The sequence below is a fragment of the Bidens hawaiensis genome, unplaced genomic scaffold (assembly GCF_021521415.1).
Source record: "Bidens hawaiensis isolate Kalapana, Puna unplaced genomic scaffold, B.hawaiensis_p1.1 tig00019438_1, whole genome shotgun sequence".
Taxonomy (NCBI): Eukaryota; Viridiplantae; Streptophyta; class Magnoliopsida; order Asterales; family Asteraceae; genus Bidens; species Bidens hawaiensis.
In genome coordinates this window covers 8,563-152,741 of record NW_027492950.1, presented here as the reverse complement: position 1 = coordinate 152,741, position 144,179 = coordinate 8,563, and the positions used below count along the sequence as shown (strand labels likewise).

The 144,179-nt window shown below is 35.0% G+C and overlaps 9 protein-coding genes and 4 pseudogenes across 13 annotated transcripts; 9 read left to right on the top strand and 4 right to left on the bottom strand.

Annotated features, from left to right (window-relative positions):
• Positions 1–16,187: 16,187 nt before the first annotated feature.
• LOC143558331 (polyadenylate-binding protein RBP47C'-like) lies at positions 16,188–20,442 on the bottom strand. The gene is made up of 6 exons (XM_077047179.1): positions 19,780–20,442; positions 17,801–18,281; positions 17,455–17,510; positions 17,224–17,354; positions 16,907–17,003; positions 16,188–16,571 (listed from the first exon to the last, which is right to left on the bottom strand). The coding sequence occupies exons 1-6, from the start codon at positions 20,152–20,154 to the stop codon at positions 16,410–16,412; spliced, it is 1,302 nt and encodes a 433-aa protein (XP_076903294.1). The 5' UTR covers positions 20,155–20,442; the 3' UTR covers positions 16,188–16,409.
• Positions 20,443–23,714: 3,272 nt separating this feature from the next.
• LOC143558312 (patatin-like protein 2) lies at positions 23,715–25,994 on the bottom strand. The gene is made up of 5 exons (XM_077047163.1): positions 25,481–25,994; positions 25,204–25,385; positions 24,943–25,129; positions 24,327–24,491; positions 23,715–24,117 (listed from the first exon to the last, which is right to left on the bottom strand). Exons 1-5 carry the CDS (start codon positions 25,619–25,621, stop codon positions 23,767–23,769), a joined length of 1,026 nt encoding a protein of 341 aa, XP_076903278.1. The 5' UTR covers positions 25,622–25,994; the 3' UTR covers positions 23,715–23,766.
• A 9,387-nt stretch (positions 25,995–35,381) lies between these two features.
• Positions 35,382–39,871, top strand: LOC143558311 (26S proteasome non-ATPase regulatory subunit 14 homolog). The gene is made up of 6 exons (XM_077047161.1): positions 35,382–35,552; positions 36,507–36,684; positions 37,619–37,700; positions 37,782–37,958; positions 38,726–38,893; positions 39,527–39,871. The coding sequence occupies exons 1-6, from the start codon at positions 35,411–35,413 to the stop codon at positions 39,716–39,718; spliced, it is 939 nt and encodes a 312-aa protein (XP_076903276.1). The 5' UTR covers positions 35,382–35,410; the 3' UTR covers positions 39,719–39,871.
• A 3,009-nt stretch (positions 39,872–42,880) lies between these two features.
• Positions 42,881–47,418, top strand: LOC143558329 (G-type lectin S-receptor-like serine/threonine-protein kinase At1g67520). Its single transcript, XM_077047177.1, has 7 exons — positions 42,881–44,178; positions 44,534–44,650; positions 45,706–45,899; positions 46,252–46,462; positions 46,539–46,776; positions 46,861–47,011; positions 47,078–47,418. Exons 1-7 carry the CDS (start codon positions 42,933–42,935, stop codon positions 47,399–47,401), a joined length of 2,481 nt encoding a protein of 826 aa, XP_076903292.1. The 5' UTR covers positions 42,881–42,932; the 3' UTR covers positions 47,402–47,418.
• A 30,765-nt stretch (positions 47,419–78,183) lies between these two features.
• Positions 78,184–79,793, top strand: LOC143558330 (G-type lectin S-receptor-like serine/threonine-protein kinase At1g11330). The gene is made up of 5 exons (XM_077047178.1): positions 78,184–78,522; positions 78,594–78,804; positions 78,884–79,121; positions 79,205–79,355; positions 79,436–79,793. Exons 1-5 carry the CDS (start codon positions 78,304–78,306, stop codon positions 79,754–79,756), a joined length of 1,140 nt encoding a protein of 379 aa, XP_076903293.1. The 5' UTR covers positions 78,184–78,303; the 3' UTR covers positions 79,757–79,793.
• A 2,126-nt stretch (positions 79,794–81,919) lies between these two features.
• On the top strand, positions 81,920–84,212 carry LOC143558310 (cytochrome P450 Tp4149-like). Its single transcript, XM_077047160.1, has 2 exons — positions 81,920–82,873; positions 83,262–84,212. Exons 1-2 carry the CDS (start codon positions 81,992–81,994, stop codon positions 83,868–83,870), a joined length of 1,491 nt encoding a protein of 496 aa, XP_076903275.1. The 5' UTR covers positions 81,920–81,991; the 3' UTR covers positions 83,871–84,212.
• Positions 84,213–88,687: 4,475 nt separating this feature from the next.
• On the top strand, positions 88,688–94,395 carry LOC143558323 (G-type lectin S-receptor-like serine/threonine-protein kinase CES101). The gene is made up of 8 exons (XM_077047172.1): positions 88,688–89,801; positions 91,407–91,417; positions 91,721–91,811; positions 92,812–92,996; positions 93,066–93,276; positions 93,350–93,587; positions 93,673–93,823; positions 93,890–94,395. The coding sequence occupies exons 1-8, from the start codon at positions 88,688–88,690 to the stop codon at positions 94,211–94,213; spliced, it is 2,325 nt and encodes a 774-aa protein (XP_076903287.1). The 3' UTR covers positions 94,214–94,395.
• A 2,016-nt stretch (positions 94,396–96,411) lies between these two features.
• On the bottom strand, positions 96,412–101,590 carry LOC143558327 (G-type lectin S-receptor-like serine/threonine-protein kinase At1g67520; annotated as a pseudogene). The gene is made up of 7 exons (XR_013139722.1): positions 100,098–101,590; positions 98,436–98,564; positions 97,765–97,958; positions 97,484–97,694; positions 97,161–97,398; positions 96,925–97,075; positions 96,412–96,858 (listed from the first exon to the last, which is right to left on the bottom strand). The product of XR_013139722.1 is annotated as a G-type lectin S-receptor-like serine/threonine-protein kinase At1g67520 (transcript).
• Positions 101,591–103,415: 1,825 nt separating this feature from the next.
• LOC143558309 (succinate dehydrogenase subunit 5, mitochondrial-like) lies at positions 103,416–105,649 on the top strand. The gene is made up of 4 exons (XM_077047159.1): positions 103,416–103,652; positions 104,572–104,882; positions 104,950–105,135; positions 105,573–105,649. The coding sequence occupies exons 1-4, from the start codon at positions 103,502–103,504 to the stop codon at positions 105,627–105,629; spliced, it is 705 nt and encodes a 234-aa protein (XP_076903274.1). The 5' UTR covers positions 103,416–103,501; the 3' UTR covers positions 105,630–105,649.
• Positions 105,650–110,018: 4,369 nt separating this feature from the next.
• On the top strand, positions 110,019–114,137 carry LOC143558307 (origin of replication complex subunit 2-like; annotated as a pseudogene). Its single transcript, XR_013139716.1, has 6 exons — positions 110,019–110,196; positions 110,293–110,399; positions 110,930–111,061; positions 111,704–111,995; positions 113,134–113,361; positions 113,857–114,137. The product of XR_013139716.1 is annotated as an origin of replication complex subunit 2-like (transcript).
• Positions 114,138–116,879: 2,742 nt separating this feature from the next.
• LOC143558322 (protein WEAK CHLOROPLAST MOVEMENT UNDER BLUE LIGHT 1 pseudogene) lies at positions 116,880–122,990 on the top strand (annotated as a pseudogene). The gene is made up of 2 exons (XR_013139721.1): positions 116,880–117,380; positions 121,171–122,990. The product of XR_013139721.1 is annotated as a protein WEAK CHLOROPLAST MOVEMENT UNDER BLUE LIGHT 1 pseudogene (transcript).
• A 523-nt stretch (positions 122,991–123,513) lies between these two features.
• LOC143558306 (uncharacterized) lies at positions 123,514–126,735 on the bottom strand (annotated as a pseudogene). Its single transcript, XR_013139715.1, has 5 exons — positions 126,641–126,735; positions 125,032–125,373; positions 124,751–124,946; positions 123,954–124,085; positions 123,514–123,820 (listed from the first exon to the last, which is right to left on the bottom strand). The product of XR_013139715.1 is annotated as an uncharacterized LOC143558306 (transcript).
• Positions 126,736–137,858: 11,123 nt separating this feature from the next.
• On the top strand, positions 137,859–140,893 carry LOC143558326 (ABSCISIC ACID-INSENSITIVE 5-like protein 5). Its single transcript, XM_077047176.1, has 4 exons — positions 137,859–139,236; positions 139,714–139,782; positions 139,945–139,974; positions 140,586–140,893. Exons 1-4 carry the CDS (start codon positions 138,244–138,246, stop codon positions 140,658–140,660), a joined length of 1,167 nt encoding a protein of 388 aa, XP_076903291.1. The 5' UTR covers positions 137,859–138,243; the 3' UTR covers positions 140,661–140,893.
• The last annotated feature ends 3,286 nt before the right edge of the window (positions 140,894–144,179 follow it).

The following is a 144,179-nucleotide window of genomic DNA, read 5'->3' as shown; positions in this document are numbered from 1 at the left end:
TATCGCGTATCGAACTTTCATTTGCATATCATCAGTAAGCATACCTTCAATGATAAGTAAATAAGATCGATCTCTATTAAATACTTCACGGTAAAATGATTCAAATTGTTAGGAAGAATTATCACCATCCTAGTAAGTAAATTGATAAAAATTAAAAAAATATTAATAATAATTAGATGTTTTATAAATTGAAATTAAGTTTTAAAGATCATTTTAAATACATATAAAATGAAATGCATTTTTTTGATTACTAATTAATTTTTTTTCAACCATCCTAGTAACAGTTATAATAGTGTAAGGCTATGTGTAGTGTAGGGGCTACAAAATGAGACGACTTGCGTCATGTGATGTCTAGTCAGCAAAATGTAGGTTTTGTTTTGGAGGTGTAATGGTGTTGTAGACCCATATATATATATATATATATATATCACACAATCATTAATTCATTATTATTATAATAATATAACATAAACAAGAACCAAACAACAAGTTCTCATCCCCCCCCCCCCTTATAGCCAATTTTGTCACCTCAGGAGGCGGTGTACGCGTCCCTTGTCACCCAGATTTATTGGCCACTTCACATTGCCTAATAAATAAAAATTATGTTTTCATTTAAATCATTACGCACTTTATTAAAAAAAATTAGTAAAAGATTGTGATTACGTGACATTTATGTTACACTTTCTAACTAAATCAGCACGTGTTCATACTGTTTGCTTTCGACACCTTTGGCGTTCTCAGCCCTGACGCGGTTCAGTTCCTTAAGCGGGTTCAGCAGGTGGTCAGCAGTAACTCCGCCCATGCTAAAGGGAACGTTGTGTTTAGTAGAGTAGGGTTTGCCATTCAGAAGGGGGTAGCGGCGCAGCTTGTTGCCCCGTCTATCTGCCGTTAGTCTGTAATTATCCCGGTGTAAATTTTAATTAATTTTAAGTTATGTACTTACGTAGTTATATGTGGGTTTTTTTTTATAAAAAAAAATAAGATTCACTTTCTTCACTAAACCAATATATACACTCACTCACCTTAAACCAGGGGTGTCAATTATTGACACGACCTGAAACCCAACTCGAACCCGACATGAAAAAAAACAGGTTTTTGGTCGGCTAACACGACCCGTTTAAAAATGGGTCGGGTTCGGGTTGACCTATTTTCTAAACAGGTCGGGTTCGGGTTGACATGTATAAAAACGGGTTGACCGTTAACCCGTTTAATTTTAGATACTTTAAAATTAATTTTATATTTCCTCTTTAGTTTTAAAATGTGTTGGAGAATTTAATTATTTTGTCATTCCCCGTATTACCTTTTTACGTGTCCTCTTAAATTCTATTTTTCGTGAACGACACTTTTAAATTCTCAACTAGAATTTTGTTACCCAAGATGCATTTCTCTGCGTTAAAAAATATGGGTTAAACGGGTCGTGTTCGGGTCGACCCAAATTTATGTGTGTGCGGGTTAGGGTTGACATATTTGACATGAATAATAATATGGGTCGGATTCGGGTTGCACATTTCAATCCGTTAACCCGCCAACCCACAACCTGTTAACCCGCCAACCCGACATGTTTGACAGCCCTAAGTAACATATGTGAAGAAGATAGTGTGATATGGAGATAGTCATTAGTCAGGTTGACATTATGATGGGCGGTCGACTGGTCGAGGTCGAGGTCGAGGAGAACCATTTATGATAACAATGGACCACCTTGCACCCACATGCCCAACTAAAGAGACAAATTGCAAAACCACCCTCGCGTTTAGTTAACTACACACACGGTTACTTTTAACTTTCATAAAGGACACACTTGCCCCTCTTCTACATAGTTAACTTCTGAAAACAATTTCTTATCATTCGATGCAAATTGAAAAAAAAATAAAAAATGAGTGATTTAATTAAGTATCTCATCCGATCTAATGGGTATCTATTTGAGATTCGTGTATATTAAGACGTTTTGTAATTGTATACCATTTGTTTCACATTATGGGAGCTTGTGAATTGTTTTTTGCTACATGGATATAGACTTCACACGAGGTTATTGTTTCTAAAACTTTGTTTCCATCAAAACATGTTTACATGTGGGGCTTTACTGATACTGACATCCAAATGCCCCGTATGTGTTATTTAAGATCATAAATTCTTTATGACTTAGCTAACAAAGACTATGGTATATCAATCAAACTTCAATGATCCATAGTGAAAGCCCATCTGACTCTACTTTGTAATCAAACTTTGATGATCCATCTTGTCACCTTTATTCTTTGACTAACATAAGCTGTTTTAAAAGTCTTACATCCATTATGACTCCGGTTTTACTCACACAAGAATTAACAATGGGTTATGATAGGGTTAGAGCTACCATTATTCGTAGATAGAAAAAGAAATGGTTTTGCCTCATTTACAATTGAACTACATAAAAAATTTAACAATTATTATCCACATTCAAAACATAACTATCGTGCATTGATGCAAAATTGAGTTGCTATAATGATAGTGACGGAGGTGTTGATGGTAGTAGTAGTATCATTAGGAGGTCGGACTGGAAATGGAGATAACTAAGGATGTAAAGGAAATTAGTTTTCAAAGAGAAACAACACCTCGTACGCGTGGTATCAAACAAAATTTGGTATAGGTGTTGAACTTGTGACAACAATCCCGTACATAATAATTAATAAAAAAAGTTAAAAACATAAATAAAAATAACCAATAATAATTATTTAAATATTAAAAATAATTGGTATTATTATTTAATGTTAACAATATTTATTTGATTAAATAATTTAAAAATGGGTTTGGGATTGGTGAGATGAAAAGTGATGTATTTTTATGGGTTTGTAATGAAATGGTGTTCCAAACTTGATTTAATTAAAAGGGTTTTTTTACCATGGTGGTTATCAAACTTGATTTTGTTATTTTATGAGTAAGTCTGAAGTGACAAAATCTGTATAGGCAGTTGACACCCTGTTTTGAAAAGACTCACTTGAGAGTTGCGACTAGTTCCGTTGTTAAAAAAGAAAAGTATTAAAAACTATAAGAGAAATAGAGATAAATCTATGACGTGTTAGAAATTAGGAATCATATACGTAAGATTTAATAATTAATGGTTGCTTTCATAACTTCACGAACAACAAAAAAGCATAAAGTCTCATTCAAATCATTAAACAATTATGACTAATGGTGCATCTTTAAAACAAACAATTAACATTTAATAACATCATTTCATTTCTATAATTTTACAAATAAATTGCATTATACTTACATTTCCATGTAGTTTTCTTTCTAATCAAGTTTTGAAAACAAATCAGATCGATCGGATGATCCGACCACAGCTCGAAAGCGCTCTTGTGGTTTGGTTTAATTACGAGACCACTGTCCATTAACCAAAATGGATGTTTTTACTACAAACATTTTCTACAATTTTCCTATTTCTAACAAATATTTCTCAATTTTGTAGCACGTTTGTAACAAAATTTAAGAAGGTTTTGTGGCAAATGCTGTCGTGAATTAACTTTCATTGTTTGTCTATTATTATTAATAATAATTTAAAATATCGTTAATAAAACAGTGCAAAAGTTTCACGTTAGTTTGTACAAAAAAGCTTAAAAAAAACTTGTGGCAAAATGTCGTATTTAGCGACGACTATTATTTGTCGTAAATCTGCAGCAATATTCTTAAAAATTGCCATACTAATTGCGACGGTGTTTTCCTACTAACCTTGTTTGTTGGAAAGTTGTAGTATTCGCTATTTGCCACAAATTTGCTACAAAATGATGTCGCAAATTAACAGTTTTATAGTAATGAACAGTTGGTAAATTAAAACCAATGCAAAACCAGTGAAACTCGATGGAAACTCAAACTACCATGCTTGTCTCCAAATTTTACTAGATTTTGCGACAAAGGTGACCGGTTAGTTACGTTGATAGAAGCCAATTCGAGATGGCTAATCTCCCAAGATAGTGACCCTTTGAGCGGGTTAAACTCCAAAGAAATAGAGAGAACAAGACATTTTACTTCATAACTTTTTCTTCTTAATTTCCAATGTAAATGTACGGTATTTAAAGAAACAAAGAACAAACTACCACTAACATGAAAATAGGATATAATGTAAACATGGACAATTGCATGCACTAAACTAAAGCAACGTGGCATGAGGATCAAACGTGGGTATGGGATCAGTAGTGGTACGTATCATACGTTATCGTCACGGTACTTTGGTTTTCAAAACATTGTAACATAAATTTTGTTACATAGAGATTTTATAATTATAAAATAAAAACACAAATCAATGTTTATATAAAAAAATTATATTAATTATAAACAAATATATATTATGATACGAAAAACTACTTATTGTTAGATGCCAATAAGCTTTAGCTCAACTGTTATCGGAGGGAATGTGAAAATTTGAGTTGAAGGCTGCAAGGTCTCAAGTACGAATCCGATCCCAACCGGGTTTTATCGCAATGGACTTTCGGGTGACGGGTTTCCTTAAAATATGAGATGGTGGGCTTGAACTATCCAGCGCTGTCTGCAATCGTGGGCATATACATCTCCTTTTACCGTTGGGTCACCCCACAATGAGTCGTTAAAAAAGAAAAAAAAAACATTGTCACACAACTTTCTCTTAACTGTTTAACCCGTTACCTATTACTTTATTATCACCGAAATATAAATAAACTAACAGTTATGGTCGAAGTTAAGGTAGTTTAATTTGTAGTGTGAGATAGAAGACAGAAGATGTGGCTTGACTCGTGCTCATCATAATTAATAGCAAAGCACGCCAAAGACATCGCTCTCTCCGTGCACGGAAAGCTGTAATGCTTAATTTTAACTCTTTCTCTGTATTTAATAATAATAAAATAAATTTACCCCTTGAGTTATATAAAATTGATATATTATTCATGAATAATTATAGGACATATAAAGTCAGTATTAAATTCCTTTTTTCTTTATCATTTTTAAAACCTATTTATGAATCATATTATATATGTGAGGCATGATTTGATAGACCTAAACCTCTCCGAGAACATGGTTGAGGATATGAATTCGTGGAGCAGTAGAATTAAAGTTAAGGATTTTTAGAGAGAAATGAATAACTTAGGGTTTCTATTTAACTTATTTTGGTCACACACCATAATAGTATATTCTTTTCATATATATATATATATTATTTTTATTATTATTATTATTATTATTATTATTATTATTACTGTTAAACTTTGATTTCCTTTGTATTGCTTCATACATATGTTTTTTAGAGTTGAGGGTCTATCTGGAAGCCACCTCTTTATCCCTTTGGATAGAGGTACGGTGTGCCTACATCCCACCATCCCTAGACTCTACCTATAACTTTGCTGTTTGTGGGACTTCACTGGGTATGATTGATTGATTGATTGATTATATATGTGAGGCAATGTCATGCTTGGTGTTTTGGTTTTTTCCCCTCGTATGTTTCGCCCGTTTAGGTTTCTTGAATCTTCTTAGCAGGGCCAGTTTTGAGAAGGCGAATATTTTTTTGTCAAAGACGAATTTTTTTTGGGTCTTAAATAAAGGGAACATTATGTTGGGTTTAAACAATTTAATTTTAAATGAACTTACTTGATTATAATTTGAGTTGTGTAAAAACTTTTGTAAAAAAATAAGCTTAAAATGGCCTCAAATAAGATTAGAATCCACAACCTTTTGGTTAGATGTCATACCCGTTTACCACTAGACCAAGATAGTGGTTATATAATTGTGTTGAAACATTGATTATACATAATTTTTTATAAAAATACTTAAAATAAATTTTGGAAAAAAAAAATTCAGGCCTAGCAGATTGTCGGGCCTGTGGCCGTTGACTACCTTGCCATGCCTTAAGGCCAACACTGCTACTTAGTTGCTCTATTTTCTTTAATGTTTGTTATTCGGAAGATAATTCATTAAAAAAGGTCTGCACGCCCTCTTCCTTGAGAAGGCGAATATTTTTTTGTCAAAGACGAATTTTTTTTTGGGTCTTAAGTAAAGGGAGCATTATGTTGGGTTTAAACAATTTAATTTTAAATGAACTTACTTGATTATAATTTGAGTTGTGTAAAAACATTTGTAAAAAAATAAGCTTAAAATGGCCTCAAATAAGATTAGAATCCACAACCTTTTGGTTAAATGTCATACTCGTTTACCACTAGACCAAGATAGTGGTTATATAATTGTGTTGAAACATTGATTATACATATTTTTTTATAAAAATACTTAAAATAAATTTTGGAAAAAAAATTCAGGCCTAGCGGGTTGTCGGGCCTGTGGCCGTCGACTACCCTGCCATGCCTTAAGGCCAGCACTGCTTCTTAGTTGCTCTATTTTCTTTAATGTTTGTTTTTCGGAAGATAATTCATTAAAAAAGGTCTGCACACCCTCTTCCTCGCGCAGACATGGACCATTCACTTCTCACCTCTTCCTAACATCTTTCACACAATTTCACACCATCGGGTCTTTACATCTCAAAACCCTAGCCCCCTCTCTTCAACCCACCCTCCCCGTCACCCCCTCCCCCCCCCACCGCCACCTCCGACCGCCGCCCGTCCACCTCCACCTCCGGCAGCCACCCAGCACCTCCGGCCCTGACCCTCCATCTCCGGCTGCAAGTCTCATGATTTCTTGTTTTTCAGGCGCTCGGAAGATGTAGCACAGGTTGTTGATTACATCCGGGCTCGTGAAACAAACAGCCCACTATCTGGCTTGGCTTGAGATGTTCTCTGTAGTTCTTAAGCATAAAATTGAGTGATGTTGGATTCTCATCTTCACTTATGCTTAAAAGTGATGTTACTAGTGAGATTAGTGTATTTGGAACCTACTCAAAAAGTTGAAAATTAGAAACTAGATAATGGGTGGGTTTGATGGATATGGTTGTAAATCAAAACTCAACAGTTTTTGTCGAATTTTTGGTTTAGACCAATTGACATGTTCTTTTTAGCTATTTTTTAATTCTTTTTTGAGAAATGTTATTGTGTTTTTTTTAATATACTATTATTTAAATTTCTATGTTGAATAATTTTTATTTAAATTTTAGCTTATTTAAAAATTTTTGTTTTATTTTAGTAGTCTAAAGATGTTAAAAAACAAACAGTGTTATCTTGCAGATTGCAGAGGTTTGGTCCACCTCTTCTACAACAGATGCCTGCAAATATGATCCGTAGACTGCAGACATTTTACCTCATAAAATACAAACAACACCTAACATAGTACATATGTGTTCTTTTTTTTCTGTTACCTTGCAAATTCATCAAAATAAAGTATTTGGTCATCACTTGTTAAAGAAACTTTTTTGGGGAGTATGTTGATAAGTGAATAAATCACGTGATCTATCAAGACGCTAATGCCCATTTATAGGGTTGATGGTGAGATCGTCTTTTTGTTGGCTAAAATGGAAGTGGAGACATGGTCCATGATTGTACGAATGGGTGTCAATTCTTGGCACGACCCGAAACCCAACCCAAACCCGACACGAAAAAAAAACAGGTTTGGGGTCGGCTAACACGACCCGTTTAAAAAACGGGTTGGGTTTGGGTTGACCTGTTTTCTAAACAGGTCGGGTTCGGGTTGACCTATATAAAAACGGGTTAACCCGTTAATCCATTTAATTTTAGATATTTTAAAAATAATTTTATCTTCCCTTGTTAGTTTTAAAATGTGTTGAAGAATTTAATTATTTTTCATTCCCCATATTACCTTTTTTGGTCTCCTCTTAAATTCTATTTTTCGTGAACGACACTTGTAAATTCTCAACCAAAATTTCATTACCCAAGATGTATTTCTTCGGTTCCTTCACCAATATGCATGAACATATCGTCAAATCCATCTATATTTAAATCAACTCATGCTTAAATTTCATTTGAATTTTGCAATACATGGTTTTGATTTTATTATAATTTGTATGTCTGATTATATGAATTAACTTGCTTAAAAAATATGGGTTAAACGGGTCATGGTCGGGTTGACCCGAATTTATGTGTGTGCGGGTTAGGGTTGACATATTTGACACGAATAATAATATGGGTCGGGTTCGGGTTGCACATTTCAACCTGTCAACCTGCCAACCCGCAACCCGTTAACCCGTCAACCTGCCAACCCGACACGTTTGACACCCCTAATTGTACGTTTTCATATTCATAACTAGGACGGTTACTCACCCGACAATTTCCATTCCATCATTAAAATAAACACATCATAAGTGATAAAATTTATTTGAATCCCACCCCTCTTTAAAAATAAATACTTGAGTTGGGGATCATTGGATAGTCCTTTACATATAATTATTTTTTATATATTTAAAACTAAAGCTATCCTCCCAATGTAATTATTTTGAGTAAACTATAAATAAACTAAAAAGACGTAATCAATGTAATTATACTTTTTGTTATTTAGAACTAGTTTCTGATTTCGTGCCTAGTTTCATCTTTTGGTTTCACCTTTTTTTTTTTGGAATTCATATTAGTTTTTTATTAATATTTCACCTTTCATCTTTCATCAAAGAAGAACAAATTTCTTTTTAACATTTTTAATTCTTTGATTGTATTTAAATTTAAATCACCATCATAGCTGTCACTGGACCCGTTGTACCTTTCCCCCCTTTTTATTTTCTTTCTCTCCTGAAGGTCCCAAATAATGTTGATGTTCTTCCCAGTGAAATGATAGAGGTGAAAGTTACGGTTTTCATGTTTAAGTAACTATTCACATTTGCCAAATTTTCATAATTTAGATATAGATTTGATGTATATGGGTCTACATATTGTGATTCACAAGAAAGGGGTTATGACTATAATTAAATGTTCATGTCTTTCTCAGTTTTATAGGTTCTTTAAATGAGACAATTTTATGTTAGACCAAAAAGGATGATGGTCGTTGCTACATTTGATTGGTAATTGGGGTTGGTGTTGGATTTATCATGAGGTTAGAGATTATACTGAGACGTTGGCTATTGTTGAAACAAAACCCTCGCACTACGTTTTCAACATGAGGAGAATTGCAACGCATGATTGGAACGCTATGGATGTATCTGCACAAGTTGGATGCTATCATGTGACTAGAGATTTTGACATGAAAGTTGGTATGAATAAAAGTGAATGGTAATGAGAGTGAGGATGAGATTAAAGGGAAATAACATGCCCGTCCCTAATAAGGGAGAGGGGTATTTTGAGCTATTGTGCCATATATATCGTGTACATGACAATCTGTGTGTCAATGCCTTACAAAATACGTAGTGCACAATTATTATCATTAGCATGCTTTGTATCCGTGGTATAACTATCAATACTGATACTAAGTCATTACGTGCTAGTGAGTTACGCAAGCTCTAATAAGTTATTTTAGGTTATAGTAAGTCGTATTATATTAGACTTATGTTTTTGGTGACACATTAGTACATTACCTAGGTAATTCATCGGTATGGCCTCAATTAACCTTAAAACTTGTTAATGTGTCATATTAGGTTACATTAAGTCATGCCAAGTATAATCAACAATGTTAGGTGTGAATGGCTTACGTTAGTTATGGACTTTACTAAGGGTATCCTCTTAATGACTGTTAAGAGACTACCAAATAGCCCCAAGCCTTTTATATGTTAATGAGTGATGCTAGGTTTGCCTTGCTAATTCATAATACACCATGTTTGACATTAATGACTGATGCTTGGTAACATATTACCTTACTCGTCATTATGGGCCTAGACACACCTTATTATGCGTTAATTAAGTTATTTTGGTTATAGTTCACCAGATTAGGTTATAGTATAAGTTGTGTTAGATGTTAACGACTATGTAGACATTATATTTGAAATGTTAATTATTATGACAATTTGTGATCGCTTTAGTGACAAATTTCCATTACAAAATTTTTTTACCGGACAATTTATTCGGTAATCTACTAGTAATCACCCACAAAATACCGTAATAGTGTTTAATAAACAATATTTTCATTTTTCAATTTAATTTGTTCTATTCTCGGTAATATATTGGTAATTACCAACGGCCCTTGGCCGTCAGAAATCATTCGTCAGTGATACTTTTTATTTAGCGGTGTCTCTTGGTTACGAGTCGCATAACATTCAACCATATGATGCAAACAACTAAGAGGACCCGGGGCACCACGTGATGGAGCACCCATCACTCGTGATGGGTTTTTGAACACCGCCGCCACTCCCCTATCAAGCTTGACGGAGGTCCTTTGCGTGATGGCCATCACGCGTGGTGATGGGTGAAAACCAAGAAATCTATCCGTGGGGGTGGGGGGGGGGGGATGACCGTTGAGGGTTGGGAAAATTAAAAAAAACATATTTTATCTATATAAATAACTACAATATATCTTCAAAACATACACAAATCGAACTCAAATCCAACTCTCAAACTTCCCCTTCATTCACAACAAAAAATATGGCATTTCCGAAACACTCGATGTCCTTTAGACACCGATAGCTCTTCGTCTTCGGACGATGACATTCTCGAATGGTTCCCGTTTCTATATAATGAACTTGAAGGCCCGAGCCGTCCAAAGAAAAAAATGGTGGAGCGTGATCGTATACATGCCCACGACGTGCTAATGAACGACTATTTTATGGAGGAGGCGAAATACAATGACGAGACGTTTAGGGAACGTTTTCGTTTGCCGAAATCTCTATTTTTAAAGATTGTAGCCGACGTCGAAGCAAACGAAGAATGGTTTCAAGAATCTTACGACGCGAGGGGTAAACGAAGTTTTACGACTCTTCAAAAATGCACATCCGCTATTCGTCAACTAGCGACAGGTAACCCACCCGACCAATTCGATGAATACATACAAATGGCTGAGAGAACTTTACGTGAATGTCTACAATTCTTTTGTAATGCGATTATAAAATTGTATGGCAAAGAGTTTCTACGAAAACCAACAAGAGACGACATTACACGTCTTTACGCCGCGCACGAGGCTAGATGACATTTTCCAGGGATGCTCGGTAGCATCGATTGTACACATATCGAATGGAGGAATTGTCCACGGGAGTTGCGAGGGGCGTATTTTAGGGGTGGTATCAAACGACCGACCATATCATTAGAAGCGGTTGCGTCAAATGATTTATGGATTTGGAATTCTTATTTTGGTGTTCCCGGCTCAAACAACGACATCACTGTTCTGTACACATCACCGTTGTTTCAGAGCGTAACAGATGGCACCGCACCATTCTGCCCGTATTTTGTCAACGGAAGATATTACAGACGTGGCTACTATCTTGTCGATGGTATCTATCCGCAATGGTCTGTTCTTGTGAAAGCCTTTTCGTTTCCTGTCGAGACCAATGAAAAGGCGTTCAAGAAGTTGCAAGAATCGGCAAGAAAAGATGTTGAGAGAGCTTTCGGTGTTTTAAAGGGTAGATGGTGCATACTTAGTTGACCGGTTCGTGCAATGAAAAAACCCACGATCTCTAGCTACGTGCATGCATGCATCATATTACACAATATGTTAATAAAAGAAGATGGAAATGCAATTTCTCCAGATTGGGTACCGGATCCTCGGACTCAAGTTCCCGTTCCCGATGATGTCCAATTAGACTTGCGGGATGAAAATATTCATCATCGGTTGAGATGGGATCTAGTTGAGCATATAGGTTCTTTAGGTTTGAAATTTCCGGATTCAGACGAGGAGTAGACTTTTATTGTAACTTTTATTTTTTATTTCTAATTTTTAAGTTGAATTATGTTCTAGTAAACTATTGTTTTTATTTTTTAAGTTCTAGTAAAATATTGTTTTATTTTTTTAAGTTGAAAAAAAAAAAAAATCCATCACACACCACCACACCTAATAAAAAACCATCACATGTGATGGACTTGAAGTTGATGATGTGACACCATTTGATTAGGTGGGGTGTGTGATGAGTGATGCCATCACATCCACCACCCCTTCCCCTAAGAAAGTCAGAAAAATGGAAGTGTACAAGTTATTATCTTTTTCAGAAAAAGTTCCATGCCATCCCCATAGGTTTCTGGAGCCATTTTGGAAAATGGAGATTTGGTGGTGGAGCCTGGTGGTGCAGTGGTGGCCTTCTTGTTAGGACCATGCATGGTAAAGTGTAAAAGCAACCACATGCTACAATCAACAAAAGTGACCACCTTGTCCCTTCTCTTGCATCTCACTTATTCTCACATCGCCTTCTCATCGAATACTTGTTCAGAATCCCCACTATCCTTTGTTCACAAGTCCAATAGAACTTTTGTTACATAGCAAAAATTGCCAAAAAGAAAAATCCAATGCAAATATAATAGTGAGAATTCTTAAAGAAAGTAGGGCCTTTTTATAGAAAATTCTTAATTTGACATATTTGTTAGATTTTCGTAATTGAGAACTGCTTATAAATACCAAAATTAAAGATATTTATACCACAAGTGTGTAAATTAAAGTCATCCGATTTACGCGTTTTAAACTAAAGAAGGAAAGATTTACGAATCACCAAAGTTGGGGGAAAATATCCAACGTTCAAATCAAAGCCCTAGAAGATGGCATTCCGGTCCAATAGATGGTACTGTTTAGGGGCTCCATAAGTCCACTCGTACTTCAAATTATTACTATTTTTATTTACATTTTTAGGTCTTTTTTTTTCTATCTTATTCTTTGTTTGTCTAGCTAGTCCAATTAGGATCCTCCACTTGTGGTCTAGTGGTAGGAGGCTTGGGTTTTCAGTGGAGACTCAAGTTTAAATCTCACTTATGTCACATTTGGGTGGATATTGGCAATAAATGATTTGAGTTATGCCTTGTGCAAAGATTGTCAATTCGAACCCTGAGCCCACCCAGGTTTTCGTCTCACCGTGTGTTACGCTTGCTCTTGTAGTGGCACAACGGCTGTCAAGTGGCAGTTGGCGGTATGGTTTCCCGGGTGAACGCCCAAGCCAAACTCTGAAGTCAGCGTGGACCCGGTTAAGACAACATAGTCGGGCCAAAGTGTGGCATCGGGACTCTCCAAATTTGAAGAGTACGGTAGCCTAACAAAAAAATCGTCGTTATAAAAAAAGCTAGTCCAATTAGGAGTTTATATTTAAGACCGCAAACCCAAAGCCATATCTAAAGTTTTGAACTTCTGATATTTGGAAGGCTAGTTTGCTTAGTTGATCAACATAACGAAACACATACGGGCATTTTAATAGCAAATGAAACAGATACTCCATAATCCAACTAGGTTAGTAGGTTACTAAGAGGAATACTAACATAATTTTCTAAAGATAAAGATTTAGCATATACTAAGTATTTGAAGGCCTGTTAAACTACTACATTCCCATTTAACCTTTTCTTTTTAGCCAACTTTTATATTTTACATGTTCATTGACATTTTACCAATAAAATACTGAATTGTTTCAACACCAATAGGTTAAATGACCATATCTAGCACGAGTTAGCTAAGGTCAATAGTTGGAAGTAGGTGAACCATACGTGCATGGGGTAAGAATTAAAGTGATATCAAGAGGAAAGACATTTATAAAACTGGGTCCAGTGGGGTGTAGCGTGCCAATAATTTAGTTGGTGTCAACATGACCTTGACAGCAATTTGTTATTTCTGAAGCATCCATGGTGATTGTGACAACACCACAGGTAAATAATTGAGGTAACAAGTGAGACGAACCCAAGTACCGGCAAAAAACAGTCCGACCAACGGAATCCTTGTCTGTACGTTAAGAATTTACACACAAATTAGAAGTTTGATTTTTATCAGTTCGTAATATTTGTTAAGAGTTTAATACTATTAAAAAACCAACATACTTATAAAAAAGTCTTCCTGCTCGGTTTTTGTATATGAAATTCCTTAAATATGTAGTATGAAAAAATCATCAGCTCAACTTATCACGAATGTGTTTTTGATTTTTGTTTAAATCGTAACTTGTTACCAATTAATTTAAGTCAAAATTTAATAAAGTAACATTCCATCTATTTAGAAAAAATATAAAAAAAGAAAAATATACCATCTTATTTTTCACTAACTTAGGGGTTACAACAAACACAAGGGCGGATGCATGAAGGGCTTAGGGGCAAACCGTGCTATCCTTTAATTTTGTCGGCGAAGTGTAAAATTAGTGTAATTTTCTTTTCTTTTCTTCGTTTTATGTATTAGATACCTCATAGCAAATATTATGATACTCATATGCCCATAAAATGTTTTTAAGAAACCACTGATTTTTGTTTTAAATCCTTCACTAATTAACAAGTCATTTCAAAAAATATTTTCCATAACTAGCTGCTCTTTTTATTTCTTTTTAATTTCATTTCGCTCATTGGGTTTATTTTACACTCAATGATTCAAAGGTTGCTATGCATTCAAATTGGGCTGATTGGATTGGGCTTTCATCTGGTCCTAGCCCATCTAAGACCATAAACATAAGTAAATGGACACAACTAAACTTTAGATTTCATGGATAAAATTTGGACCGGATCTTATCTTGTTATACTGCTTTACTTAGAGGTGCACATCCTAACCGGTTAACCGGTTTGTAACCGATTCTCTAACCGGTTAGTAACCGGTCCAACTTTAACCGGTTACTAACTGATCCTAACCGCTGGTTAGTAACCGGTTTATATATTTGATTTCAAAACCGGTTATAAATAGGTTAACCGATTTTTTTAATTATTATTTTGTAAAAACCGGTTGTTAACCGGTTAACCGGTCCGGCCTAACCAGTCAAAATCCCTTCTCCAGCCGGAAAAAAACGGTTACTAACCTAACCGAAAAACCGGTATAACCGGTTAATGCCCTTAAAAAAACCGGTTAGTAAAAAAACCGGTTATAGGTTAATTGGTTAACCGGTTTGTGCACCTCTATACTATACTACTATACTAATAAAGAAAATATTGAAGTCTAGGTGTTAAGCTCATATTTTTCTTAATTCTCAATCTTTCATATCATTCATTCTAGTTATCTACGGGTAACGGGTCAAAACCATTTTGTCAAATGGGTTATAACATAGTGTGGATTTTATTCATTATTGAATTAAGAATCATTTTCATACATGAGGTTTGACCAATACACAACTTTAGTACATTCTTAAATTTCTTGCAAATTAACACTTGATGTTTCCATTAAATCATGTTATTTTAGTTATTTGCGATAACCCCATTTGTTTTTTCCATTAAATTAATTTATAAGTACTTTGAAAATCACAATTGAAATAACGGACCTTATCTTATCATTTGACAAATCATGTTTAATACACGGGTTCAAAAGCTAGCTATAAACATAAGAGAACTAACACAATTAAACTTTAGTGAATATTCCCCAATCTCGATCACCAATGCAATCCATCGAAGGGCTATCGCACAACAAAAGTTTCAACATATACAACTAAATGAATCACATTATCTAATTTGGGAAGTTTTGGATTAAAGTAACAATAAACGTTAAATCACGTGACTATTGACATAATAAATAAACTGTTGTACGATATGTAATATAGGGCTAGCATATCGTGTACCGTACATGATAAGACAAGAACACGATACATGTATACCCGTGCGTGGAACGAAACTTATCGTGTACTCGTATCTCAAACCCGAACACAAACCTGTTAATACCAGGTATACACGATAAGATACCATCTAAAAGCGATTGGGAGAATCCAGAATATATCGATCAAAGTATCTCCACTGGCCACGAATAAAGATAACAACATAATCTAGCTACTTTAAGTGGATACAGACTACACAAAATCTTTCAATAGCTAAGAGTATATTCATATCCTGATATTTAAGACCCATTCACTTTTCTTGAATTGCTATTAAACGATATTAGTGTTTTCGATTGCTTAAATCATAGAGCTTGTTCGTTAATCTACCCAAATCTATCTCAACTAGAAGAAATAAACTGATCACTTGTACTATCAAACACACCCACTAGCATTACATGTACTATATAAACTTAAGCATCACTTTTGATATAGTCATATAGGCTTTCAGTTTATTAGGATTGTACGGTTCATTAGCTCAAAGTATCATTCGACAATCTCCTATCAACTAAAGCCAAAGAAATTTATACTAAAACATCCATATAATAGCATAATGCATCACACCCTTTATGCATCATCAAACAGCAGTTATATCAATCGATTAATCAAACTTCAAATGAGAATTATATCAAAACATAAAAGCATAGATAAGTTAACATATAAAATGTTTGTGATGAAGTTTATTAAGATTACCAAAGTCTAAGAAAAGAAACACATGTTTTAACTGAGCCCTACTAAACTACCTCATGTAGTCAAAATTCAACCACCACTCCATATTTGGAGGGAGGAGAGAGTTAGGCACATTCTAGACTTGCAAGACACACTAAAATAAGTTAAATGGAACACAAATTTGTGACCATTTTTTAACTTGATGCTATCCAGCTGAGACTTTGCTGATTAAATCTTTGATTGCCAACCTACACGTTGATTAGCTTACTTGTTGTTGATGAATGCCATACATTGGATAAGCCCCATAAGCTGCAGCATACATGCTCGGGTCATGTGGTGGTGTCATCGTGTAATCATACCCATCATAGATATGCCCTCCATAATATGGCCCTGCCCACTGGTTCCCAAAATCGTTTCTAAACTGCAAATTTAAACAAATAGATGGTGAGAGATTAGTTAAAAGAACATATAGTGGTGAACATTTCAGTTCATCAATATGAAATGAGCCAAACAAATATTTGCTAAAAAGAAACGCATCATATGGGTCAAGCAGGTTTATCGGTTCATCATGACAAAAGTTGCCTAATGCCAATGTATATGCTTATAATGCGCAAAGTTTTATGTCTAATTTTTCTGTATGACCTTAGAGGTTTTAGACTTTTAGCATTAACATGAACTTATTTTTCTGTAAAGAAGGAAACCTGACAAATATTATTATTAAAAAAAAGTTTAAAATACAAAATAAAAAGCATTCACCTGCTTGTTTGCGGGATTACGTCCCCAAGAAAGTCGCACGGTCTGCTTGCCAATTGTGGTGCCATTTAGTTTCTGGAGCGCCTCTTCAGCATTATTTCTGCAAATATGTGTAAGAAGGGCAACAAAACAAACACCATAAACCTCTTTTTTAAGTATCCAAAAGCCACATAATTAGGCGCACCAATTATAGCTCAAAATTTTAAAGATTATGACACATACCAATGACATTTTGGTCACAATTTATTAACTTTAAGTGTTACTTCTGCAATATTTTGATTAATGAAACAAATATATATCATAAAATAAACAAGATGTACCTGTTGGCAAATTGTACAAATCCACATCCTTTCCCAATGGGTATTTTCACCGAAACTATGTCACCAAACTCGGAGAAAGGCTGCCTAAGATCCTCATCGCTTACGGTCGGATCTAGTCCTCCAACAAAGATCTATGACAAATCAAGGGTTAGCCACGAATAAATTATAATAATAATGATTAGATTCGATTCCACTGAATATTTAAACATGGAAAAATAAATCTATACCGACCGTTGTGTTATTAGAATCTCCTTCAGAATAAGAGCCACCATTTGACATATAACCACCTAACAAATAGCAAATAAAGTATATAAATGAAAAACTTGAAGATTAGAAGCTATAAGATATAACCACACATTAATTCTAGATTTTTCCAAAATTTATTAGATGTTTATATGAGCATCAAAGGACTTGTAGCCCAATGGCATTATGGTGTTTATTAAGGTTTAGTCTCTTAAACATGGTGAGGGTTCAGTGTAGTAATTTGCCATTAAAAAATAATGTTTATATGTGTTGAGACTTAAAATCATATATATATTAGTGTTCATGGGATTCTTAATTAATTGAAAAAATGTACCTTGTGAACCATATTGTGGTTGGTAACCAGTTGATTTTCTTGGAGTAGCCGCACCAATACGCATGGGCCGGCTTGAACAATAAATTCCATTCATCTCAGTCATGGCTTGAGTCCTCTCACTATCATCTCCAAACCTAACAAAACCGTAACCTTTGGACCGGCCGGTGTTGGCATCGATGACAACTTTAGCAGCCTTAACTGAACTATACTTATTAGCAAAAGTTTCATGTAACAAAGTATCGGTTACATCCGCAGCTAAATCTCCTACAAATATTGAAAGATCTGAACCATTATTCGAACGCTTATCTCCCATGCTAAATGTGGCCCAATTCAAACGGAATGGTTGTTCGGTATTAGGCATTGCAATGCATGCGTAAGTCTGCAAAACCTTTTCGGCTGCACCATGTGAATAAAACTCTACAAATCCATATCCCTCTGAGAAACCAGTTTGTTTATTGCGGATGACTTTGATTGAGGCAACCTGAAATATATATATCAAAGCAACAACAATGTTTTAGCAAATGTAACAGCATATACATATCACATTTTGCAACTTACATGGTCCTTTATCGATCGCACAAATGTGTAGCTCAATTTTTAATTAATTATAATGTAAGGTAGAAAAACTGATTATAATCTTTCGCATATATATAAGATTTGCCTTTCTTGAAATGATAATATATTGCTATAAATATCAACAAACTTCTACATTATACCAATAAAATTATCATACTCGAAAACATATGTGGTTCCAGACGATCTAGTTAATTATCTATTAGATTTCTTTATTTAATTTTAAATCATTATCAGTAAAATAATTATTTCTTTCTTAAAAAAATATTTATATTTCTATTGCAATAGCAAAATACTAAATTTCACTTATATTGTTATACCAACAATATATGTGTAACATTAGTATTATGTAACATTTGTATTAAAAGTAGAAGTATGTTGCCATTAATAAAAAAATATAAAACTATATAGCAATTTTGAACATTTTTATGAAAAAATAGGAAATAAAATTTTTACCACAAAGTATGTCAACGTATTTCTCTTTAAAAAAAAATCTGAAAATAAGTTGTTATTTTGGACAGTTAACAATGTTTTCTTCAACTTCAAGTTCTATCAAATCAGTGAAAACAGTACTATTTCCAAAAAGTAAGTGCTAATGCATTAACTAACTTAGTTGACTTCATTAACTCTACATTCATGTACTATAAAACCCAACACAACAAATATTCATTTGATTATTATCCTATATATCCTAAATAATGATACTTATATGATATAAAGGTCACTTTCAATTCACCAACAAAACAGCAAAACACAGGTGTACATCATTCATTGCCAGACATGGTGGTCTCCACCGTCACCATCATCAAAGGCAACTGTCTCCAGCCACCACCACCACCGTCATCAAAGGCGGCCAATGCATATCAACAAATATCATAACCTCAATTATTATCATCAAAAAATATCATCATCATCATCGTACTCAGTATATCCCACCAATAGCAAAGCTATAGTAGGGTCTGAGGAGGGTAAGATGTAGACAGCCTTACCTCTACCCCATAAGGATAGAGAGGCCGTTTCCGGTGAGACCCCCGGCTCGATAGTAGTTTTGCATCAAGCCTTGGACATAAGGCACATAACACTCAATCATCGGGACACCGGCTGATCGGTGCATGTACCCTTGTCTTTCGGCTATCAACGCCACTACATGATGCCTGATTAACCGTCCGTCACTTTTAACGTTATTTTCACGAGATTAGTAAAATAACGTCAAAATCAGTGCAATTTCACTTTTGCCCACCCGAGGGTTCACACATATATACATCATATGTGCGCACCGCAAGCAGGGCTATATCATCAAAAAATATATATTAAACAATCATAAATCTTTTATTATTATGTAAAAGTGATTGTAAATAACAAGATTTAATCAACTAATCAGCAAATAATAATAATAATAATAATACCTCGCCAGTGGAAGCAAAACAGCTACGAAGGTAATCTTCATCCATCCAATTATGAAGGTCACCAACCCAAACAGTCCGGTTCTCACCGGAACCACCACCGGCAGCGGCGGCGGCGGGTGACGCAACCGGCGGCACCGGATGAGGGAGGTGGTGTGGATGGTATGGCATGTAGTGTGGAGCCATCGGATAATGTCCCGGAGACGGTGCCATCATGGGATGCTGCGTTACCATAGCCGCCGCCGGGTACTGCACCGGAACCCATTGTGACCCAACGCCGACAGCCGCCGGCGCCGTGGTTGTAGCCACCTGGGTTGTTGTCTGAGGAATATCAGATGATGGTTCAGAAACACTGCCGCCGTTGGTGTTGGATTGCATCTTTAACAACCGGAGAGTTTGAGAATAATAATAATAATAATAATAATATTTGGAACGATGTGTTTGTTGTTTATAATTATAGTGAGAGAGAGAGAGAGTTTCTCGAGAGATAGAGATAAGAGGTTAGAGAAGGGTTGATGGGAAGCCCTACTTGGTGACGCGTATGATTTGTCAGCCCTTGGATTAAATGGTGGTGTGTGATATGGGCCGTTGATGTACGTGATATGAGGTAAGCATTGGGAGAATGCTATTTTTGCTAGTCGGCCGCAATTGATGAGTTCCTTGTTTTGGTTATTTGGTATAATATTATATTATTCAGGAAAGGCTACTTGAATTTATTTATTTTCTTAAATTAAATGCAACATAGAAAACTTTTTTTTTTAGTAAGTTTTGCTACAATATATTTTGATTTAGACATTTTTTTTTAACTTTATGATTAAATATTTATAAATTATCACATACACATGTATTCGAAGATAACTTTAGTGTGAATAAGGGGCTTGAAATGAGGTTCATATATAGGTAAAGTTCGAGAGAATTTGAGAGAATTTTCTAAATTGTTATAGGTTTTTCTAATAGTACTTCCTAAATTTTCTAGAATTAAATCATCACAGCTTGCATGATGAAGGATTTGAGCTTCCAAACATGGTTATGCTATTTCTGGTTATTGTTATAAGTAGGTTTTTTGTAAAAAGCTATTCACCGTATGTGTATCTCTTCTAACTATTAAATCAATCGTCAATTAAATGTTATACAGGCGTACACCATCTTTATAAGACCATTTACTCTTATACATGCGTAAACAACATTGTATAGCCTAGGACAATGCCTTGTATTCGGGCGATTAGATGTAAAATCATTCGAATCAACAAAGGTTGATTAGCAATGAAGGGTAGTGTTCCTTTATTGCCACCCAGCTCCTTAAAACCACACACACTACCCCCATTATTTGCATGAGTATGCTCATTACTTAGTAGATAAACTATACTTTATTTTTCATCACTCTAGACTGTTCGTCACATTAGCTTTTTTTTCACCATTCAACCTCACTATTCAACCTTTGTTATACTCTATTCTCGATCCACCATTCAATTTATTTATTTTATTCTAAAAAAAGGAAAAAAAGAAAGACAATCAATCCCGCCCAATATTCACGCCAGGAAATTAAAAACATAAATCCAGTAGCCCAAACAAGATGTCCAAACAAAAACATCCATGCCCAAACTGATAAACTATTCATATCAAAAGAATTATATCCATTAATAAGTTGTGCAGAGTGGGCAAGAGGGTGCATGAGTCGTGTGACTGAGCCCAATTGAACCTAGTCACGCATGATGTGGAGAGGGCCAGTGTTAGGGGTTTCCAAACCGAAAACCGATTAACCTGGCCCGACCCAAATAAGCTAATTAGGGTCGGATTAAATAGGGTCAACACTTATTAATTTTTCTTTTTTGAAATATGTTTACACATTCAGTGAGATTTTAAGCTAACAGGATGTGAATACTCAAGTAACGAATGAACCAATGAGATATCAATTTTTCTTTCTTGAAATCTGGTTTACGCATTCAACTTGTTCCATCGGTAATCAGCCTGTTCAAATGGGGGCATTTTAAAATGACTAGATTTGACATGTTATTTAGCCATTTTTCATTCTGGTTTGCCGATAATCAACCAAGTTAAATGGAGGTGGTAAAATGGTTAAAATGCATATGACATAGGAGGTTATGGGTTTAAAATCCTATAAAGTGCAAAAAGTTTAGTCGTCAAAAGAAAAGTTAAATGAAGGTGTTTCAAATAACTTGGAGGCATGTTTACATAAATCCACACTAACATAAGTTTTTAAGTTACTAATATGAATCTAACGTTTTAGTTTACTAGTTATATATGATGTTGCATACATAATGAATAAAAATAAAAGAAACTGTTTACTACATGAAGAAAAACAAAAAAAAAAGAAAGAAAGAAAGCATTAATTAACAACATTAATTCCATGATTTGAAATTTTTAGTTCGGGTTGAGCTCATGCAAATCTGCTAGAGAGTGGTGAACCGTCTTTGAGAGTCATGACGATGTTTGTGGAAATGTAGTTGGATCTTTGATTCCCTTTCCTGGATCAGTATTTGGCGATCTGAGTTCTCGGACAATCTTCTCCTTGTGGAGTATTGATGCAAACCTGTAGTAATTAAATACATAAATACTTCCTATTTTAAGATAATCATGTTTATAGAATAATTAAGTTGAAGAAGAAATTGAAAATATACTTTTTTAAAGCCATCTCATTAGTAGTGTGATGATAAGGTTCGCATATGCCCGTGCCTAAATTTACCCTGGTCACTGGCTTTTTTAATAATCTCTCGCCCACTTTCACTAGATTCTGCAAGTTTTCTTCTGTAGCCAAATCCATGGAAGCTAAGTCTCCACTTAAAGTGTCATCCTGTAAATTACAAAGTGACAATACTTCATATTGATTAGTTTCATTTCAAGGTAACCCAAAAGCTAGCGGCCACTTATGTGGACCAATTAAAAAATGAAAAAAAGGGAAGTAAAAGGATAAACTTAAAGAGGATGCAACTTCTTTTCTTTTACTATTTCCTGAGTATGTATGTGAAGGGATTTCAACTTTCCCAGTTAATTGATGTTTCAACTTTGAAGATTTTTCATGTATCTACTTTTCTGTTTTATTTTGATATTTTTTTTTGTAAAACATGTGAATCATGGGCATTTAACTCAATCATTTGTAGGTTATTTGCAGTGGCGGATCAAGGAATTTTAGTAAGCGGGTGCCAAAAAATGATCAACCCAGAACAAGTCAAGTCAAAATGGGTCAAACTAAAATGGGTCAAACCAACATGGGCCGGGTCAAAAAAATTGCATTAAATAAACTATGTGTAGAAATGTAAGCAATAAATTTCATCAGAACATAATAAATTATATATTATAACTGACGAAAATCTTCCCATAGCTATCATAGCTCAAAGCTCTTACTATACCATTAAAAAAATTACGAAGTTAAATATTGTAAAACTATAAAAAGAAAATGATATTTTGAATACCTTATATTTGGTCAATTTTCATAATGGTCAAATTAAGCTCAAGAACTTATCGATCACTATATTAATAACTAATTAATGAAGTGGTTAAACGAATAAATAATTGTTATTATGTGAAAAGCAAAATTAAACTTTCGTTTGACAAGTTGGGTTCAGAAAGTTGGGTTTGTAGCATTAGAAGAAACATGGATGGAGACTTGGAGTCATTGGATCTAATATATTAAAAGTTTATTGAAGAAAATCTGAATTTGAGTTGGTGGATACGCTCTTCATGAACCAACACTGAATCCACCCCTGATTATTTGGTGTCTAATTTCATTTATACGTGTGAATTTCAAATTTCAAATTTGACATTATGACGTTCAAAATTTAGAACCTAGCTACTTCAGTTGGTTTATTGTGCTTCCATAGAATCAATTAAATAAATTAATAGAATTTTCTTTTATTGGTATGAGGAACCCAAATGTTGTTTTCTTAATTATGCATTGTTCTAAACGGATGCCCCTTGGTAAATTTATCTTGATTTAGGCTCTTTGACCTTCTTTTCTTCTTGTGCGGTAGTTTAATTTGAAAAGGATTCAAAAACTACTAGAAAGAATTTTACAAATACCTGAATTCGTAGATAATTTTCTTGTGAATGAAGGGCTTGGAATACGGTAGAGATATGATAGTCAACCGTGTCATCACTAGCTTGAGTAAAAACATCCACCAACGGAGTCGAACCACCACCAGCCAACCACCCTAAAACGCCCCAACTAGATGATTTTGTAGCATCATACCTCTCTTGAAATTCCGGTGACCCCGTCCCCAATGACAAAACCAGAAAGCGGCCATAGTCCATTGGCTTTATTGGGAAAAAGTTGGGGCTTCCCGTGGTTATTTCCTTAGTTACTTCACTTATTGCAACCAAAGTCTACAAAAATATATAACGTACCACATGGTAGAATTAGCATATAATCTTAATGTCACACTTTTTTGTGTTAATTTTATCAGCTTTTCTAATGTCATATGATACATTAAGAAGTTACATGCAAAAAGTAAGACTTCCACATGATGTGCTCGTGTGATCAACATTATTTTGTAGACGTATATTGTGTCACAGCATTAGGATATAGGGGCTACCGGATTGTTGGCGGCCACTCCACCGTCAATGAGATTAAATTCTTTAAGTAAATTTCCTTCAGAATCTTGGGTTTGGAAAGAATGGGAAGGAAGATAAGTTGGGGCAGCCGACGTTCCAATGCATATATCAGATAGCTTGGCATCAAGGCTCGGGTTCTTCTTTAACTGATCGAACAAAAACAGGTATATATTAGTACTAATAGCAATCAAATGTTTTACGAAGATATAAATGGTTCTATTCATGAATTAGAATGAAATTTGTGTTATCTGAAACTAAGACAATTTATGAGTTTAGGTGTAATAATGTATGTGAAGCCTGATATGTGTAATCGGGATTGTGGTGAAAATACGAGCTATAGTTGTAGTTATATCGGAAAAGCATTGTTTAGGGAAGTTTCTCTAGATAACGTAATAACTCGGTTTCAACAACTGAAAACACGTAGAGAGATGCATTTTCTAATAACAATCGGCGTAATTTGATTATGTACGTATTTAAAACTTGAGTAATCCGACCCGACCTGGTCCAAAAAGTCAAAAACCTAGTGACAGACAACTAAGTACCAAAATTCCTGACACCCACTAGATAAAGTTTCTAGGTCCGTAACAAGGTAGATACCTGGTAACTTGAGAAGATCGTTGGTTGCAAGCATTTGATATCAAATGTTGGAATCACTATATTTGTTAATGTTTCGTGGAGTCGTTTTTCTTGCAGGTTTTCTTGAATAATCCTATGTAGGTGTTCACCATCGTATCGTGGTCCGGATAAAGCTCTGATAACTCTTGTAGCCGGAGCCAATCGATTGCTACATATTTTGCAAAACTTTAATAATTAGGATGCCAGAATGTACAATTAGTCTATGACACAACTTATGCATACCCATCATGTGGGAAGATTTTAGGACAATGTTCAAGATAAAAACTTTTAACATCCTTAGCCGCAAAAATCGGACGACCGTCTTCATTCGGAGTGGTTAACATAGCCGTCACAAGACCACCGGTGCTAGCCCCCGCGATTACATCAAAGTAGTCTGCAAGTCTTGCATTATTTCCATCTAATATCTGTCAGGTTAGTTTCAGAAAGTCTTTAAACTGATACTTTTACAATAAAACAAAAAAAAATATGAATTTAATATAACCATAATCATAAGTTGTACCTGTAATTCATGTTCTAGAAACTCAAGGATCACGCTTGGAATGATTCCTCGTATTCCACCACCGTCGATGCTGAGGATCGTGATTAAATTTCCATATGTTGGTGGTTGCAAAGGTGATCGTGGTTCTTCCTTAAAAGACATGGTGACTCTTTGTGTGGATTTTGAGATGGTTTATATTATGTAATGTTGGTATATATAGAGAGTGGAGATTTGAAACATATTTGTGGAAGTTACATGGCTGCAAGACATTTCAAACTTATGGGTCAAATGGTCTCAAAGTTTAACAAAGAAGGAAGTTACTTGGAAAGTATTGCTTACTAAAATATTTCTCACTGTAAAGATGGCATCCAATGATTGTAGGTTTATTGTCACACACTTATAATAAAGTTATTAAACACAATACTTTATTGTGAAACGTGAACGTAGCCAACTTGATCACCAAATTTTCGTAGTTGTTTTCTTCATACAAATTAAGGCTGCATAATTGGTATTTGGTGGTAGATTCAGAAATTTTGTCTAAGGTCCTATTTTTTCGGTTTTAGATTTTTAATAACCAAATGTTAGAATTTTCATGTCGGTCGTTAATTGGATCGAGTCAGGATGAAGAACATAATAAATCTGTTATTTTAAGAATACTAACACCATCTAAAGTTTAGGGAAAAACATGTTTTAGTAAAAAAATTGAGAGAAAAAATACAACCTATATGAAATTCAAAAACAAATTAAACCACTCTAATTAGTGTTCGTATAATTTGCTCTAAAAATATTGCTGATGTTTTAAAAAAAAGTTGTTCTAAAAGCAACTTAAACCATTTTATTTTTCTAAAAACAGTTTTAAGATTGGGCTCCACAAAACAAACAATAATCCAGTTTCCATCTGTTCACCTCCTCGTGTAAGTTATATATAATGGGATGTGCTCCTATATGAGTTTATTAAAGAGAACCATAGTGTGTTCATTTAAACTAAAAATAATAAAAAGCCAAAAATCACGTGGAATGAGGCTAGAACCAATGATTTACCACTAAATAGTCTAAATCATCCTAACTTCTAACACTATGGGTCCAATAAATTGTTCTTATGAGGTAATTAAAAAATCTAATATACTTGAGGTAATTGAAAAATCTAATATACTGGATCTATTAAACTTTTAATAAACATTGGGATTTGTGGATACCGACCCATTATATGTGGGTTCTTGGTATCCATGTTTAGTATTGTGACAAGAGATAACTTGCCAAGTTTCATTCAACAAATATACTAATTGAATCTGATCAGATATGGTCTTTTTATATTGGTTTAATACCTAAAATAAAAACCTAATATATATTTTTATTTTACAAGTAAAAGTTCCTTAACCAAGTTATATTAAAGTATATAAACCTTTAGTTAAAATATACATTTTATCAACATCTTTAAAAATGACATGTTACCTATTAAACTTTACAAAGTTTATACAAAGAACATTTGTGTAAAATTGTTAATGTAATCATATAGTTACGACTTGGGCATAGGGCAAACTGCATAACCGTAGTAAATTATTGTATAAAATAAGTATAAATCTTAATCTCCTTATTGTATATTAAGCCCAATTATTTTTTTTACCCCATAACCCATTTGAGGTGTTAGGCTCAAAACTAAATTTATAATAATAATAATAATAATAATAATAATAATAATAATAATAATAATCGATAAACATACACGGTACAGTGGTCCATTGAATTACATAAACATTGAGAGACCAAAGGCAATTCCAAAATCTTACTTGTGACATCTAAAAAACCAGAAGCTATTGATTATTGAATATAAGAGTATCGACCGTATCATAAGGCTAAGGGTAATGGAGCTTGGTTGAGCACCAAGTGAGTCAATCAAAACCCGACACGTAGGCGATGACATGACACAGGATAAAGCCTCTCAATCAAGCTCCATAGGGTATAGTGGGGCTTGGTTGCCCACCCCCAGTTCATTGACCGCGCCCCCAGTCAACCCTTGCTCAAAAGCTTGACCAAGCCTCGTGGTCCAGACCACGGGGGCCGTCCGCGCCCCTAACCACTTGATGGGTGTAATGGTGTTCGCAAGCCACATCACCGGCCACCTGGACCGTGCCCCGTCCTTTGCGAGCCACTACCCACAGTCTAAGTGTGACCTCCAAAATCCTAATTATAAGGTTTTATTTATTTATCTTATTTTTTTTCCTTTTGACTTTGTGTATTGATTGAAGATTTAAATCATGATCATTAAATGATTGTCAGATTGTGATATATCGGTACTCATCTAGTTATCTTTTACTTTCATTTACTGACTTAGTTAAATAGTTATATCATGGTATCATGTGAGATTGTGAGGGCAAACGGTTTAACTCTTTTGGTCATTATATATGATATATGAAATTTTATTCTTTTCTGTTTGTAATATGTGTATAATGTACTACCTTGTAGTGTGTAAAGTTGTACATAATTATTAATTTTGTTTTTAGATAATAGCAATATTCCTATTAATAGGCATGTAATAAAAAAATCTCAGTTTGTAATCAAGAATGTTAGAAGAGCTTAAAGAATTATCGGTTAGCCGTTATACTTATTGTTATAACGTTAACGTCGCTTAAAAAAATTAGCTTACGTTGCTCGATAGGGTCTGCATGCCCTTTTTATTTCAGTTCCACCGAGATACATAAATTCTTTGAGACGCCCTATAGTTATGATATTAAAATTTTGATAAGTTAGCTTTCGTATTAGCAAAGAAGCATGCATGACATTCACTCAAGAAAAAGTTAATGTCCTCGCAGTTTCCGCACATATATTAGACCATGTATAGTGGTAACCCTCATTCTTAAGCGTTTTGTGACACATGGTGTTCTAGTACTTAGCAACTAGGATTTTCGTAAAAAATGAAGTGTTAAAAAGTCCTTCAATCATTAGACTATGCGTAGTTTGAGCATTGTGGGTGACGTTTTGGCCCATAACTCTCCCCTACCTCCCTCCCCACCCCCCCCCACCCCCCGGTTGTGGGTGACATTTTGGCTTTTAAAGTTGTGTACACAATGTTGCAACATCAATTGTTTGTGAGAGAGATTGGGGGAATAAGTAATGATGGACCGCCACGTGTCTCACAATACCCTATATAAAGAGTTTTGATAATGCATGGTCTTACCAATCCCAAAAGCCCACCCAAAACGTTTAGAGGGGCTGTTTTCTCTGACGTTTTGGACCCCCCCCCCCCATCTATATTTGTTTGGTATTGTGTGTAAGCATCCATGTTAGCGTTTTGTGTCACATACGAATGTATTTTACACAAATTCAAGTTAAATTTAGAGACTTTTATCCTGTACGTATTGACTAAGAATTTATGGGGTTTTTTTTTTCTGCTAGTTGTAGAAATTAAAGGTTATGTGATCGGTATAAACTTTTGATTTATCTCTATCTTTGCTGTATATGTTACTAAAACATATTTCATTAACAAACTAAATATTTATTTCAATCGATAACCAACAACACGAGTAAAATTCAACGCTCATGCAAACAATCAAATTTTATCTTTATTTTTCACACGCTTGCGATTGCATGATTACCTTTCTTATTAATTAACTTCGCCTAACTTCATATCTTAATCTATAAGATATATAAACGAAAACCTAAAAATCCTAGGTGTCGCGATGTGGTCGCTCCCCCCTTTTTTGGAGTCACCAGATTTACTTGATTTTTAAATGGAGGCTTCTCATGCATTTGACCCGAATTCATGGGTATGGGTCTTACCAAACCCAGATATTCCTTAAAAGGGTTATAACATCTCATTAAATCAAAAACTAATATCACCAAATATTTGATTTAAAAATCCTATAAAGTAAGGATATACCCAAAATTAATATATGATTTATTTAAAAAAGTTATATATTATTTATAATTAAAAAACCAATTTTATAGTAAAAAAAATAAACGTGTATTGGGTCTCATCAAACCCATATAGCTTTTAAATCAGTTTATAACATCTCATTTATTTATTAAACAATATATCATCAAACCATAAGTATATTATTAACTTTCGTACAATAAAAAAATAATAATTTAAAAAATATATAAATATTATAAACAAATAAGATAAAACAACCCCCCTAATACACGAAAACAAAAAAATCCTACGTGTCGTGATGTGGTCGCTCCCCCTTTTTTTGGAGTTACCAGATTTGCTTAATTTTAAATAGAGGCTTCTCATGCATTTGACCCGAATTCACGGGTATGGGTCTCATCAAACTCAGGTATTTCTTAAGCGAGTTATAACATCTCATTAAATTAAAAACTAATCTCACCAAATATTTGATATAAAAATCATATAAAGTAGGGATATACTAAAAATTAATATATGATTTATTTAAAAAATATGTATTATTTATAATTAAAAAACCAATTTTATAGTAAAAAAATAAACGAGTTTTGGGTCTCATCAAACCCATATAGTTTTTAAACCAGGTATTAACATCTCATTTATTTGTGAAACAATTTATCATCAAACAATAAGTATATTATTAACTTTTATACAATAAAAAAATAAAAATTCAAAAAATAAATAAATATTAGCAACAAATAATATAAAACAACCCCCGTAATACGGGGGATAAAAACTAGTCTTAAATATATATAAACGAAAGCCCCTTAATTCTCTCAAGTCATCAAATTGCTTTATTCTTAAATGAAGACTTCTCATGCATTTGACCTGAATTCATATGTATGGGTCTCACCAAACCCAAATAGACTTTAAACGGGTTATAAGATCTCATTATATTAAAAATTAATCTTATCAAATATTTGATATGAAAATCTTATAAAATAGGGCTATACTAAAAAAGAATATCTATTTTTTTTAAAAAAAATTTATTTATAAATAAGAACCAATTTTATAGTAAAAAAATAAGTGTCATGGGTCTCACTAAACCCAGACAGCTTTTAAACCAGTATAACATCTCATTTATTTATAAAACTCTTTTATCATCAAATACTAAATATATTATTAACTTTCTTACAATAAAAATTAAGATTCAAAAAAATATATAAATATTATCAACGAACAATGTAAAACAACATGTGAGGATGTAAATAAATTACAATACATGTTGAATGCAAAAAAAAAAAAGGAAAATGAAAGAAAAAAAGGAAAAGAAAAAAAAGCTATATAACTAAGAATCTTAATCTTGAATATATATAAATGAAACATTTAAAAGCTTTCTGGTTGCTTCTTACATTCTCTCAAGTCACTTGATTGTTTTATTTGTAAATGAAGACTTCTCGTGCGTTTGACCCAAATTTATGGGTATAGGTCTCACCAACCAAGATAACCTTAAACGGGTTATAACATTTAATTATATTAAAAAATAATCTCACCGGATATTTGATATGAAAATCCTATAACATAAGGATATACTAAAAATTAATATCCATTTTTTTAAGAAAAAAATATTATTTATATTAAGAAACAGTCTTGTAGTAAAAGAATAATAAGCAGGTCAGGGTCTCACCAAACCATAGTTTTTAAATGGGTTATAACATCTTATTTATATGTGAAAACCTTTAATCATCAAACCGTAAGTAAATGATTAACTTTCTTACAATAAATAAAATTAAAATCCAAAAAAATATAATTATAACACAACCCCCGTAATACGGGGATAAAACCTAGTAATATATATAAACGAAACCATTAAAAACTATCTTGTTGCTCCCTACATTCTCTCAAGCCACTAGATTGCATTATTTGTAAATAGAGACTTCTCATGCATTTGACCCGAATTCACGTGTATGAGTCTTACTAGACCCAGATATTCCTTAAACGGGTTATAACATCTCATTAAATAAAAAATTAATCTCACCAAATTATTGATGTGAAAATCCTATAAAATACGAATATACTAAAAATTATTATATGATTTTTTTAAAAATATTATTTATAATTAAGAAACAACTTTATAGTAACAAAAATAAGCGGGTCAAGAGTCTCATCAAACCCAAATAACTTTTAAATCGGGTTATAAAATCTCACTTATTTGTGAAACTCTTTCATCATCAAATACTAGGTATTTTATTAAATTCTGTACAACAAATAAAATTAAAATCTAAAAAATATACAAATATTATAAACGAGTATTGTAAAATCCCTGTAAGATGGGAGATAAAAGCTAGTATATAATATATACACTTCTTAATAAACGATATATATTTTTTATATAGATATTACTGCTTTATATTATTTAACTAATTAATCACTTAAAAAGAATCAATGAACAACTCCATAAACATATTTTTAAATGGTTTCTTTTTTCAGGTTTACATGTAATGAAATATATATAACTCTTCACACACATTATCATTCTATGCAATAAACTTTCTGAGTTATTTTTTTTGATGTAATTGTTTTCAAAACAACTGATGGACTAAGAAACTGATGATAGCTGTCAGCAAAAAGATCCGATAAAGGACGAAATTCGGGCATACTCATGTCGAGTATGGGGGTAGCGCGACACTCATTGTAGGTTTGCTTCCCCAGGTGCAATTTTAGATTTACCTTTAGCTTTTTTTCAAATAAAAATCCTTTTACTGGCTCTCAGCCGATCAGTCGCTAATTCACTTCTATCAAAACAGAAACTTTAATAATTAATTAAATCACTATTAACCGTTTCTATCAATGTTGAAATGAGCCTTTTTACAACATTATTCAAAGTTTAAGGTATGAATATTTTCTGAATAAAGGTTATAACAAAAAAAAACCGATAACACTTGAAAGTTGAAAGTTATTATTAAACCTATAAAACATTTAGTATAGCTATTAGCATTAGCTTTAAGATGTGTGTTTAGGACACACGTTAAACAACCTCATTAAACTAATACAAATCTATAATGTGTTTTATACCGGATAGAGTAAGGGGTGATGACTTTAATTAGTTTAAATGAACACGCTAGCTATTGGAACAATTAATTATAACCAAAAAAATGTTGAATGAAAACTTGGGATATGAGAGGATAGACATCAAGATCAGTTTAATATCACAATTTTTAACAACTTATAGCTATACAATTTCATGATCAATTTTAACCATTTTTTCGGATAACGTGCGAGTGTGTTTTCTTCTATGATTAAGGCAAGAATTCAAGAAAGTCAACAAGTTTAAATTGGCAAACCAAACACATCAACTGGATTTGGTTAATATTTGAGGGTGTAAAAGTAGAACAAGATATGTATGAGAATGACATTGAGATGGCTTAGTCTAATGAGTTTTAGAAAAAAAATAACTGTTGAAGATATTTGTTCATTGTTAGTATTAAACTAGATTTTTGAACCCCTCGTTGCGGGGGAGGGGTTAAACCGTAGTTGAATACTCAATGTCCAAATTCTACCACAAAATCAGACGTGATTAACCCAAATGCTACCACAAAATAGGACATTGATTAACATTCATTCATTTATAACATTTGACAGTTTTATGCACAAAAGCGAAACCACCTTATGTGTTTTGTCACCGCGGACAACAAACCTTGTCATCTGCAACTGCAACACCATAGCCCATTATATGGCGTTGACGAACCTAAGACGAAGATTAGTGAATGCCCTGATTGTTAACTTTCTCATCCTCATGACAACATCATAGTAATTTAGCACATCTCTTTAAGGATATATATACAAAATATCTCATCCTTGCACTTCCAAAGTTGCAATATACTACAAAAACTTTATGTCAAACTAAGTATATTGATCATGGTATGCAAAATTGATATGGTTCTAAGTTAAATTTAGGTAGCATCATTCTCCTCATAAGAATATCAATTGAAATATGGCACTTGGAAAATGAATTCAGAGACACAAATAAAACCAAAAGAGAAGCACAAATTAAGTAATAAAACCATGTAAAAACATATATCACAAAAGCAGGCTCAGATAATAAACTATCACCATAGCCAGATAGTCGTTTTGTATCATCATCAACATAAAGAAACTATGGAGGTTCAGATAAGGCCAAGCTCATCATCATACCCTTTATCACCCAACAGATATAGACTCAGATCATCATCATAATCACATTTTCATTTATGATGTTCTCTGTTTCTTTGTCTAGATAAGAGGGTCCGGTCAGGGAACTGCCTCAACCATGGAGACTTCCGGTGGTCGACCTGGCAATGGTGACAACATCATAATGCACAATCAGATGAAGCAGAGAAGAAATGAACCGTGAGGAAAGTCGTCATCCGATGCCGCCGTTGCCATAGACGGCCGCCGGCAAAGACAAAGCAACAACTCTGTTTCTCTCTCAACGAAAGATCATACCGTCGTGTGCCTCCATATTGTGGACGCCTAGGACCCGGCAACACATAGAAACAGCAATCGAGAACTGATAAGCGACACCAAAAGCACAATCAAGATGAGACAAGGAAAGAAAGATGAAGATGAGGTTTATTTCTCTTTCTGGTTTGAATTCCCAAAGATAACATCTGAATACCCAACATCCGACCACACATGTGGAAAGTTAATGGATACATGTCATCAAGTAACCACGTAACAGACCACACGCAGAAGCCATACTTTTGGTTACAATCATTCAAGCGTAATGTACAAACAACCAACTATAGCCTAAGTCTCCCGAAATTGTATATATAAATATCTAATGCAATTCAATTGTTTTATTTTTCATGTGAGTTGGACTTCAATTGGATGCTAAGTGGGCCTGGAGCAACTGATGGGCTTGGAACCGATTGGGCTTTTAGCACAAGATCATCATCAAAGATAAATTTTAATTAACACAATTCAGTTTCTTTCTCTTCATTTCATTCATATTGTTGAGAAGTCGTTAGATCTAGGGCTTGAGTTCGTTGTTCTCTTTGTTCGGAATCTTTCCTGTTAGATCATTGTGTTCATCACGACCCATAGTCACACCCAAGGGTAGGGCAAAAAGCGATAAAAAAGCTCAGTGAAACCATTTACACCCCCATGCTGCCAACGACCGTTGAATACTATGACATTCAAGAGATTCCTATTACCAAACCTACGCTCCTGACGGTTAGAAGACCTACAAACTCGCAATGTGCAACGTGGTAATAGCAAAAGCTTCACCCACACCTCAACAGATTCTAGCATAGCCACCACTTTACCTAGAACAATTGTTAAGACTTGGGCAAACACCATACAACAACTATGAGATATGCTTTTAACAGTCACGATAGGAAGGGAGAAAACACGATTAACAAGAGCCCCATGCACTACCATCCCACCCAAGGAAACAACTTTCCTCTCAACATGAGGCTTAGCATTGCCCACTATAAACTAACATTTAATATTTTGATAAAATACACAAGTGGCTACACATTAAAATTTTCTAGTAACTATATTTGTAAATAATGCACCTCAATCTTTTGTGCCATAATCTATCAACTATCATCAAGTAGGGGTGCGCACGCTAACCGGTAACCGGTCCACTACTAACTGGTTTATACACGTAACTAACCGCCGATTATAAACCAGTTTATATTATTGATTTCTAAAACCAGTTAACCGTTTTTTTATTATTTTATAAAAGAACCCATTTTTTTCCGGTTATCCGGTTCGGATATACCCGAAACCAGGTATACCGGGCAAGGGTTTCTTGTTCCAAAACCGGTTAGTACCTGATCCGATTAACCATTCTAACCGGTCATTTCCCGCCAAATAATTAATTTGTTATCAGTTAGTTACCTGGAATGTGCACCTCTGTCATTAAGTAAGTATATTATAAAGATACGGGCCCATCAGAAACTTCAAAGTTGCATGAACCTGAAGGACTAATACTAAACTAAAACAAAGAAGAATGGGCACAAATGAAACATATGCTAGTCTAAATACCAATTTGCAAATCATCATATTCATCTATCTATCTTGTTTCCAAAGAAAAGAAATCAAAAACTGTGATCGGAAAAATGTCAGGGATGGAACGATTACAGAGAATGTTCGGCGGCGCCGGTGGAGCATTAGGTCATCCGCCACCGGATTCGCCGACTCTCGATACATCGGAACAAGTTTACATCTCCTCACTTGCACTGTTAAAGATGCTTAAGCACGGTAAATTTGCATTTTTTAAAGGTTTTTTGAGCTTAATTTGTTGCAATTTGGTTGCTTTCTGTTGTTTAAGAGCTTATATGTTAGTCAATTTGTGGTTTTGTGTATTGGGTTATGGTTATTTTTGTTTGATTTGTTTCCATTTGGTTGGTTTCTGCTGTGTAGGAGGTTATATATTGGTGAAATTGTAGTTTTGTGTATTGGGTTAGGGTTCTTTTTGCTTGATTTGTTGCAATTTGGTTGATTTCTGTAGTTTAGGAGCTTATTAATTTGTCAATTTGTAATTTTGTGTATTGCGTTATGGTTCTTTTTGCTTAATTGTGTTGCAATTTGGTTGTGTTCTGTTATTTTAGGGCTTATAAATTAGTGAAATGGTAGTTTTGTGTATTGGGTTAGGGTTATTTTGCTTAATTATGTTGCGATTTGGTTGTTTTTTTTTTTGTTTTTGAGAGCTTGTATACTAGTAAGTTTGTAGTTTTGTGTATTGCAGTAAGTTTTTGCTTAATTTGTTGCGAATTGGTTATGTTTTTTTTTGGCTTAATTTGTTGCAATTTGATTGTTTTTCTGTTAATTTAGGGCTTATATATCAGTGAATATGTATTTTTGTGTATTGACTATTGAGTTATTTTTTTTTTGGCTTAATGTTGTTGCGATTTGGTTGTTTTCTGTTATTTGAGGGCTTATATATCAGTGAATATGTAGTTTTGTGTAATGAGTTGGGGCTTTTTTTAGTGGTTTGTTGCAATTTTCCTTGCTGTCAGTTACTGGAGTGCTTATATATTAGTAATTTGTAGTTTTGTGTATTGTGTTAGGGTTTATTTTATTTATTTATTTATTTATTTTGCTTAAGCTGTTGCAATTTGATTGTTTTCTGTTATTTGAGGTCTCATATATTGGTCAATTTGTAGTTTTGTGTGTTGTGTTAGGGGTTGATGATAATTTGGTTGTGATGTGTAGGGAGAGCTGGAGTTCCTATGGAAGTTATGGGATTGATGCTTGGGGAATTCGTGGATGAGTATACAGTTCGTGTTGTAGATGTGTTTGCGATGCCTCAGAGTGGTACCGGTGTTAGTGTGGAAGCCGTGGATCATGTTTTCCAGACTAATATGCTTGATATGCTTAAACAAACAGGAAGGTCAGTTAAGTATTTGATACTTGATTGAAGAAATTAGTGGCCTAAGTGTTGACTTTAAGTTACAAGAAGGTATTCTTGAAACATTAAGTTACAAGAAGATCTATACTTGACTACTTTTGTCGCAAGAGTTGTTTATCTTTAGATGTCTATTGGTGTTGATATTAACTTTAAAGGTGTTCTTGATAACTCTTTGCAAACTGGAGTCACTTTAGGAATTATTCAAGATGAACACTTGTGTTGCGAGGAGTTGTTAATTTCACATGCGCTTTACTACTGTACCTTCTGATGAATGATGATGTATCATGGAAGGATGATGGAACAGAGTAATGAAATTAGATGCACATATCTAGCTATGGTGTTTGTGGGAACGATAGTTTAACTTAAACTGTAGTGTATCAGGAAATCTATTATTTTTTAATCCTTCAGTTCAAGTTTGGTTACTATATATACTCCTTTGGTTTGCTTGTAATTGGTCATGCTGGTTGACTTATTGATTATTAAGATTTAACTGCTGTGATCTTATAAAGTAGTACTATGAAAGTGTCTTTTATTTTAAAGCTTTGTCTGTTTTTACTATCCCATTGGTAGTTTTTTTTTTGTGTTGTTTCACATGTAACTACTTCAAACTGTTCTCTTTCTTATCTAGTTCTTTTTACCTCCTCGTATACCTTCATCTATTCAATCCGTTTGTGCCTGAACTGAGGTTTGCCATATGTACTTACACAATGTTGTACACGATATGTGTTAATGCTATAATTGTGGACCTTCTGATTAACTTTGTTGATGGTCATAATATGCTTTTGGTTACTTTAGTTTTTTAAAGATATGATGCTCATCTAGAATTTTGTGATACTTTTCTAGAAAACGTTACTTCTTGTTCAGCCATGTCGTTCTGTTTCTATGACTTGATTGATTATTCTATTTGTTGCCTCAGACCTGAAATGGTGGTTGGATGGTACCATTCACATCCTGGATTCGGCTGTTGGTTATCGGGAGTTGACATCAACACACAACAGGTTCTTGATTCACACACTTTTATTTATTACTTGTTTTATTAACTGTACATATTAACTTGATTTTCTTGCATATGCAATCAGAGTTTTGAAGCTCTGAATCAACGAGCCATTGCAGTGGTGGTGGACCCAATTCAAAGTGTTAAAGGGAAAGTTGTCATAGATGCCTTTCGTTTAATTAACCCTCAAACCATGATGCTTGGTCAAGAGCCACGTCAGACAACTTCCAATCTTGGTCATCTCAATAAACCATCCATCCAAGTGAGTGTTTCACGTATACCACCGTTTTATGTTATTTTGAGGATAACTTGAAAGTTTTCATTTATACTCATATCTATGAATTTTTACTTGATGACCACTCTACCCCTTTCCATTATATATGTTTAAATTCTATTTTTATTTGGATTTTGATCAACATTGATGATAAGCAAATGGACCGAACAGGCGTCTCTCTTCTTTTGTTCTCTTGACTGCAGATTATCGAATTGGGATGTTTATAAAAGAAAGCAAGAAAGTCAATATTGTATTTTGAGAAAACTATTGTTTATGGGTAAAAATAAAAAAAATGAAGTTAAAGATGGCCATGGCCATATATGATATTTTTTTGTTTTAGAGAATTAAAGATTAAGATGGTCATATATTAATTTTTTTTGATGAATTGGGTATATTTGATAATTGTAAGGACATAATAGTGTTGTAGAGCTTGTTAAGTGCTAGTCGGGCGGTGGGGTATGAGATTTGCATTTATATGTAGTTTTTCAAGCACGCACACACACACACACACACACACATATATATGTATGTGTATATATATGTATATAATTTTCAATTCTGACCGATTTTGATCAAATAGCAATTAATCGGCGACTAGTCAGTCGGATAGCGACAAGCGATTATATGGTGATTAATTGACGTCTAGTCGTGGTTTTTACAACCACGTCATATATGATATTTTTAGTATTGGTATACATTAAACTGCCCTTTATTTTATTAATATTTTTATCTGACTGATGCAATATTATTTGCAGGCATTGATTCATGGCTTAAATAGGCATTATTACTCAATAGCAATTAATTACAGGAAGAATAAACTTGAGGAGAAGATGCTACTTAATCTTCACAAGAAAAAATGGACTGATGGGCTTACACTTGAACCCTTTGATACACATTCCAAAACCAATGAGCAGACTGTCCAGGTAACAATCTTCGTTCTGCAGAGTTGATTATGAGTTTGTTGTTTCCAACACAAATCACAAATTGATCCATTGGGATCAGGGATGTTAAATGGGTTAGTGGGTCAAATCCGACACAAACCAAACGTTTTATTCAACCCCTAACACTACCCACTAAATTCCCACTCGTAATACTTACGCACACACACAAACGCACCCACACAAACAAACATGAACAAACGCGCACACATGTATATACATGTAAAACTTTATAACTATGTTAAAGCTTTTACACATGAACTACACATTCCTACACATGACTTGCACATGTGTAGATTCTATAACTAACAAATTTTGTTTATATATTTTTTAGAATTACAAAATTTCTATATTTTCATAGCAACTCTATAAAATTACAAAATTAAACTAAACAACAAAATTTCTATAAACAAATGCACTTAATTAAACTACAAATTTTAACGCTCGTTTCTCTTTGAAATTTTTTCTTCTAACTTAAGATACCTGACTGGTTAAAATTTTTTGACATGCGTATACACTATACACCTTCAAAATTTGTAAAAGTAAATGAGCCAAGCCAGGGTTTGAATTGACTGAACCCGTTTATACTAAACCCAAACATATAAATTTAACGTGCAGGAAATGCTGAATTTAGCGATTAAATATAACAAAGCGGTTCAAGAAGAAGACGAATTATCTCCCGAGAAACTAGCGATTGCAAATGTTGGAAGGCAAGATGCCAAGAAACATTTGGAAGAACATGTCTCAAACTTGATGTCATCCAACATCATTCAGACATTGGGTACCATGCTTGACACTGTTGTCTTCTAACTTTCCAACTATGTATCTTGTACCTTGATGTGTGTTTCTAGCAAGTTCATCGTTGTGGATTTGTGGTTTAGTTATAACTATTTTATACTGCGTTTAATTAAGAATGCTCAAATTTTAAAATGTGTGTAAATCATCATGATAATGTCAATGGAGATTCAAGTTCAAACCTTACTGACTACACTTTAGAGAGGCATGACTGGCTCAATTAAAAAAGACTGAGATCCTTGTGATCTCTAGTTCCATCCTGGGGGTGAGGGCGTCTGGGTTTTACCACAGGTGGACCTTCAGGCGGTGGGTTTTCCCCGGAACCGGAGATAACTTGGAGGCGCTTAAGGCTCTGTATAGCTGGGTTAGACGAGTTGGTGGTGACCTTTTACCATTGGGTCACCCCGTACAAAATATCTATGCAATTTTTTGTTTATTGACCGTTAAAAGGAAAATCATGAAATGTTTTTATATCTTGCTTATGTGATTATTTATATTAGTTTTGTACACATTTTTTTTATCATTGTATGAATTTTTGACGATAAAATTTCAAGATTTTCTTGTTGTGTCAGGTTGTTTTAAAATTTACTCGTAAAAGTTGAGCACACGATATTATTGTTTGTTTTTTTAAGTCGGTATATGTGTTTGAGTAAATTTATTTTTTATTTTGGAGTGTCTTTTATTTATTTATTTATCTAAGCATGTGAGATGCATATTTTTAACTTTTTTTTCGACACACTATTTCATCATCGACGTCTTATTCATCTTAACTCTATTTTAAACCAAGGTTGCAAAAGTCGCTAGGCGGACCCTAGGCGGCCGACTGGGGAGTTGGGTGTACTTGGAGTACTCGGGGAGTACTCGAAGAGTACTCGGACATGGTAAATATAAAGAAAATTGATTTTTGGATATTATATATATGTCGAATATCATAAATTTACTAATATTTATAACAAAATAGGTAAACATTAATATAAATAAAAGAAATACATATTTAAATAATAAATTATTCTAAAAATTGTTAGTCATTAAGTAAAACATTGATATTTATTCTTTAACTAGTTTTTATCCTCCGTATTACGAAGGTCTTTGTATATTATTTATGTTTAATATATATCTATTTTTTTATTTTTTTTTATTTTATGAAAGTTAATAATATTCTTATGGTTTGATATTAAATTGTTTCACAAATTAATGAGATGTTATAACCCGGTTTAAAAGCTATATGAGTTTGATGGGACTTAAGGCCCGTTTATTTTTTTACTATAAAATTGGTTTTTTAATTATAAATAACATATATCTTTTTTTAAATAAATCAGATATTAATTTTTAGTATATTCCTACTTTATAGGATTTTTGTATCAAATATTTGGTGAGATTAGTTGTTAATTTAATGAGATGTTATAACTCGTTTAAAATATATCTGGGTTTGATAATACCCATACCCGTGAATTCGGGTCAAATGCATGAGAAACCTCCATTTAAAAATCAAGCAAATCTGGTGACTCTAAAAAAATGGGGAGCGACCCCGTATTACGGGGGTTGTTTTATATTATTTGTTCTATTATTTATTTATTTTTTTAATATATATTGTTTTATTGTATGAAAGTTAATGATATACTTATGGTTTTTAATATATATTTTGTTATTGTATGAAAATTAATAATATACTTATGGTTTGATGATAAATTGTTTCACAAATAAATGAGATGTTATAACTCAGTTTAAAAGCTATATGGTTTTGATGAGACCCAAGACCCGTTTATTTTTTTACTATGAAATTGGTTTTTAATTATAAATAATATTTATGAAAGTTAATAACATACTTATGGTTTGATGAAACTCAAGACCCATTTAATTTTTTTACTATCAGATTGGTTTTTTAATTTAAATAATATATATATCTTTTTTAAAATAAATAAGATATTATTTTTTATTATATCCTATTTTATAGGATTTTTACATAAATAATTTGGTGAGAGTAATTTTTAATTTAATGAGAAGTTATAACCCGTTTAAGGAATATCTGAGTTTGGTAAGACCCATACCCATGAATTTGGGTCAAATGCATGAGAAGCCTCCATTTAAAAATCAAGCAAATCTGGTGACTCCAAAAAAAGGGGGAGCGACCACATCGCGACACGTAGGATTTTTATGTCTTCGTTTATATATATATATTATAGATATTAAAGAAATACGAGTTACGTTTTATTTTTTTAAGCCAAAATCGGCCTTAAGTCCACTGACTAGATGCGATTTTGACTAAGGTTGACCACATTTAATCAATTATTAGTAACTAGGCGGAATTAAAGAAACTCGCCTCGGCGAAATACCTTGTAGCGAGTACTCGGGAAGTACTCGGTCTCGAAAACCTACTTTTACAACATTGTTTTAAACACAATTTAGCTCATTGCAAAGTTCTCACTTGGTAGAATGCAAAGTTCTACAGTTCTACTAATCACAATTACATACAGCTATTTGTCAAACTGCAAAGGTCTCACTTGGTAGAACGCAAACTTATACCAATCACAATTACATACAACTATTTGTCAAACGATTGTGAAAATCACATTTTCCACTATTTTTTCTAATTCTATGCATCAAGTTTGTTTTCTTTAACCGTAACATTTATAAACACACCAAAAACAAAGCGTACGCTCTCCACAACCTGGAGAGACACCATCACTACCAGAAATTACATGAACTTGAATTTACACCAATTCAACCAAACTAGATATTTATGTTGACATTCAAAACTGAAAAAAAAAAAAATGAAAATGAAAAATAGTCCTGGATTTGCATAATGAGTATTTATGCGGTCCATACAAGGTTCTTATCATGATAGGGTGGAATTTGAAGGGAATGAACAAGGCACTTCGTTCAATTATACATCAACATCCCTTTCAGATATTGTCTATTTATGCTGACTAATTGAGTCAAGTGAGAAGTTGCCAAGAATTTTCATACAATCACCACCATTAATATATATATATATAGGGGATGGATATATGGTTTGAATCAAATATAAATGAAATTAACGTGCTAAACGTGAGAATCAAGTAGAGTAATTATATATACTCTATGATAATTACTCTACTTGTATATAAAATTACTCTACTTGATTATCACGTTTAGCATGTTAATTTCATTTGTACAGTAACCTTCCCCTATATATATATGATCACTTTCATCCCAGAGCTAGCGAAGGGGATTTGTCTATCCTAAAACAATGGCATACGAAAGCCTTTCCCTCTTCATCACTTTACTTTGTTGTTTGTTCAGCAATCCTTGCTATTCAGAAACTGATACCTTACATCAAGGTCAAGAGCTCAAGGACTGGGACGAATTGATCTCATCAAACAAGGTCTTCACTTTGAAGTTCTTTAGTTTTGGAACTATGGTGAATCCTTATCTAGGGGTATTCTACAGAAACAATCAAATCAAATCCTCTTGTCAAGATGAATTAAGGCAACTCATCCACTACAACCGATTCAGATATCCTTATTATTGGTACGACTACTCTAGTAAGACGGCGCCTAAGGACGCAGTTTGGGTGGCAAACAGAAACAATCCGATCCGTGATATATACGGAAAGCTCATAATAGATGTTAATGGAACGTTGAGCATTTTATCTAGTGCAGGCAATGTTCTTGATCTCTTCAATCCAACTCCACTAGCAACACGCAACGCAAGTGTTACACTGTTGGATTCAGGGAATTTGGTGCTTCGGGAGCTGCATCCAGATGGGTCTGTTAAGCGGGTATTATGGCAAAGCTTTGATTACCCGACAGACACGCTTCTACCCGGAATGAAATTGGGGATTAATCTCAAGACCGGGCACAGATGGTCCCTGACTTCTTGGCGGAACGATGAGCTACCGGCCCAAGGGTTATTTACATTAGACCTCAATGGAACAGGTCAAATGGTCATTCTGAGGCAAGGGAATGTCCACTGGGCGAGTGGACCTTGGCGGAATGGTTACTTTGAAAATACTCATCTACAATCTTCTGGTCTAGATATCCGCTTCGGCTATGTTTCTAATGAGGCTGAGCAATCCTTCACATATTTAACAAGAACATACGAATCATATCCAGCTCTGAAGATTCATCAAGATGGTCAGCTTCAGGGTTCACCTCTACACTTAGACATCCACTGCCGCTTCATTAATGACCCTCCTGGCTGCGCTGAAGATGAGCTTGAAAACGTAAAATGCAGGAAAAATTATTACATTGGGTCATCAAAAAGAGATGAGCACTATCTTTATAATAGTTATGTAACTTATGTGGATGAATCTGTGTATGATGAAAGATATAACTTATATGACTGCCAAAGAATATGTTGGAAAAATTGTTCTTGTGTGGCCTTTACTACAATAAGAAACAATGTGGGCTGCAAGACTTATGGTAAAAGGGTATACCATCCAGGGGTATACAGAGAAGAAACAGCTGAATATTACACCATCAATCGTCATGAAGGTTAGTAGGCTTTCTACTCTTTATGTAGTTAGTTTGGGGTATACGTATCCAGTTAACCTAACAAGTGTCTTCCTTAAGCAACATATATCATGTATAGTGATTCTAGATATTAGAAGTTACACACTATACCCAGTGTCTTCCGATCAACATTGCAATTTCTAAGCAAATTAGGAGTTCTAAACTTAAAGATAAATACATTATACACAGACTCCCGCCAATTGAAAAATCTGAAACATGTGCGTAGTATTACAAATTATTGTACCTTATGGTAAACATGTACACTTGAATTTATAACTTATTGATCTCTTATCATGAGCAAAATCAGAAAAGAGTTCGGTTTCATATGTCCCCATAGATATGAAGAAGAAGAACAAGAACAAGAAGAAGCCCGGGGTTGGGTTGATTATCATGATGGTACCTTTAGCTGTACTCCTATCATGCTATTGGTCATACAAATACATTGATTTTAAAGGTAACAACCTCACCTTTATTACTTCATTAGTTCAATTAAATACAATAGTCCTTTCATCCAGGATTAATCTCAACTTTGTAAACATGACACCGTTATCATTTTTCCTAGCCAATGTTACAGTCCTACATGAAACTGAAAATTCAAGAAATCTTCTATAAAGTAATTGTGTTGAAAACTTGAAATATTGGCCTAAAAATTGTAAACAAGCGGGTTCACTGAAATGTATAAAGAGGATACATTGCTATGTTCAGATGACTGTATCCTTTGTAACTACAATATATTGATGAGTTGAGTGCATGCAAAAGAAACCAGATGCATAGTTTTCTAGAACAGTATGTGAATAACCCAACAAATAAAATTCAAAAGTCCATACTGGTAATTGTGTTAAAAAATTCTGAAACTCTGCCACAACAACTAGAACCTGGGGCTCCAATGCATAAGTGTCAATGTAAAGTACAAGGGTCTGTTTATTATAAATTAAACTTGGTAACCACCAAGTTGATGTGTCAATCTATAAGGTGCGTTTAAAGCGACACAACCCTAATGAACACATCGGTTCGCTATTTATAAAAGGGTCATTGATGCCAAGTACAAGTTACAATCAGATTATCAAATTCATTAAAGTTGTTGTTGATTCAATCTCTATTTCAACATTTCTAATTTAATCAATCTGGGCAACACCTAGGATGTTGGTAATCAAAGAATTCACAAACGTTGGTGATAATAAACAGAAATTTTTAAGAACAAGAGAGTTTATATGAAATGGTACTTTTATTGACACACTGATTGATATCACTTCTATTCTAAACGATGTTTATAAACAACTGCTATTGTAATCCTAACTGCTTAACGGACCTAATTACATAATTACATATATGCCCTATTACTAAGTAATATTCACATAATAATACACATTTTATTATATCCCTAGTATTTATATGTGATTAATACTTCATAGGTAACAACAAAAAGATTCAATAACTATTGGAATTTTAGCTCATGTACATATCTGACATTTTAAGCATCTAACATATATTTCTTTGATAACATATTAGAGATCGCTAAGAAAATCAAGAAGCTGTTGCTGCTTCAGATGAGACGCATGAGACGATTCTACATTTATATACGAAGAGATAGGAATATGAACACTGAGCTGCGTTATTTTACCTTTCAAAGCGTTTCATCAGCCACAAAAAACTTTTCAAACACTAATATGCTAGGAAAGGGAGGTTTTGGAGAAGTTTATAAGGTAATCTTTTAATTAAAAAGACTCTTCTAGTAAAGTAAGATTCAGTTAAAACCTCATGTGATGCATTTTAATGTTTTATGATGGCTCTAATCATGTTTGTGGGTCATGAGTCAAAACTGAAATTGATTATTAGCTATTTTCTGTCAGGGTATTTTCAAACAAGGTCTAGGGTTGTTTAGTGACTAAGGACTAATAAATTTACATGGTCATTGGGTTCATTGTGATGTACCAGATTTTTGGTTAATAATAAATTAAAAAAAAGAGTTGATCATTGTTTGATCAACCGTGAGCCTGCGCGATGTTCTTTTTCTTTTCTTTTCTTTTTTGAATCGATTGTGCCAGCATTTTACAGGGAAAATTAGTTGATGGGCAAGAGGTTGCGGTTAAGCGACTTTCCAGAAGCTCTGGTCAAGGAGTTAAGGAGTTTAAGAACGAAATGGAGCTCATAGCCAAACTTCAACACACCAATCTTGTCCGACTTCTAGGGTTTTGTGTTGAAAAGCAAGAAAAAATCCTTGTCTATGAATATATGTCTAATAATAGCTTGGATTTCTTTCTGTTTGGTATAAATTGACACTCTGTACATTGTTTATATGAAATTGGTTCTTTCTTTGGTTGATGCTACTCATTTATTAATAGATCCTAGGAAGAAAGGATTACTGGATTGGAACAATCGCTTTGTAATAATCGATGGCATTGCTCAGGGGCTTTTGTATCTTCACAAGTTTTCAAGGCTGAGGATAATCCATAGAGATCTGAAAGCCAGTAACATCTTGCTAGATGACTACCTTAAGCCAAAAATATCAGATTTTGGCATGGCCAAATTATTTGGGATCAACGAGTCAGAAGCAAATACAAGTAGAGTCGTTGGAACACGGTGAGCCCATAAGTTATCCTATGACAATTTTTATATAGATATCATAAAAAAACACAATGTAATAACTCTTGATTTTATATCCAGTGGGTATATGCCTCCTGAGTATCTGATAGATGGCATCATTTCAACCAAGATAGATGTATTTGGTTTTGGTGTTTTGTTGCTTGAGATTATAAGCAGCAAGATGAATCATGTGAGCTATGATGTGGAACACCCACTCAACCTTCTAGGACTCGTAAGTTAATCGTAAATGTCGCTTTATAGTTTGAAACAAATTTGAACATTCAATTGTGAAATGTAGGCATGGGAATTGTGGAACGAAGGCAGAGGCTCGGAGTTAATGGATCCAATACTTGAAGATACATGCATTCCCAAGGAAGTAATGACATGCATTCATGTGGGTCTCTTATGCGTTCAAGACCATGCCACGGACAGACCTACCATGTCAGAAGTTGTTTCTATGCTTACAAATGAACATATGCATCTGCCTGAGCCAAAACGGCCAGCGTTCTACATTGAGAGGGATGCTGTTGGGACCAAGGCTGTGGCAGGAGGAATAGGAGGAGTTAAGTCAGGGAACGGATCTGAAAATAGCGAATCAGTTTCAATTTTAGTGTCAAAATAGAAGACAGCAAAAACGAACATGTCAGCTAATACCATTATGTACTTCATATGTTCCTTTTCCAAAGAAGCAGGTTGAAATTTGATTTCATGGCCTGTGATATTTGATTAATTATGAACTTCTGTTATAGTTTCTGTTGCATGGCAGTTGTTATAGGCTCCTATACTTTATATATACAGAAGGCATTTGTATTGTATATGATCACTTTTACACACATTTGATTTGACAAACCTGTTTCTATACTGTTCTTCATTCTTTTTTCAGGCTATTTTCAAGCACACACCTTGTAATCATTGCAAATTTATTTCTAAATTAGAGTTATTTTCTCATCATAACAGGTAATTCAACTCAAAGTGAATGATCTGTAGCAGTAAATTCAAGCAAACAATAAAGAACAAATGGGTTCTTCACTTGATGATTATTGTTGATGTTCTGTTCATCGAAGATCAACTGATCAAAGAAATTGATTACAGCTTCAATTGCCAGCGAAGAGATTATAAATCAAGCAAATACATCGTCGGTTACTCGTGTTTCGTATTATTCACCCATGGGTTTTGGATATGGTCCATGTGCTTCTTTAATTAATCCTTAGGCATATAAATGCCGTCTTATTTGGGCTATCACAACTCACAACTTTAATCCATTTGAAGCACACGGTTCTTCTGATGGGCCTCACATCGGGCTTGAAGATTCCAATGTATAGTCTCTATTTGGATTCTCTCATTTTTGGCTTCACCGCATTGTGGGTTTTATATGGATTTTTCATATGTTTGGCAACTAGACACTGGCGGAACTTGAATACTAACATTGTAGGGGCCAAAAATCTTTAGGAAAAAACAAAACTAAATTCTTACAAAAAAAAAAAAAAAAAACTAATTATTTTTCACCAAATAAAGACAATAAATCCCAAAAAAAAGCAACCAGTTCTTACACAAACAACAAAGGAATAAGAATTACAAGCCGGCTCACTCTCTACGTTTAGTTTTTGTTGGTTTGGGCTTTTGGGCTGGGGCCAAATAAAAACCCATAATATTCTTCAAGGAAAATAAACATACGAAGCTCAAAGCCCAAATTCAAGGGAGCCATGGCCTACCCTGGCCTCATTGATGTTCCGCCCCTCCAACTAGAAGAGTCCTGGATTCTTAATTCATGTGCAACATGACATCGGACGTTTCTGCCTTCTACGATGCATGACATGATGGTCCATACATTGGTTTGGAGAGTGTTCGTAGTTGGTAAATGACATATCGCTCATGATCTCCAATATTGGTCAAGTCGGTTATCACGTCGTACTTTTTTATATATGATCATGCAGCTGAAGAAAATTTTCCACCAACAAGCTCGGCCTAAATGATTCGAAAATATGAAATCCCCGATTTCATGTCGAATGTAATAAGGCATCACTGTTAGATCTCACGTATTGAAGATGACGAGCCAGAGTTGTCTCCGAGAATTATTAAAAAATTTTGGGCCAAAGGCGAAAAATATTTGGGTCTTAAATAAAATGAGTATTTTGTTGGCGAAAAATATTTTGGGTCTTAAATAAAATAAGTATTTTGTTTAGTTTAAACAATTTAATTTTTAATTTGACATACTTTGGATGATTTATTTTGTTTAAAAACTTTTATATAAAAAAGGCTTAAACATGTTGGAGAAACAAATTGGATTTAAAAAAACTCTTGATTGAGTCGATTGTATTCTTTATTCTTAAAGGTATGTGAACAAGAAAACAAAATAGCTTTGCTGTTGACAGGTGGTAAAACAGGAATATCAAATAAATAATTGCTTTGATGATTTAATATTATTGAATTGGGAGGAACCAGGATTGGGAATCTTTTTAAACTTAAACTCATCTATTCTAACTTTTTATTATCCGACTATCTATATAATTGTCTACCATAGTCGCTCTCAGGTTGCTCCCCACCCTTCAAAGTCACCAGATTGTTTAATTTGTAAATGGTGGTCTCTCATTGGTTTAGCCCGACTTGACCCGTTTCCCGGTTACCATCACTCAAACGGGTTATATCAAAACCATCAGGGATCAGTTCTACAAACCCTAACCATCTTCCTCCCCATCCTCGGTAATAGTCTCAAGGTAACCCCATTAATCCTTACTATCCTTCAACATCGATGCCAATTGAAAGCTCTCATGTCTGATTCGTATATTTCCTTCCCAATCAAAAGTATATTCCTTTGTTAATTAATCTGTTGATTTCTTGATATTTAGTTTAATTATACATAAAACCCTAAACCGATTTGATCTTTGGTTTAATTATTTACTTGAACATCGATGGGGATTTAAGGCCGTGACTTCTGATTTGCAAGCATTCTTCCCAATCAAAGGTATGTTCGTTTTTTAACCGGTTGATATCTTGATATTGTGTTCAATTCAGTAATTATTTTATGGAGATGATGAATAGCAAAACAAAGTATATTTGGTTACAAAAGTCAAAATGAAGTTTGTTTTGTAATTCAGATAGTGATACGTTATTGACTATTAATTTGCTTGAATAATGTTTATTATTGTTGTATATCGGTGGCCTTGAATTACTCTGAGTCCAATTTCTGATCCGGAATCGGAGAATTTACTGTCATCAACAAATGAAGGTTCTGTTTTTCTCTAATTACTCGACGTTTTTGGTGAAACCGGGGTTTTATGTTGGGTGGTTGTTTGTGAGGGAGTGTTATAAGAGGAAGGGGTGGGGGTAGATGTAATTAGTAAGTCATGATCAACAGCTCATTTTACAAACATGTCTTCTCTTCTCTATAGACTCAACTCATTACAGGCAGATGTATATAATTAGATGAGAGACTTTGATGTCGCTACGAATTTTGTGTTATCTCATGATGGAAAAAGGGTTAAATTTCGGGTGTGTGTAGAAACCTATAAGACACTATGTGTTTGAGGGCCTATAAGTTGTTTGATGAAATGCTTTTGTTGTGTTTTTACGTTGATGTTGCCGCCTTTGCCTATGTGTTGTTTTGATGATATGCTTATATGATGTTTGGAATTTATTTATCTCCTTCATAAATCGTTTGGAAGTCAAAATAGTAATTTACTTGGTTAACTTGCTTCTCCTAACTATGCGTATAAGGTGTTTGGTGAAATGCTTATATGATATTTTGAAGCTATTCTATTACATTAGCCATGGGTTTTGTTTACAAATATTTATAAGTGTATCACCTGTCACTTTATTCTATGGACGTATAATGTTACAGGCTAATCGTTTTGGGATTTGCTTATTGTGTACACTGCTTATTTAGTTTGGTTACATGTCTTTTTGTCTTTGTGCTGATGTGATTGTTTGCTTCTTTGTTTGTGTTAAACTTTAATGCAAGGTATGTGCTTTATTTTTGTAATCCATGCTAAGAGTTTGTTTTTAAAGTTTTTAGTTTGGTGTTTTGTTTAGTTTTGAGATTTACAGAGCGTTACAAGTTGTGAATCTGAGTCCCAACATGACTTATCAATGCATTTTTTATAAAATAAAATATATATTTAATCATTTATTCTTATATAAGAATACATTCTATCACTAAACATCTTGTGAGGTTTCACATTTTTATGCTTGGGGGTGTATAATAACAGTTTATTGTATAATAATAGTTTGTTATATAGTAGCACAAACATCAGTTAGGTAATTATAATAGATTATTTGTTATTTTGTTTAATATAATTAAATTTTGATGCATAATATAAAATGAACTCTTTATACAACAACATTTGATTCCGGTTTTGTTTTCTTTTAAATAGGGCGGCTCAAATAGTTAGCTAAATGGACCAAATGGGATAAAGGGTGTCGTTTTTTCCAAAGATATAATATTGATTTTTCATCATAACTAACGCATTAGTTAATTATAAATAAAGAATAAAAAAGGCATTTGGTGGTAAACCAATCTCGGTTATTTTGACCATGGTCCATTGACCAAAATGGCAAAGTTGAAATCTTGTCACCTCTAACTACATTCCTTTAAAACTTCCTTTTGGGTTTTAAAGGCAAAGGGGAGTTGGTCAACCAACTCGATCATATGATTTGCTGGGATGCCCTTCGTGCTGCACTTTCTGTTGGGATAGTTACTGGCGCTCCTAAGGTTTTATTTGTTTATTATACCAGCTGTATACTAACGCAGTCAATATGTCGCCGCCTTTATTTTAATTTTGGGCAGGGTTTTTTTTTGTGTGTGTGTCAAAAAAAAACACAGAGAGAACACGAATTTGACAGGGACAACAAGGTATGCGAGCATGAATGGTTCAAAAGTGGGACTGTCAGTTTGAATCTTTAGGAGTAGTGGTATCATATCTTTAGGACTTCATATTGTTCGGTCAACACTTTGACATTCTTAATTGGGAGAACCGATTGAAGAACCTGAAATCAGTTTCTCAAAGTAAGCTTATAATAGTAAGTTTTGTTCGATATCGTAATATCTATTCATTAAATGAGTATATTTATGTTCTATCCGACGTCAAGCGGTTCAAATGGTTTAGGAATCATTGAAACTTTTATAAAAAAAAGTTGGAGTATCATATTTAGTATAGGTCTTGTAACCAAAGCAGACATATTATTTATTATGGTATTTAAAAAGATTCATAAAGGTGCTTGCATGTTGGTCTTATCTTAGCTATTATGACCCAAACATTAGTTTACCATATAATGATCCTTTTAAAAACTATTTTAAATTAATATAACTTTAAAATCATATATATTTAAAATGTAATATTAAAATTTAACATAAGCAAAATTAAATGTATTTATTTATTGTTATTTGTTTTTATATCTATATTTTTTAAACTTATTTCGTCTTAAATGGATATGTATTCAAAGCTCCATAAAATGCGTATGCTTTTTGTTCCCATATGAATGGGTGTTATATGTACTTTTATTGTGAGAAAAAGTATAGACGTATTTAAGTTGTTAATCTTGGATAAGGACGGTAAAGTCACAAATATGGCCACTGACATTGTGTATAAGGAGAAAATTAGAGAATTGAAATCTTATATGTACTATTCTGGAAGTGAATTTTTTTAATGAGCAAGTGTCACTTTCATTTTTCCATGTGATCTTACTTTTTTTCATGTCTAGGAGATTAAAGAATCGTATGTATTATTATGTACCATTTATCATCTATCTTAAGATTGAGGTTTTTTTTACCATTTACATGTTGAAAGAAAGTAGTTCAAATATCATGTGAATGGATAGAGGCACACACTTGCTATTATTGAAAGGAATACTGTATTTTCATGGGGGGCAGAGGTACAAATGGGCAGCTTGGCCCGCTTGAGGCTATTGACAAGTACAATCAATGGTATCTTAGTCATTTTTAAAGCTCTAAAAGGCCACAAGGAGGATATTGAAAAGATGCATCTTTGAGGCGTATGCGGTAGCTCAATTCCTTAAACCGGAAAACCGTCCTTAGGGTATGATAAACTTCACATATATGTCAACTTGGTACTTTTTGATGAATTCAAGTTTTCAAGTCTTCCACTTTGTGTTTTTGTTACGTACATTTTAATTTGATTTTCAAACTTCAAGAGTGAGTTTTATTGCTTCATTGTCTTTAATGTATTGCGTTAGGAAAGTTATTAGAAGAAAACACCTATGCACTTTTTTCTTGCGTTAAAAAACATGACTTTGAAATGCAAAAATTTAACTAAATGATAGTGGTTTAGTGTTTTTGGGTTTGTTGATGTTGTCATTGTGATTCATTATCGTCTTAAAAACTCCCATTAAACTGCAGAAAATTATGTGCAATATGTTTGAATAATTACAAAGATTTCCGAGTATAGAAATTGCCATTGTTTTGGCCTTTTGACTTCTTTTGAGCACTTGATGATTTCAAGAAAACATGCAAGTACTCTATATACCGTAAGTACTCTATATAGCATATACATGATTTTGAAATAGTTGCTCACCTGCACCAACAAATACTCACTTTTGAGATTAATTGCAGCATGGTCACAATATAGACAATAAGAAGCATTTGTGCAAACTGACTTTAAGTTCTTAGTTTATGAAATGAAATATGACTTTTTAGTGGTCAAAATACACTCAAACCTGATGTGTATTGGATAATGTCAAGTATATTTGCATTTTTTTAATATTGTGTGTCTCTCTCTTTTGACCCGGCGTGCTTTTTTATATTTAATACAAGATAAAATTCAAGACGGGCTCATTGGATGCAAAGGGAAGTGAGTGATTTTCCGGTTGACGAGGCCGAGTGTCTTAGACGTTCACTCGTTCTACGCAATGGTTGGGAAAGGAATATTAGGTGAAAGGTTAAAATAAAACACCTGATGTGGCGTGCGTGTACCAACAACTAACACCGTCACAATGATACATCATGCAAAAACAATTGACACAGTTACGCGTGCCTGGGTCGATGAAATTTAATACAAAATCTACACGTCAAAGTTTATGTTTAAGTTAAAATCTGAATATAGCATAACCAAAAATTATATTTTCACAATAATATAAAAAAATCTAAATAGACATGCGTAATACGCGGGCTAAAAGCTAGTTATTATTATAAAATTGTATTTATAAATCTAAAAAATACAATTTGACTAGAAGTAAGAAACTAATAAAAGATAACTTAAACTTTAAATGAATAAAACTTAAATAATAATAGATTTGATTTGATCTCCTTATTATCTTACCCTTGAGATCGACCTATCCGCCCCTTGGTTTTGTCTTCAACGAATCTGGATTATAAATATCAAAACATGTATCAGATGAGACTAGAATACACAATCTTTGAGCTGGGAGTCATACCCTTTTACCACTACACCAAACTACTAGTTATGTAATTGAATTTAAACATTAAATATGCATATTGTTTTTCATAAAAATGCGTGTATATATTTTTTAAAAGTTTTGGGGGGTGTCGGGTTGGGGGCCGTCGACCACCTAGCCCCACCTTAGGGGCGACCCTGTGATGAGCTACATTGTTGGAAATGCTTGAGTTTCCCTTGAACAGTCGGCTGGTTGTAGATTTCATACTCAACTCATAGCCCAAGTGACTTGCGACAGTTCAGTATGAACTATAATATGAACTAGGTTTAAAACCAGCCTCGTTGCGGCGTCGGCAGCTTGACGCAAATAAAAAAAGATATGTGAATGTTTAAACTAGTGTGAGCATGCGTAGAACTTATGATGAAAGCGTATAGCTTATGATACAAAAAATAATATATGTAAAACCATGTTTATTCGGTTGGCTTATATGGGGGTCGTGGTGGAAATTCAGTCGGTATAGATAGGTTTGCCACAGACCGGAACTAAACACAAGATAATTTTGAATAATTAACATATTTAACAAAGAAAAAAACAAACGTAGGGGTTGCAGAGGCGAGTCAACACACATTCGATCGGTACTGGTTAGGTTCGCTATCGTACTATAAGTAAACATAAAAAATAATTTCGTTATTGGCTAGGTTCATTACGGTACCAAAACTAAATAAAAAAACACGGATGTTATGGCGATGAGGCGTTGCGTATTTATTTGTCATCGCTTAGGTTCGTTACGATACTGAAACTAAATCGTTATTATACCAGAAGTAAACATAAAAAATAATTTCGTTATTGGCTAGGTTCGTTACGGTACCAAAACTGGCTAAAAAACACGGGTTTTGCGTATTTAGTTGGCATCGTTTGGGTTCGTTACGATACCGAAACTAAATCTAAAACTTAATGCCTCATGTTATCATACTTCAAAAAAACCTAGAAAAAACAATCAAAATTCAAAGACCTTTAAAAAATAGGGCTTATTCCCAAAATGATCCAAACCAAGAGAGAGAGAGAAAAAAATCCTAAATGGGTCCACATTCCCAAACTAACCCATGAAATATGTACTGACCAGATACTTTGGGAAAATAAACGACTGGATTTTTAATCCAATCAAAATGTGACATGTGTAAAGGATCTGACACATCAGACGAGATTTTTAAAAATCTCGTCTGTTTCGACCATATTTTAAAGTTAACTCATTTTTTAAAAACAGTCTATCCAGACGATTTTTTTAAGTTTCTTGCCTGGTCCGTTTAAATTATTATTATTTTCATCTTCTTTATCTTCATGTTCTTCATCTTCATCTTCATCATCATCATCATCATCATCATCATCTTCTCCGGCACCCCACAACCTTATCACCGTCTAACACCACCTCACCGCCACCCGACACCACCTCACTGCCACCCGCCGCCACCGCATCACCACCGCCAACCGCCAACCAAAAAACTTAAAAAGATATCCTACCTTAAAAAGAATTGGTGGTTTGCGGTGGAGAAGTGGCTGCCGAAGGTGGCGAATTGGTGGTTGGAGGTGGTGATGCGGCGGCAGCGGGTGGCGGTGATGTGGTGTCGGGTGGCGGTGAGGTGGTGTCAGACGGTGGTGAGGTTGAGGGTGCCGAAGAAGATGAAGATGAAGAAGAAGATGAAGATGAAGATGAAGATGATGAAAATGAAGATGAAACATGAAGAAGATGAAGATGAAGAAGAAGTTAGGATTAATAATTTGAACGGACCAGACAAGAAACATAAAAAAACCGTCTGGATAGACTGTTTTTTAAAAAGTGAGTTAACTTGTGTCAGATCCTTTACACATGTCACATTTTGATTGGATTAAATATCTAGTCGTTTATTTTCCCAAAACGTCTGATCAGTACATATTTCATGGGTTAGTTTGGGAATGTAGACCCATTTAGGATCATTTTTTTTTCTCTCTCTTGTTTTGGATCATTTTGGAAATTATCCCTTAAAAATTATGATGTCACAGCCCACCAAAATTAAAACAATAGATTGATAAAAAAGAGATGTATATGAACAAGTAAGGGGTTTGAACCTGGGCAACGTAAACTCAGACAAAAGAGGTTAATTAGCAGGACAAACTTCAACCAACCTACAATGCTAACAAATTTGATCAGTGATTCATAAATACACAAACTTTGGGTTTCTAAAAAAGTCATGGCACCGACATATTGGTATTTATCTCTATATATAACTAGTTTTAGATCCACGAGTAATGCATGAGAAGTTAAAAAAATGTAATTAAACTATAGAAATTAAAAAAAAACTATATTTTACAAAATTAAACAGTTTAATAAGAAAACTATATTTTTTTAATGGAATATTCATACGAATACGTGGTGTATTCTCACACAATTTCTTTATAATTACGAAAAATACACCTAGTGATTTTATAAGTTGTTATTATATTTTTTAATGAAATAACGAATTTTGACAAAAGATGATAAGATGTTTCATTATAAATGGCATAAAAAACTAAAACATCATATATAAAATTAGCGTTACTAAATCACACTTTTGTATTACATATTTATGAAATAGATGGATGCGAACTCCATGGATCCATGGATTTGAATGAATACGTAAGAATAAAATTGCTATTCACTCATAAGTTCTTAACAAAAAAACTTTTTAGACCCATAAATATCGTTCATTTATTTTTACCACATTAATCTCCTACACTAAAAAGTGTTTATAAATTGATTTAATAAAAAAAATGTAAATATAATTCAATTAAAGATAAATATTTTTATTATACTAACATAAATTCATGCATATTTTTAATCCCTATAGTTTAGGTAATTAGTTATTTGATAAAATGGTGAATTGATATTTTTTACTACGTTGACATAAATAAGTTTTCAATAGAAATAAGAAAATAGTTTGAGAGGGAAATTTGGATAGGAATGAATATCTAAGTGGCACGTATTCCCAATTATTTTCCTTTATTAGAATACTAGCTTTTGAACCAGTGTATTACACGAGATTTGTCAAATAATAAAAATAAAAAGATTCATTATCTGGAAAAAAAAGGAACCAAATTATAAGTAAAAAGAAGATAAAATATAGTACAAACAATAAGAAGTCTAGAATCTCAAATGTACACATTCGAATTTTTTTAATACAACATTTGCAAAAATTGTTTTTGACCAATTACCCGTGGATAATTATGATAAATGAGATGAGAGATTAGAAAATTAGAAGAAAAATTATAACCCATTTTTCAAAATTGTTTTGTCCCATGACCCATGAATAAGTAGGATAAATAAGATGAAAAATTAGAGAATTAGAAATGCAATTATAACCCATTTGTCAAAATAGTTTTGACCCATGACCAATGGATAGTTAGGATGAATGAGATGATAGATTAGTGAGTTATAAAGGAAATTACAACCCATTTGTCAATATGATTTTGCTACATAACCCATGAATAAGTAAGATGAATGAGAATAAAGATTAGGCCAAGAATGAATGTGAGATTGCCACATCATCCTCATTATTTTCTTTATTAGTATTGTTAGATTAGATTAGATAGGTAGATAGAAGGGAGAAGTCCATATTGGAGCTACATGCATATGATGCTACAGACCAAATATGAACCTGAGCAAGAGCTAACATGTATTGTTTGTGAAAATAGAAAGAATTAAGACAACAAGGACAAGAGGCTGATCTATGGTATAGCTACAGGGGTCAGTTAACCCTTGTGGAAAAAAAATTATAGTGTTATATATATATATAGATGATTGATCGACCCCTGTGAAATTTCAACTCCGACACTCATAAAATATTGAAAAGTAGAGAAGGAAAAAAGATTGATCTAAAAAGGTCATCGGAATTTATTTTCGCCAAGAGTCGTTGCAGCGGTAAAACAATGGAAGTGAGGATGATGGAAATAAGATATTTACTATTTTGAGTTTTTCTTTTGTTTTGTAAGCTAGCTTAGGTACATTAAGTACCGTAATTTTCCTTAGTCATTTCAAACTTAATTATTAAAAAAATGTAAAATAATAATAATAATAATAGAAAATGAGTGATTTGTCTCGTTTATTGATTTAATAAGAGAAAGTACTTATTTATTTTACTTTATTATCTTATTTAGTATTTATAAAATTATTTAAAAGTTTATATACATTAACAAATGTAAAAATATATATTATGATTCTCCAATTCAAAATTTATGTTTCAGTCTACATAATTTCTTTGTGATTTGAGTTTAATCTAAACTTAACTTCATTTTAATTCATCGTATAATTATTAATCTCTCTTTAAATGTCAGTTATATAACCATTTAACTTTATAATTTTTTTATTTATCTAATAATTTATCCATTTTTATGTATGTATTTATATATATATATATAGGTAAAGGATGGAATACGGAAATCCTTTATCGTACATTACGTACGTGAGTTTCTTCACCATCGATTTTCAAAAAACATGCGACTATTCTGATCCTCTGCTACACTGCTCCATCGATTCCGTATGCCTTCACCGTCACCGTCCAATGATTGCATCTACCGTCGCGACCGTCGACGGTACCGTCGTGAACACCATCTTCCTCGTCACGGCTTTTTCACAGGTCAGTTGATAAAATTGACCAATTAAAATTGAATTTGTTGAACTAATTGATCAATTAAACTTTGAGATTGGTCCAATTAATCATCAATTTAAAGTTTCAATTAATCAATTTTGAGTTTTGAGTAAACCCAGTTGCAGACGTTCCATTTTTTGTTCATATGATCGAATCAATGATCAAATTAACGGTCGATTGACGATTGTTTGATGATTATGAGATTATATGAAGTGATTTCAATGTTCAATTTCATGTTTACAGGTGTTTAATTTTTTTTTGTTAGTTTTAGAAGTTCTGAACACCCAGAACTTCCTAGAACTTCTAAACTTTATCAGTTTTGAACACCCAGAACTTCTTATAACTTCTTAACTTTACCAGTTTGAACACCCAGAACTTCTTAGAACTTTTAAACTTTATCAGAACTTCAATACTTTTTTGAACACCCAGATCTTTCTTTGAATGTATTAGAACATTTAGAATCGGTTAAGTATTTTTAGGGATGGTGGACTTTGATGGGTATGCGTTAAGTATTTTTAGGTTAATTACAATTATGTCACTAAGCAGTTTTAATTTCAATTAGAATCGGTGGTGCAGGAAGTCGCGTATGTAATGTACGATAAGCTATTATTGTACGTTAACTCACCCCTATATATATATATATATAGGGGAGAGTTATCTTAAAAATAAGTAGTTTCTTAGGAAGACTAGGAATAAAGTTGAGTAAAGTTAAGAGAACAAAACTGTAATTATATTAAAATTAGAACTACAAGTTAAAACTTTTGTGCTTTAAATACTTGTAAATTGATGCAACTATGACTTGTATGATATAATCTGCACATCGGTTTTGAATAAAATTTATATCAAAGTGTAGATAAAAATAAGAGCTTTGTAACCGTATGTTTGAATTTTTTTTAAAAATACAATATACTCAAGGATATACAAGAAATAATAAAAGAAATAGATATGAGGAATATGTAGAGAAAGATGATGGGGTTGAAATGTAAATGCTGGTTAAATTTATAAAAAGAATGCAAAGATAAAGGGGTAATAGTGTAATTATATAATACCAAATCACTTGTTATGTCCAATGTGTTGATGAAAAGACACTTTTATCCCTTAAAATTCAAAAATGAATGTTTGAACACTTGCAATGAGGATATTATTCAACTTGAATCGTTTGATATATTTAAATTTAAATTCAAAATAGAAATTCGGGTTTATTTGGATGCGATTTAATAAGCCTCTTTATTAAATTAAAGGGTGTCTGTTGACCAAGTGTAAAGTAAAGCATTAACTGTGGACGTTTAAATGGAAAGAAAAGCAAGGCCCATTATGAATTATGATATGATTATTTATGCTGAGTTGCTGACTAAATGTAACGTAAAACATACGGTGTTGAAGTTTTGAGTCAAGAGAGAAGTTGCCAAGCATTTTGATAATATCAGTTCTCAACCCAGATACTTTGTGTACCCTGAAACGTACAATGGCATACCAAAGTATAATCCTCTTCATTACTCTAATAAGCTTTTTATTCAGCAATATTCCTTGTTATTCTGAAACAGATACGGATACCTTACGTCAAGGTGACGAGCTCAAGGACTGGGGCGAACTGATTTCATCAAACAAGGTCTTCTGTTTGAAGTTCTTAGCTTTGGCACTATGGTGAATCCTTATCTAGGGGTATTCTACAATAAAGAACAAATCAGATATGACTACTACCAAAATAATAAGGCATCTAACGAATTGAGTAATATGGCAGTTTGGGTAGCAAACAGAAACAATCCGATCAAGGATATATACGGCAAGCTCGTCATAGATGGTAATGGAAAGCTCAGCATCTTATCTGGTAGAGGCACTGTTCTTGATCTCTTTAATTCAATGCCACTTGTAACACGCAAAGCAAGTGTTAAACTGCTGGATTCAGGGAATTTGATGCTTCGAGAACTGCATCCAGATGGGTCCGTTAAGCAGGTTATATGGCAAAGCTTTGATTACCCAACAGACATGCTTCTACCTGGAATGAAATTGGGGATTAATCTCAAGACTGGGCACAGATGGTCCCTGACTTCTTGGCGGAACGATGAACTGCCGTCTGATGGTTTATTTACATTAGCAGTAGAACTTAATGGCCAGTGGCGTAGCTAGAAATTTTTTCCAACGGGTTCGAAAATTTTTTAGGGACAAAAGGCCGACTGTTTACCACTTATATTTGGGTTTTCTACGGGTTCGCTGTTGAAATTTCTACGGGTTCGATGTCAAAATACACTAATATATAACACTAAAACAAAATTTTGTACGGGTTCGGCCGAACCCATTCCCCAAAGGCTGGCTACGCCCCTGTTAATGGCACAGGGCAGCAGGTCATTCTGAGGCAGGGGAACGTCCACTGGACAAGTGGACCTTGGACGAAAGGTGAATTCAAAAATACCGATCTACAATCTTCCGGCCCAGATGTCCGCTTTGATTATGTTTCTAATGATGGCGAGAAATCCTTCACATATTTAACGAGAACATACGATTCAAATCCAGCTCTGAGGATGCTGCAAGATGGTCAGCTTAAGGGTTCACCACTGAGCTTAAGTGTCCACTGCCGCTTCATTAATCATCCTCCTGGCTGTGCTGAAGATCAGTTTGAAAAATTAAAATGCAGGAAAGATTATCGCTTTGGATCCCCAAGACGCTACGACTACTATTTTTCTAATTTTGAAGATGTATATGTATACGATGAAAGCTATAACTTATATGATTGCCAAATAATATGTTGGAGCAACTGTTCTTGTGTGGCCTATACTAAAACTAGAAACAACAGAATAGGCTGCAAGACTTATGATTTTTTTAATTATGCATTTCGTCCAATCCTCGCCACTGTGTATAATGTTCGTACATATTACCCCTTATAAATAAACAAACGTAACCTGTAAAATCTCACTATAGAAAATTTGTTTGTGGGTCCAAAGAGGGTGTGATGAAGACAAACATTTCCTATTCCATGGAAAAAAAGGCTACGCCCACAAGACCATGGCTCCAAGAACCTTTATTTTTCAATGTTTACATTAACACTAATCTGGATAACATAAAATGTGGCTAACGGAATCAAATCAATAACAATATAAAGGATAAAGTTAAAATACAAATGACAACAAAAATAAGAAGGGTGAAAAAGAATTTAATTCATTAATCTTATATTTGAATGACATAGATTAATTTAAGAGGAAAAAATTGAAAGGAATGACATAAAAATAATAACTCACTTTTGTGGACTTTTTCTCTCAAAAAGAAAGACACGTGTTAATTTCATCATTTTAAAACGTTCATAATTTTTTCATACAACATTCTTTTTAAAAAATTCACAACAAAACAATCTTTTTTTATTTTTAATATGAGTATCATATTGTTATATAAAAATAAAAAATAGTGGGTTCATATATTGTGTTATAGAATTTGGTCACTGTGTTTTTCATTTGGCATACATACAGGGCCGGCTATAATGGAGGACCGGGTGGTCGACGGACCCCGGCCCGACACCCCAATAGGCCCGGATTTTTTTTAAAAAGTTTTATATATTTTTATGAAAAACAATATGTATATATAATGTTTAAACTTAATTACACGGTCACTGGCTTGGTTTAGTGGCAAAAGGGTATGACTTTCAACCAAAAGGTTGTGCGTTCAAACCTCACTTGAGACATTTTAACCATATTTTTTGCAAAAATAAAATGTTTTTTACACAATCAAATCATAATGCCCAAAAAATTAAGGTTCATTTAAAAATTAAATTGTTTAAACCCAACAAGCTACCCCTTTTTATTTAGGCCCAAAAATTTTTTTGCCTTCAGCCCAAAAAAATTTAACCGTTCTCGGAGCCGGGTCTGCATACATATTTATAATAATTAAAACAAATATTAATTCATTGTGTCTTTTTGTTCGTTATTGTGTTTTTGTGCTCATCATTTGTATTTCTACTTATCATTGTGTTTTATTAATTGTGTAATATGTTCAATGCTTTTTGTTCGGGATTGACTTGCGACGTTCACTTAATTTGAGAAAAAAAAGTATTACGTTCATGTCATTGTGTAATATTTATGCACCGTTGTATTTTACGTTTTAGGTCATTGTGTTATATGTATTCATCATTATGTTTATGTTTTAGGTCATTATGTTATGTATTCACCATTGTGTTTTATGTTTTATGTTTTAGGTAGTGTAATATGTATTCATCATTGTGTTTTATATATCGGATAATTTGTTGTATGTTATCATTATATTTAAATATTAATACACAATGATGTTATTAATATTTTTAAAAAAATTACAATGATGATTTGAAAGACACAAACACACACACACACACACAATGACAAACAAAAAGACACAATGATATAATTTTTGTTTTAAATTTTATATAAATTCATACTCATATTAAAGATAAAAAACCGTTTGTTATTATTGTGATTTTTTTGTAAAAAATATATTATATGAAAAAGTTTTAAATTTTTTGATATGATAGGGGGAATGACATGCGACTTGTATATGGAGAGATAAAATATGTATTATTATTTTTATACTGTTTTCTCTTGGGTCCCTAATTAATACATGTCAATTAATTACGATTTCTTACATTTATCATATTTGTTGACCTTTATAGAATAACTCAACCCCAATACAAAAACTAAGAGCATTCTCTCCTCCATCCTTACCTCTATAATTACACTATAAAACACTATATTTCTTTCTACTGTCCAATTAAATAATATTTTTTATACATTTATCATTACAGTTTTATATCTCCTTTACTTACAACCAATTCAACAAATATTAAAAAATAAATAGGGACAAACAAAGTTTCTCCAAATTTTACAAAGAACCATTACCTTTTCTCTCTTCACCCTATAATTTACATCACAACCACTCAAAACTCCACCCTATAATTTACAAACTCTCATCACATAAATTTAAGAAATGGGTTGGGATGCTCTAATATATAATGATAGTAGTAATTTTCCCTATCATTAAAGTTGAACATATTAGGGCATTCCCGACAACTTCTATATCTCTATCTATATAATTACACTAAAAACACTACTTTTCTCTCTCATATACAATTAAATAATATTTTTTTACATATAAATATTTTGTATCTCTCCTCCACTCACAACCATTTTCAAATAGATTAAAAATTAAATAGAGGATGAACAATGTCCCTCCAAATTTACTCATTTCTTTAAAAATTTCTCTCATCTACTCACAAAAACTTACAATCCTCTAACAAATTTTAGAGATTTATCTCACAATTTTTTTAGATAAGCTGCTGAGAAATGCTCTTATAAAGCATTCCTGGTAGCTTCTCTATATCTATCTATATAACTACAGTAAAAAATATTATATTTTTTCTTTCATATATAATTAAATAATATTTTTTTACATCTTTATCATTATCTTTCTCTCTCCTTCACTTACAAGCACTTTCAAATATATTAAAAATAAATATACACTTTCCTAACAAATCTATATGCCAAGAAAATATTGCTAAGGATAAGAATATGGCAAACAAAAGTGTAGGTAAAACAAAGGCCTAATTCAAAACAATATTGCTAAGGATAAGAATATGGCAAACAAAAGTGTAGGTAAAACAAAGGCCCAATTCAAATGTATAGACTGCTCTTATCCAAAGTCTACAAAACCTCAATTAATTCTCAGTCATGTCCTTAAAGAGGTAAAAGTACTAACAAATCTTTTGCCTAATTCAATGATCCCTTGCTTGTTTGGGTCCACGCCTGCTCCTCCCTCCACTGTGAGAATTTCCATGGTTTTTATTGGAGTTCTCATCTATCTCCTCTTCAAGTGCCAAAACCATCTCATCACACCTTTCAACCCATTTTTTTCTTGAAATCCTTCATTTTTTATATGGTCCATCCTTGAGTACTCACACCTCCACCTAACATCCTCATTTCTACTACCTATAGCTTTTGTGCTAGTGTTATGTTGATAACCCAACAATCAGCTCCATATAACATAGCGCAAGTCAAACTACAACTCTTTAAAATACATCCTTTCGTTTTGTTTGGGTTTTGTCGCACAATACCCTTGTGGCTTCTATAAATGTGCACCAACTAGCTTGAATACGGTGGGCTACATCACTCTGGACAAACCGCCCGATATAAGTGAACTTGTTTTTTATTTTATTGTGGACAAACAACCCTAAATACAAACATTACTAACCCTTAGTATACTAAATTACTTGCTACAAGTGTGTTCCTTAAGCAACAATTATTATGTGTGGTGATTCTAAAAGTAAATATTATAAGATAATATTAGATAATATTAGCTAATATTATGTAATTAATTGTGTATCTCATATTTTTGTTAAACTCTTTAATTGAAGGAGTAATTTTTGTAACTTTGTATTATATAATCTCTGCAAATAATATACGTTAAACAACCCTTATTGAATAAGATTTGTACATGGTATCAGCCGTACATCTTTTAACCAAATTTTTCTTCATCGTCGTTCTTCTCTTCATTTACCCTACATCTGATCATCTTCTTCATGGCCTCCCAAACCACCGATAATTCTCTTTCCGTTAACACCCACTCCACTTAATTCCTACCAAACTTTCATCCACTAATTATCTTGTTTGGAGAAACCATATCACTCCTCTGTTCACATATCAAAGACTTATCTCCCATATTGATGGTTCTTCTCCACAGCCACCATCTACTATACTCGTTGACAACAAACTGATTCCCAATCCAGAACTTCCCATTTGGCTAGATCTGGATAAAAAGACAATTGTTCTTCTCAATTCTTCTCTTTCTGAAGAAGCTGCCGGAGAAAACTTAGGTCTCATCACTGCTAAACAAATCTTGGGATGCTCTCGAGACTGCTTATTGCAACTCCTCTATTGAGCGGGTTCACGTATTGCGTGACTCTTTTCGTCAATTAACTAAAGGTACATCCTCAGTTGCAGAATTTGGTCGTCAATTTAAAGTTTTGTGTGATCAGTTAGCTGCTATAGGCCAACATGTTGTTGAATCAGAAAAGCTTCATTGGTTCTTATGTGCTCTGGGTCCATCTTTTGAAATGTTCTCAACGGCTGTTAAATCTGCCAAACCACCACCGCCTTTTCGAGATCTCCTTTCTCAGGCGGAAAGTCATGAGTTGTTTCTCCGGTCTCTCCACGGCTCTTCTGCACCAGCTGCTGCTTTTAATGCTCAGATAACACGACCGTCTTCTTCACAAAAGCGTGGTCATGGTTATAAATCTAATCGTGGTGGCAATGGTTCACGCAACTCGTCTATGGGTCGCAGGTCAGGCCGTAGACAACCTCACTGTCAACTATGTCGTACATATGGACATTATGGCTCTAACTGTCCAACCTACACTTTCATCGCCTGTGCAACTCTGACAGACGAGCAACTTGCAAAGGCCTTTCATGCTCAGTGTAATGTTACTCTAAACACTCCTGATTGGAATGTTGATTCGGGAGCGACGACCCATATGACTCCTGATCTTAATAATCTCCATCATGTGGTCCCTATCAAGGTAATATGCGTAATAATCTCCATCATGTGGCTCCCTATCAAGGTAATATGCATGTTACCTTTGGTAACGGTCATTCTCTTTCTGTCTCACATACGGGCACCTCTTATATTGCTAAAAATCTGCCCGTACATGATGTTTTACTTGTTCCACATCTCACAAAAAAATTACTTTCCATTAGCAAGTTAACAAACGACCTTCGTACATGATGTTTTACTTGTTCCACATCTCACAAAAAAATTACTTTCCATTAGCAAGTTAACAAACGACCTTCCTGTAGATGTGTTATTATCTCAACCCTTTACTATTCAGGTTTCGCAAGAGCCACCGGTGCTCGCTAAAGGACGATGTGAAAATGGACTTTACGTACTTAAAGATGGACCTCTAGCCCTTGCTGCCAAACATGGTGTTTTAAATAAAGCTTCTTATGAACTATGGCATAATCGCCTTGGTAACTTGTCTTTTGACATTATTTCTTTGTTGCACAAGTCGGGTGCTTTACATGTTACTTCCTTGTTAACTATGGCATAATCGCCTTGGTCACGTGTCTTTTGACATTATTTCTTTGTTGCACAAGTCGGGTGCTTTACATGTTACTTCCTTGTTAACTATGGCATAATCGCCTTGGTCACGTGTCTTTTGACATTATTTCTTTATTGCACAAGTCGGGTGCTTTACATGTTACTTCCTTGTCGCCTAAACTTATTATTTGCATATCATGTCAACTTTCTAAATGTCATAAATTGCCTTTTGAAGTCAGTCCTAAACGGTGTACGCATCCGTTAGATCTAATACATTGATCAGATCTAATACATTGTGATCAATGGTGTCCGGCACCTATTCGTTCTGTGGATGGTTATTTATATTATGTTTTCTTTGTGGATGACTACTCGCGGTTCACATGGCTTTATCCCTTGAAGTCCAAAACAGGTTTCTATCCGATTTTAACTGCTTTCATTCGGTTTGTGGAAACCCAATGCTCACGAAAAATTAAAGTATTTCAATCGGATGGTGGTTCTGAGTTTCTTAACCATACCGTTTGTAACACCCCAAAATCAAGGCGCGACAAAAATTTTGGATTTACACAAAAACAGAGCCTTTTTATTGATAACCACAGCGGAAGTTTTAAGATTATACAACAAACTTGAATAAGGCTCTGCCTATCCGAGTTCTATGTGTCAAATACTGGTCGTGTCAAATAGCCACTTGATGTCTTCTACGACACTCACTTCTCTTATCCTGAAATACATGCTAAAACAAGTCAGCAAAAGCTGGTGAGTTCTAAGTTTATAATTAATAAACGATAAATTATAAATGTTTTAATATATAAATAAGTTTGGCACTAAATTTATTTCAAGGCCACAGTTATAGATTTTTAAGCCGCTCGTCTGGTTTCGGTTACCTATTAGTCACCCACCCTACGGTAACCTCTACCTAAGCGTTGTTGGATTTTGGGTATCTATTAGAGCCACCAACTCTACGATAACCTCACCCTTTTCCCGTCAATTCCATTGTAGCCCAGCCACTGGAGAGTTGACTCTCCGTGTTACCCTGTACAGGTACACAAATACCCCCAAAGCCTTAAGGTCTTTGAAGAAACACTAAGTGAACCCTGGACAGATTATAGATAATCTGGACAGATTATAGATAATCTGGGGGGTTAAGTAATGTTTCCCACGGATGAGATCTGACTGAGAAGGCTGTTCTTCAGGAGACCTGCAAAACAAACACCGTAAGCTCGTCACTGAGAAGGGGGGGGGGGTTCCTCCTTGTGACCACCCTCCGGCGTGAGAATCAGACTAGATTGCTCTGAATATAAGTGTATATTAAGAGATTGCTAGATAACTGGATATCAGATGATCTTACCATTCCAAGATGTTGGAGTATTTATAGCCGAAGGTAGGTTAGAAGGTATAGCCGGCTGAATAGTATTCCTGTTCTACCAACAGTGGACTATGCACAGGCCATACTGGTTGGTGGATAGGTTACGGCCAACAGTAACTATGTCGGCTGCACTATTCCTCCAACTGCAGATTATGCACGTCCTACCTACTGTGGATTATACGCAGGCCATGCTGGTTGGTGAATAGGTTACGGCCAACAGTAACACTATTTCACCAACTGTAGGCTGCGCATGCCCTACAGTAAGGGTTGGTGAGTAGGCAGCGGCTAATAGTGACAAACAGTACTAGAGGGTGCTCCTCCTCGTACTGTTGTCGGTGAGCTGTCACCCTGTGATTGGCTCATGGGCTGTTCTGGTCAGATTGTCTGTCCTATCCATACCTTGGTAGGTATAGTACAGAAGATCTTTCAGAATCATACGGACTGGCTCATTTTGGCGGGATCGTTCCCGTCTTGCTCATTCCTTCGTGTGACTACTGAAGTATCTATTGTCTTGTGCGTGTAGCCCTGCTGTCTGCGGGTAGCCTTCCCTGATGGCTTGTATCCGCAACTGCGGGAACAGGCGGGGTACTTCACCATTGGGAGGCTTTCCCTGCGTGTACAGCTTGCGTACTGCGCGTAAGGTTCTCTGAGCATGGTGGGTCCTGCGGAAGCAGATGGCCTTTGCGCAGACGTCCCTGTTCAAGGTGAGTCTTGCGGGACCAACTGGGCTCTGCTGGGACCTACCTCTTCAAGTCCCCCCAGTCCAATGTTCTTCTCATGAATGTTTAATAAAGTGAGGTGAACTTTTGGACTTTGAGCAAGGGGTTTTGAAAAGGCTTTTTAGTTTTAAGGTTCTCCGTGGGGATTCTTCCCGCGGGTTTCCTAGTGTCACTTTGCAAAAATTCCCGATTTTTTTGCTTGATCTTTAGGTATGATGCGGGTAGGTATGTAACCTTCTCGCAAGGCAGGAGCGTTGAGTCTCACTTGTATATAGTCTCCATGAGGTTCTGGTGGTTTTTAACATAGTGATCAATTATGCTAAGACCACCAATTCCATTACGGAGTTTCAAACAATATAATTCTCGACGTTCCCGTTATGCGGGGATGTTATTCCTCTATCCGCAAGCATTGCCTAGAAGATCCTTCTTGGTTTCAATTCTCTGCGGGTGCTAGGTATGTGAAGGGTTTTGCCTTAACACTGTACCCGCACATGTCTTATAGTTACTTGGTTGCCAAGGTATTCTTGGCTTCAATTCCCTGCGGGTGCTAGGTATGTGAAGGGTTTTGCCTTAACACTGTACCCGCACCTGTCTTATGGTTACTTGTTTGCCAAGGTAAGGGGTGTTTTCCCGCTTACTTTTGAATCTTTTTTGAATTTTGAATTTCAAAATTCGAAGAGTTGGTAGAAAGATAGGAACAGTCCAAACGTCTGAAACGTCGTGCGACGGTTTCTTCTGACTGTGTCAGGACGTGCAGGAAGTTATGGTGACGCGACATTATATGGTCATTCCAGTCTCTTTTTCAGGCGCGTGGGCGCGATTTTTCGGGCGCGTGGCCGCGAAATTACTGGCACACGTCCTGTCAACAGCTGTTGCCAGCCTGCTTTATGCCACGTGTCATAGTTTCATTGCACCTTCGATTTCTCTCTCCTCCGCATTAAATTCATCGCATTAATTGCGATTAGTATATAAAGGGGGAGAGGGCTGTTTGCAATCCACACTTTCACCCTTCTCTTCTTCTTCTTTAGCGATTTCCGGCAAATACTCCCCTTTTCAGGCTAGCATTTTCCCGAAATCGCTTTCTTTTTTCTGCACAATGTCTTCTCGTGATCTTGAGTCTTCGGCCGATGACAAGAGTACTGCTGGTGAGTGCCAGTGTGCTCTGCCCGGCGATCAGTACCGGTATGTTGTTAGGAAGTTCATGCTCGATCCTCTCGAGCCTGAGTTTCCTGAACCTCATCAGACCGTGTACGATGCCCCCAGTGGCAAGATCGGGGTATATGCTGCATTCTTTGTTTATGGGAACCTTAGGTTCCCATTGACAAAGTTTGTTTACCGTGTCCTCGAAAGGCACGGTGTTCATCTGACCGAGCTGCACCCAATGGCGATCGCGAAGATTCGCCACTTCGAGTGGGTGTGCCGGATATTGGGTGTTGAACCCTACGTGGACCGCCTGATGACCTTCTATACTTTGAGGTGCATCCAGGGGTGGTACACCCTGACAACCCGAATCAAGGGTTTGAAGATTTGCGCGACAGAGCGCAGTCTCCGATCGTGGAAGCGGGAGTTCTTCTACATTTCTGCTCGCGCCGTCCCCATTGCCATGAAGTTTAAAAATGGCCAAGCCATTCCGAGCCACCACGCCACAAACTACCAGGAGGCGGAATGGTTTGCAAAGATATCCCGGGTCCAATCTCCGGTTTTCCGGTTTCCGGAGTCCGGGATGGTGATGTTGGGGATGAGCCGAGTGTGGAAAGAGGCTGACGCGCAAAAGGTTCCAATCGTCCTCGAATACGGTTCGAACTCTATCCCTTACGGTATGCTCCGTTTCTCTTTGCTCATACGAGTTTATCTTCTAACTGTTTATTTTCTTTCAGAGGGGAACAACTTGGAGTCGCTCCTGTACCCGCGGGAAGCTGACGGTCCCGCGCGGATGGGTACTCGTGCTCTAGACGAGAACGAGTTGCCCATCCTGGAACAAATGGCGGATCGGTTTGTGGAGGTCTATCCGCCGGGCCAAGAGATCCTGAGCCACCGGCGGCCAGGTAAGGCGATATTCTATCCTCAACCCCTCAATGCTGTACCCGCTGCTGGAATTCCTTACATCCTGTCTTCTTCTGAGGAATCCGCAGATGGTCCTCCGCTAGTGCGGAAGAAGAAGGCTACCGGCGGGAAAGGGAAGGAGAAGGTGGCCTCCACAGCTGATCCGGTGCTTCTATCTGACACCGAGTCAGATAATGAAGAAGTGGCGGGGATGAACCCGATGGAGCCGGTCTCTTGACGCCGGTCACCGTCGTCGTCGGTTCTCCGGAGGTAACAGTCAAGCAAAAAAATCGGGAATTTTTGCAAAGTGACACTAGGAAACCCGCGGGAAGAATCCCCACGGAGAACCTTAAAACTAAAAAGCCTTTTCAAAACCCCTTGCTCAAAGTCCAAAAGTTCACCTCACTTTATTAAACATTCATGAGAAGAACATTGGACTGGGGGGACTTGAAGAGGTAGGTCCCAGCAGAGCCCAGTTGGTCCCGCAAGACTCACCTTGAACAGGGACGTCTGCGCAAAGGCCATCTGCTTCCGCAGGACCCACCATGCTCAGAGAACCTTACGCGCAGTACGCAAGCTGTACACGCAGGGAAAGCCTCCCAATGGTGAAGTACCCCGCCTGTTCCCGCAGTTGCGGATACAAGCCATCAGGGAAGGCTACCCGCAGACAGCAGGGCTACACGCACAAGACAATAGATACTTCAGTAGTCACACGAAGGAATGAGCAAGACGGGAACGATCCCGCCAAAATGAGCCAGTCCGTATGATTCTGAAAGATCTTCTGTACTATACCTACCAAGGTATGGATAGGACAGACAATCTGACCAGAACAGCCCATGAGCCAATCACAGGGTGACAGCTCACCGACAACAGTACGAGGAGGAGCACCCTCTAGTACTGTTTGTCACTATTAGCCGCTGCCTACTCACCAACCCTTACTGTAGAGCATGCGCAGCCTACAGTTGGTGAAATAGTGTTACTGTTGGCCGTAACCTATTCACCAACCAGCATGGCCTGCGTATAATCCACAGTAGGTAGGACGTGCATAATCTGCAGTTGGAGGAATAGTGCAGCCGACATAGTTACTGTTGGCCGTAACCTATCCACCAACCAGTATGGCCTGTGCATAGTCCACTGTTGGTAGAACAGGAATACTATTCAGCCGGCTATACCTTCTAACCTACCTTCGGCTATAAGTACTCCAACATCTTGGAATGGTAAGATCATCTGATATCCAGTTATCTAGCAATCTCTTAATATACACTTATATTCAGAGCAATCTAGTCTGATTCTCACGCCGGAGGGTGGTCACAAGGAGGAACCCCCCCCCCCCTTCTCAGTGACGAGCTTACGGTGTTTGTTTTGCAGGTCTCCTGAAGAACAGCCTTCTCAGTCAGATCTCATCCGTGGGAAACATTACTTAACCCCCCAGATTATCTATAATCTGTCCAGATTATCTATAATCTGTCCAGGGTTCACTTAGTGTTTTTTCAGTCTTACATGCAGGTTTTCCAGCCCGCAGGCCCGTGGTACGAAGCCACCCTCCAATGCACCAATTATCCGTACATGGAGTTAATCACCAGAAGGTATATGGCATATCACCATCCTCCAATGCCCCTAAGGTCTTACATGGAGTTTCCTGGCCCGTAAGCCCCATGGTATAAAACCACTCATAAAACATTTCAATTAAATATAATCATTTTTCCTTATGACTGTGCCAAGTCATTCCAAATTGTTTGTATGCACACGTTTCTAAAATTACAAAATCAAAGTTTGTCTATAAACGTTCTAGTTCAATTAAAACCATTTCAAATAATGTTTTTTTACGAAAATGTTTTCTATAATTTTAAACAAACTTTAGTGAATATAAGATAAAAAGGATTTGAAAGCATATGGTCCACATAAATAATTATTTTAAATATGTTTAAAGTCAATGTAAGTTTGTGTGTATCTCGTCTCAAAATGATTAAGAAAACGAAGTCATTGAAACTTATAATTTTATTATAAAACCATTTCACGAGCATGTATCTCAGCCCAAAAATAATATTAAAAAAGGGCAAGGTCATAGAACTCACCTATTATATGTTACCGCAGTCCAAGCCTTCTAGTTAATTAGTAACGTCTTTTATTTTTATAAAATGTCCTCAGAGTTGATATACCTGAATATTATATACCAATAATACTCTAAGTCATCTCACGAGTCATTAAATACTAAGATAACCTACTAACCAATTAACACATTTCGTTGAGATAATCTTCTTATTTGTAAACCACGTGTATCCATATGAACTTATATCTTATATATAAAACATGTTTTTATATATATCAAACAATTAGTTTGATACCAAACTAATTGTTATGTATTATGACAGTCTATTTTATTTACATCTTTGTATTATTGTCTTCGTGATGGCTTTTGCTATAAATATTATAAAGCTTATTTTTAACATTTATATTATGTATAATCAAGAGTTAAACTTGACCGGTACTCAATATTAACTATTCTATAGATTTACTAAATTCATAATTAAAAAAGGTTTATACCAGTTTGTTAGAATAATCCGGATACACAGACCCATCTTATAACCGCCACACGATTGATCACCACCACGAGACCCATCACTTTACCACAATCTCCGTGTCTCCGCCATAGCATCTTCGTCACGCCATCATACGTAGTAGTCGTCACCATAGTATCGCCAATATTTACCATCACAAAGGATCACCGTCTTAGCCCACCTTTGATAGCCCTTGGCGATAGTTCCGGCACTTGCCGTCATAGCTCCACTGAGATTACCGCCACTTACCACTACTACCCTTTTATTTCTCCCTCACTCGGCCTTATCATTTCTATTGCTTCCTAATTGTTTCTCATATTGACTAATGAATTAAAATCTCAAAAGTTTTATGTATGTGATGTAACGAGAGTCTCAAAGAAAAGAAAAACAAAGCATACATATATATAGAGATAGTAGTCAGGCATCATCTTAGGGAGGTTGTAGAAGAATGGCAAGCAATAATATCCTGGGGAGGTTTAGACTCTGCTACGTGGCTCACATAACATGGTGATTCATCATTCATGCATCTTCACAGGTGGATTCATCATTCAAAAATATTAAACGTGGCAGGGTTCTTGAAGTGCCAGGTGGTGGTGTAATGAGAGGAAATGAACATGGTATAAAATTTACGTTTATTAAGACAATTACTGTGAATTGTACAATATTGACAACAAATGGGGTTGTGTCTATTATTGGTTTACCATTTTAACTTTCCATGCAATGTTGACTACTTTTATGAGAGAGTATTATTTGGCTGAGATCATTACTAAAGTTATTATTTTGAGCCCTCAAATTATTATAATATCTAAACTTTTATTTAAAGTAAATTTATAATATAGGTTTCAAAATATACCTTTTATTTAACCGTATAGTTACGAGCAGGTATTATTATTTAACCTCAAAGTTATATTCACACATCATAATAAAAGATGTGGATCCTTATTTATTTATTCATTATATTTTTTAGGATATTACACCGTTCGTAAAATATTGAAGAACATGGCACGTTTCATCGCATTTCATGTCCTTATACGCCAGAGCAAAATGGTCGTGCGGAACGAAAACATCACCACGTGGTTGAAATGGGTCTTTCAATACTCTTTAATGCGCATGTGCCTGCTTCTTATTGGACGGATGCGTTTTGCTCGGCCACTTTTATTATAAATCGTCATCCTACGACCTTATTGGGAAATAAATCACCTTTTATTTTACTATATTCTCAAGACCCTAATTATAGGAATTTTCGTACGATTGGTTGCCAAGTCTTTCCGTACTTACGAGATTACTCTAATTAGGGTACGAAAATTAGAAGGTGATTTATTAGGGTACGACTTGGCAACCAATCGTACGAAAATTCCTATAATTAGGGTCTTGAGAATATAGTAAAATAAAAGGTGATTTATATTACTCTCCACACAAACTTGCACCAAGAAGCATACCTTGTGTCTTTATTGGTTATAGTACACAATACAAGGGGTATCATTGTCTTAACCCAACAACATATCATATTTACATCACTAGACATGCCCGATTTAATGAGTCAGTCTTTCCCTTTGATAATAATGCAACCTCTCCATCCCTGTCAACATTAACCCTATCAAACTTTCTTGATGACTTGCCTATTATCCAGCCTACTTCCTCCAAGCTCAACACACCTCCTTCTCAATCACCTAAGCGCAACACTTCTCCTTGTCACCTATGCCATCCTACTTCTGAATCCTCGAAAAACCCAGCTACGCAGCCCACACCAGCCTCACCAATATCTGCCACACCTCCCAGCTCACCTAGCCAATCTACCAGCCCATCCACTGTTCTTTCTTATCCACTGCCCAACCCAACTCCTACACCCCCAACTAGCCCTCATATTGATTCCAGCTCAGCTACTGCCTCCACTAATTCAGTACACAGCCTATTACATGCCCCATCATCTCAACCGCAACAGTCCACTATGACTTCTACTCATACCATGATGACTCGAGTCAAGGATGGTATTTTTAAACCAAAGCATGTAGCTGACTTTGCTACTCTCACTGATCACATACTTCATATCGCTCTTTCTGCCGAGAACATTCCCAAAGGTTTTTAAAACAACTGCTAAAAGTCCACGTTGGATGGCCGCCATGAATGAAGAACTTGAAGCCTTAAATCATAATCATACTTGGACACTTGTGCCTCGTCCTTTTGGTTCAAATATTGTGGGTTCCAAATGGGTCTTTCGTATAAAATATAGATCTGATGGCTCTATCGATCGATATAAAGCTCGCTAAGTGGCACAAAGTTTTACTCAGATTCCGGGTCTTGACTATTCATACACGTTTAGTCCAGTTGTTAAAGCATCCACAGTTAGCATAGTCCTTTCTCTCGCTGTTTTAAACAAGTGGCACCTACATCAATTGGATGTTAAAAATGCCTTCCTGAATGGCAACTTAACAGAAACTGTCTTTATGGAACAACCGCTAGGTTCTTCAAATCCACATTTCCCGAATCATGTTTGCAAACTATCAAAGGCCTTGTATGGATTAAAGCAGGCACCCTGTGCCTGGTTTCAGCGGTTAAGCACCTTTCTCCTTACTATCGGTTTTGTTTGTAGTCGTGCCGATACTTCTTTGTTTATCTATCAATAGGACTCATGCATCATGTATCTCCTTGTCTATGTGGATGATCTTATCCTCACCGGCAACAACGAGACAATAATCAATGCCTTTGTTAGTCGGCTCAATCAAGAATTTGCTATTAAGGATATGGGCAACCTTAGCTAATTCCTTGGACTCCAAGTAGCCTATACTGAAAATGGTTTGTTTTTGTCTCAAACGAAATATGCCACCAATATTCTTAAGAGGCGGAATTATATGACTCTAAACCGGCCACTACCCCGCTTGGCCCTCATGAGTCATTCACGTCCGATGGACAACCATTTTCGGATATAACTCTCTATCGATCACTCGTCGGAGCACTTCAGTATTTGACAATTACTCGACCCGACCTATCTTATGCAGTTAATCAGGTGAGTTAGTTTCTTCACGCTCCTACTATTATTCACTTTCAGGCGGTTAAAAGGGTACTTCGCTATGTTAAAGGGACAATATCATTTGGTCTTCATTTCACTCGTCCACGTTCACCCTCTATCTTAGGATATTCATATGCAGATTGGGCTCGGTGTTTAGAGACTCGTCGTTCTACTTATGGTTATTCTATATTTCTTGGCGGTAACCTTGTCTCCTGGAGCGCCAAGAAACAGCTAGCCCACTGTCTCTAGATCTAGTTGTGAATCTGAATATCGTGCTATGGAAAATACGGCTGCTGAAATTGACTGGGTTACCCATCTTCTTCGAGAGCTTCATGCCTTACCTCCGGATCGACCAACTCTCTTATGTGATATGATAACAAGAGTGCCCTGTTTATGACTCAGAATCCAGTCTCACACAAAAAGAGCTAAGCATGTTGACCTTGATTACCACTTTATTAGAGAGCTTGTCTCCTCTGGTCAGTTGTATACCAAATTTGTTCCAACCAATCTTCGTGGCAGATATCTTTACTAAAAGCCTTCCGCGCGCTCAGTTCGAATATCTTCGCGCCTTGCTTCGTCTCGGTCCTCCACCATGCAGATTGAGGGGGGGGGGGATATTAGATAATATTAGCAAATATTATGTAATTAATTGTGTGTCTCGTATTTTTGTTAAACTCCTTAATTGAAGGAGTAATTTTTGTAACTTTGTATTATATAATCTCTATCAATAATATACATCAAACAACCCTTATTGAATAAGATTTGTACAGGTAAACATATAAATGTTGGAACTGAAGTTATTGTTATTGTAATTGAAAGCATCCAATAATAACAAGCATATCACCAAATGCTGGAGTCTATATAATTACTTTTGAACACTACAATTTTGAAGCAACGTGAAAAAAATAAAAAAAATTAGGAGTCCAAAGCTTAAAGATGCAATATTCACATTTATTTTAATATGCCAAAGTTTTTATTTTTTAAATGTGTAGCTTGATTTGATAAGGTATTAATCTCTTATACTGAGCATTAACAGAAGAGAGTTCATCTTCACCATACTCAATAGAGATGTATGAGGAGGAGGAGGAGGAGGATGAGAAGAAGAAGAGGAGGAGGAGGATTCGGTTGATTATCATGATTGGGTTGATTATCGTGATTGTATCTTTTGCTATGCTCCGATCATGCTATTGGGTATACAAAAGAATTGATCTTAAAGGTAACAAACTCAGCTTTTTTACTCCATTCAACAACCTAGTAAAACGGACAATGTTAGTGATTTTGCTCTACATGAACTTGATAAATCAAGAAGAGCTATGTAATGACCAATTTACCTTCCAAAAAGGTACATTTCTTCGTGTTGATATTTCGGCCTATAAATTGTAAACAAGCAAGTTCAATAAAATGTATAAAGAGGATATTATAACTATGTTCAGATGGACGTATCCTCTGTAAGACTGTAACTGCTTAAGTTAATGCAAATTAAAAGAAGCTGGATGCATGAGTTTCTAGAATAGTGTTACCATAAGCCAAACAAGTTAAAATCTGAAGTTCCCATTGGTAATAGTGATAATAAAGACTGAAACTCTTCCACAACAAGAACTCGAACCTGGGCTCAACTAAAAGCCCACTTAGGCTACCCCTTGGGGATTTCCTAGAAGACAAAACAAAAAACTGCTTCAACAACTCTTAAAAACTTATTTCATGTACATATAATGACTTCCAAAGCTGAAATTCTAACTTTTAACCATCTAACAAGTATTTCCTTTTTAACATATCAGGATTTGCTATGATGGTTAAGAAGCTGTTGCAAGTTCAGTTGATGAAAATCAAGAAGCAGTTGCAGCTTCAGATGAGACATGTGAGACGCTTCTACATTTACATGCAAATGGATAAGAATGTGAACGCTGAGCTGCATTATTTCACCTTTCAAAGCATCTCATCTGCCACAAACAATTTTTCAAGTGCTAACAAGCTAGGAAAAGGAGGTTTTGGAGAAGTTTATAAGGTAAACTTTCAACGAAAGTCTTCTACTAAAGAAGATTTGAGGTTAAAACTTCATGTGATGCATTTTCACAGGGAAAATTAGTTGATGGGCAAGAGGTTGCAGTCAAACGACTTTCAAGATCCTCTGGACAAGGAGTCAAGGAGTTTAAGAATGAAACAGAACTCATTGCCAAACTTCAACACACTAATCTCGTACGGCTTATAGGGTGTTGTGTTGAAAAACAGGAACAAATCCTTGTATATGAGTATATGCCTAATAGTAGCCTGGATTTCTTTCTATTTGGTAAGAACTAGCACTCGGTACATTATTCATACGAACTTGGTTCTTACTATTTTGGTTGCTGCCACTCATTTATTAACAGATCCAACAAAGAAAGGATTACTGGATTGGAACCATCGCTTTCTAATCATTGATGGTATTGATCAAGGGCTTTTGTATCTGCATAGGTTTTCAAGACTGAGGATAATACATAGAGATCTAAAAGCCAGTAACATCTTGTTAGATGATTACCTGAAGCCAAAAATATCAGATTTTGGCATGGCTAAGTTATTTGGGATCAACGAGTTAGAAGCAAATACAAGTAGAGTCGTTGGAACACGGTGAGTCCATAAGTTATCTTGTGACAGTTGTTATATAAATATCATTAATAACATAATGTATTAACTCTTGATTTAATATCCAGTGGGTATATGCCTCCAGAGTATCTGATAGATGGTATCATCTCAACGAAGATAGATGTCTATGGTTTTGGTGTTTTGTTGCTTGAGATTATAAGCAGCAAGATGAATCATGTGAGCTATGATGTAGAACACCCACTCAACCTTCTAGGACTCGTAAGTTAATCCTTTGTATGTGTGGTTTTCATCATTTGAAACAAATTACAGATTGATCAGACATTCAGTTATAAATGTAGGCATGGGAATTGTGGAACCAAGGTAGAGGTTTGGAGCTGATGGATCCAGTACTGGAAGATACATGCACTCCCAAGGAAGTAATGACATGTATTCATGTGGGTCTCTTATGTGTTCAAGACCATGCAATGGACAGACCTACCATGTCAGAAGTTGTTTCTATGCTTACAAATGAAAATATGCATCTGCCTGAGCCCAAACGGCCAGCTTTCTTCATTGAGAGGGATGAGATTAGGACTGAGGCTGAGGCAGGAGGAAGAGGAGTTAAGTCAGGAAACGGATCTGAAAATAGCGAATCAATTTCAATTTTAGTGTCAAAATAGAAGACAGCCACAATGAACATGCATGTCTAATAGCATTATGTACTTCTTGTGTTAGTTTCCGAAAGAAGCAGGCTGATATTTGATTCATTATGGACTTCTGTTACATCTAGTTACATGGCAGTTGTAGGCTCCTATACCTTATATATAGAATGCCATTGTATTGTTATTGTATTTAATCATTTTTATACACATTTGACATACCTGTTTCCATACTGTTCTTCATTCTTTTTCAGACTATTTTCAAGTTTCCAGATCAACAATTTATCCATTTGATTCCTACATCTGAGCTATTTTGTCATCATAACAGGAAATGTAACTAAAAATGATCTGCAGCAGTAAATTCGAGCAAACAATTTAAAACAAATGGGTTCTTCACTTACTTGGTAAATATTGTTGATGTTCTGTTGTTCGAAGATCGACTCATAGAAATTGATTACAACTTCAATGGCCAAAGAAGAGATTATAAATCAAGCAATTACTGTGCCGTTTACTCCTATGAAGATTTTTTATTTGCAATCCTCACAACCCGATATGGGCCTTAAATCGGGCTTGAAGATTCAACTGTTTTTGGATCAACACATTGCTCAGCAGGCTTCACCACATTATGGGCAACTAGATGAGTCGTGGATTCCTGATTCGTGTGCCACTGTGCCATACATTGGTTTGGAAAATGTCGTTATTGGTAACGATATGTCGCTCGCAATCTCCATTGTTGATCATACTGTTAATTATCACAGTGTACTTTTTTACTTGAAATAGTTTCATTGTTCCTGGTCTAGCTAAGAATATCATGTTTATTACTCAACTAGTTATTGATAATCCTGTTGTTGTTATTTTGGCTTATGACATACTATGGCTAGGAATATGGTACAAGCTGGAATTAGGCATCTCACAGAAAAATAGTATAGATAGCAACAATATGGCCCACCGTTATGGGAAAATTTTGAATAAGATCGTGCTACTTTGAAAGCTAAACCGACACAAGAATGTTTACCGCCATTGTAAGACTCTTTGATTATCATCCAAATGCTGTGAAACTAGCGTTCATAACCAAAGCCCAAACAATTTAATGAGCGTGATAGGTGTAGCCTAGAAATACAGCGAATTAACACTTAGTGGTGATTCTTGGATACGTGACCATGCATTTTATTTATTTAGTTTTTGGATTATGCTGCCAGATCATTAGAAGTTTGCTATGGTGGCAGTGGTGGTTGAAATACAGAACATCGAAACTTCAAATCAAGAAACAGAAGGGTCAAACTCAAAAGAGCCTTTCTATAGTCAATATGCACAATTTTAAGATTGTAAACCAAAATAGAGAGTTGATAGGGTGATGAAAACGAGAGAGAAATTGTATTTATTCATCTAAAATATCTGATACATACATACATACATTTTCAGCCTTAAAGCCCAATGTTTGTTGGGCCGGGCTTAAAATCGTCTGCATGCTGCATTTATAAAAAAAATAACATTTTGTTTGAAGACACGTGAAATAAAACGATTGTTTATTTCATCTAATTATGCAAATAAAAATTCGAAAATGACCATGGGTTTATTATATTCCGTTATTATTTATAGTCAAATCAAGATAAGATTTCCTTGGATTGCCTTTTATTATAAAAATAAAAATATATAGATAAATAAAATAAAGGTAGATTCCAAATCTAATAAACCAACTTCAAATATTTCATTGATTACTTCTTGTGGTGGTTTAATCCTTGAATTTACTCAAATAAGATAAATTTCTGATTAAAACCTTTTATTCAACTTTTTTAACATAATAAAACTTTTTCTAAGGATGTTATCATGTTACTGTAAACCATCACTTTTTTTAAAACAACAATTTCTAAGTTTTTTTAGAATAATTACATCATAACCAACACTTTCTAGGATTTAAACCCTAACATTTTGGTTGTTTGGCACATCACTTAACCACCACGAGCAATATTAAATTTGAAATAAACCATGATTACATTAGCTCGAAGGGTGAAGAAGATATAATGTTGCAATTGAAAAGACAGTGTTTTTTAAAGTTAAAAACTTTCCAGTTTTCACCCATGAGCTAATACTTTTCTTGACACGACCTTAATATTTTATGCAGCTATAATAAATTAAGTTATATGAATTAAATATGCATGATTGAATTATTGCGATCCAGCACTAATATATATTCAGATCCTTCCATAGCATTAGGACATAACAAATCCAGAAATTTGCTACCAAGGAATTAAAGTAATGGAAACAACTCTTCTCCTCTTTTTGATTTCATTTATTATTTTAGTGATTTTAATTTGTGTCAAATGGGCTTCATTTGACTCCAAAAATAGCCTCAAAAACATACCACCATCTCCACCAAAACTTCCAATAATCGGAAACTTTCACCAGCTAGGCTCGAACCCGAATCGCAACCTCCAAATATTGTCCCAAAAATACGGTCCAGTCATGCTCCTTCACCTAGGTAGCATCCCCACAGTTGTAGCATCCTCTGCCGAAGCAGCCCAAGAGATCATGAACACGCATGATCTCATATTTTGTAACCGGCCTAGCTTAACCATGCCCAACATACTGCTCTATGGCTCTAAGAGCATATCATTTGCTCCTTACGGAGAATACTGGAGGCGGTTGAAGAGCATTGTGGTAGTTAATCTACTAAGTAATACACGCGTTAAGTCGTACCAGAAACTGAGAGAAGAGGAGATCAGTCATATGATTCGCATGCTTGAAGAAAGTTGTGGGAAAACAGTTGATATGCGGTCTGAGTTTTCTTCCCTAACAAATAATATAATTAGTAGGGTTGCCCTCGGAAGGAAGTTCGATGGAATAAAGCACAAGAATTTAGTGCGAGCATATGTGGATTCGTTTACTGTCTTTACAGTTGGTAGTTATGTTCCATGGCTATCATGGGTCGATCAAGTGATCGGTTCAGTTGGAAGAGCAGAAAAAATAGCTAAAGAATTTGACGAGTTTCTTGAAAGAATAATTGAAGAACATCTAAACAAGCAGAAAGAGAAGGATGCTAATGAAGGAGAGGATTTTGTTGACATTTTACTAGATCTGCAGAAAGATAACACAACCGGTTTTCCCCTTCATAGAGATACCATTAAAGCTCTCATCTTGGTATGATGTCTCCATCTTTCTAGTTTTCTTTTATTAATCATGATCTTAATTGGTACTAACTTTGTAGATTGTGTTAAATTGACTTTCATATATTCTAAAAGTCCATTTATTTATTAGATAAATCCTTAAGAGAGTTAAGTCATGCCTTATATCCACTACAACAAAAGGGACGAAAGCGACCTTAAAACCGTCGCAAAAACAAGGTTTAAACATTTTTTCACCACTAGAAAACTGCCATTTATCTAAGGTGCCACAGAAGATCTATGAAAATACAATTAATATCATAATATGCATTCAAGTAGCACTTGTAATCATGAATCATATAATTGGTTTCTTGCTTATACAACCAAATATTAAAACCATTTATTAAAATATGTGTTTCTTGTAGGAGGCGTTCGCAACTGGAACCGATTCTACATATACAAGTCTAGAGTGGGCACTGAGTGAGATAATAAAAAACCCAACAGTAATGAAGAAGCTCCAACAAGAAGTTATAAAAGTAGCACAAGGAAGATCCATGATTTCCGAGGAGGATTTGGAGAAACTGTCATGCCTTAAAGCTGTCGTAAAAGAGTCTTTGAGACTACATACTCCTGGTCCACTCCTCGTTCCTCGAAAAGCGATGCAAGATGTAAAACTATTGGGCTATGATATTGCATCAGACACACAAGTGATCATCAATGTTTGGGCAATAGGAAGAGATCCTACCTTATGGGAAGAACCAAATGAGTTTAGGCCTGAAAGGTTCTTGAACAACTCCATTAACTATCAAGGGTTGCAATTTCAGTGGTTGCCGTTCGGTGCTGGTCGACGATCATGCCCAGGTATTCAATTTAGTGTGCCTGTTATCGAGCTTGCATTAGCTAATATTGTTTACAAATTTGACATCACGTTGCTAAATGGAATGAAAAATGAGGATATGGACATGAATGAGGCATTTGGTATTACAATCCACAGGAAGTCACCTCTATTAGTTTCGATGAGTCCACGGTTCTAGTGGTTTGTTTTGTTATGTAATTCCATGATGTTGAACTTGTGATGTATGTATGAACTTAATAAATAAAAGGTGTAGCCATGCGGCTTTCACTTGTTATAATGGCAGATTCAAGTAATTGCCAAAGAGGGAAGACCCCACTCAACATTGCGCTACCAAAGTAGACATTTTAAAAAATCTTGTAAAAAAGTTAGGTGCCCAAGTTTATACTATTAGGTCCCTTTGTTCAATGAAACCCGACAGAAAACCAGAACATTTGAGATTTAAATAGGTTGGGTAATTGGGTATGGGGTTACTTTTGAAGTTATTCATCGGGGTATGGGACGCGTATCACGTATGGGATTTGGTGATATATCGGTTTACCTGGTAACATATACCAATTACCGGACTATATATCCGATTATCCGACATGGTTTTCTTTCCTTTTTATGTATTTTAGGTATGCATGCACGTATGGAATAATATACCTAAATCTCACGGGCATACCCAATGCCTCTAGGAAATCAAAGAGCACAGTATATGCGATTAAGATGAACAAAAAGAATTTAGAATATATATATATATATTATCAATAACATAGGATCGATCTTGGTGATGATACCAGAGATTCGATCAAGTATTTAGACACAACAAGGAGGATAAATGTCGCAATAACCGTTGTGACAGTTAAGAAGTTTATGACGGCTGCAACAATTAACCTAACTACTAAAATACAATTCTAACCCTATAATAATAAGTATGTTACAAAATAAAATAAATCCTAATAATGTTTATAGTTCTAATACTCTCCCTTAAACATAATTAGGTTTAAGGGAGGTCTTGTTCTTTGGTAGACTTTGAAAGGCTTCATCCAGAGCAATCTTGGCAGCATCGAAATTTGTTTTTCGTTTCTTGTTTTCTTCATTTCGTTTCTTGAACATCTTCTTTGCTCCGATCCAGTCGTTTCCCATGAATAGGGCATATTCATGTGATTCCTTTAGTCTCCTTTCCATTTCATTATTTGCATCTGGTTCATTTGGTGCATCATAATCTTTGCTTTCCAGATTTTCAAGCCGGCTTGTGGCTTTGTTATATCTTCATTTTTTTTATGACTCCTTCCTGTTTCTTCTTTGTTTGTATATAACCTGTGTTCAAACTCAAATACATCTAAATATCTTGCATAGATTAGTTTCATAACATGTCCTTCATACCACTTGAAACCAATATCTTTTGCAACCATTGTCCACAACTCTTTTTCATCCACTCTCTCATGTCCTCCTTCTCTTTTTACAACAATATATAGATCAAATAACTCCACCTTTTTGTTTTGGTTGTTGTATGGTGGCACTAGCCGATTTAAGGAAAGATGATCATTAAGAAACCAATGTATCATCATCTCGAATTTGTTTCTTAAAAGTTCCTTATATTCAACGACAAATTTCGAATCATCGATTAGATTTATGAGGGCAACACAATCATCAAATGTTCTAAATTCTAAGGCATGTATGAGCGCTTCATTCCAATTAAATTTTACAGAATCAAGACTTATGTTCTCCATATAGTTTTCTAACGAACTCCCATTATCTTTCTTCACAAACTTTCCTTTTCTAACTTCAAGAAATTTTCATAATCCTTATTGCATTTATCAACATAATCCTGATCATTATCTCTCTTTTCTATATTCAAGACAAGCCTTTTTCCTTTGTTACCCTCTACATCATCCAGACTACTAACGATGTTTGGACCTTTAAAGATTTGAAATATACGTCCAATGAACCCATCACCTTTTACTACATACCCTTGAAGGATTAATTGATCATAACTTAAGATATTTTTATCAACATTAGGAACATAAAACACGTTAGGGATAAATAATGTTTCTTGTTCTGTTTCAACATTTGCCGTTCCTAATCCCCTAATAAATATTTTTCTTGTCCCTTCAATGTATGTTTCTATTCCATACGAACTTTTGATACAACTGAACATTGATAAATTACCCGATATGTGATGGTTGATAGTGTAACTTACGTACCACATATTTGCCCATAACCCTTTGTCTGAACCTGCAACCAATAAGTCTTCCTGATGTTTTTCTGTGTTGGAATGATTTCTGGTTCCTACGTCTAAAGATTGACTTATTAATTCCCTGGCTTCTTGATCTTCTTTAATCGGACAACAGGCAATGAAGTGCCCAAGTTCTTTGCAGAAATAACAGCGTTGTTGCTTCCTTCTACTCCTTCTGTGTTTGATCTTCCGTTGTTCAAGAATGCAGTGTTGGCAAGGCATCATGATGATGAAGAGTTTTATGTGTATATTGGGTTGATTTGATAGGAAGGTAACCATGGCTCTGATACCAGAATCTTGGAAATCAAAGAGCACAGTATATGCGATTAAGATGAACAACAAGAATTTAGAATATATATATATATATATATATATATATATATATATATATATATATATTATCAATAACATAGGATCGATCTTGGTGATGATACCAGAGATTCGATCAAGTATTTAGACACAACAAGGAGGATAAATGTCGCAATAACCGTTGTGACAGTTAAGAAGTTTATGACGGCTGCAACAATTAACCTAACTACTAAAATACAATTCTAACCCTATAATAATAAGTATGTTACAAAATAAAATAAATCCTAATAATGTTTATAGTTCTAATAATGCCTGACTGTTAATCACCCCGATAGATACCTCGTAGGTTTTGACCCGGGTATGGGACAAGCTTTTTTAATCAGATATGACTTTTTCTACAACTTGGGGATTGTCCACAAGTCAGACAAGACGTAATACGTTATGGGATCTCCTATTCTTCATGAGTCGCCTGCAAAAGCTAGCAGGACAGTAGGGGCGCATGAGCTTGCTAGACATGCTGATGACTCGTCCAAGATGTCGTGCATGATGCTGCCGGCCACTATTGTTCCCAAACTCCATTAAGAGTTTGAGGATCAGACTGCATTCCATATGATTGAGCAGCTAAAGGAATTTTCCCAACAAGCTCGGCGTGTGAACACTTTAAAACAATGAAATCACTGATTTCATGTCGAATGTAATAAATTATTAATTAGCTCTCTCATCTTGAAGATGAAGAGCAACATTGACCAACCGGAAAGGATTAAGTTCCCTTAAAAAGTCTTATGGATGTGGATATGAGCTATAGTATGAACGGTTGGGAGAAGTCCGTCTTGGAAAAATGAAAAAAAAACAAAAAAAAAAACACCAAAACGAAAAATATCCTTTCTTTTTGAATAAGGTAAAAAAACAAACAAACTAGCGCGAAGTACAAAGAAAATTTTGGGTGAAGAACCAAAACAAAAAAATCCTTTCATTTGCATAATAAATCATCATGGGAGCTAATGATATAAATCATTGTAGTCCACACAAAGGGCTCCCTAATCAATAACATGAAGGTAGAGAATGGGTTAGCGGTGTTAATCGAATCGAATTTGGGTTATTTGAATTTGAAAATATTTAATCTGAATTCGAATTTGCTTCTTATTAATATAAGTAAAATTCGACAATAATGAGGTAGATACAATAACAAACCTAATTAGAGGGAGTCATATTCTGTTCACCAAGTGTTAACCAAAGCATTAAATGTGACGTTTGAAAGGAAAGAAAAACAAAGCTCTTAAACTCAATAATACATCAACATCCCTTTCATATGTCTATTATGCTGACTACATGTAACGTAAAATATATGGTGTTGACTGTTGACTATTGAGTCAAGAAAATTTACCATGAATTTTGATAATATCACTTTTCAGCCCATAGCGAGAATGTTATTTATCTTCCCGGAAACGATGGCATACCGAAGCATATTCCTCTTAGTTACTTTATTATACTTTATGTTTAGCAATCCTTGTGATTCAGAAACAGACACCTTACATCAGGGTCAACAGCTCAAGGACTGGGACGAACTGGTTTCATCAAACAGTGTTACAAGCCAAACAAAAGAACTCAACCCAAAAGACTAGTCTGAAAGGTGAGGGAACCCATTTGGCTTATAAACCCCATATCAGTTGCCCATACAACCGATGTGGAACAAGTCCCATACCTTGCAATGGTTTCAGTCCGTAACAATGCACCCTCCTCAAGGGCCAACGTCCTCGTTGGTCACGGCCACGTTGGTCACGACTGGCTCACTCCAGGCCACCACTCCGTGGGACACCACTCCGAGTCCTCGTTGGTCACGGCTGGCTTCCTCCAGGCCACCACTCCAAGGTTGGCTCTGATACCAATGTTACAAGCCAAACAGAAGAACTCAACCCAAAAGACTAGTCTGATAGGTGAGGGAACGATGGCATACCGAAGCATATTCCTCTTAGTTACTTTATTATACTTTATGTTTAGCAATCCTTGTGATTCAGAAACAGACACCTTACATCAGGGTCAACAGCTCAAGGACTGGGACGAACTGGTTTCATCAAACAGTGTTACAAGCCAAACAAAAGAACTCAACCCAAAAGACTAGTCTGAAAGGTGAGGGAACCCATTTGGCTTATAAACCCCATATCAGTTGCCCATACAACCGATGTGGGACAAGTCTCATACCTTGCAATGGTTTCAGTCCGTAACAATGCACCCTCCTCAAGGGCCAACGTCCTCGTTGGTCACGGCTGGCTCACTCCAGGCCACCACTCCGTGGGACACCACTCCGAGTCCTCGTTGGTCACGGCTGGCTTCCTCCAGGCCACCACTCCGAGGTTGGCTCTGATACCAATGTTACAAGCCAAACAGAAGAACTCAACCCAAAAGACTAGTCTGATAGGTGAGGGAACCCATTTGGCTTATAAACCCCATATCAGTTGCCCATACAACCGATGTGGGACAAGTCCCATACCTTGCAATGGTTTCAGTCCGTAACAAACAGGGTCTTCTGTTTGAAGTTCTTTAGCTTTGGCACTACAATGAGTCCTTATTTAGGGGTATTCTACAGAAACCAAATTGGATCCGGTTATCTGGACGACTTAAGATACCGCTGTTTGGGCGACTTAAGTAAGATCGCATCGGACGACTTCACAGCAGTTTGGGTAGCAAACAGAAACAATCCGATCCCGGATACATATGGCAAGCTCATCATAGATGGTAATGGGAAGCTCAGCATCTTATCTGGTGGAGGCACTGTTCTTGATCTCTTCAATCCAACTCCACTAGTAACACGCAACACAAGTGTTACACTGTTGGATTCAGGGAATTTGGTGCTCCAAGAACTGCATCTAGATGGGTCAGTTAAGCGGGTTTTATGGCAAAGCTTTGATAACCCAACAGACACGCTTCTACCCAGAATGAAATTGGGGATTAACCTCAAGACTGGGCACCGATGGTCACTGACTTCTTGGCGGAACGATGAGCTACCAGCCGATGGGTTATTTACATTAGACCTCAATGGAACAGGTCAAATGGTGGTGCTAAGGCAAGGGAATATCCATTGGACAAGTGGACCTTGGCAGAATGGTCAATTTAAAAACACTGATCTACAATCTTCTGGTCCAGATGTCCACCTCTATTATGTTTCAAATGAGACTGAACAATCCTTCACATATATGACAAGAACATATGAATCATATCCAGCTCTGAGGGTGCATCAAGATGGTCAGCTTAAGGGTTCACCTCTAAATTTAAGCCTCCACTGCCACTCCAATGATGACCCTCCTGGTTGTGTTGAAGATGAGTTTGAAAAATTAGAGTGCAGGAAAGATTACTTTGGTTCACCACACCGCAACCATTACAATAGTTATAGTTTTGTAGATGAACATGTATATGATGAAAGCTATAACCTATATGATTGCCAAAGAATATGTTGGAGTAATTGTTCTTGCGTGGCTTATACTACAACAAGAAACAGGGCAGGCTGCAAGACTTACGGTAAAATGGTAGAGAATCCAGGTAGAGATGGAATACATAAATACTATTACACCTTCGATTATCATAGAGGTTAGTAGACTTAACACTCTTTTTTAGAACATTGCTCTTAAATGTACACCTTTTTGTCCACCACAAACTTGAACCTTCAGCATTTGAGGAGAGGCACTTTTTTGCATGCAGTCATGCACCTTAGTGTCACTAGGTCAAAGGCTTGTGCACGGAAGCCACCTTTAATTAACGTTACTACCCCTGTATATACAAAACATTTAATGATAGAGACCGATTCGAGATTTTCAATCTCCCAATAGACTCGTAGAGTGGGTTAGGCTTCAAGAATAAAAGACAATTAGAGAAACCGAAGTTGGAATAATTTTTTAATTATTTTTCTTATTCTTTCTCAAAAGATTGTTACAATTTATAAGAAAACTAAGACATAAAAATAGAAAAAAGATAAACAATAAGGAACCTAATTATAATATAATAAGAAAACTAAATAATAGATAAACTTAAATAATATATTAAACTTTAATGAATATATATAATAGATCGTATCAATTCCTCGCCCCTTGAAAACTTATTATCCTCACGGAACGCGATTTCCATGGTGGTTGCCATTGGAGTTGAACTACCACATACGGGGCACTCACAACTGATCACCACTGTGGCTGCCATTTAAGTCTTTTGGTGGTGTTTGGAGAGGTCTTGAGGAAACGCTGAGGTGGAGGCCAATCACACTTTCTTGTTGTAACTTTTGATGCTCAGCGATGAGGTCGTTTAGCAATTGTATGAAAACTCTCTTCAATTCGGATTCCTTGTATCACTCTACTTTTAATGAAATCCTTAACAAGGATGTAAATGTTAAATTCGGCAGAATAGTTAGCCAGACCCCACATCTGAAGTGTTACGGGTTCGTCAACTTTCTTGTTGGTGGAACCTAATAAACCCACTGAGAGGGATAGTTCTGGTATAAGGGCTGAGGGAGTTTACCCAGACATATGGTTGCATAACTATAGGCGATGCAGTTGGAGTTTGAGTGACAACATCATGAGAAAAAGATTGATGATAAGACTTTACCGTCTAATCTTTCAAGTTCCTTAATTTAAAAAGGAACAACATTTAAATCATAAATCCATACTCAATTACAATTTACACATAAACCCTAAATCCCTAATTAATTACAATTTTCAATTTACACTATTCAAATATCCAACAAACCATAATCAATCATTCAGTTGTACCAATGGGGTGGTTGTCCATTGGCAAATGCAAATTTTTAAAACACCTGGGTTTGGAGGGGTGGTCTTGGGTTCAAGTCCCATAGGCAACAAAAATTAAAAGAAGTTCATTGTTAAAAAAAAAGCATTCAATTGCCCATAAACAATTTCAAATTAACAATTTATATAAACAAATAAACAATTACAATTTTAATTAGAAGTAGAATAATACTTAAATTGAACAAGTAAAATTCAAATCGTAAAAGAGGGACTGAAGAGCACTGACCATGGCTACTCGGCTGCAACATGGATGAAACTTTGTTTTTTAGAATATTGATGTCCGGCGTAAACCAAGCGTTTAAGCATTAGGGAACAACAAACAATGTTTTTATTCGATTTGGCTTAAATTTGGTTGGACTTTAATTGATTTCGGCTTTTAATTTGGTTGGAATTTAAATAGAAAGGGGTAACGTTATATATTTTAAGGGGTAGCGCAATACAAAAACCGACTAAAACATATAAAATTTTGCACTACCGGAATTGTAAGCTAGGTCCACCCCTGCTTCCTAATATATGTCGGTTTAGGTTGTTAGGTTTAATTTAATTATTTATCAATTATTCAGGAATTCTAGTTACACTCAAACGTGTTTAGTTTGGTCAATATAAACTGTGTAGGGTTTCATTATAGTAATTAAGTTTTGAGTGAGTTTCCTAATACAATTAAAAGTTCGTTTTCCATTGTATGCAGAAGAGAAGATGGAAAAGAAAATGAAGAAAAAACCCTGGATTGGGTTGATTATCATGATTGTACCATTATTTGTACTTCTATCATGCTATTGGGTATACAAGAACCTTAATTTTAAAGGTATCACCATTACATTTTTACTCCATTGTGCATGTTACCTTTTTTTCTTTTCTTCTTTTTTTTGTCATCAAGCTATTTTAGGTAATCGGGATTTACATGAAAACCAAATAAGATTTCACAATATATAAATTGGTACAAGTTAGGAGGTGTGGAATAAACACTTATCTAAAAAGTAGTGTAATTTTGAAATCAGGGAACCCGGAGATTAAGGGGGTGTCGCCCTCGATTAAGAAATATATCTAGGGTAGATTTAAAACATAAAGCCCATAGTCCCAGGATTTCAGCAACTTGGTGAAAACCATTGTAATATAATTTTGTTTGCCTGTGTTGCAGACTTACATGAACTTGATAGATTAAGAAAGTCATAGGTATGAATCGGTAAACAAAGAACAAACAAGTTGGATAACTCCCAAATTCTATTGATCAAGAAAACTTAACTCAAAAACTTGATTGTGTCGGTTTATATAACCTAACCAATCCTAGCTAGACTTAAATTCCTTACTAGATATAAACACAAACTCATCTATATCTAAACATTAAATTTGAAAAAAAACTTGAATACTAATACACATTAATTTGTAATCCCTAAAATACCCTTAATTCACCAAACTTCCAAATCAAGGAATTAACCCAACCCGGTTGCCGAACTTGTAGCAGGTCGGGAATTAGTTAACGGGCCAACAGAAATGTTATCCAAAGACAAACTTATCTTAATAAAAAAATAATATTTCTTTGTGTTGATATATGAGCATATAAATTATTTACAAGGGAGTTCACTCATATGTATGAAGGGGATACTATTATATGTTCATATGGTTGTATATTTTAGTATACTGATTAGTTATTAAGTCGATCCAAAAGAAGCTAGATGCGTGAGTTTCTAGAATAGTGTTGAGCGTGACCCAAACAAAGAATTTTAGTTCATCTACATGTGAATAAATGATGACTTCCAAAGCTGGCATTTTAACAATCTTACAAGTATTCTTTGTTAAAATGTTAGGAATCACGAAGAAAATCAAGAAGCTGGTGCTGCTTCAAATGAGACGCTTCTACACTTATGTACAAACAGATAAAAATATGAACATTGAGCTGCATTATTTCACCTTTCAAAGTATCTCATCTGCGACGAACAATTTCTCAAGCACTAATAAGCTAGGGAAGGGAGGATTTGTAGAAGTTTACAAGGTGAACTTTCAAAGACAGTACTCTAATAAAGAAGATTTCAGTTAAAACCGCGTGAGTTGCATTTCACAGGGAAAATTAGTTGATGGGCAAGAGGTTGCGGTCAAACGACTATCAAGAACATCTGGACAAGGAGTCAAGGAGTTTAAAAACGAAACCGAACTTATTGCCAAACTTCAACACACTAATCTTGTCCGGCTTCTAGGGTGTTGCATTGAAAAAGAAGAAAAGATCCTTGTATATGAGTATATGCCTAATAATAGCTTGGATTTCTTTCTATTTGGTAAGAACTGACACTACTTTATTTTTTTGTGAAATTGATTCTTCTTTGGTTGCTGCTACTAATTTATTAACAGATCCTAGGAAGAGAGGATTACTGGATTGGAACAATCGCTTTGTAATAATCGATGGCATTGCTCAGGGGCTTCTGTATCTCCACAAGTTTTCAAGGTTGAGGATAATCCATAGAGATCTAAAAGCCAGTAACATCTTGCTAGATGACTACCTGAAGCCAAAAATATCTGATTTTGGCATGGCTAAGTTATTTGGGATCAATGTTTCTGAAGCAAATACTAGTAGAGTAGTTGGAACACGGTGAGCTCATAGGTTGTCATGTGAAAGTTGTGTTACTAATAAAAAAATAAAAAGACCTAATGTATTAACTCTATTTTATATCCAGTGGATATATGCCTCCAGAGTATCTGATAGATGGCATTATTTCAACCAAGATTGATGTCTTTGGTTTTGGTGTTTTGTTGCTTGAGATTATAAGCAGCAAGATGAATCATGTGAGCTATGATGTGGAACACCCACTCAACCTTCTAGGACTCGTAAGTTAATCATAAATATTGTTTTTCTAATTTGAAACAAACTGAACATTCAATTATGAAATGTAGGCATGGGAATTGTGGAACGAAGGCAGGGGATTGGAGTTGATGGATCCAGTACTGGAAGATACATGCACTCCCAAGGAAGTAATGACATGTATTCATGTGGGTCTCTTATGTGTTCAAGACCATGCCTCAGACAGACCTACCATGTCAGAAGTTGTTTCTATGCTTACAAATGAAAATATGCATCTACCTGAGCCCAAACGGCCAGCGTTCTTCATTGAGAGGGATGAGACAGGGACTGGGGCTGAGGCCGGAGGAAGGGGAGGAACTAAGTCAGAAAACGGATTTGAAAATAGTGAATCATTTTCAATTTTAGTGTCAAAATAGAAAACAAAAACGAAAATTTCTAATGTCATTATCATACTTCATGTGTTACTTTACCAAAGATTCAGGTTAGAAATTTGATATCATGACCTGTGATATTTGATTTAAGATTAATAATAAACAAGTCAATAAACATACATCTGGTATTCTTTATATTCATCTTCAAAGCTCTATACTCTTGACTTTTGCATGTAATAAACTCTGTGTGTGAGCATGTTAACACAGAATATCTAGTGGAGGGTCATCAGAGTTACTATTATAGCACATTGTGACAGTTGCATTTCTTGTTCTGTTAGACAATTTGCTGCGGGGTTACGCCTTTGCCACCTCGCGCACACTTTAATTGTTAAACCATTACCCTCCAATATAGAGGGGCGTTGAAAGGATGGTTGAGCCCTTTGGTTGCTACTACATTAGAGCATCTCCATCAGGAGATTTTTAGGTTTTTTTCTAGAAGAGAGAGAATGTAATGTGGAGGAGAAAAGGTATGGTTGAATTCTTGCGAATCCTTAAAAACTGGTATGAGAGGGGAGATGGAGGAGAGAGGTGAGAAAATGTGCTTTTGTGGATTGTGAGTGGGCAATAGAGAGAAAGGATGGAGAAAGTGACACTTCGGACTCATTCTTCACTCCAAAAATCACCTCTATTGGTGAATGGTGATGCTTTAACATGCAAGTGCCCAATCTTTGGGGCCGACTACAAATCCAACCAATCAAATGATCCAAACTCAACTTTTTATATACAAAAAAGTTGAATGATATATAATTGTGTTGTTAGTTAAACCATTATGCGTATTGGATGAAACATTTACTAAGATCCCCATGCCTATGTGGCTGGGCGTCACTACTAGAAAATAAGTCATTTTCCCACAAAACTTTCATACAAATTTCCTACGACATGTAGTTCCAATAGATTTCCAACAAAAAAAAGAAGCTCCAACTTTGCTACAACATTATCTAATAAACATTATGTTAAGTCAAAATAGTTTTTGTAGGAAAGTTGTAGAAAGTTTACAACCACATGTTTTTGTAGCAATTTTGTAAGAAAAGTTGTTGGAAAACGGTAGAAAACGATTTTCAAGCATGTGTTTTTCCAACGTAACATTTTGTTGGAAACTTGTTAGAAATTGGATTTTCCAACAAATTTCCTACGAATTCAGTTGTAGAAAAACATCTCTTTTTCTAATAGTGCGTTTTTTAGTTTTTAGTTAAACCACTACACATAGTCTTGTAGGCTCCTATATCCTTTAAACATAGAAGGCCTCTGGTTTGCACTGTATTTGATCATTTTTACACACATGTAACATACCGGTTTCCATGGTATACCATTCTTCATTCTTTTTGGGCCATTTTCAAGTTTTCAGATCAACTGTTTATCAGTTTGATTCCTAAACTAGTTCAGCAGTAATTTACCAGATCAAACACACACCAAGACATCTTCTACCTAAACGAACTTTTAACTCAAAAGTGAATGATCTGTAGCAGATTTCTTTCAGTAATTTGTAAACTGTCAAGAAAAAGCAGAGCGACTCGCCGAAATTGATTACAACTACAATCGCCAAAGAAGAGATTACAAATCCAGTTTATTTGGGCTCTAACAACTTTAGTTCATCAGGAACACACGATTCTTCTAATGGGCCTCACATTGGGGTAAAAATTCCATTTATATGTAGCTTATCCGGGGTATCGGGTGGAACGGCTCGGGTGAATATGGGTTGGCTTTGAGTCACATTCAACAAATCAAAAATTGTAGTGGCCCGTGAACAAATCTTACTTAGGGATGTCTTTCTTGATATTTGTAGTGTGTGTATGTCAAATTCCATACACTATGCCGTGAACAACATGAAAGGTATTTATAATGTGTGTGACACAATTCAAGTATTAACCTATGAAGGAAAATCATGACTAATAAGTTTAGAATTAATAGTATTCCAAGCCAAAAAGAAAGCCAAAGCTAATTCAGTGTCGCTAAATAAAACAAACCAAAATTCAACATTTCACCCCAAAAAAAAAAGTCAACATTTAACAAAATCAAACCTTCAAATTTCCAAACTGTATCAAATGATCGCATCAACTAAAATTGAAACGTCAAAACATAAACAAAATTTTGTAAACAAAAAATTATCAATATTAACACAAAGATCATAAAATACATTTCTTAAACGTTGGTTCTTAATCAAAAAGGGCTTTCGGTATAATGATCTATTCATGAAAGTTTGTGTGTAAATCAATCAAAAGTATTTTATGTTTAAGATTTTGTATAATTGTATAAATCATTGTTTTCAACACACATTAAGTAAGATAATGACATTAGCATGTTCATTTTTCAGCCTTCTATTTCGACACTTAAATTGATCGAAACTGGTCTCCATTTTCAGATCCACGTCCCAGCTTATCTCCTCTTCCTGTATCAGTCTCAGCCTCATGCCTCTCAATGAAGAAAGCTGGCCGTTTTATCTCGGGTAGATGCATATTTTCATTTGTTAGCATAGAAACAACTTCTGACATGGTAGGTCGGTCTGTGGCATGGTCTTGAACGCATAAGAGACCCACATGAATGCATGTCATTACTTCCTTGGAAGTGCATGTATCTTCCAGTACTGGATCCATCAACTCCAAACCTCTTCCTTGGTTCCACAATTCCCATGCCTACATTTTATAACTAAATCTTCAATTTGTTTCAAATGATAAAAACAATAGTTACGATTAAGTTACCAGTCCTAGAAGGTTGAGTGGGTGTTCCACATCATAGCTCGCATGATTCATCTTGCTGCTTATAATCTCAAGCAACAAAACACCAAAACCAAAGACATCTATCTTGGTTGAAATGATGCCATCTATTAGATACTCTGGAGGCATATACCCACTGGGTATCGAATTAAGAGTTAATACCTTAGTTTTTTTTCCATATTTATATAACACAACTATCATATAACAACTTATGGGCTCACCGTGTTCCAACGACTCTACTTGTATTTGCTTCTGACTCGTTGATCCCAAATAATTTGGCCATGCCAAAATCTGATATTTTTGGCTTCAGGTAGTCATCTAGCAAGATGTTACTGGCTTTCAGATCTCTATGGATTGTCCTCAGCCTCAAAAACCTATGGAGATACAGAAGCCCCTGAGCAATGCCGTCAATGATTACAAATCGAGTGTTCCAATCCAGTTTTCCTTTCTTCGTAGGATCTGTTAATATATGAATAGCAGTAACCAATTACAAAAAACCAATTCATATGAATAATGTACTGAGTGTTAGACGGTTAGTTCTTACCAAACAGAAAGAAATCCAAGCTACTATTAGGCATATATTCATACACAAGGATTTGTTCTTGTTTCTCGACGCAACACCCTAAAAGCCGCACAAGATTAGTGTGTTGAAGTTTCGCAATGAGTTCAGTTTCATTCTTAAACTCTTTGACTCCTTGTCCAGAGGTTTTTGAAAGTCGTTTGACCGCAACCTCTTGCCCGTCGACTAACTTTCCCTGTGAAATGCATTGCATAAAATTTCAAACTCAAATCTTCTTTAGTAGACGAATGGCTTTGAAAATTTACCTTATAAACTTCACCAAAACCTCCCTCTCCTAGCTTATTAGCGCTTGAGAAATTGTTTGTGGCAGATGAGATGCTCTGAAAAGTGAAATAATGCAGCTCAGTGTTCACATTCTTATCTGTTCGTAGGTAAATGTAGAATCGTCTCATTCATCTCATCTGAAGCAGCAACAGCTTCTTGATTTTCTTAGTGAACTCTAATATTTTAACAAAGAAATACTTGTTAGATGGCTAAAATGTCAGCTTTCAAAGTCATCATATGTACATAGAACTTAAATTCCAAAAGTTCTTGAAGTGATAGCCTACAGGTTCAAGTTTTTGGTGTGGGAGGGTTTCAATTTTTTTTGTCACACATTTCAGTGGGACTGTTTGATTTATTCCTTAATTGGGTCTTTCTAGTTGCTAATACTATTTTTGGAAACTCATGCACCTAGCTTCTTTTACATAGAATACATATTGTGTGCAATAGGATATTTGTTTACAAAGAAAATTTTCTATTTTGAGGATAAGTTGGTCATAGCAGTTCTTGATTTATCAAGTTCCTGTAGGAATGTAACATTGGCAAACAAAAATGATAATTGTGACCTTTCTACCAAGCTGTTAATATCCTGGATGACAATATATCGGAATATTAATATATTTATTTGAATGGAGTGTAAAGGTGAGGTTGGTACCTTTAAGATCAATGTTCTTGTATACCCAATAGCTTGATAGGAGCACAGCTGAAAGTATAATCATGATAATCAACCCAATCAAGATAATCAACCCAATCCAGTTCTTCTCCTTCTTCTCAGTCTTCACTTCTGTGTACCATGAAAATAAAAAAGTAAAAAAAAAAACTTTTATTTCTCAAGCTAAGAGATTAACACTTAAAAAATCAAGTGTAGATGTTCTGCCATAAGGTACGTACAATAACATGTAATAATACTACACACATGATAATATTAATGCATTTAGGATGTCTCTAATTTGCAGCGACATTGTAAACATTGGGATATTGGAAGAAAGGTGAATATCGCATCTTTAAGTTTAGGACTCCTAATATTTTCTCTTGTTGCTTCGAATTTGTAATGTTCAGAACTCAGAAGTGTGATTATACATTTGGTGTCATGCTTGTTACTATTGGATGCTTTCACTAGCAATAAGAAAAACTTCAAATATATATGATTTCTAGAATATATAATCACCACAAACAATATCTGTTTCTTATGTGATTTTTGTTGGAAATCAAAAATGTCCCAGACAGGTTCGATCGGCTTTACGCATATTTCACACAGGATTCATTGTATCACACAAATTTCTCTCTCGGCTTAGATAAGTTCACATAGTTTGATCAACGCATCTCTTGCTTCACAATGGCACACGGCTAGTCACTTAATCTGTGCTTCAATATGTGTGTGCTTCCCGATTGCCTCACACAGAAGCGCCTTCTAGTACTGGTGCGGCCTCGTTTCCTCCCTGCTTGATTCAATTGCCTCACATGGTTGCGAAATGGAGCTAATGTTGTGAATATTTCTCTGTTGCTACTATTCGCTTCTACTAGTATTGATTCAGAAAAAGAAAATGCTCTTGCTAGTCTTCAATTATTGCTAGAGATGGAGTTTGTTTATCGTTTACCTTTGGTGTTCTTGATCTTGATCCCCTGGCTCTGATACCAGTTGTTGGAAATCAAAGATCAAAAAGGCAGTGCACCAAGTTTTGCGAACAACTATTCACAGCTCTTTTGTTTATCATGTAACACAACTCGACACAAACAAAACTATACATACCTGGTATTTAAACTTGGCCAGTCTTAAATCTATCATGGCTCTAGTTCTAATTGCATGAATAAACAAATCAAAACTAGATTTACCTAATAACCAAAGTTATAAACTTAATAAACCAAGACTAAACTCTAACAAACTTTATACTTTTTCTTGTTTACCCAATACCCCAGTTCATAAGTAAACCAGATTAACTCCCTCAGCTTTTGTTATACGAGTAGTATTGTTGGTAGAAGAGGCCTTCCAGGGTAGACCTACAGACATCCTATGTGGCAACTGTTGGAATACTTTGGATCAGGGTCAACAGATAAGAATGTAAGGATAAAGAAAAAAATTAATTGAAGTTTAAACTAAATTGTTTAGTTTAATTGTTAGGTTTATGATATAGATTAGATTAGTCTATTTAGTAAGGTTGAGTTTGAACGGGCATGTAATTATTTTAGGTGTGGCAAGTCGAGTTTATTTAATAAAAGAGTCAAAGCCAACATTGGCATCAAACCCATTGTGTTCTTCATTTTAGAAGGTTATGGGCCATTAGTATGTGACAGCAAAAAGAGTAGTAAGCCTACTAACCTCCATAATAATCAATGGTGTAATATTCATTGTATCCCTCAGCTGTATTTTGTTCGTATACCCGTGTATCATCTACCCTTTTACCAAAAGTCTTGCAGCCCACTCTTTTTCTAGTTGTAGTGTAGGCCACGCAAGAACAGTTGCTCCAGCATATTCTTTGGCAATCATATAAGTTATAGCTTTCATCATACACATATTCATCTACAAGACTATAATAATAGTAGTCATAGCCTCGTGGTTGTCCAATGTGGTAATCTTTCCTGCATTTTACGTTTTCAAGCTCATCTTCAGCGCAGCCAGGAGGGTCGTTAATGAAGCGGCAGTGGATGTTTAATTTTAGAGGTGAACCCTTAAGCTGACCATCTTGATGAATCTTCAGAGCTGGATATGATTCATATGTTCTTGTTAAATATGTGAAGGATTGCTCAGCCTCATTAGAAACATAATCGAAGCGGACATCTAGACCAGAAGATTGTAGATGAGTATTTTCAAAGTCACCATTCCGCCAAGGTCCACTAGCCCAGTGGACATTCCCTTGCCTCAGAATGACCATTTGACCTGTTCCATTGAGGTCTAATTTAAATAATCCTTGGGCCGATAGCTCATCGTTCCGCCAAGAAGTCACATCGTTCCGCCAAGAAGTCAGGGACCATCTGTGCCCGGTCTTGAGATTAATCCCCAATTTCATTCCGGGTAGAAGTGTGTCTGTCGGGTAATCAAAGCTTTGCCATAATACCCGCTTAACAGACCCATCTGGATGCAGCTCCCGAAGCACCAAATTCCCTGAATCCAACAGTGTAACACTTGCGTTGCGTGTTGCTAGTGGAGTTGGATTGAAGAGATCAAGAACAGTGCCTGCACTAAATAAAATGCTCAACTTTCCATTAACATCGACGATGAGCTTGCCGTATATATCCTTGATCGGATTGTTTCTGTTGGCGGCCCAAACTGCGTCCTTAGGTGCCCTCTCACTAGAGTCATCCAAATTATAAGGGTATATGATACGGTTTCTTCTGAAGAGTAGCTTTACTTCGTCCGGATAATAGGAATATTTGATTTGACTGTTTCTGTAGAATACCCCTAGATAAGGATTCACCATAGTTCCAAAACTAAAGAACTTCAAACAGAAGACCTTGTTTGATGAAACCAATTCGTCCCAGTCCTTGAGTTCTTGACCCTGATGTAAGGTATCTGTTTCTGAATAACAATAATTGCTGAACAAAAAACCTAGTAAAGTGAGAAAGATGAATTTGCTTCCGTATGCCATTGTTTCAGGCTAGACAATCCAAGATGAGAAGTGTTATGCTTCAAACACCTGATGTTTTAGTCAACATTTGAAATGGATGTTGGTATATTACTGTATTTAGAGCCGTGCCGCCTTGTTTTTCTTTTTATTCAAACTTCAACACTTCATTATTTTACTCTACACCTGTCAGCACATGAATGCGCACCCTTTTTATAAGAAAATTTAAATAATAGGTATGTTTGAAAGGTTATGAATTTATGATGATATATTCGTAAATAAGAACCAAAATATTTCATCTTCAGATATTGAGACATATATAAAGTTTGAGAAATGAGTTTTGGTCTTATATTTTCCGATCAAACATTGTGATGTGATTTTGTGGATCGATTTCATGAATATAAGTATTCTTATACCTAATGTACATTAAACAATTATTATATTCTATCTTTTCTCAATTAACTAGTATATCAAGGAAAAAGTTTTCAATTTAAAAGATAGTTGTATTCAATAGATGGTGATTTAATCGATTTGAAAGTAACTACCAATAAGTATGGTATAATAAATAAATGAAAAATAATAGTTTTTTATTTAACGACAACTCATAGTCTAATCTACTCTTAAGATACATCTTTATTGACAATAGTGGGGCTTAAAACTACAACCTTTCGAAAAACAAAGTTTTATCCAACTTTTTAATACTATTAGGTAAAAAACCTTTTGGTAAATAATAACAGTTGACGATTTAATTATTTTGAGAGGCTTGATGTTCGTGTAATGTTTTGAGGTTGGTAATTCTCTATAGTACATGCCCTTACCATTGGAAATTTGTTAAGTTTTGCTCAAGTTCCATTCTAAAAATTAGTCCAAACAAGTAATAAGAAGCATTTGAAAATTTTTGTTTCATCTCTATAGTTAAAGAAATTTATTATAAAAGATCATTAGAAATGTATCACGCATTTAGGGTGTGTTGTATGGAGTAATGAAATGCACGAAAAAACATAATAAATAAGGGAGTTAAATGGACCAACGTTATTACATTCATGTTTGATTAACTTATGATAATTGAATTAATCATTACTTTTTGTTGTTTTGTAGATAGAAAAATAAGAGGGTGTTTGGGATCCCATATTTTGTCTTCTTATAACTTTTCATTAAAATAATAAGTTACAAAAATGTAACTTATGAATCTTTTCCTCTCATAATATAAGTAATTCCAAAAACCAAATTATTTTTAAAAAGTTTATAAGCTATAAGTTAATGAAAATAAGCAATTCCAAACACCCCCTAGAAAGAAATGAAATACGAATGATAAAAATATCATTGCCAAATCAAACACCCTCTTTTTTTAATTCCCTTTGCCATTCCTGTAATCATCTGATAGTTTTAAGAAATTTATTATCACAATAAAATATCATTGAAATATGTATGCCTATAACAGCTTTAGACTTTTAATAGGGGGTATAAATGAGATAAACCAATTTATAGGTCATTTGATATCGGCTCACTTAAAGTTTGTATCAAGATGAGCTTAAATGAGCTCGATTTCGAGTTTCATTTATCAAGCTTGATCTGATTCACGAACCTAAACAAATGTTATTTATATATTTTTATTTAGTATATTAAAAAATATATCTAATAATAATTTTTTATATATAATAATTTGCTACAAATAACTAAATAATACATTATGTTCTATATAAAAACTATAACTAAACATAAAAAAAATAATAATTAAAATATATATATATATATAAATTAATTAAAAATAATAAACAAACTAAACCCGAGTTTTTAAAAGCCTATTCATGAGCCAAGCTTTAGAAAAAAATAGCTTAAACGTGCCCAACTCGAGCTCTCGTAAGTCAAATTCGTGAACTCAAGCCTAATCAAGCTCTAGGATTTTCTTTTTGATGGTGTTTCTGTGTGAGTCAGGCCTAAAACATTAAATTCAGTATGTACGATTGACATCTCGTCTTAAAAAGACTCCCTCGAGTAGCAGAGGTTAACAAAAATTATAAGTTTAGCAAATTACAGGGGCTATACTAGTTTTACCATTACCAGTCTATAAGTTAACATTTGGGTCCTCATACATTGCACGAGTGCTCAATAAGCTAGCTTGTTTGTTCCGATCCTTAATTTCTCACAAATCCACGCAGCTATGGTGAAATTGATGATGATGCGGTCAATCTATCGATCTATCTCACGCAGATCGTTTGGTTTTGTCGCCTCTGCCGCCGTAACAGGCAGCCACCACTCCGTCCGCCGTGGAATCCACCATTTGCACCATTCTCCGGCGTCGATGCTTTCCAGTAACATTCTTTTATTTTATTTTGTTTTGTTTGGTTGTAGTAATATATTATTATTTAAAGCACTGGAAAATGATATTGATTTGTGTTAATTGAATCTTGATGATGCCTATTAGGGTTTGTGAAATTAAGTTATTAATGAGCTTTGAAGAAGCATGTTTTATTCAAAAGTATGAATCTTTAGATTAAGTATTAAGCCCAAATGATGAAAACAGAAACCGAATTGAACCTAAATCGATATCCAGAACACCCAAACCAATCGGTTTTCAGAATCTTAATAACCAAGGTTTCAGTTGGATCCCAAAACCAACCCAAACTGACTAGGCCTGTAAATGAAATGAATGTTCAGTGAACCGTTTGGCGGGAAGTTTGTTTATTTAGTAAATGAGCATGAACACATGTCTTGTTCATCCATTTATGTGTTGTTTGTTTAAATTGATTTATACTCGTTTGTGTAAGTTCATTTATGTGTGTTACTTTATGTTTTTTAAAAGTTCGTTTGTTTAGGTACGTACGTTAATATATACATTAAACTCTACAGACCCATTACAATGTACTCTAGTTTTAATAACTTTTTTAGACTAGACTCGCCGTTGAACACGTCTACTTCAAATTTGTTTTAGCTAGTTATATTCGTTCGCCTATGTTCAGGTTTGTGCGTTTGTGAACCGTTCGTTTATATCTTTAATGAACGAACATAAGCAAACAAGAACATGTTCGTCTTCTTAACGAACGAACACAAACGAGAAAACCCTGTTCATTTGATTGTTTGTTCGGTTGAAGTTAAACGGACAAACACAGACGTTCATGTTCGTGTTCGTTCGAATCGTTTACAGGCCTAAACCCGACCCACGCACATTCCTACTCTGTGTGTGTACATTCCTGTTATTTATTTTTAATTGAGTTTTTTCTTCATATATAGACAACCGTTTTTCTTTCGCAACGGGAATTGGCAACACCCGTTCTTTTAGTGACGGTTTGATGCACTTACCCGACATAAAAGATAAGGATATTAAGCTCGCCTTCAAGGAACTTATGGCGGTAAACTGGGACGAATTACCTGACACGGTCGTTAATAAAACTAAACGAGCATTATCCAAAACCACTGAGGACAAAACGAGCCAAGAGGCGTTAGCCAACGTTTTACGGGCTGCAGAGGCAGTTGAAGAGTTCAGTGGGTTTCTTGTGACTTTGAAAATGGAGATTGATGATAGTGTCGGGATGAGTGGCGAGGTAACTTTAATTGTTCTTATGAAGAGTTTATATGTTTTGTTTGAATGATTGTTATGCTATGTTGCAGAATGTGAAACCGTTAAGTGATGAAGTTGCAAATGCGTTAAGGGTGGCGTTTGAGCGATATTATGCATATTTGGATTCGTTTGGACCAGATGAGGGGTATTTAAGGAAGAAAGTTGAGAATGAGTTGGGGATGAAATTGATACATTTGAAAATGAGATGCAGTGGCCTTGGTGGTGATTGGGGAAAGGTACTCTATCTCTCTCTCTCTCTCTCTCTCTCTCTCTCTCTCTCTCACACACACACACACACGTGTGCGCGCGCACACACAGAAGTTGTGTAAATGTAGGAGTGGGTTTTTTTAGTTGTATATATCTTTATTCTTTCTTGGGCAATTGAGGGAAGCTGACCTAACATAATTGAAAATTATTAGTGTGCTCATAATCCATATGCTTATGAACAAGTTCATTTGGATTATGGTTTGTATCCAATGCCTAAAAGAGAATTTTGTCATACAGGTTGCAAATCTCCCAAAGCGTATTTTTAATACATACACGGTCCTAAAATTGTTTATGATAGATAGAGTTATTTGCAACAATATAGTTTTTGTAATCGTATTTAACATGTACATAAATAACTCATGTCTACCCGTACCTGTTTTGACACAATGTTCTCCTGTTATTGTAGGTGACTGTTCTTGGAACATCTGGACTTTCTGGTTCATATATCGAGCACAGAGCATAGTTCTGGTCTTGCAGATGCATAATCATCTCTCTAGTTTGTTGTTTCAGAAACGTTGTTCATATATGTTTTAAGATGTTTCCATTTGTTGTTTTACCAACGTTGGTTTGGTTGGATTTTGGTTTCATCTCGTCAACTGAATAATAACAGACGAACCATCAATGTTAGGTTTAGTGTTTTGATTAAACTTGTAGTTTAGTCATTTCACGTTGAGAGTAATAATGACACTCTTAAAACTTGTTTCAGTACCCTTGGTTCTATAAGGTTGAATAAGGAGTTGAGTGTTTTGGGTAAAAAAACCGTGTATTCTTTTCACGCATGCCATAAAGATAGTAAAAGCATACGCGTATTTGTTTATTTATTTACTCAACCATTTGCAAAACATTCATTTATTTTTTGTGATTTTACAAATGACATGAATCAAAATATCAAATCAATGGCATAAAACTTGCTCATTGTTACAATCTCTATTAGTATTAACCATTCATCATTTTCATAGATGACCACTTAAGTGTTTGCTCTACTAATAATTTCTCCTTAATAATTTGCATTTAATCTCTACACATGCTAAAATATAAAGCTATATGTAATTGCAGTAATGGTACTTTGAGCATGAAAAGGCTGCTGCAACGTAAGCCCCACGCCCATATAACACCGCGCTATGGTTTAGTGAGCAGGCCATGGGCGGTCTTATGTTATTGCTTTTATGAACGAATATCATTAGAGTAACTACTGCACAAAAAGATTTAAGAGGCTGTATGCATTCATAACAGATGTTATGCAACTTTTGCATTGTTTCCTTTTTAGTAAAGAGACGTTAATTCGACTCATTTAATCTCATTCGTAAGTTGAATCGACTCATTTGACCCCGTTCATAGGTAAATGGGTCAAAATTGTCATCAGTTGAATTATTATGGCAGCTAGAGACATGTATAAAGTACAAACTTGAGAGCAGAAGCAAAAGGAAACTAATACAACAAACTGATGTGAAAGGCAGACACATAAATATATTATAAACATTTCAAAGTTACATTAGCAAGTTAATCCAACAACTGTACTAAACCTATAATACATAACCCCGGGCGAGTCAAACTGTTGGCTTCCTAAGCCGCTGAGCCGTGAGTGAAATAAGAGACCGAAGCTTAGCCACAGCAGAAGTCTTATTAGACGGGCACTTGGTCAAAGCCAAATTTAATGACCTAAAAGCCTCCTCAAGCTACCCTGCAGCCAAATAAGCAAGCCCAGCTTTATAAGCTTCATCTGCCCGTCGGGCATCATATAAACCAGAAGAACTATTAAGGTTTGCATCATCAATGCTCTTCTTATTATTCTTGGAAACTGGAGATAAAGAATTCAGTAATCTTGATGACTTGGCATATTCTAGAGATGAAATAGCTGAATTGATCTCGGCCATTAATGACTCGGGCTTTGAGGGTATGATCTTGATGCTATCGTACACACTCCAATGGCGGATTCCTTCTCGAGAGCTTGTTCTGTGGTTGTTTAGTGTCAATTTTGATGACATGACTGGAGCAAGAAAAAAGGCGAATGTCAATTGTTCTATAGTTACCGGGCTTAACAAACTTTCGACCACCAATACTAAAGCAACCGGTAAATAACTAATAAAAGGAAATTGCAGATCATCATGTGGAGTGTCATGATGCGTCTAATCGTGAAAAACCAAGTAACAATATTCGGTCCGGATAAGGAACCACATGCCACCACGTCACGTCATTTTGCTCAATATACATAACACTTACATACTCAAACGACCCGAGTCGAACTCGGCTCGTTTTACTTACACAATGCGTTTCTATCTCAATTTCTATCTTAACTAATTTATATATATATTTATAATTATATTTATATTTTTTTCAATTATAATTTTATATATAACATAATATAATTATTTAGTTATTTTTTTCATAACATTGTATCGATTAATTAATAATTATTAAATTTATATAAATATACATTATAAAAATTATATTTATGACAAACTCGTTAAGGCTCGCAAGCTAGGCTCGATCTCGATAAGTGAAGCCCGGGCTTGTTTATCAAACGAGCTCACTTTTAGGCTCAATGGAGCATTTTTACAAGCCGATCTCAAGTAGCTCGACTCGTTTGCATGTTTCGTTAAAATTAGATCTTGTAACTAATAATCAGGGCCGTCTCTTGGGTAAGCCAAATAAGGCGAAGGCTTTGGGCCTCCAGTTTTATATGGCCTCAATCTAAAATATAGGTTTGTATTATGGGTTTTTGAAAGTCGTTTTTTTTAGAATTAATAACCCTCGGTGATTAGCCACAAGTTAAGGAGGAACGTCACGTACCCATTATCACTGCATATAATCCATATTCTATAATTCATGGATACTCTCTACAGCTATACACAAAAAAAAGCCTCAACATTTTCGTTAATTTTAGGCCTCCAAGCACGTTGAGCCGGCCCTGCTAATAATTATAAATTATATCTACTAGTTGTCACAATTTGTTAAAATTTTCAATATACCAATGAAAGAACATGTGCACAACTGCATGTTATGCCCTAGAAAACACAATGCATGATTCCAAATATAACCCTAGAAATTAAGCAAACTTGTACCTCTCTCTACAAATGAATGCGTAAAGCAAAAGCGAATCATAGAAAGCAATTTACAAGGAATACTAATCACACAACTTAAATTTAATTTGAAGGAATTAGATATGCGTTAATCATGATTAGAAGTTTGTAAATAGAAGGATGTGTTAAGCGAATTTGAGGTAACAGGTTACCTATAGAATGATTGTGCGGAGTCGGTGGAGCTAGGTGATATGAGGAATTGTACGAACCGACGCAATGACGGTGGTGGTGACGGTGGCAGACGACAGGAAACGGTAGAACCTTTGTGTGGCTTCAAATTCTGCACGGACAACGGATTGAGTTAACTTTACCTTCTTTTCGGTCAAATTGAGCCAAATATGTAATATCATACATATTCACGAATTGTAGCGCTAAACAATTTATAATTGTATCAGTTTTTAAATTTAAACAATAAACAAATAAACTCCAGGGAGGCGTCCAAAGGCTTAATGCGGTAAAACCCGATTAGAATCGGATTCGACTTCAAAACTTTGTAGTCTCTGATCCAGATATTAATCTCCCCTTCAGTGATGGGTTGAGCTAAAACTCATTCGCTTTAGAATCAATATTAATAGCTTAAATTTTATAATATTATTTTTTAACAGAATTATGAGATTTATTATTCAAAAATTATTCAAAATATTCAAAAAATTTATCCGAAATAACCTAAAATTATCCAAAACTTATAAATAATATTTATTATTCAATAATTAAAAAATTATTTTGAATAGTTTGGATATACTATCAGAAAATATTCAAAATCACTATCCGGATCCAAATATAAACATTCAAACTTTTCGGATTCTCCCCCTAATTTATGTCCCACGATTTCCATATAGAATAATATCTATGGTTTGTGGTTGAATTAAAATCTAATTAAAAACTGAATTTTAAATCCCGTTTTATTTGCATAATTATTTCGAATTAACTTAACAATACAAAACAACAAAAGATGGGTTTTAGATAAATAAGGCTTAGTTTGGATTTCAGATGTTCGTATAACGTATTTGAACTTGTAACCACCCATGTAAATTGCACTTGATTATATAACTTTTTTCTATTTGTTTTGTTTACGTATATATTAAGAACATGTAGTTATGTGTATGTATTATAATTATTGAGCATCCTAATTATTTTATAAATTTTAACACTAAGGATTTTTAAGAAAATAGAAAATGGTTCAAATCTATCAAAATTTAACCGTAAAACCGATGAACCAGCTGTTTATTTAAACAAATTCAATCATTTGTGTTATGGTTGTCGTGTTTATTTAAAAAGACGTCCTTAAAAGATATCCTTGTGGTAAGGTCTCTTCCATCTATCTTAAAATCCGATGGTTCAAATCCTGCTAGGTACAAGTATATGTGGTAGACATGAGTAGATCAGAAGCCGTTAAAACGGAATTCATCTAAACGGGCCGCGTGCTTGATGATATGTTTAACCTGCTTAATTTAGCGTAGTCAATTCACTAACTCATTTATAAGTAATTTAACCCTTTTTCATAATTCACCAAATCGATTAACGCATTTACAACTTGCTTATAATTTTTCAAATTGTATGATCTGTATAGATAAATGGGTTAAACGAGTCACGGTTGGGCTAACTGTTTTGGACTGGGCTTTAATGGATCCTAAACAACACCCCAACCAAAAACTGACCTCCAGTGGGTTAAAAATGGCGGGAAACCATGAATATAATAATAATAATAATAATAATAATAATAATAATAATAATAATAATAATAATTAGGGATTTAGGGCACAACAACATCTTCTTCTTCTTTCTTATCCGTCCAATAATTAAACAGTGAGTGAAATGGAGGATGATCATGATATCGACGAAGAGGAGTTTGAGTTCTCAAGAAACTATTTCTTAGCAAAAGAGTCTGGTGGTAAGTCAGGGAAGAAATCAGCTCGTAAGCTCTCAGAAATCGGTCTCCTTGATGAACAGGTTAATAATTACTACTTGTTACAAAACGTTAGGGTTTGGTACCTATTTTAGGATTAAAGTAGGTCTAATTTCTGTGTAATTATCTTAAAAATGCAGGATCTTCGAACCGAGGTGTCGAAAATTGAGCCGAAACATGAAAAGGAAATTGCTTCATTGATAAATAGTTACAAAAGTTTGTACAATGACTGGGCTTTTGAGTTGAGGTATTTACACTCTCATTTCATTTTCATTTTCATTTCTAGGGTGTAGTTTTTACTTTTGTTAAGTTTCAACTTCAATGTGTACTCGTTTATTTAAATCTTCATTATGTTTTACAAAAAGGTTCATTTAGGAACTAATCTAGTATTTTTTTTTGTACCAAACTAAACAAGTTGATTATCCAGCGGTGATGAAGCTTGAGCTAAGTCATAGGGGTGACCGGGCTCAATACGTATAATAATTTTCGAACGAAGCGAAAAAACTGGTGGTGATTTGGGACACCGCTGCCCCCTCATAAGCTATGCCCTTGGTTTCAACCGAAAAAGGTTCATTTTGGGAACCAATTTAGTATTGTTTGCACCAAACTAAACAAGTTGATAATCTGTTTTAACTGAAAAGGTTCATTTGGGAATCAATCTAGTATTTTATTTTATATTGTTTTGCACCAAGTTAACTTAGTTGATTATCTGTTTTTACCAAAGAGAGCGCGTTTGACATTGAAAAGATGCATATGGTTTTTTTCTATATCTTGCAGGTATGGGTTTGGTCTTCTGCTTTATGGCTTTGGATCTAAGAAGACTCTGATTGAAGATTTTGCATCAACAGCTTTAACCGAGTATAGTGTGATTGTAGTTAATGGATATCTCAATCGATTAATCTTAAACAGGTTTGATTTTTTTCATTTACCCAATTGTAAATGCTAACTCCTGTGTTTTTATCAACTAACAAACGCGAATGGAGAATGTTCACGTTCGCTCGTTAAAGTTTAACCAAACAAACGACTGAACATGAACAATAGATGAATAAAGTTTTCTTGTTTGTGTTTGTTTGTCAAGAAAAGGCATGTGTTTGTGTCTGTTAAAGTTTAACCAAACAAACGAGTGAACACAAACAAGTAAATAGACGGGGTTTTCTTGTTCATGTTTATTAGGTAAATGAACGTGTTTATGTTCGTTCGTTGAGAGTTTTAACAAACGATTCAAAGATCATAAATGAACAAACATAATCGAACACAGATGAACGAACATAAGTGAGCTAAAACCAATCAATAGTAAAGTTGAACAATAATGTGTGGCGACTAAAAAGTTATTAACTAAACAAAATTGTTTTGGACCTAAAAGTTAAAATGAATATATATTTACAAACGTACATGAACAAACATAAATGAATTTAAATGAACGAACGTTCACGGACATAAACGAACCAGCCAGACATGTGTTCATGTTTGTTCGTTTATAAAATAAACGAACTTCCCGCTGAGCGGTTCTTGAAGGTTCACTGAACTTTCAGTTTATTCACAAATATGTAGGTTGCAATGGCAATGGCTGAAGTATTATGTGAACAACTGAAACTACAACCGAGGTCTTCTGGAGGCTCGCTTAAAAGTCAACAACTGTTTAACACCCGGTCAATGGATGATATTATTGCTTTTCTTGATGGGCCCCACGCACAAGATAGCGAATGTTTTGTTTGCCTTGTTATTCACAATATTGACGGGCCCGGGTTGCGAGATTCTGAATCCCAACATCTTCTTGCAAGAATCGCTGCTTGTTCTCATGTTCGTGTTGTTGCTTCCATAGACCATGTGAATGCACCTCTTTGTAAGTTAAATATTTTTTTATTTATGGTCAAATGGGTCAAATCAAGAAAGTTTATCTTGAAATGAAACGGGTCAAAGAAGTTGAACGGCTTGAAAGAGTGCAATTGTGTCTTTGGTAGGCTTGTAAACAAACCGAACGGACACGAACAGATTATGTTCATGTAGTTCGTTTAACTTAAACCAACAAATGATTATGTTGGCAATCAAAGTCACAAAACTGTTTTTGTATTAAAGGGATTAAACCACCACACTTTTACAAGACACTTTAGTCACCTATTTATACTAAAACAATACAACATAAAATCTAAAACAACTTGCATAACTAGTTGCAAGTTACAACCTTATCTTCCTAGATATGCTAACCTTCATTATTTTAACTTATCCTAATATAACAACTTGACACACAAGTTGTTTACCTTACCTATTACAAAATTACCCTAGGTTTAAAAGCTTTAACAGCAGTAAAATACCAAGGGTTGCAGCTGACCCGTTTCATAACCTGTGAACATAACGATTAAAACTAACAGATTAATTAAATGAACGGGGTTTTCATGTTCGTGTTTGTCTGTTAAGAAAATGATCATGCTCACGTTTGTTCGTTAACAGTATAAACGAACGGTTCACTAATGTAAACAAATGAATATAACCGAAAATAGATGAATGAACATAACTGAGCTAATACCAGTTAAAAGTAATATGAAGAACAAGACTAAGTTGTAACGGCCTAAAAAATTTAAAACGAATATATGGTTGAGCAAACATAAACTAACGAATATAAATGAACGGATTTAGATGAACGAACATTCACGGACTATAATAAACGAATGAACTTAAACAAACGTAAACTAACAAACATACATGAATGTTAATGAGCGAACATAAACACGTTAAAATTAACAAACGTAAACGAACATTCATTAACATAAATAAATGAATGTTCACGGACTAAACAAACATAAATGAACGTATATAAACGAACATAAACAGGTTAAAATAAACGAACGTTCAACCTGAACAAGTGTTATCGGGCCAACCAGTCAACCTCTACTAAAAACAGCCCGTTTCAACCTGAACTCATATTTACCATGTTGCCATCTCTATCGTAAATAGAAACTAAAGCTGCAACAAATTAATGACAGTGTGGGACAAAAAAATGGTTCACGTACAATTCAATTGGTGTTGGCATCATGTTCCTACATTTGCACCATACAAAGTCGAAGGCGTTTTCCATCCTCTTATTCTTGCTCATGGAAGCGCGTCACAAAGTGTCAAAACCGCAACAATCGTTTTACAGAGTTTGACTCCAAATGCTCAGAGCGTTTTTAAAGTTCTTGTAGAACATCAACTAGCACATCCTGATGAAGTAGGTACACTTTCTGTTTTATTTTCTTAATATTAAACGACTCATCGGTTTTTTATTAGGTTCGGTTAATTTGGTTTTATGCACACCTCTAGGGTTTGGTAAAGGGTCAAAATGGATTCAGGTCAAAACAAAATGTTTTTCAGAAACGGGTTGATTATTGTTTGTCATTTCTTGTTGTGTTATAACTAATTTGTTGATTGTAATATGAATTTTTGTTTATTTTTTAAGTTAGCAATTAGTGGCATCAAAATTGCTAAACAAAATGCAATGGTGATGAAACTAGGGCTGGTAAACGGTCGTGCTCATGGTTTGGCAGGTCGATCTCGACACGACCTCGAAATCATGAACCAAAACGCGACATGTTTATCACAAACACAGCCCGTTTAGCTAAACGAGTTTTTGGGGTCGACTCGAAGTTGACCCAAAACAACCCAAAAAGATTAACTAGAAAGCCTAAATCGATAGTGTCCTATGTTGACTTTTGTTTTCTTACATTCAGGAATGCCCATTGATGTATTGTTCACAAGCTGTAGAGAGCGTTTTCTGGTGAGCAGTCTAGTCACACTAAATTCCCATTTGACCGAATTCAAAGATCACGAATTGGTCAAAGTCAGAAGACACTCGTACGGACAGGATTGCTTGTACATCCCTCTTTCAAAAGATGCACTTGAAAAACTGATTCAGGAGATCAATCAATAGGAGGTTGCCACATGTCACTCAAAAACTTCATCAAACATACAGCTGGATTGTGTCATACATGATAAAATGGGTAATGTAACTGTCATATTTTATTAGAGTTGAGTAAGGGTGGAGTAATGTTATGTTTTGGTACATTTATTGAGTTAAGGTTTATTATGTATCATTTCATTTCATATGGTTAGTGACAATGATGGAACTTATGAGGTTATATTGTGAGCACTAAGTGACCATCAGTTGGTTACATTAATACTTTGAACCATTTATTTGTATGGCATTGTTAATAGGATCTTATGGATCGGGGTTTACATGCTTAAGGTCGAATTGAATCAGGTTTGGTAAAATGTTGCCCTCTAAAACGGCATTCATGGTTATTATGGTTTAGTCAAGTAGCAATGAGTTCAATACATAAAATCAATTCTTAGAAGACAAATGCAAGAATTGTGTAAGTAGATGTACGTAATGCATGGTTTAGTCAAGTATCAATTAATATCAACGCCCTCCCTTCCCCGTTGTGTAAAACCTAGTCTACCCCCGGTTGCCTCAATGGCAACAAGCGATGTCCCCTTCTTCCTCTTGCACCGTCACCACAACACAGAAGTCTCACCGCTCAAACACATTTCGCCCAAGAGTGAAACATTCAAAGGGGCTAGCCCCTCCCTAAAAATTGTCATAGAAGTGAGTATTTATTTTGAATGAGGTCATGCTATTTATTTAAAGAAATAAGAATGTTGAACACTGATTCAACTATGGCACAGTTTATCCTCTCTTTTGTATAAAATATCATGAAGTAATGGTGTTAGTATGTTATTGTGGACATAATCATTCTTTATTTCTTACATATAAAGAATAAACTAACTTTATCTTTATAGCTATACATGCTATAAAACATCTTTTTAATAAAATATATAATTTGAAATACTCTTCGCTTATGAGTAACAACTAGTTATTTTTTTGTGATATATATCTGGTATTTATTTAGTGAAAAATTTTGGTTTTTCTTATGTATGAACTTTATGATTATATTTTCGCCCCTCCTAATCCTATAATAATTAATAACAATAATAATACCAAGGGCAGTAAAGTCATTTCCTTACACCAACCTCCTTATCATATAATAATAATAATAATAATAATAATAATAATACCACGTACGGCAGCTGCATGCAAACTTCTCGCCATCAAAAATCCCAACAAAATATCACCTAAAAATAGACAAGTTATGAAAAATTATCCGATTCTGTTCGTCAATTCGAAACGCATATCCTTTTGAATCTTCATCCAGAGTTTCAGAGGTAAAACTCCTTCGTTTCGTTGCTTTCATTTCCCACGACATGATGATGATGATCATTAATATGATTCCAATGTTGCATGATAGGAGCTATATATAATTGTTGATTTATCGGAGTCTTCGGGAGCCAAAATCCAGAGGGATCTCGTAATAAGCTTCTGGATTTGACTCTCGCGATTATCTGGTACGCATGCATGCTCTCCCTCCCTACGTTAATTAGGTTTAATCTTAGAAATTTGGAGGTTTATTGAATTGTTGAAACAATTGAACCCTGGAATCGATTAATACGTCTGTCTTATTATTGCTTTAATTTGGGGATGATGATTTGCAAATGTATACAGATAATACTTGATCAACCTGTTGTTTATTTATTCTCCTTGTTTAACCTAATTCTGTTATGAAAGATTCTGGTACAGAGTTACTTTTGTTTATATAAAAAAATAGGGAAAATGGAAATCTCGCCTGCAAGTTACTAAACCATAAGGTTTACGTGTTTGTAGACTTGTAAAAGAATCTGACGAACATGAATGGAGCATGTTGTTTGTTAAGAAGACGAGCATTTGTCGTGCTCATTTACATTTGTTCGTTGAGTATAAATTAACGTTAAAAAAAGGAACACAACATAACTAAACATAGATGATGAACGGACACAACTGAGCTAAAACCAAGGCCTAGAAAGTTATTACAACTAAACTAAGTTGCAGTGGGCCATAAGTTTTTAATAGAATACAACAAACGAACTTAAACAAACATAAATGAACGAACATAAACAACCATTCACGAACATAAATGAACACATGATACATGTGTTCATGCTCATTCGTTTAACTAAATGAACAAATTTTTTTGTTCATGTTTGCTTATATTTGTTTATATTAAATACACGGACTTTTCGCCAAATTGTTCACGAAGAGTTCACTAAACGTTAGGTTCGTTAACGGGTTTGTTGGCCATTCTTACAAATGATCAAAATCTGCTCAAGATACAATTAGAGAGAACTAGGTCTGTAGGTGAACCGAATGTTCAGTGAACCGTTCAACAGGAAGTTCGTTTATTTACTAAACGAACAAACATCAACAAATTTTTTTTGTTCATTAGTTAAGCTAACAAACATGACTACAAGTCTTGTTCGTTCATTTTATGTGAACATTCGCTCGTTTAGGCTCGTATATGTTTGTTCGTTTACGTTCATTTATGTTTGTAATTAGTTTAAGCTCGTTCGTTTACATTTGTTTATATGTTCATTTTAATTCTTTAGGCCCATTAAAGCTTGGCCTTGTTTTCTAGCTATAAATATTACAGTTCACTCTAATTTTACGAAGTTTTAAGCCCAGCTGATTTTCATGTTTACTTTTCATTGGTGCTTGCCCGGTTATGTTTGTTCATCTATGATCAGCTACATTTGTTCATGAGCCGTTCGTTAATACTATTAACAAGCGAGCATGAACGCACTGATAATTAAAAGATATGATTTGATCAAGTTTTCTTAATTATCCTCATTGTATCTTATACTTCTATAAATAGTTGATTAATAATATTTCAGAAACCGGGCTGACTCTGATATTTCCGGAATGGATGAAGAGAAGGTTCGGGATAATGATAATAACAATATTTCAGATACACGGCCACAACCGATTATTTTACCACCGGAATCAAATCCAGGTGATCGACCCTCCTCTGAACATGGCAGTGAAGATACATTTTTAAGTTTAAGTCCAGATTCAACTTCAGGACATAAAATTGTTGAGAATATTGGCATTTCTCCAAATGTAGACAAATATGGCTCAAATCAATTTTCAAAATTTGGTTCACCAAATGTTGACAAAAATGGCCCCTCAAATAAACCACAGGCTGATAAGTATGTATGGAAAGTTAATGACTACAGAAATGGCCCATCAAATAGACAACAGCTTGCAAAGGATGATAACAAAGTTCATCATATTGATACGGCTGCACCGTTTGAGTCGGTTAAAGAAGCGGTTTCGAAATTCGGTGTGATTGTTGATTGGAAAGCTCATAGAGCTCAAAACATTGAGGTATGATTCAACTTTTTAAGAATTTATTATAATATAAAATAAAAATGCTGACCCAGTTTGACCAACCCGTCAAATGTACGTATAAGATGACCCATTTGACACAAGCCCGGTCTGAATGACTTGCCCATATTGCCACCTACAGGTGCACAAATCAGTTCGTAACCCTAACCTGGTTCGGTTTGGTTTCTGGTTGTAAGGCCCCGAACCCGGTAGCCCTACTTTAGCGTCGGATTTATTCATAAACACAGTTCTTCAAATCAAAGTTTATTAAAACTTTTCGCGGAATATAAAACATCAATCATTTGTTACAAAACATTAAATCTTTTCTTTGATACCATAACACAAAACTTTATATTTAAAACATCTTTACTTCTTTCTTCAGATGCCAGCCGTTCAATCCATGCCGTGTGTCATCCTCATGCTAACTCTATAATCAGCTCACCTGCGTGCATACTAAAAGTCAGCTACGCTGAGTGAGTTCTAGTTAATCAAGCAACTTATCATACAACCACTTCATACAATATATACGTATCCGAAGACACATAGCCCACTGTCTAACATGCCACTGTTTAACCACTTAATTACCCCTATAGCTTAGCCTCTTAATTACCCCTACAGCTTAGCCACTTATGCCACTTGATGCCACCTTAATAACGAAGTCACGTATAGGCTTACCCTACCACGTACTATCGTCATGCCACTAACACCCTTACTAGACTCCGCCACTTCTATCACACTCTACCACTACTTGTCTACAGCACTCTTTATACCAATACAATTTTTTTACATAAAAAGCAAGTCGCATCATAGAATACATACTCACTAACAACCACTTGACAATCACTCTCCTTGACGATACGTGCAATATCCGAAGATCGTTCACGTACCGACAAGCATTACATAATAGCTACTTGTATAACATTTATACACTTACCACTTATGGTAAGTGTATTCACACTTTCGCATCTAACCTGCTTAGCTTACCACTTAGCCTCTTATTTACACGTACCACCTTGCCACTTTGCCACTTTAATAACGTAAAACGTTATGCCACTTTGCCACTTTTAATAACGTAAAACGTTATGCCACTTTAATAACGAAGGCACGTATAGGCTTACCCTACCACGTACTATTGTTATGCCACTTTGCCACTTTGCCACTTTAATAACGAAGGCACGTATAGGCTTACCCTACCACGTACTATCGTTATGCCACTTTGCCACTTTGCCACTTTAATAACGAAGGCACGTATAGGCTTACCCTACCACGTACTATCGTTATGCCACTTTGCCACTTTAATAACGAAGGCACGTATAGGCTTACCCTACCACGTACTATCGTTATGCCACTTTGCCACTTTAATAACGTATAACGTCATGCCACTTTGCCACTTTAATAACGTAAAACGTTATGCCACTTTGCCACTTTAATAACGAAGGCACGTATAGGCTTACCCTACCACGTACTATCGTTATGCCACTAACACCCTTACTAGACTCTTGCCACTTCTAACACGCTCTACCTCTACTTGTCTACAACACGCTTCATATCATTTACATAATAAGCAAATCACATCAACAATCATACACACATAATAACGATGGCACGTACAGGCTTTCCCTATCACGCGCTCACGTTATGCCACTAACACCCTTGCTAGACTCTTGCCACTTTTAACACACTCTACCTCTACCTGCCTATATCACACTTCATATCAGTTCGGTATTTACGTAATAAACAAGTTACATCATATCGAATATTAGTAGGGTTCGATTCCCTCTTCGTTACCATACAACCATACATCATACCTCGAGTATTATTAGGGCTCGGTACCCTTTTCGTAACCATACAACCATACATTATCATTTCTTTCTTATGTTATCTCTATCATGTTCATACACATAAACATACATAACATACTTACCTTATACATAGCGTTACAACCTGACAGTACGTGCAATATCCGAAGATCGTTCACGTACCATCAAGCAATCATTCATACATTTCACATTATCCACATAAGGCATACACTTATCTCTTAGGATAAGTGTATTAACAAACATATTGAGTATGCACACAGCCCCGAAAACGTAACACATAAATGGGGCTAGAAACTCACCTGAATTCTGCTTCTTTCTCTGGTAGCTGTAAATCCCTTCTTTAACTGAGCTCGGCTAACTGTACAAGTTACACGTATCAATACTCGCCTGATCTAATCAGGTGGCCTAGTATTAGCTTACTTTAACTTATCGCTTTATAATTTATTTTCTAATCGAACTTGGCTTCAGGCGAAGTTAAACCTTAGGCGAACTTGGCTTCAGGCGAAGTTAAACCTTAGGCGAACTTGGCTTCAGGCGAAGTTAAACCTTAGGCGAACTTGGCTTCAGGCGAAGTTATCCTTAGGCGAACTTGGCCGTAGGCGAAGTTATCCTTAGGCGAAGTTACGCTTGAAGGCGAAGTTACGCTTGAAGGCGAAGTTCATCAGGCGAACTTAATCTTGCAGGCGAAGTTATCGCGCTGCATATCTGTTTGCCCATAAATCCTTCGTTTCTTAGCCAAATAACTCGATTTTGGTACCCACGGAATCGTATGATCGGCGCCTACAAATCCCAACTATCAAATCGGCCTAAAATCGACGTTTTAGGGGTCCGATTTGGGCAGTTTGGGTTTCGGGTCCGGTTAACCCATCCAATCCTAACCATTTTCAGTAATATTAGCTTTGTTGGATTTGTTCTTACCTTACCAACTCAGATCTATCAACAAAATCTCGGGTCTCGGCTTCGAATCTTGATCGGTTAGAAGGTGTGTGTGGAGTGTGCTTGGATAAAGATAGAATGAAGATATTTTGGGATTTTGGGGGTATTTATATTCCTGAAATCCCATTCTCATTTAACCCATCTCAATTAATCCAAGTCCATAACCCACATCCATTACCCGACACTAGCCCGACCCATACCAACTCCTATTCTTTTATTTATTTCCTGATAACCCGAGTAAACTTTTCCTCTATTAATATTATCTCGAAATTTCGGGATGTTACACTGGTCAACTTGTTCAAAACCGGTCGGTTTGTGAACCATCGGTTCCAAACTGGTTGTCGCTTCAAAACTGTAAACCGGTCCTGGACCTGCGGTTAAATTTGGTTCTGAACCTGTTCCTATATCAATAGTTCCGAACCGGTTTGGTTATCATTTCTGGTTTGATTAACCGGTCTCAATGTGCACCTCTAAATTTAGGGGTGCCAGTTCCTGACGCGACCCTAAACACGGGACAAAAGTAATCAGGTTTAGGTTGGAAGGTATAACCTGTTTAAAAATAATGGGTCGTGTTCAGGTTGGCCCGTTAACCTGTTTAGGTTTCAAAATTTGAATATGTTTTATCTTTACTATATGTTTGCACATATATTTTGGTTAAAATAAAAATACAAACTTTGCTAATAAATCAATTCATTTAAACAGAGAAACTCTATTTTTAAAATTAAATAAGATAATATCCTTCTGATAAAAATAAAATTATTATGATTTGTTAATTTGAAAATATCAGGTATAGATGAAAAGTTTATATTCCGGTTAACTGGGCCGTGTTCGGGTTGACCCGAATTTATATATAAGGATTAAGAGTTGAAATCTTTGACACGAATAAAAGTACGGGCTGTGTCCAGTTATCACAATTCAACCCGTCACTGTTGCAGTAAAAAAATATATATATATATACCATTTTAGTTATTTTTAAAAATAAACAATATATCAACCTGACCCGTTTAACCCAAACTATTTTTTGGATCAAACAGAGACGCAAATACATCGAGCAAGAGCTCGAAAAAGCCGAACAAGAAATTCCAGCATTCAAAGAAAAATCTGAGCAAGCCGAGCAAGAAAAAGAACATGTGTTACGCGAACTCGACAGCGCCAAACGTTGCATCCAAGATCTAAAACTAAAACTCGAACGGGCCCAAACCGAAGAAACCCAAGCCAAACAAGATTCCGAACTGGCCCATTTAAGGGTCCAAGAAATGGAACAAGGAATCGCAGATGAATCAAGCGTTGCCGCCAAAACCCAACTAGAAGTTGCCAAAGCCCGCCACCAAGCCGCTGCTGCCGATCTCATAACTGCCACTAACGAACTCGAGGAAACGCGTAAATATTATCAAATATTAATATCCGAACGAGACGCTGAGGTTCAAAAAGCCCAACAAACAGTTTCACAAGCTAAAGAAACTGAAAGATTAGTTGAAGATTTAACTATACAACTAATAGCAACAAAGGAAACAATAGAATCCACACATGCCTCACATTTAGAAGCTGAAGAACAACGGGTTCAAGAAGCTAAATACCGCGATCAGTACGCAATTAATATGGACATCGAGGTTAAACAAACCGAAGATGAATTAAAAAAAGTTAAAGAACAAATAATATTAGCTAAAGATTTAAGATCAAAACTAGAAACCTCATCCAGGTTGCTTCGAAATTTAAAAGATGAATTAGCTATTTATATGCAAGGAAAGGTGCCTGAGGTAGAAGATGATGATAAATTTACCCGAAAACATATACAATCAGGTGTTGCGGGTGCTAAAAAGAATCTTGAAGAGGTTAATAGTGAGATATCAAGAACTAGTGAAGAGATTATGTGTTTGAAAACCGCGGCAGCGTCATTGACCGCAAAGCTCGAAAGCGAAAAGCAAGTATTAAACAACATACGGAAGCAAAAAGGGTTAGGAGCGGGAGCGGTCGTGAACCTCGAGTCAGATTTAAAACGAACGCGGTTAGAACTTGATAACATTAGAAAGCAAGAAAAAGAAGCCCGTGAAAAGCTAGTGGAGCTCCCAAAACAGTTGAAAAAAGCCCGTGAAGAAGCTGATAAGGCCCGATCATCAGCCGAAAAGGCCTGCTCGGTTTTGAAAAAGGTTAAAGAAGAAGCCGAAGAAGCAAAATCGGGAGTGAACTCAATAGAGGGCCGACTCGCTGCAACTCAGAAGCAGATTGATGCAGTCCGGGCTCAAGAGAAGCTAGCTTTAGGAGCGATTAAGGCACTAAATGAGAGCCCGCAAAAACCCGATGACCCGAAAGGCGGAGTGTCAATCTCGTTACAAGAATATTATGAAATGAGTAAACGGGCCCACGCGGCCGAAGAGGCGGCAAACAAACGAATAGAAGAAGCCGATGCCAAAATAGACGAAGCGAAGGATTCGGAAATGCAAAGTTTAAAAAAACTCACGCAACTCAACTCGGAAAACGCAGCCCGAAAAGACGCGTTAAATGCAGCTATACAAAGGGCGGAAATGGCACGAGAGTCAACTTTGAGTATAGAAGAGGAGTTGAAGAAACGAAAGGGCGAAGATGACCAAACACAAAAGCCCGAGGCGGGCTCCTAAGGTCGGGTTGTTTAAACGGTTGAGTCAAAAAGGGAGCCATGAGGCACCCCCATCACCGGGCCCATCAACAGGTAATGCTTCGCCTAGCACGAGTAATGGCGGGACCGAAGGGAGTAGTAACGCGGGTGAAGCGGCGCAAGACGGGAAGGGTTTCTTTAGGAGGAGGAAGAAGTTGGTGATGCCCAAGATGAACTTTATTAATATGAAGAAGAAACCACTATTTAGCAAGGGTACTTGAGTGTTGTATCATACAAGATTTTTAAAATGCCATTGTTGTATAGAGGTGATTGGGTAGTTTGAATAATGTTAAAAAGATTCTGAATGTGGTAATTTAGGCTTGTAATACTAGTTGTATTATCATTAGAGTTAATTTTCTTATATGATTCATGTGGTTTTGTTAAAATGCATATTTAGAGTCTAGGTTCCAAAAGTTGCAAATTTTCAGTTAAGTCGGTCATGATTTAGTTTTTCGGTATTTAAAAATAAGCCGATTAATTGAATCACGTAGGGTAGGGTTGTAAATGAGCTGAACCAAAGCTCGTTTAAGCTCGCAAACGTAGTCAAAACCAGATATGTGAAGCTCGGGTTCATTTAGCAAATGAGCCCCAATATAATCGTGCTCGTTTATGCTCGACTTGATTCAAGCTTTTAAGGGCCGATCTCGAGTAGCTAGTGAGTGACTTGACTCATTTGCAGTCGTCAACTAAAAACTATTAACTTTTTTACTAGCTTCACCTAGGTTGAGTTGCCTACAAGCATTTTTTACACTTTTTTCTCAAATTGCAAAATAATTAATACATTAAATACAATTACAAAAACTATACCAGTAAACAATTAATCAAATTATTTTGCCATATTCAATAACAAATTATTAATGCTCGACTTTTTGGAAAACTAACAAGTCCACCACAAGGTTGTAAATACAATCTACGTACCAGTTAAACTGTCACGCATTTCGTTCAATTATTTCTTCGTTAACCGAGACTCCGGGCCCGTATATCAAACGACAACGGTCATCGAACGAACCAACCAGTCGAGTAACCACTTCCTTGAAGAACATAGATGAAATCTGCAGATCACCATCACAAACCAACTTATCATAATATTCCAAACCGGTTATCTAAATATCATTAAGTGAATATTAAATAACTTTATTATAACTTTGTAACAGAATTTTCAAGGTTTGAAAATATAATAACTACCTATGAATACAAGGGTGACTGAAACTTAAAATCCACAAAGAAATGAAGGTTGCATGTTCCTGGTACGGGCCACGGGTTGAACTCCCAAATGTTTATTAAATGATCAAAAAGGTTGCTTTGTGATACCGTCGTCTGAAGTTAAAACAAAAGAAAGACAAAATGCATTAACATGGGGTGTTAATCGTGTCGGGTTTGCAGGTTGAATTGTAAATTGTTCAACCTGTACATGAATTGTATGCTTATTTGTGTAAAAAATATTAACTCTAACCTTGACACACATAAAATCGTGTAACTAGAACATGACCTGTTTAGTTCGTTTAACTAAACATGGCAAACGGGTTTGTGGGTAGTAATAATGTAATATATGGGCTAAATGGGTAAAAAAACAAGTTGGCAAGTTGACGTGTTTCATTAAACGGGTTTAACAGGTCAACCCGAACATGACCCGCTGAACCCATTTATCTAAACATGGCAAACGGATCGGTGGGTTGTAAATTGTAATGTATAAGTTAAATGGATCGAAAAGAGGTTGGCGGGTTCGAGTCGACATATAAACTTAAAACATGTTAAACAGGTCAACCGGAATACGACCATTTTAATTAAAAAGCTCAACCCGGACACAACCCATTTATTAGAAGAGTTAATACAAAAACCCAAAACCTGATTGTTTTCATGTTTTGTTGGAAATGTCCACCCCTGATTTCAACATGTAAATAGTGGCGGACCCAGGATTTTTCAATCAGTAAATTTATTTTGGTTATAAACATTTCTACGTTTAAAAATTAATAAACCCTCACCTTCACCATTTTCGGTTTCACCAACTGCACGTGAGACACATAACTTTCAACAAGGAATTTAAAACCAATTTCCAGCTCAGCATCAAACGAAGAATCCGAATAACGCCTAACTATATCCGATCGTTGACACCAGGGAAGAAAATCCTGATACATATCAACAGCAGCCACTACTGCAAATAACTGCTCGGGAGAATATCTAAAACAAAAGCCAAGAACAATAATTTTTCCATTCATTAACACTTGAAAAAAGAAACAACGAGCGATCAAAATTACCAAATTACCCCATAACACGTTTCTCCTCATGAACTTTGGATAAAACATTACTTCCTTCATCCCCGTCACCGCATCCAAGAAATCCCCTCTTTTGAGTTAAAATATTAGTTGACGTATTTTGCAAGAACTGAAGATTTTTATGAAAATTACGAATTGTTTGATAAGAAGATGGCAATGATTCAATGTAACGGTTATAAAACATCGACTTCGAACACGATGTTCAAGTTCAGGGTTGTTCTGTAAACGTCTTATCAACCATCTTCCACTGGTTTTGGATGCGATAAAGTGGCACACGGCCTTTGAAGTTGATGTTAATGATGACATTGCGATAATATGGCAACACCGGGTGACTGTACAAATGAACAATAGACTTGTAAGCAAACCGAACAAAAACGAACGAGGCATATTCATGTTCGTTCATTTAAACGAACAGTTTTCTAGTTCATGTCCGTTCGCTGATAGTATAAACGAACAGTTCATAAACGTGAATGGATGACAAATAACAGAACATAAATGAATATAATTGAGCGAACAACAACTAAAAGTAAATGTGAACATCAATTTCTTGAGCCTAAAAAAAGAACAAAACTAAATTGATGACATATTAATTTTGTAAAATTAGACTAAATGTTGATGGACCTAAAAAGACCTAAATGAGCATATAGAAGAACTTAAACAAACATCAAGTAACGAACATAAATTATAAATGAACGTTAACGTTCAAACATAAACAATCGTTCACCAGCATAAATGAACGAACGAGACATGACTATCTGTGAAGAGTCCCTTTTCAGAGTAAATTGAATATGAAATTTGTGGCAAAAAAGGGAAGAATTAAAATGTGAAAGTTGTGATTTTAATTTACAAATTGTGATGTTACTAGTAGAGACCTTAGGCTTGTAAACGAACCGAACGTTCAGTGAACAGTTCGTGAACTGTTCAGCGGGAAGTTTGTTTATGTCCGTTCATTTAATAATCAAGCAAACATGAACAAAAAGTTTGTGTTCATTTAACTAAACGAGCGAACACGAACACTTGTTTCATTCGTCCATTTATATTCGCTTATTTATGTTCATTTTTGGATGAATGAATAATGAATCATCTACTTAATGTTTTATACTTGTTCGTTTGGGTTCATTTATGTTTGCTTATGTTCGTTCATCCGTTTTCAATTATGTCCGTGAACTGTTTGTTGAGAATTTGAACAAACGAACACGAACATGTTTGTTTCTTTAACAAACGAACATTAACACAAAAATTTTTGTCCGATTAAGTGTTTGTTCTGTTCGTCAACGAGACTGGACAAATACTCGTCCGAATAACAACTAACTCAACTAATGCTAACAATATTCTTAACATTCCCCAATTTTCAAACCCTAATTCTGTGTAAAAAATAAACACGGATTGATAAAAAAACAGAAATATGTGAAAAAATAAGTTTGATGTAAAGTGTAAATAGAGATGGAATAAGATAATGAAACTGAAACGAAATTAGAATTAGCAACAATTACATCTATGATATCTGAGCGAATGATTTCAAAATTATACTTAATACCTATTGAATTAAACTCCTTACTACGATAGATAGCAGTTAGTTAGTTAGTTAGTTAGTTGTACCTTGAGAAAAACAACTGATGAGATAAATTACAGTTATGTGACCGGAGCAAGTCTTCAGACGTCGGTATGGGGGTTGCGTAATGACGGTGCTCAAAACAAAAATCCTGAATATGCAATCGATTATTCGCATAATATTATATTTAGGATGTGATCCTAAATGCTCGTATAAGCCTTTACGGCCGTATAGGGTATATAAACCTATACGAGCTGTATAGGCATTAAATGACCTGTATTGCTCTCTAATAAATCATTAAACCCTATACGACCGTATAAAAAACATTTGTAGAAAAATTCACACTGCCTTTTGACCACTGTTAAATCGCTGTCGTAAAACAATTATACGAGCCTAAACGAGCCATATAGTGCTATACGACCCGTATGGACAGATTTTCAGTTCTCTAAGCTTAAAACATGAAAAAATTTTATGATAGTTGATGAGATTAAACTGAAAGTAATTTGACTGAATGTAATATCAGGATTAAAAGCTTAAAACGTGAAAGATTTGTTTGATGTTTAATAAGATTCTACCGAAAGTTGTTTAACTTCAACATAAAACATAATTTTATATAAGTGAAACAACACATAAAAGGGTCGAAATGGAGAATGTTTAAAATTGCTAAAAAATGTGGTGCAGGTTAGATAATATCAAAAAAATGTTTATACGGCCGTATAGGCCTATACGACCCGTATAGGACATATACGAGGCGCTATAAACGATGGCCAACAACATTAGACACAAACTGCCACGATTCAGGTGCTATATAACCGTATAGCCCTATACGAGCCGTATAGGAAAAAAAATGGTGTGTGAGGATCATAGGTGGTGTGGGAGGATCCTAAGCCTATATTTAATCAAATAAAAAAGTTAACACTAATTTTTTTTTTTTGACTTACTCTTCAAATTTGACACCGTAAAACCATACTGCTGGTTGTCACTTGACAGTCGTTGTGTCACCACAAGAACAGAACTCTTTATCGTAACATACGATGAGATTAAAACCCGGGTAAGCTCGGTATTTAAACTAACATTCATTGTGTCTTAACTGTAAAACCCAAACCTCCTATCAATAGGGTACATGTGATGGATAAAAAAGGTTAACACAAAATATATAAATATAACACGCCAAAATATTATATCATGTCAAAATATTATATCATGTTATATTGTATTGTGAATACAAACATTTTTTGATTTCTCTATTACGAAAGACTGAGAGGTTGTACTGGTTATATTATAACTCTCAAAACTTTTTCTTGATATGTAAAGCACGAGGTCCTACAAACCCAATGCATAAACTCTAAACGTTAACAATAAACCTGATTTTATAACAAAATAATTAGTTAATACCATTTTAGTTAATGAAAAAATAATAAACTCTCACAAATCTAATCATTCATTCACTGTATGTCAACAATCAAGACGTGGGTTTTCATTTTAATGAGCTTTCTAGATTTAAGTTCATATTTTGTTTGTATTCACATCGACTTCCATATTTGTAATTAGAGATGTTCAAAAAACCGGTTTACTACCAACATAAACCATGTTTGAGACATACCGGTTTCCAAACCGACCCATCCCGGAGGTTCGTATAGCAGTTCAGGCATTTTATAACCAAACTTGTTTTAAAACCGATCGTCCGATTTGGGAAAGACCTTTTTTTGCCTCAAACCAGTCTTTTAGCAGTTAACCAGTTTATAAACCGAATCGAACTGGTTTGATCGGTTTGAACAAGTTTTACTCCAAAAACCGGTTTCTAAACCGAACCGGTTTGGATCAAACCATTTTTGACCATGGATTGGCCAACAGGGCCGAATTCTAAACCGCCCTATTTGTAAATGCAGTTGGACTTATTTTGGGCAGTGTAGTTACCCGTATGAGTGGGCTGTTCACGAACCGAGCCGAACCGAGCGAGCATCTGCTCGAACTCGGCTCGTATTGAAACCGAGCGGCTCGGTTCGGTTCGAATATATGGAAACGAGCAAAAAAGTCTTGCTCGAACTCGCTTGGTTTACAACCGAGCAGCTCGGTTCTGCTCAGTTTTGCTCGTTCACGATTTCATAAAAATGTTGACTCCCGTCCTCCACCGATTCCATACCCAATCCGAAGACCTGTCATGACCAGAATTAGCGCCATCGTTGCTGCAACGACAACTGATATTAACCCATGACGATTTAAGAGGATTACTCGAACCTGAAATGAATTGCAAACAAGAAGGCCCATTGGCGTTCACAAGTGTTGATTTGAGGTACTTGTTCAACGTTGAATTGAAACAATTTGTCTTCGATTAAGGAAAAGAAGTTATAGGGTTTATGGGAAAATGAGAGCTGTAAATGATCGTGGGTGGGTTCAGGGTTGGTAGGTGGAATTTCTAAGTAATTTTCGAGCGACCGTCGAGCAGTTTGGACGGCCCTTGATATGAAGATTTTCAATTTGGGTTGAGTGGGTCACCAACAGCCCAACAACTTGATTCTAATTCTCTTATGCCACTTGGGCTTCACATAACCTTCTAGGCCATCGGTTTTAGTCCACCAGGCTTTACATTACATCATATAGGTAAAAAACAAAAAACGTAACCGATCCGACAAATAGGTATTGAGTAATCGGTTTCAAACTAATACGAGTTGTAGTTTAGGGTTTTAGTGTGTAGAATACGTTAACTGAAAACTGGTTACTATTGTTGGGGGGGGGGGGGGGGGGATGTAGTTTTTTAATGGCTATATAGTCGTTATAGTTATTGGTTGAACCATTTTACCCACCATATGCTAGTATATATAAGTATTAAGTGTATTGATCTGATAACACTTTTTGATAACACTTCTCAAGCTCTCAAATATTAAATTTAAAAAAACGTTAAAAAAGATACAAAAACACATTCTCATAATGCTCTTAGGTCATGAGGTATACTCTAACTCATCTTAACTCCACACAAGCTCCATATCACTCATTTTTTTCTCTTTCACTCCATGTCATTCAAAGGAAATGGTTTAACCCATTTAACTTCATCTCTCTCCTATTAATACATAACTAAAATAACAAATCAATTAGTAATTAATACATAGTAAATGCATATTGTTCCTTTTAATCCGTTAAAAGCATAACCCATGGGCCTTTTTAACACACTTAACACAAGTGGGGAGTGGTTTAATCCATCTTTAAAGTGTCATGTCATTTTAACCTTTGTAGGGGTTAAAATATACCCCATGGCCTTATAGTAAAAGGAAAGACGCCTGCACTTTCCATTGATGAAATCACTTACCATGTACCGCTACGCTATAGTCCCCAAATATAGAAAATTGATACAATCCATTAAGGTACAACATACCGGCACACTATACAAGCAATCATGCATATAGTTAAATGAATAGTAAACTTAAGACAACCTGTATTGTATTTTAGGGGTGTGCAGTGTAACAACGTGAAAATTCCGAGTTCAAAGTATCAATTTTTCAAAGTCTAGGAACTAAAATTGTCAAATTCCAAACTTGAGGGTTGAAAATGAAAATTCTGATTTCTCAACCCATCGCGGTACACGATGGGGCTTCTGACATATTTTGACACGTGTGCCACGTGGCACACGGTGGCACTGCTTGCTAACACGTGTCACCACGTGGCAACGCAGTCACCACGTGTCGCCACGTGTTGCCACGTGGAGCGGTGCCTGTCACGTGTCGACACGTGGCAAGCCTATACACTGACTCGGCAAGCCTACGTTGCGGTACGCGACGGGCTTGCTGAAGGGGCGGGCGCGGTACGCGATGGGAGCCAAACTGAGGTCTATAAATAGCGACCATGGACATCACATTTTTGCACACCACATCTACTCTCTCACTTCTCTCTAGCCTCTCACTAGAATTCCAAGTTCGTATAACCGATTTGCCTCGATAAACGTGCTATAATCCATCGTTAAGCGTGTCCCGAACCTTCTATTGTGTACCGGTGTTTCCTCGAAGTTTGTGCCACCCTCCACCCTCAATCATCAAGAAGGCGTTGTTGTAATGGCAAAGAGTCCCGAAAGACGTGCCGACGTGTGTTGAAGTTGGCATATCAAAGTTGAATGAGAAAAGTAAAGCGGCGTCAAAGTGCTGCTCAATTCTCTAGGGTTTCTATACGCCATTAAGGTTAGGCGTAATTATGAATTCAATATAATTCAATATTATATTAAAGGCTTAAGCCTTAAGTCGAGGTTATACTCGATACATCGATAAAAGAAAAGAAAACATAACAAAGAAACAAAAGAAAGTATGATTATGAATATTGTTGAATACATATATATGTGTGTAGGTATATATGTAAATATTCTTTGTTATGAAATATTATTTATTGAATAAAGAGTATTCTTAAATAATAAAAGAAAAAGATTACGTTTCTTGGAGAAGAAGAAACGTCGGGTTTCTATATAAACTAAAGGTTTATAACTTACTTTTAAACTAAAGGTTTTCAAGTAAACAAGAATTGAACTAAAGGTTCAATCGAGGATTGAGATATAAGACTAAAGGTCTTAAGCCGGATCGTGTATCCGACTAACAAATATTTATACTCGTACTATAGGTCCGATGATAAAGAAAGGGAAAGACCTTTGGACGGTGAGTGAAGCCGATCCTAAAGAGACAAGGTGAATACGCCCCCGAACTTTTACTTATTTAAAAATGAGTCAAACATGTTATTTGAAATTGTTTACAAGGAACTATGTGTTCCTAAAACCGTTATAAATAAAGGGTATAAACCTAGCCCTCAGGCTATGGTATACGTATGTCTGGATCCTTACATAGGTGGTACTATGCGATGTATGGGCATGATCGCAACACCCTTGGTCGTAGGACGCTCTCCTGCAAGGAGTATGACCTTATGTGTATATTTACGGGTACTTAACTAAGTCGAACGCTGCGGTGTTTGCTGAGGTGACCTAGTGTAGAGGCTCATATTTATAATGTGTTATTTGACTTTGTTATTCCTAAGCCACGTTGGGCCGAGGCAGGCGTAGTCTCGAGGGGTAATAAAGTAAAAAGAAATATTTATGCGTCAGCGTGTTCACCAGCATTCTTTGCTGACGTATTTTATTACATTTTGCATGTGAACAAAGTTAGAGCTTGGCATGACGAAGTACTATGATATCCGATGGCTCGGATTCTTTTGTGAACTTAATATTTTAATATAAACAAATAATCTTTAGTTAACTTAAACGGGTGTTTGTAATCCCGTCTTTTGAATATATATAAATATTACACTTTTGATCCTTAAAGTTTACTAAGTCTTCAGCAACATAACGCAACTCTGATTTATTTACAAATACGATACAAAGTTATGGGTCGCACTCCTAGGCCCTGGATGGGGTGTGACATGCAGGGAATCGAAAAAATCGTTAACTAGATTATTGTAAAAACCGAACTAATGGTTCGGTTTTGGTTTTGCATATAATAAAAACCAGAAAAACAAAAGCGAGCCGAATTTCTAGATTATTACTTTTTTTTTATTTTTTACTTTTTATTATAAGTAATTTATAAGAAATTAATAAATATGTAACTCAAATACTTTTGACCAAATGTATAATACTCTATTAGATAACAATTAACAAAATTATTTATGCCTAAATTCATTATTTTCAGCCAACTTTTTTTTCGGCCTAAAATTTTCAAGCTCAATTGACAAAAACCAAAAAAACCGAACCGAAACCAAAAAATCAAAACCGAAAAAACCGAAACCGAACGGTTTTAAAAATCCAAAACCAAAGTTTTGATCTTCAGTTTTGTTTTAGCCCAAAACCCGCACCAAACCACACCACGTAAACCCTTACCGTATTTGATAAATGTTATTGTATAAATTGCATTAAATTTATACTTTGGAAATACAATAGATCAACCGAGTAATTAGTTCTACTTTTTATTAATCTATATAGGTTTCAAGAATTAAAAATGGCTAGCATGAGCCATGAATTATATATTATGATAATGAAAACCAAAGTTGGGACACGTATACCTGGGGTGAAGTGTATTTTAATTTTAAAACATAAGAAAAGTTTTATCTTTGAATAATGGGGCTGTCTTGTTTTTTAACCTATATTTTGGATTTCGGATGCAACTCAAGATCATGTTCCCAAATTATTATACATATTCTTGTTTGAGAACATATTATAAGGCTTTTAATCATGTTGTTTTATTCCTTTTAACCTTCTTAAAGTGATTTTCTATCTCAAAAATTATGCTATGTATATGTATTACAAAAATGAGTTTTTTCCAACAAAATTGTAGTAGTTTATACAGAGTTTGTCTATACATGTTATAACATATAAAGATTTATTTGAAAAACAAACACAAACATATAAATATACTTATTAATATTTTTTGAACGATAACTTTGTTAACACATAAATTTCATGTTTATTACGTACCTGAATTTAAACTTACGATGTAAGACGTCATACCACTAGATCAATAGATCATTATCGTCACATCATAATATATAAATACAATCTCACATATAAATGTACTTACTATAAACTAGCATAATTTAAAATATTAAAATATAAACATTACTTGATTTAGAAGTTTAAGCCATGAAAAAGGGCGCCACATTATCAAGGATATAATTAGGCCGCATTAGGTTACCTTATTTTGTGTATGTCAGCCTTTTGTCTTGCTTCCATGTGTCTCATTTTCTGATTATTTTTTAAAATTATATACTATATATTAATTCAAAGGTAAGGTTTAACTAGTATAATACATACTTCAATGTTTATAGTAAATTAGAAACTAGGGTCTATTATTATAAAACAAGAACACAATGGGAAGCATGTGGGGGGAGTTGTGGTAATGAATGTGAAAGCCATGTGACAAAGACATGTTCATTGGTTGCTACCCTTTCAAACTACATGACTATCACACAAATCCAACTGCTTTTCTTTTATCGACCCTTCAAATTACTAACGGGTCACGGACTATATTTCAGGAAATTCACCATAGGTAAGAAAACGCTATATTCAAACTTGGAACCACATAATTTTTTGCTAGAGACGTGACTTGTTAACTTGAACCCAATATTCCCTCCTAATTTTAAATAAGTAAGACGCTTTAAATTACTTACACGTAGTTCATAACTTGCTTGTTATTAACTTATTAAAATCTCAAAACAATTTCATCTTAAGCTAACTAGCGTTTATAAATCTTCATTCCAAGTAGTAGCTTGCCGTAACTCACTTGTTGATTTGTTCAAGTTATGCAAGGTTGCTAAATGAGTTATTAATAATTCACAATTATTGTTAACTTGTTATTTAACGTATTTTTAATAAAAATATACAAGGTTGTCAATTTTCAAAATAACAAGTTAGAGTTGAAATGTCGAATGTGATTAGAGATGCCAACTCAAATTTGATATGCTCACTCAAGCCAACTCGAATCATATTATTGCTAAATCGATGTCAGACTCATCCCGCTTTATTGAAAAGAGTTTAGATATAGAATTGCTAAAATTTAAATTTAAGTTGCTATTTTTTCTTTTTCCTTTCTTGTCCTAGATACATATACAGCTTTAAATTTTTACTTATCTTTTCACATATAAAAAAGTAAAACGTTCTCAGTGTCTTGAGTTAAAACTTTAGTTATTAAGCTATATTAATATTAATTAATAATTCATCACACTTCCAAAGGAAAAAAAGAAAAAAAGTGAAAGAAAAACTAGGGTTTAAAGATTAGATGAGATTTAAAAATTCACTGTGATTAACGTGCTAAGACTAATTTGGAAATAAAGAATCTTAGAAGTTTCTAGTTTGGGTAACAATATTTTATGCCCATAGCGATGCTATTATAAACTAATTTGTAGATAATACTTTCTTGAAACGGTCACCTACTATTAAAGCCAGCTATTTGTTTAATATAAAACTAGTGGATGAAATCAGCGGTTTTGAGAGAAAAATTTGGTTTCTATTAGTTAAGTTTGTTATCATAACGACACTCGCTATAGCGACCAATAGAGATAACACAAAATAAAGTTGAATATGCCCAAAAAGATACCGAGTTTTACATCGACTGAAACTGGAATATAAAGTCGTGATACGTGCAAAAGAAAACCAGCACATGATGTGCATCGATCGGTAACTATAAAATGGTAATCGGTACCGGTCCATTCCGATATCAATGTTGTTTGGTTCACATGCTCAAAACATGCATTGTAATAGCATATGCAATGACAAAACTATGCAAACTGCCACATCATATTTCAGTTTTTTCTTAAAACCCCAACTTTATTTAAAACATCAAACTTCCACAAACTCTATTAAAAATTATTAAAATTTGTACATGTGTGTGTATACATATGTAACATGTGTATGTACAATGTGTTTACGTGATACAGGGGGGCCTAGCCATCCCATCCACCCAAAGTTTGCAGACGCAAACTGATGAGCGAGTAAAAGGACGTGTTTATAACGTTTAATATTATCCATTTTAACTATTTATAGGCATCGAACACGATTACTTTGAGTTCTTTTATGTTTTGCGGGTGATTAGAGCTTAAAGGAGCTATTTCGAAAGCTTGAAGATGAAGAACAATCAATTAGTATGAAGGAGAAAGCATGCTTAAGTGTTGGATGGAAGATATAATGAAAGATGAAGATAATGAAAATTTTGGTACATGAGAGTAAGGTTACTCTATAAGAAAGTAATTGCTCGGTGCTTGAAAAACCAAACATTCTTCAAATAGAGTGGGGCGTAAGGTGGTTGGAAGAGGAAGTAACTTTATGCCAATTTACCTATATAGGGCGTAGCCCTACTCACTAAGGGCGTAACCTTACGTCCTTGTCGAGATCTTTATACTGATTCCGTTTTCAGCCACCTATTTAAAGAAAACTAACCCTAATTCAAAAGGACATATCTCCCGTTTTTGATGATTTTGGAGCAATCTTTCACTATCATAACACATCCCGATCATCATAATCATCAATGTTATCATCCATTCAACAATCAATAAAGCTATTCAAGATTAAGATGCAAGGCTATATCTTTTGTAACCATATCCGGGAGTAGGGTTGTGCTTTAAAGCAAGACTTTTTGTATTTTGAATCTTTACATTTGAACTAGAGTTGATTAATTATTCGGTTGATTAATCTTTTACGTTTGTTTGCGCATTCAACAATTTTTGTAATTGAATGTTTTGTGATTTTATCAGTAAATTGATTTGTGGTCATCAACTTTTAGGATTAGGTTCTTAGAGTCATTGACCCGTTTATCTCTAGCTATTAAATCGATTGCATTTATCAAACCCTAAAACTGTTAATAAATTAGGATATTATTCAGTCATGTCAATTGTTCGGATTAAGTTCTGACGATTAATGTGGCCAAATATTTAGTCTTTTAATTATAGATATAAACAAACGAGTTTTCCGAGCAAGTTTAATCAATTGGCCTAGTCTGCTTCACAATCCGAAACCTGGAGTTTGGTTGTTTTTCTTTTCATTGTTTTACAACCAAATCAACTTTCAAATCGCTTGACATCGTCTGTCCATCTAGTATAATTAGTTAGTAATTACTGAATTTGATTAGCATTTTTCATTGATTCCTTGTAGATTCGACACCTTAATTGTCCTTGTTAGTAAAGATATTTATAATTGTTTGATGCTTTAAAGTCTAAAGATAGGAATAAGTATGTTTAACTAGGTTGGGGTGTGTATATGTATATGTTCCTTAAATCATTAAATTTAGATATATGACCATCCGAATATAAAAATCATATGATATAAAGTGTATATGACTACAAGACAAACATCCTAATCTAAGAAGCATCTAACACGTGGACGGCTAATGTTATCCCAACTGTCAAATAGTGGTAGGTTACTTCTCCCATCAGGTTTCCTACCTTCTCGTTGGTGGTCCACGTTTACCCTGTTTTGGCTCACACATAATCATATATTTTATTCATTATCCTTTTGCAACATTTCAACTTTGGTGCTAAAAGTAATGTGTGCGATTTTAATTTCTTTTTAATAAACATCATATAAACCTAACCTAAAATGAGATTTTTCTTGGATTCAAAATTTAAATTACTTTCTCTATTGAATTAATATAATTATTATGAAATAAAAATACTATAGATAAAAAAACACGCAAATATGTTTTAACTTTGAAGGAAAAACTAGTGATGACATTAGAGTTGGTGTTAGTCTGTTAGATATACAGAAGAACAAATAAAAGTTATAGTTTTGGTAAACCCAAATTTAACACTTAAATTCAAAATACAATATCTAATTAAATTTTATAAATAGCGTGTTTTGTATTTTTAGCTCAGTCTGGTGGTATTGAAGAGAGAGTCTTTGGATTAAACTTAGATTCTATGTTTTGAGTATACAGTTAGTCATAGGAAAAAAAAATCTATGAATAAAGCTTGCTTAAATTGGTGTAAACATTACACAACTTGTTTTCATGTCATGTTTATAAAAAAAATAAGTTTAGCTTAAATTATATATTAAAAATGACGTTTACTAACATCATTACCATTATAATTCTCGGTGAACTTTGTTTGGTTCGGTTATGAGCTAAAAGCCTAAAACTAACTTTTTAACCGATATATTTTTGTAATTTAGTTTTAATCGAATTGTGATATGTTTGAGCATATAATAGTTATTTATTCAGTTAATAAATCTAATTATATCATGAGTTAGATAAATACCAGCAATCAAGTGACAACTAGCTTGTTATCTATAAAAAAAATTACAACAAATAATATACCATCAATGCAGGGCCGTATGAGATGAGGAGACAGGAAAGTGCCTTAAGCCGAATCATCCTAGAAGCCTGAACCAAATATTTTTACCATATAAAAAAAAAAAAGTAGAGTAATGGTAAAACCTAATACGAGTATTTTACTACTAATACAATAAAGAAAAGTAAAAAGCTAGTCCCAGAGCTTCTAAAATTAGAAAGTGAGCTACCCATAAAAAGCTGCTGCAAACCCAAACCACACCAAGATTCCATATTAAGCCACTCACACCCTCATCACCAATCACCACTCCAATTTCACACACACCAATTCCATTATATTCTTATTCTTTCTTACTAAACCAAACCAATTCTTGTAAGTTTCTTCAATTCTTACTTCTTCTTTTCACTCTTAATTTCATCTTCTTCATCACTAATTCGATCTAACTGAATCATATTCGGTTCTGGGTCTCGTGTTTTTATTCAATTCGAGTGATTCGAGTTTGAAATCCGGTTAAATTGAGCTAATTATACGTGGGTTTGACGAAAAATTGGGTTTTGATCGTGATTTCATAATTAGGGTTTTGTTAATTTGGTAATATTTTTACGAACCCATGTTTAGAAGCTTAGAATTGAGTTAATTTTGTAATGAGATGACTGAATTTGTGATGGGTTCTTGTTAATTTTGTTAATTTTATGATTAGAAGTTGATCTAGGGTTTCAGTTTTACCTAATTCAACTTTTGGGATTGTTTATGTTATCTTGTTTAAGATAATACTGGTTACAGCCCGTGGACGTAGGTCAGATTAGACTGGGCTGCAGTTGTTAGTGTGCGTGTGTGTTGCGTAACCGAGATCCTAACAGTTTTTTTGTTATGGTGTTTAACAGTGAGTTTTTATTAGCTTGAATAAGATAGAATTATGAACTTCAAGAACTTTGGGACTCAGCCGGCCGTGGCTGCTGCGGATGCTGGTGGCGCGAGGCCGCCGGGGGGCTTCCATTTAGCAAGACAAGGGTCGATATACTCATTAACTTTTGATGAGCTGCAAAACACTATGGGTGGTAGCATTGGTAAAGATTTCGGATCTATGAACATGGATGAGCTGCTAAAGAGTATTTGGAATGCTGAAGAGGTTCAAACAACCGGAAACAACGCTGTTGGCGGTCAGGGCGGAGGCACTGGCGGTGATGGTGGCGCGACTATACACCGTCAAGGGTCGTTAACGTTACCGAGAACATTGAGCCAGAAAACTGTTGATGAAGTTTGGAAAGATATTTCGAAAGAGTTTAGCGCTTTCGGTCAACCGAATTTGCCACAAAGACAGCAGACTTTAGGGGAAATGACTCTTGAGGAGTTTTTGGTCAAAGCTGGAGTTGTAAGGGAAGAAACTCAGTTTTCTAATTTGCCAAATCCCCAAAATACCCCTGGCTTTAGTGCTACAGGGTTTCAAAATGGTGCAAATGCTAATGTTAATGCAAATGTTAATGTTAATAACAGTAACCAGATTGCATTTCAGTCAACATCTAATCTACCATTGAATGTTAATGGAGTTAGATCTACACAAAATCAGCAACTGTTTCCAATTGTACCGAAGGGTAGTCCGGTAATTAGGAACGGAATGATGGGTGTTTCTGTTACTGATCCAGTGATGAATAATAATATGGTTTCTGGTGGAGTGGTTGGGTTAGGGGTGCCCGGGGCAGTTGCGGTGACCGTGGGGTCGCCTGTGGTTTCATCAGATGGAGTGGGGAAGAATAATGGTGAAACATCTTCGGTTTCGCCTTCGCCTTATGATTTTAGTGGGATTGTGAGGGGGAGACGAAGTGGGACGGTTGAAAAGGTTGTTGAACGGAGGCAGAGACGGATGATTAAGAACCGTGAGTCAGCTGCTAGATCACGTGCTCGTAAGCAGGTTAGTGTTGTTTTTATTGTTTTAAGGTACCATTTTTTGAGTTTTTGAATTCCTTTCGGTTTACCATTTGGGCTTGAAACTTTTGGTCTAAGAAAAGCGTTCGGTTTTGTTTTTTTGTGTTTTTTTTTGTTTTTTTGTTTTCGGTTTTACCATTTGGGCCAAAAAAAGGCCCAAAATAATGAATTTGATTCTAAATTTTTTGGTTAATTAATAGTTAATTGATTATTGTACATTCGATCTAATATATTTGGGTTACATCTTTTGGGCTAAAAGAAACATAATATTTTTTTTAATTACTTAACATTAAAATTTAAAGATGAAAATTCATACATTCGGTTTCAGTCTTTTCGGGTTTAATTACATACAAAGCCCAACTTGAGCCAGAAATTCAGTTTCTTCGAAAACATAAAACCAAACTGTTGGTTTTTGTTTGTGTTCGGTTTTTTTGGTTATGAATTTCTTTGTGGCTTTTTGTAGGCCTACACTATGGAACTGGAAGCAGAAGTAGCAAAGCTGAAAGAACAGAATCAAGAATTGAAAAGAAAGGTAAAATTGCTATTCTTATTTTTTATATATATAAAAGATATCTGTTTTGTTGTAAAAGATTAAGTTACCAACTTGATAGCCTGTTAAACTACTAAAAAATGAAGTTATTTTTGAAGAAATTTGAATGTTAAGTATGATGATGACATTGTTTATATTATGCAGGCTGAGATGATGGAAAAACAACAGAATCAGGTATTATTCTGTATCATAGTTTTTTGAATGGTTTAACTTTAAACGAACAAATGATTGAACCGAACAGTTATACGAATAAAGATTTATTGTCCGTGTTCGTTCGTTAAGAAAGTGTACATGTTCGTGTTCATTTATGTTTGTTTGTTAAAAGTATAAACAAATGGTTCATGAACGTAAACAAATGATGAACTAACATAACTGAGCTGAAACCAATTAAAAGTAGATGTGAACAAAAATGTGTTGGGCCTAAAAACGTAATTAAAACTAGACTAAGTTGTAATGGGCCTAAAATATTTAACTGAATATATTAACGATAGTAAATGAACAAACTCAAAGAAAACGTAAAGTAGCGGGCATAAATGAATGCCCATGAACATATCGACTTTAAGCAAACATTCACCAACATAAATAAACTAACGAGACATGTGTTCATGATCATTTGTTTAGCTAAATGAACAAAAACTTCTGTTCATGTTCGTTCATTTATTAAATAAACGAACCTCCCGTCAATTGGTTATCGAATGGTTCATTGAACATTCGGTCCGTTTACATGCATACTTTTTAAGTATCAAATTTTAATCTTTTGCACTATACTTTTAAATAAATATCAGGTTATTGAAATGATGAGCACGCAACCCGGAGCAAAACGTCGCAATCTGAGAAGAACGTTGTCGGGTCCATGGTGAAGGTGTGCACGAGGTTCTACAAGGTTTCACAGGGGTGAAATGGGAAGTTTATGTATGTGTACATATTTGCTTAGAAAGAGGATTTAGGGTTAGAACTGTGTGAGATGAATTTGAAGTTATATTTAAACCCCATTGTGACATCAAGTAGAGAAAATACAAGGTTAGGTTACATATTTGTTGGCAAATCATGTTGTTGCCATGAGCGTGTTACATGTTTTATTGTACTTGGTTTTTTATTTAGACTAACCATCATTGTGAAAGTGGCAGTTGGGCCCACTTTAATTGCAATAAAAGTCATCATCTTTTGCCCAACTGCTTATAAAGTTTTTTTTTTTTTTTTGTTCAATCTTGACTATGGTATTTTGATAATTTTGAGTATTTGATATTTTCTCTAAAACAATATATTTTGATTCGACCAATGAATAGAAGCCTGGCTACCTGGATAACTCAATGATATGGTTGAAAAAGCGATGTTTTAGAATAATGGATATTTTTTTAAGAAAAAAAGTGCCTGAGTGGTCGACCCTTTCTGAATTTTGACCTGCACTAAAAAATTTGACCTTGATTGCCCAATCACCATACCTACCCATTTGGGTCTTTTTTGTTACCAACCCTCGCTCTCACCGATAAAAAGAGCTTAGTTGAGAGCATGATAACTCAGGAACAATAAGCTTGAGATGAACTTCAAGTATGAAATAGCCTTTACATAAAAGCCAATAGAGGTACGGGTAGTGCAGGTTAAAACATGTTTTGAGTTAGAATAGGTAATAATACTTTATACACTCAATGTCATGTTGGCCCATGAAAAAAAATTACTATAGGTCTTTATAAACCCGCTATAAAACCGAATTAAATCGACTGGTGTGACAGTTTAAGGGTTTAGAGCCTGAAACTTTGAATCGGCCATGCAAATCGACCTATATTTTTATTGTTTGAACTATATATATTTATTCATATCTATAATATTCATGTACCATCTTTATCAATTAAAATATATTGATAAAAGATTTGATTCAAGCTGTCAAAAGTGAGGCGTTTTGTGCCGGTCCATGGGAACAAAATATCAAATCAATCCGACTGATTTAGTTTATTTTTCGGTAGTACGGCTCATATTTTTCGGTAAAAGCCAACGAAGTCATACGGTACTTTTTGATAGTACTCCCTTTTTTTTTCTATAATTTTTTTAACGACTAAATATTACATTTTACAGGATTGAATCCCTAACCTCATATACAAATATGCAATTGCAAAATTATATTATTTTAATGGCCATGTAATGGTGTAGTTTTATGAACTAGATAATATACATATTGAACAAGTTTATGTTGACTTTCTCTTGTAAGGTAATTTTAAATTCAATTTATTTAGCTTGTCAATATAACACATGATCTCTGGCAAATGAATTTTAACTGGCTGTGGTTGTTAAAATGAATAACCTAGTGAGGAAGTCCGAGTAACAACAAATAAAACCAATCCTGGTTTAATATGTTTATTTTTAACTGCAATAAAAATGCAAATCCATATAGTCTTGTATCAAATCATTATATGTGTACTGGTTACATCCAAAGATATAAATGGATACGTATAAATAAATAAAATATCATTTATACATAAGTCATAACTAGCATTACTTACATATAGAAGACAACCAATATGAGTCACTTTCACTTTAGTGGGGTGGTCAGGACGTTTTCCTTAAAGTTTTCTTCTAGGGTAGTGCTCAAGTTTTATTTCTGGCTCATGTACATGCTCTTAAATGTGGACAACATCACTATACGGTGGATTGTATGCGGATAGCAAGTCTTTTGGAGTCTCTTGCCAACCAATTGTACTTGGCCGTTCCAAAAAGAAGAAAAAGAAAAAAGACAACCAATATGGATTGCATGGGCATGGGTGGTAGGGGTGGGTTTGACCAAACATAGCACACTAAAGTCTAAACCAACATATTATTGTTAGAATTTAGAAACCTCTCATGTCCAATTGGGTTGAGCCCAACTCTAGCTAAGAATAGTGCAAATTATAAAGTCCATCAAACACTCTCCAAGGTCCAATTATCAAATACCAATTTAAATAGAGATGGCAAAAATGATGGTTTTATAAATACATTTTTTTTTTAAATTTAAGATTGACTACTGATTATTCAAATGTGGGATGCATGTTTGCTAAACCAGAACCATCAAAGGTTCCAATATAGTTCTCGATTGTTGACTTGCCACTGAGTTTATGGAATGGTGGTAATATTAGCCAAATGCTAATTAGTCGCATATGTGATTTTACGAGGTGACAAGGAAATGTTGTTCGGATAAGGGGAGCGCTCTTTCCTTTGCACGGGTATTAGTAGAAATTTATGCTAAAACTGATTTATTGATCGGGTTAAGGCACACTTCCTTCTTCTCTTAATGATTCACATGCTAATGTGCTACTACATTTTTACTTATCTCATAAGCATAAATGGAAGCCGCCTCAATGTTCTCAATGCTTTGGTATCTCTTTGTCACATCACGGATGCATGTGTGGATAAACCCACACCTGCTCCCAACAACTTGGACACAAATGGCCTCTTTTTATGTCCCTTTTAGAGGTAGTGAGGCCCACCATGTCCATTAGGTCTGTATTCTTAAACTTTTGGTTACCCAAATCTATCTCCAATATGAGGTTAAGCTTAAGTTTCGATATCGGTTTTCTAACAAGTAAGAAAAGAAGTTTACATTTGGATATAACTACATACTAATAAATGAAACTTTTCAATCTATCACATTCATCAAAAAGTTATATTTCAAGTTACAACAAACATTAAGTAGCGGATGGAAATAGTGAAGTCAAATAAGTATTAAAGAATTCGTAAGCAAACCATGAAAAAAATATGAAATGTTTATAATAGATTAGTGTATGTTTGAAAAGCATTTGACCTTCTGGTCTAATTTAATGGCGTAGACTCATAGGACGATGGTTAGACTACGATCTTTATGGTCTTGGATAATCAAACTTAAGGGTCTTTCCCATAGTAGTGAGTTTCCTCATTGATGTTGATCTTGGATGAATCAGGCATGAAAGATCAAATCAATATGGACGGTTAAGATTCCGTCTTAGAAAGACTCACTCAAGTATTGGAGGTAGTTACAAACGTGGTTCAAATTTATATGTTTGAGAAAAAATTGCATTCTATATAACATTTTGCTTTAGTTTGGTAATATATTATTTAAGAGGATTAACTATAAAAAAAAGTTATATTAGCATTAGAGGTGGTATTTCCTTACACAAACTTAACAAAAGTACATGAAATGTTTCGGTTTTGGTATTTGTAACCATTTAATAAATAATTTATGTTAGGCTTTACAAATCGTTTAACTAAATGGGTCTTATTTGGGCTGATATATTTAACCCATTAATTTAACATACCTTTAATTTGTTTAAACCATTGAAAAATAGAAAAAAAGAAGTATAGTTTATAAGATCAATTTGTCAACCCGTTTAATCCATTTAATAGAGACCCACCAACCTGTTCATTACAAAACGTCA

Excerpts from the sequence above, each read along its gene's own strand:
- LOC143558323 (XM_077047172.1), top strand. The coding sequence starts at position 88,688 with ATGTGGGACAAGTCCCATACCTTGCAATGGTTTCAGTCCGTAACAAAC. Across the intron at positions 92,997-93,065 it reads GATTTGTAGAAGTTTACAAG|GGAAAATTAGTTGATGGGCA; the intron begins GTGAACTTTCAA and ends TGCATTTCACAG. Across the intron at positions 93,277-93,349 it reads CTTGGATTTCTTTCTATTTG|ATCCTAGGAAGAGAGGATTA; the intron begins GTAAGAACTGAC and ends ATTTATTAACAG.
- LOC143558309 (XM_077047159.1), top strand. The coding sequence starts at position 103,502 with ATGGTGAAATTGATGATGATGCGGTCAATCTATCGATCTATCTCACGC. Across the intron at positions 103,653-104,571 it reads TCCGGCGTCGATGCTTTCCA|ACAACCGTTTTTCTTTCGCA; the intron begins GTAACATTCTTT and ends CTTCATATATAG. Across the intron at positions 104,883-104,949 it reads GTGTCGGGATGAGTGGCGAG|AATGTGAAACCGTTAAGTGA; the intron begins GTAACTTTAATT and ends GCTATGTTGCAG.
- LOC143558310 (XM_077047160.1), top strand. The coding sequence starts at position 81,992 with ATGGAAACAACTCTTCTCCTCTTTTTGATTTCATTTATTATTTTAGTG. Across the intron at positions 82,874-83,261 it reads CCATTAAAGCTCTCATCTTG|GAGGCGTTCGCAACTGGAAC; the intron begins GTATGATGTCTC and ends TGTTTCTTGTAG.
- LOC143558326 (XM_077047176.1), top strand. The coding sequence starts at position 138,244 with ATGAACTTCAAGAACTTTGGGACTCAGCCGGCCGTGGCTGCTGCGGAT. Across the intron at positions 139,237-139,713 it reads GATCACGTGCTCGTAAGCAG|GCCTACACTATGGAACTGGA; the intron begins GTTAGTGTTGTT and ends GGCTTTTTGTAG. Across the intron at positions 139,975-140,585 it reads TGGAAAAACAACAGAATCAG|GTTATTGAAATGATGAGCAC; the intron begins GTATTATTCTGT and ends AATAAATATCAG.
- LOC143558329 (XM_077047177.1), top strand. The coding sequence starts at position 42,933 with ATGGCATACGAAAGCCTTTCCCTCTTCATCACTTTACTTTGTTGTTTG. Across the intron at positions 44,651-45,705 it reads CAAATACATTGATTTTAAAG|AGATCGCTAAGAAAATCAAG; the intron begins GTAACAACCTCA and ends ATAACATATTAG. Across the intron at positions 46,777-46,860 it reads AGTAGAGTCGTTGGAACACG|TGGGTATATGCCTCCTGAGT; the intron begins GTGAGCCCATAA and ends TTTTATATCCAG.
- LOC143558311 (XM_077047161.1), top strand. The coding sequence starts at position 35,411 with ATGTCAGGGATGGAACGATTACAGAGAATGTTCGGCGGCGCCGGTGGA. Across the intron at positions 35,553-36,506 it reads GTTAAAGATGCTTAAGCACG|GGAGAGCTGGAGTTCCTATG; the intron begins GTAAATTTGCAT and ends TGTGATGTGTAG. Across the intron at positions 38,894-39,526 it reads CCAATGAGCAGACTGTCCAG|GAAATGCTGAATTTAGCGAT; the intron begins GTAACAATCTTC and ends TTTAACGTGCAG.
- LOC143558330 (XM_077047178.1), top strand. The coding sequence starts at position 78,304 with ATGATGGTTAAGAAGCTGTTGCAAGTTCAGTTGATGAAAATCAAGAAG. Across the intron at positions 78,805-78,883 it reads CCTGGATTTCTTTCTATTTG|ATCCAACAAAGAAAGGATTA; the intron begins GTAAGAACTAGC and ends ATTTATTAACAG. Across the intron at positions 79,122-79,204 it reads AGTAGAGTCGTTGGAACACG|TGGGTATATGCCTCCAGAGT; the intron begins GTGAGTCCATAA and ends TTTAATATCCAG.
- LOC143558312 (XM_077047163.1), bottom strand. The coding sequence starts at position 25,621 with ATGTCTTTTAAGGAAGAACCACGATCACCTTTGCAACCACCAACATAT. Across the intron at positions 24,492-24,942 it reads CGATCTTCTCAAGTTACCAG|TTAAAGAAGAACCCGAGCCT; the intron begins GTATCTACCTTG and ends TTGTTCGATCAG. Across the intron at positions 24,118-24,326 it reads GAGTGGCCGCCAACAATCCG|ACTTTGGTTGCAATAAGTGA; the intron begins GTAGCCCCTATA and ends ATATTTTTGTAG.
- LOC143558331 (XM_077047179.1), bottom strand. The coding sequence starts at position 20,154 with ATGCAATCCAACACCAACGGCGGCAGTGTTTCTGAACCATCATCTGAT. Across the intron at positions 18,282-19,779 it reads GTTTTGCTTCCACTGGCGAG|GTTGCCTCAATCAAAGTCAT; the intron begins GTATTATTATTA and ends TATATATTTCAG. Across the intron at positions 17,511-17,800 it reads ACCACAATATGGTTCACAAG|GTGGTTATATGTCAAATGGT; the intron begins GTACATTTTTTC and ends GCTATTTGTTAG.